At 39.5% G+C, this 117,256-nt stretch overlaps 1 protein-coding gene and 1 pseudogene across 2 annotated transcripts; one reads left to right on the top strand and one right to left on the bottom strand.

Moving 5' to 3' along the window:
- Positions 1 to 3,117: 3,117 nt before the first annotated feature.
- Positions 3,118 to 98,505, bottom strand: FAM102B (family with sequence similarity 102 member B). Of its 2 annotated transcripts, XR_006712567.1 has the most exons (12): positions 97,968 to 98,505; positions 49,312 to 49,432; positions 38,555 to 38,584; positions 32,893 to 33,009; positions 28,447 to 28,493; positions 19,070 to 19,173; positions 16,135 to 16,230; positions 15,805 to 15,994; positions 15,579 to 15,706; positions 14,355 to 14,424; positions 6,922 to 7,341; positions 5,245 to 5,686 (listed from the first exon to the last, which is right to left on the bottom strand). XR_006712567.1 is itself a non-coding variant. In XM_045478486.1 (11 exons), exons 1-11 carry the CDS (start codon positions 98,102 to 98,104, stop codon positions 7,299 to 7,301), a joined length of 1,083 nt encoding a protein of 360 aa, XP_045334442.1. In that variant the 5' UTR covers positions 98,105 to 98,505; the 3' UTR covers positions 3,118 to 7,298. The 2 variants fall into 2 exon arrangements, 1 of the variants encoding a protein (XP_045334442.1); XM_045478486.1 differs by having other exon boundaries at positions 3,118 to 7,341.
- LOC123598360 lies at positions 39,135 to 41,330 on the top strand (annotated as a pseudogene).
- Positions 98,506 to 117,256: the final 18,751 nt, after the last annotated feature.

The raw sequence follows: 117,256 nt of genomic DNA, 5'->3' as shown, positions 1-117,256 counted from the left end.
TCCAAGTTAGTTAGCATGTAGTGCAACAATGATTTCAGGAGTAGATTCCTTAATGCCCCTTACCCATTTAGCCCATCCCCCCTCCCACAACCCCTCCAGCAACCCTCAGTTTGTTCTCCATTTTTATGAGTCTCTTTTGTTTTGTCCCCCTCCCTGTTTTTATTTTTGTTTCCCTTCCCTTATGTTCATCTGTTTTGTCTCTTAAAGTCCTCATAAGAGTGAAGTCATATGATTTTTGTCTTTCTCTAATTTCACTTAGCATAATACCCTCCAGTTCCATCCACGTAGTTGCAGATGGCAAGATTTCATTCTTTTTGATTGCTGAGTAATACTCCATTGTGTGTGTATGTGTGTATATATATATATATATATATAAATACATATATATATATATATGTATTATGCATATATATATATATGCATCACTGCAGCTCTCTCTGCTTCTCATCCTCCTGTCAGGACCCTAGCTGGAAGTAGTCAAATTAGGGTCTGATCCTTTTATTGGCTTTTCCAGAAACACTGCATTCCTACTTCCACACCTTGGCTTCGATCCAATCAGAAATTTTGCTTTTGTTGGATAGGCTGTTATTCCACTATCTTTGTCTAGCCTCATCCCTCTGGAAGCCATTTATCATGCTATACTGACCATCCACTCTTTTTTGGTAGGAATCCTCATGAACTGAGCTGACAGAATCTTTTAATTCCAAACTGAAGGAAAGTAATTTTACCCAATTTAACCAAAGTCTGTAATGCTTATTTTTTTGCAAGTATATCACATTATGTAAAATTCGTACTGAAAAGGGGCAGCTGCCTGGCTCAGTTGTTTGATCTCAGGGGTTGTAAGTTTAAGCCCCACGTTGAATGGAGAGAATACTTAAAAATTAGTAGTGGGGGCGCCTGGTGGCTCAGTTGGTTAAACATTCGACTTCAGCTTGAGTCGTGATCACTTGGCTCATGAATTCAAGCCCCATGTTGGGCTCTGTGCTGACAGACAGCCTGGAGCCTGCTTCGGATTCTGTGTTTCCCTCTTTCTCTCCCCTTCCCCTGCTTGCGCTCTTTCTCAAAAAATAAACAAACATTAAAAAAAAGTTAGTAGTGGGGCGCCTGGGTGGCTTGGTCGGTTAAGCGTCCGACTTCGGCTCAGGTCATGATCTCATGGTCCGTGAGTTCAAGCCCCGCGTTGGGCTCTGTGCTGACAGCTCAGAGCCTGGAGCCTGCTTCAGATTCTGTGTCTCCCTCTCTCTCTGCCCCTCCCCTGTTCATGCTCTGTCTCTCTCTGTATCAAAAATAAATAAACGTTAAAAATTTTTTTTAAAAAGTTAGTACTGAAAAAATTTAGTGTAGTTTTTCTTTGTCTTAATTCCATGTTGTATTGGGAAAGAAGGGCAGACACAGGGTCACTTTGGGAGAGTTGAACTGAATCACTGAATTTAAAGACCACAAGGTGGCACACTTTTCCCATTTAAAAGTAACTGCACTCAACTCCCCGATATAAATAAGCTAAAAAATAACTTGAAGTTTTTTGCAATGATACTTGGAAATCACTGCTAAATGGTTTAAAGATGTAGTGGTGAAGTCAGTTTAAGAAATGGTTAAGGAGAGGGGTGCCTGGGTGGCTCCATTCTGTGCTGACAGCTCAGAGTCTAAAGCCTGCTTTGGATTCTGTGTCTCCCTCTCTCTCTGCCCCTCCCCTGCTCATGCTCTGTCTATCTCTCTCAAAAATAAATATATTAAAAAATTTTAAAAAAATGGTTAAGGAGAACTAGGAGTTAAAAGTACATAGGAATGGGGTCTAAAGTAATTCATGCAGGAAGGTCTCTAACATTTCCTTGTCTGGTGGGCCCATATGGAGTAGATGTCATTGATTTGAGGAATGACCATAGTTAAAACTTTTATTTTTCCTGCATTTTTGTTACATTTTGTGTAATGTGGGATGGATTAACTCCACTAATGATTTCCTATCATGCAAATGTAAAAGATTTCATTTGCTTACATGTGTCCACACCAGGTATGTGAGATGTAGGTACAGGAAGGAAGGAGTAAAATGTAATGAGGCGGAATGAGGGAGATAAAAACACTGGTGTTGAGGAAAGGTGGGATAAGTCAAGCAGGCTGGGCCTGGGAACTCCATGCATCAGGTGTGGGCAAAGTAGTATGAGGGCAGAGCAGAGGGCCCTGCCAGGTTCTGCTGTGATCTGGCACAAAGTTATCCCCATCCCACTTAGGCCAGCAAGCAGGATCTTTCTCCTTAATGCACATTACCTCCCATAACCTGCACTGTCCAGGAAAGCCATGGCAATCTGGAGAGAGAGAGAGAGAGAGAGAGAGAGAGAGAGAGAGCGAGCATGCACACATGCACACAGGGGAGGGGCAAAGTGAGAGGGAGGGAATCCCAAGCAGGCTCCACTCTGTCAAAGCAGAGCCCCAGGTGGGGCTCAGTCTCATGAACTGAACTGTGAGATCATGACCTGAACAGAAACCAAGAGTTGGATGCTTAACCCACTGAGCCATCCAGGCATTCCTGAACCATTGCTCTTTATTTAAATTGCTATTGTAATTTGAATGACAGCAAAGGGAATGTCATGGCATTGTTTTTCATCTGTGAGGACCTAGTCAAAGGGAGGAACAGTCTGTACAGTGGTGACACTGAGTATCATTTAATGAGGGTCTTAACCTAATAGTGGCACATTTATTGACCATCTATGTGTCTCGCACTAGAATTAAGCTCTGTACGTAGCTGCTGCACAAAGGCAAATTTTAGCTTGATAATAGTGCTATTGTTCTTCACACTTCATGGGCTCTTGCTCACAACACAGAAGAGTTAGTGGTAGTATTATCTCCATCCTAGATTAGAAAACAGGTTCAGAAGGGGGCTTGGATTCAGTCTCAGCTCTGTCTTACTCTAGAGCCCATGTTCACACCACTGCAGGGTGAACCTCAGAGTTCAAAGAAGGGTCTTTCACCAGAAGATTCAAGTCTGTGCTATACCATCTGCTAATAAATGAGGGGAACCTCTCAGGAAAAAGTTACACTGCTTTACTTCTGTTTTCTTACCTTGGCAAGGATCTGATGGATTTCTGGCAGAATCTTAACTGACATTTTAAAGTATAAACACTGTAAAGTTTAAGATGATTTTTATTGAAGATTCACCTTAACATTATTACAAATACAATAAAAGGGTTTTTTTTTTTTTTTTGGTAAAAAAAATTTCCTGGAATTATAGTTGTACAGTAAAACAAAGAAATACATAAATATGAAGGTCATTTTCCAAGTATTAGAACAATACTAATGGAATCACTTTCATAACAATTTTTTTTTTCGGTAAATATTTACATGATCACCCACAAGTATACCAACTTCCAGAATAAGACATATTTCCAAAAAACAATCAAACAATATATCCTAAGTCTTTCTCTGCATGGGATTTGGTCAATGAATATCAGCAAGAGAATTTTGTTATATATATATATATATAAGATGAACATAAACATTTGTAAATGAAGACTATGCTGTCTGTGTAAATAAGAAATTTTGCCAGCTTTGTCATATAGGAAGTAGCTAGAGACCACTCACATGATTAAAATATATTATGTATATATTATCTTACGAAACATCACATATAAGGTAATAATAAGGCCTTTGTTTCCAGAGTAGTCTTAAAATATGGTTAACAGGCTTAATTTCATCCTTTATATTTTTAGAGTTCATATTCTTAAACATCTTGGCTATTAAAATTATGCATAGTACCTAAGCCAACACAGAAAGTGGCATAACAATTTCAGTTACAGTACTTGACTATATTCACATGACGTACCATCTAAGAATTGACCAAGTATAATTTCTGAACTGTCCCAGTTTGACCTGTTAAAACAAAATGCAACCCCATCATATGAGCCCAGTTTCTTTCAAGCATATTATAAAAGTCTTAGGAAGCCTAACAGTTCAGAGTACTTAAATGAAGTATTTTTTTAATTTTTAATTTTTTAAAATGAAGTATTTAATACTGTCAGCTTGAGCTTGCAAAGTGGTCTAGTTGGCATGGAAATCTCAGTCTAAAATTACTTCTGGATGTTTTATGTTTTGGTTGGTGGTTCGTTGAGGATTTGTTTTCTTTCTAGAAACAAATGGGCTAAGGTGGTGGATGCTGATGGCTCACAGTTTTCATGAAAAGCAAAACAAAACAGAAGAATCTAGTTTGGATAACATTACTCTCATGGTATTTCCTGGAATGGGATGATGGACTTCAGGAATTTTGGTCAAGACTTTCTCAGATTTTAAGTACTAATCCATATCAGTTGCTTGTATATGGAAGCCTTCAACACCACAAAGGGGAGTCAACCATCAGAATGCAAACTGATGGCCCAGGGCTGCTCTGCCTGCCCCCTTCACATCCGCTCTGGTCTCAGTTACCAGCTCAAGTCATGGGAAGTGGGCTCCTGACCAGCTTCTGTACTTCTCCCAAACAAGGTATTTAAGATTTCTGTATCTAACCACAAATATATAGCTTTAATATGCCATTATGTTTCTCTAGGATAGGATTAGAAAGACAAGGTTATATATCTGCAAATTCTCTAAGACTGGGTGATTTGAAATTTGATTTTAATATTAAAAATCAATTTATTAAAATCCATTTTTTCAAATCCAATTTTCTAAACTCCAAATGGAACCAAAAGTGCACTTGGTATTTAAAAGGCAATTTTTTTCAGTAGTTACATGGTTACATGTTCTAAGAAAAACCAGAAAAGTAAGGCAGACACTTAAGTGAATTTTAACAAATATTTTCAGAGGACTGTAATGAAATGTGATTGCAAAGTATCCCAATGCAACACAAAATAATATGAAACCAGACTTGCACTGATTTTTCCCTAATCAATTTTTCTATTTATTAAAATGATTTCTGGGGTGCCTGGGTGGCTCATTCGGTTAAGTGTCGGACTCTTGATTTCGGCTCAGGTCATCGTCTCACAGTTTGTGAGTTCGAGCCCCTATGAGTTTGAGCCCCTGCATCTGGCTGTGTGCTGACAGTGCAGAGCCTGCTTGGGATTCTCTTTCTCTCCCTTTCTTTCTGCCCCTCCCCTACTTGCTCAGTACATGTGTGTGCACAAGTGCATACACTCTCTCTCAAAAATAAACATTAAAAAATAAAATGATTTTCTACTACATAAATCAAGATGTATCTGGTGGCTGCTAAAATTATAAAGCCATGATATTTATACATTTCAAGATTTCCACATTTTGTTTTTAAAAACAAAATGTATCATTTTAAATACTGGGAGTCAGTCTTGTATAAAGGTATCAGGCTGAGCACAGGCAAGATGGACAATGCCTGGATTACAGCATGTTTTACATATCTGAAGAATGTCTTCCCTGAACCTTGCTTACAATCTATAGTTCTTATTTTCAAAACTGCAAAATTATTTGCATTAGTGCCAATGAAAAATATAGTCTAGAAATAATATTTTGAAAATAGAAAAATATGTTTTTAATACATCATAAATATCTCCAACACTACCTTCTTATCTCTGTTAAATACTTTGACACCTCCCCCCCCCGCACCCCCACAACACCCCCATAATATATAATGGACGGATCAACTCACTTGTTAATCACAGAGAGCAAGCAAGTCTTTACCACTTCAGCTAACATTTTCCTTGGTTAGACTAAAATGTTCAGGTCACCTTTTTTCCTTTCAAAACAAAACAACAAAAGTATTAGTAACGACTCAGAAAACCTTCTCTCTCAACATTCAAAATATTCTAAAATGGAATTTAACCTTTTAAAAAATATCTAGGTGCAACAGTAGTACTGGATTAATTTGGAATACCTAATCCTTGAATTGTTAAAAAACCGAAAACTGTAACATGAACTACTCAAATTTTTCTAAACCTTTAAATTTGGGTATTGAAATATTTTAATATATTTTCCCTTTACTTTGCCAAAACAAAAATACCTAGACCAAAATTATTCAAACATACCACATTTTTTTTGACATGGTTTTGAAAGTAAGGACTGGGAATTACTGGTTCTAAAGAATCTACATTTTTCTTCAGTGACTGAATGATTCCAAGAAAATTAAAACTCGTCATGTAAGACCAGAAAAACTTTTCCCACCTGATAAAAAGATGATCTATCTTTCGAGCTTGTTAAACTGGATCCAGATCAGATAATACTTGAAAAGCTGCATTGGATTATGTTATATTTTATTGTCTCAAAACAACAACTGTTATAGTAAAGGAAAAAACATACTATCCCATCGTGGGGAGTTAAAATAGAAAATCACGAGTCTATGTCAGTAATGTCAAGCAGCTGTCCCCTGTCTTATCTGCCACCTCCTTGGAACAATTTTCAGTTTCAGATAAGTCTGAACTTACACAGAAAAGGCTGCTTGGCTTTTGATGCTAAGGTTTTTCTCCTGTTCTGAATTTTGACTCCTGAAACCAGCAGATATTATTCAGTGAATAATAGAACAGCTCTTAAGGTGCCTCATGGGAGCCTACCATATTGAATATTAAGCTTAGCTTGAATCTCATATATAGTGCTAGCGGGAGTTGTGCAGCTCATCTAACATTAACAAGTAACAATGCATGCTGCATAATAATGGCGTTACACTCATTCACACATCTCAGACTTAAACACGCTTATTCCACTTGTGACGGATACGTTTAGAATTAAGCATTCTCCACGCTTTGACTGTAGTATAGCATTTCCCCGAAGGATGAACACCCAAACTTTCTATCAATTATTTAACCAAGAAGAGTTAATAAACCTAGTACAATACCATAGGTAGCATATAATATTATGGAAGATATCCTTAAGAGATTGTAACTATCTTGACAGAATTTATAGGGTTCAAGACATTCACTTACTATCTCCCAAACATTAAAATTAAATAATTAGAGCCCAAACCTGTTGAGCACCTACCTCTACTACAGGTTTTACACTTCAGGACTGAGCTATACTCAGACGTATAATGTTGTTTTCCCCACCTGGCTGTTTCAAAAGAAAGAGCAGGCTTTCATTATCATGTGCAGTGACCACAGAAGCTGTGTGCCTCTAAACACACGTGGCACAGCACCTGGATACTACTGTTCTGATGTTCCCTTTTGGTGGGTGGGACAGGATGGTGGCACACACTTTCACAGAAGGAATCAGTGTTGGCTTTCCTCTTGATAGAGGAACGCGCTTCATGTTTCAAATATGTTCATTTTCTCATAAATGCTTGAATGAAGTGCCTTGACAGCTTGATTGCCCATGTCTCAAACCCCCAGGGAAGGAGCTTCAGTTCACCAGCTTGACTTCTAGCGTTTGATCACAACTTGTTCATAAGCTCCAGACCCCACCCTACAACCAGAGGAAGAAAAAAAAACCCTTCAAAATCTTGAACTGTAATGTTTGAAATTGTTCTAATTAACCTTGCACTCAAAGAGTTAGGTGCATTAGGCATTTTCTACTAGATTTGATTTCCACAAGGTTTAAAGATATCACAGATAGAAAACACTTGAAATATTAAATGTTTAGGATTAGTACACTGGATTAGTCTAGACACACTTATTCCTACAATAATCTAGTACTGTTCCTAAATCTTGACCTGTGGCAAGAAAACTTTTCTTTAAACATGTTTATACATAAATCCTAAAATCAGTCTTATCCTAGGGCATATACTGACTGGCAATTTACCCAGGCCTTGCAGAGTTATGGGTGATAGTTTTTAGTTGCAATTATAGTGTGATGTCTTGTTTGTTTTATTTATTTATTTTGTGAGAGACAACACAAGTTTGGGAGGGGCAGAGAGAGAGAGAGAGAGAGGGAGAGGGAGAGAGAGAATCCCAAGCAGGCTCTACACTGTCAGTGCAGAGCCCCATGTGGGGCTTGAACCCACGAACTGTGAGATCATGACCTGAGCTGATGCTTGGACGCGCAACTGAGCCACTCAGGCACCCCTACAGTGTGAGGTCTTAATGCATCTTCCTGGAAAGTGTGAGAATTTTTTTCTTTTCTTTTTTTTTTTTTTTAATTTTTTTTTTTCAATGTTTATTTATTTTTGGGACAGAGAGAGACAGAGCATGAACGGGGGAGGGTCAGAGAGAGAGACGGAGACACAGAATCGGAAACAGGCTCCAGGCTCTGAGCCATCATGAGCCATCAGCCCAGAGCCTGACGCGGGGCTCGAACTCACGGACCGTGAGATCGTGACCTGGCTGAAGTCGGACGCTTAACCGACTGCACCACCCAGGCGCCCCGAGAATTTTTTTAGTCAACATGCCAATGTTTTTATATGTAGTCAGTAATGTAAATTATACCCGTGTAATACAGATTTGAAGTGAAGTGATCTTGAAGAGAGGTTTATTTCTTCACTAGCTTGGTTTGGCAGGCTGCTGGTTGTCCCTCTGAATCTATCATCTCCTTCTTCGCAGTTTCAGCTGGCAACAGGCTGTCCAGGCTGCTCACCTAGAGGCCACATTTCCTAAATGCCTTGTTGATAGGTGTTGCCATGTGACTGTTTCATGCCATGGAACATGAATGGGGATGTGTCAACTTTGTCTCACTTGCTTAAAGAGCAATTGCTTGCCTTGGACTGGTAGCAATCCAAGTTTGACAACAGGTAGGGAGGATGGTGAAGGGCAAAATGGAGGGCACTTGCATCCATGAATCACCTTTTACGGCAAAACTCTCTGTCCTAACAGCCTGGCCACTGTATTTTCGTTATACGTATCTGTGATAGCAGCTTTGCCGCAAAGCTGCTCTACCTTGATATTCCAGGCGCTAACTGACCTCTATCAATAAAATATGGAGAATACTAAAAATTTAAAATTAGCAAACTCTGTGAATAAAACAGGTGTTTAAATGAAGTAATGGCCTCATCAACAGAAGGTTTGTTACTGCTGATGTACCCAGAACCTTGGCCCTATGTTATAATGGAACACACATGTTCCCTCTATCGTTTCTTCATCTGCGAGGATACAGGTTTTCTACAAGTCTGTAAAAGCACAGTGTCTTTTTGATGGTAGCTGGATTTATTTTTAGATGAGGACTTTTGACCCCTCGAGCAATCAGGCGGGGAGCTGAGTGGTGGTGTCGCATGGAGGGGACAGTATTACTGCTTTCAGTTTTCAACAGTACCTATCTCCTCATGTGTCAGGATGCCAGGGGCCACACAACCTGACATTTCACACTGAGAATTCCAGAGACCAGTAAGACCAAAAGCAAACAACATGGTTGGTCTCTTCCCATAATGAAATTTTAAGAGGAAATCCTAAAAAAGTGGGAGTAATGCAGTGGTTACCAGGCCACTGTGTACTGACTTGGTATTCTCAGTTGACTGCTTAGAGGCTCCTGTTCTTTTTTTTTTTTTTTTTTTAATTTTTTTTTTTTCAACGTTTATTTATTTCTGGGACAGAGAGAGACAGAGCATGAACGGGGAAGGGGCAGAGAGAGAGGGAGACACAGAATCGGAAACAGGCTCCAGGCTCTGAGCCATCAGCCCAGAGCCTGACGCGGGGCTCGAACTCACGGGCCGCGAGATCGTGACCTGGCTGAAGTCGGACGCTTAACCGACTGCGCCACCCAGGCGCCCCTAAAGGCTCCTGTTCTTACAGATTCATTCTGCAGAAGAAACAGGAACATCCTTAACGGAACACCAGTGAACACCCATTCAAAGTTACAGATATTGGAATTTGAAGGAGTCTTGGTGAGCCCCACTGCACCCTGGCTGTTAGATGCCCTAAAACTGTTCTACTCTGGCAATAATGTAGTAATAGGAACCAGACTTTCCCTCCTGTTGTAAATAGCTATAATGTTTTATAGAACATATAAAACAACAGTTCATATACTGGACAACAAGCAGCACAGGACTGGTCCTGAGAGAAGGGAAATCAATGAAGAAAAGTCTAAGACAGTTTCCTTCAGGGTCCTCCCAGCCTTCACTGCAGGAAGACAGAACCCAAACATAGCCAGGTGGTATGTATGTATGTATGTATGTATGTTTGTATGTATGTATGTATTTATTTATTTATTACTTTCTAAGCAGGCTCCATGCTCAGTGTAGAGCCCAATGTGGAGCTTGAACTCACAACCCTGAGGTCAAGATCTGAGCGGAGATCCAGAGTTGGACGCTTAACCAACTAAGCCATCCAGGTGCCCCAGCCAGGTGGTCTTTCTGAGTGTGGGAGTCACAGGTCAGAGCACAGGGAGGCTGCGGGCTGGAATTTGTGGGTTAGGATAACAGAAGGAGGGGTAGGGGAAAATAACGGCAGGAGAATTTCCAAATTTGATGACAACTGTAAACCCACAGACCCAAGAAGCTCAATGAACCCCAAGTGGAATAAACACAAAGAAAAACCCAGGCACATCATAACCAAATTGCTAAGAACCAGTGATAAAATCTTAAAAAAGTAGCCAGAGATGAAAAAAAAATCACATAGAAGAATAAAAACCGAAATGAAAGCAGACTTTTTTGTCAGAAACTACTGTCTCAAAGGCAAGCAAGGAGCAGGCTGTGCAAGCACTCCCAGGCCGGTTGGGCTGTGTCCACTAGACTTTAAGTGTATGACTGGGGATACTGCTCCCCCAAGTCTCTATTACTCTGCTCTGTTCTCTTCATTTTCATGGGTTCACTTTTTTTTTTTTTTTCAATATATGATATTGTCAAATTGGTTTCCATACAACACTCATGGGTTCACTTTCTTAACCACATATGGTTCTTGTGCCTCTTCAGTGCCTGAGTAAATGACTCTAGTTTCATCTTGTGCTGCCCGTTTCTCTCTCAGAATAGATCTAATGCTAACACATTAGTTTCTCTGAGACACACCAGCTAGTTATGGAGAGTCTATGTGCACAGGTATTGTGCTGGACACTGCAAATAGCTCGATCTCAATAATCCTGCGAGAGAGACCTTTAATTAGTGTATATGGAGTACTGCATGCCAGATTATGTTTTAGTCACTTACATGTCTTACCTCACTTAATTTAGGCCTTGTAACTCTTACGAGGTGGGTTCTGTTATTGTCACTGTCACTAGTGAGGAGACAGGCAGAGAGAAGTGAAGTAACTTATCAAAGATGCACGGCTGATACGCAGGAGGGCTTGGGACTGAACCCATGTAGCCCAACTCCAGAGCCTGTGCTGTTAACCCCAGTGATAATGGCTGTCTTTTTGGTGGTAAGTAAGAGATGTAATTTGTCAGGATCATAGCTAAACTAAGCTAAGCTGGGTCATGATGGTTAAGCCAGGAATGAAATCCATGTCAGACTGCACGGCCCATTCTCTTTTCACCACGATACACTGTCTCTAACATTCCTCAGGCTTTCAGTGGCATGTAACATTAATCATCTACTTCAACCCCTAATTATCATTTTAGGCTTTCATGCATTAGGTGATGATTATTCTTTTTTTTTTAAATGTAGATTAAAAAAAATTTTTTTTTTTTTAATTTACATCCAAATAAGTTAGCATATAGGGCAACAGTGATTTCAGGAGTAGATTCCTTAACACCCTTACCCATTTAGCCCATCCCCCCGTCCCAAAACCCCTCCAGTAACCTTCTGTTTCTTCTCCATGTTTCAGAGTCTCTTATGTTTTGTTCCCCTCCCTGTTTTTATATTGTTTTTGTTTCCCTTCCCTTATGTTAGGTGATGATTATTCTAACATTCATTTGGAAAAGGAGTGGGAGGCAGAATTCTAAATGCCTTCAGAGCCTAGGTTCTAGGTTATTTTTCAAATAGAAAATTAACCTTCTTTCCTCTTAATAACAACAATATAAACAGCTAGCATATACTGAGAGCCTTCTGTGTATTAAGCACTACGCTAAGTATTTTACATAAGCTACCTAATTTAATCAGTAATATCCTATCAACTAGGCATTATTGGTCACTCCCATTTTTCAGGTGAGGAGACAGAGGTTAATAGTATCAGTGAAGTCAATAGGGGAGGGACTCTGACTTGGACCCTGAGCAGTCTGAAATGAGAGGACAGATAGCTGTTGCTTTTGAACATTCACTATTTTGGTTCCTTTTGGTTGGAACTTCTATTGTTTGCTGTTCCTGTACCTAAATTAATAAACACTAGAGCTTACTGAGTATATTAGGTCATTTGCTCTTTACAACAATCCCATGATTATCCCTGCTTTTCAATGGAGGTAACTAAAGTTCCATTGAAGTTAAATGATTTACTGAGGCCCCAAGTGGTCTGGCTCAAATATGAACTCATCTCTTTAACTCAAAACACATGGTCTCTCTACCATATAATACGTATTACTGTCTTCATAAATGTCATTTTCTACCTGTTCCTTGCTACTAGTCTCTCCTTGTTCCAACCTCCCCACCCCCATCAAATTATGGCCACTTAGTTTTCTAACATGCCAGTATCATAGATCATTTTCCTGCCAAAGAATGACCAAACTGTGCACATGACAGAAAAGGATACATTCTTTGTTATGGCAACACAGGCTGTTTATAACCTGGCTTTGAGATTCTTACCAACTTCATGTCCCACAGGCAGCCTTCACATGCCCCCTCCTCAGAGTACCTGTTCACTGGCAACTCCCAAAGTGGGTTATATTATTCATAAGCCAGTAAGGTATGGCGGTTAGGTACAACGAATGTGCTCTGGGCTCAAAGAGACAGGAGTCTGAATCTTGGTTTTATCAGTTATTAGTTTTAAGGCGTTGGGCAAATTATTTAACCTCTTTGTTTTGTCTTTTTAAAGACTAATAATAGTACATCATGAGCACTGAAAGAGATAATGTAAGAATTGAATGAAGCATATATATGTGCCTAGCACATACGAATAAATGCTCAGTGTTATTAATAATTATTATATATTTACTATTATATAATTAGATATTATAACCGTTATGCCTCTACATTCATTCTCTTTGAATCTACTACCAGGAATATCTGTCTTCCTCACATCCACCTGTTAACCCCCCACACTTACTTTTAATTCTTCCCAACTCTTTCTTCAGGTGTCAAATTTCTAGTAAGTTTTCTCTGAGTGAGGTCCCATCTCTGTTCTCTCAGAGTCTCCTCTACTTCTCTATATTATAGTGCTTATTACACTACTATAAATTTTAGTTTGTCTATCTCACCTGCTAGAAAGAATCAGAAAATAAATATTTTAGGCTTGGTGAGCCATTATGGTCTCTATTATACTATTCAATTCTGCTGCTGTAGCATCAAGGCAGCCATAGATAATACATAAACAAGAGTTGCTGTATTCTAAAAAAAATATTCTTACAAAAACAGGTAGTGGGCCAATTTGGCTCACAGGCTGTAATTTCCCAACCCCATATGCTAGACACGTAGGCTAGCTGAGGGTGAACTGGGTCTTTCTATCTTGCATCCTTACCCACGACTTGGCCCAATAAATAGCTACTGAATTTAATGAGTGGATAACTCAGTGAGAGTTAATGAAAACTATAAATTGCATTTACATCCTCTATAAACCCTAGTTCAAATTAACTACTTCCTCATGGCCTCTTTATATGTCTCTCTCTTACCTACCTATCACAACTGATTGCAGTTAGTTGCTGATGTAGGTTCTCTGCTATATCCTTTGTAACTTTTGGACTCTTCAACGTGCTGGACATGGAGGAGGAACTCAATAAAAGCAGTATTGGTGGAACAAATGAATTAGAAATTCCTTCAGGTTTTGAGCATTAGAGAACAAAATAACTGTTTTGGACACGGGGGCTCCCCAGTACAACTGTGACTTATTCTGGAACTCTAAATAAATATTACATGGAAATACTGAGTATAAGGGATGCACATAAGGGCAGGGGTCAGAATTCCTTAACTGTCCCAAGCCATCTGTGCTCAGTACTATTTGCTGCAGTACTGGAAATCAGAAGTAAGTCTGGCAGGTGCCTTTTCTTCATCTGAATCTGAATAACTACCAGAATGATGTTTGGTATTCTGAACTTTTCTTAGTATGTATGTTAGACTCTTGTAGGGTGGAGAAAGGGGAGTACAAAAAAGGTTAGTACCAAGTGTATGCTGGTGAGTGGTCTAACTGCTCATAACAGACAAGATCACTGACTGAAATGTAATTTTGCTTTGCTCTTTTTAAAATATCAGACTAAGAACTCTTTTCTAAACATCCTTTTTCATTGCATCTTGCCCAATGCTCTTCTGGTCCTCTACTAATATGTTCTAAAAACACATTTAAGAAAACCAACAGATAAAATTTATTAAATATAATTTCAAACATACTCAAGATAAGGAAAGCTAAGAGCTGTAATTCTTCTCATGGACGCATTATATGTATTTTCTAGCCTCAGTCTAATACAAACTTTGTAACTTTCACCTTCTACTCAAGAACATATTCTTTATTTAATACGATGCTATCTGGACCACGTACCTATTTGGAAGATGATGGCTGCCGAAGGTCGTACTTCCCCCGGGACCCACAAATAACCTCAGTCCTTCTTCTGCAATTCACATTAAAATATTTGTTATAGGCACATGTATTACATTATTGTCAAATGATATTCCTATATTAAATTCATAATTTACATTTAAGTTTTATTAAATACATTTTTATTTTTATTTTTAGAGTTTATTTTTAAGTAATTTCCACACCCAACATGGGGCTTGAGCTCACAACTCAGAGAGCAAGAATTGCACACTGTACTGACTGAACCAGCCCCAAGAAATAAACTTTTAGAAAGCTACACATATATTTTAAAAACAGGCAATTTAAAAGATATGCTTTTTTTTTTTTTTTTTAAGTAGGCTCCATGTCCAATGTGGGGCTTAAACTCACAACCCTGAGATCAAGAGTCACATGCTGTACTGAGTCAGCCAGGCGCCACTAAAAGATATCCTAATAGTTATTTCTCATTAACTTCCCTAAAGTTGTTTTTCTTTAAAACTGAGTAAAAAAGATTTCTCTTCCTACAAATTCCCATAAGTAAGGTTTAATTACTTCTCTTTACAACCAGTTACATAATGAAACTAAGTCCATTGCTAACTGCTCTCTATTCATGCCGGCGTGAATAATTACACCTTTCAAATTGGTGGCATGTAAATTTTGCCTCAGTGAAAATGCTGAGGAGGGAATAAAGGATTCTGTGATTCACTATCATCTCAAGATCACTATCCAACCCTGCAAATTACACAGTTGTTGTGTCCAGTTATGATAAAGCAGATACAGACATCTGCTGTAAGGTACATAAACACGGTAGACGTTGATGCATACACAATAAAAGGCTTCTTTAAAATTGGATGTTTTTAGGGGCATCTGAGGGGGGGTTAAGTCAGTTCAGCATCTTTTTTTTTTTTAATTTTTTTTAATGTATATTTATTTTTGAGAGAGAGACAGAACGCGAGTGGGTTAGGGGCAGAGAGAGAGGGAGACACAGAAGCAGAAGCAGGCTCCAGGCTCTGAGCTGTCAGCACAGAGCCTGACGTGGGGCTCGAACTCATGAGCTGTGAGATCATGACCTGAGCCGAAGTCGGACGCTCAACTGACTGAGCCACCCAGGCGCCCCAGCATCTGACTACTGATCTCAGCTCAGGTCTTGATCTCAGGGTGATGAGTTCAAGCCCCACGCTGGGCATGCAGCCTACTTAATCCACACACCTTCTGCACTGGAATCTAGGCTGAAGTCTTGACTCTGCAGTATTTTCTCTACAATATCATCTGCATCCACTCTGGTGTCATCAACTCGCTTCAGCTGAGATTCTACAGAATCTTGCTTCACTGGGCATCTTTGAAAATAATTAAAAAAATTTTTCCCTTGTTTTTATTATGTTATGAGAACAAAGTTGTTTTTTCCTCTCCATTTAAACAGAGACTGGAAAGATACCTGTTGAACGGTTCTGAAGCGGTATCTTCTTTGCCAGCTGTATCAAGGTTTGGTTCAACTATTTTTTGCTCAATTTCATCACAGGGCTCTAGAATACTTTCAATTCCTGTTGATGTGCTTCCCACTGAGGTATTTCTCCTGTGGCAGAGGTCAGAGAAGCTAGATGACCGGGAGTGGCACGAGCTATACCCTGTTAGAGAAAAATTGCTTTGGGTAAAATACTAACACCAAACACACTGCACGTAAACGTTCTCCCACACCCTGGCAGTTACAAGTAATACTTTAGAACAATAAATATCTAAGGAATTCAACTTCACTGTTAGCCTCTACCTGATACTTTTGACTGCTGGCTTGCATAGCTTGATGTTCTAGAATGTCCACAGGCACCAAGTTCATCTGGAACAGAGGCACTCTTTGCTGAAAGATCTGCAATAAGTCATAACATGATGTTACCATTACTGCCAAGAAGTCAATGGTCAATTTGTATTCTTGTCTGCAGATTTTATTAACTGCTAAGTTGATTATCAAGAAAAATTAGTTGCAAAGTGAAAAGAGACCCTTTTAAATTGGTACAAGGTAAACAATTGCATTGTAAGAAATCTAAAAAACTTAAATACCATGGTTTATTGAAGAAATATAGTTTGGGGTGCCTGGGAGGCTCAGTTGGTTAAGTATCTGACTCTGGACTTTGGCTCAGGTCATGATGTCATGGTTCATAGGACTGAGCCCTGTATTGGGCTCTGTGCTGACAGTGCAGAGCCTGCTTGGGATTCTCGCTCTCACTGCTCTCTCTTAATATAAATAAACTTAAAAAAATATTTTTTTCATAAGATTTAATAGCACTCTTAAATAAAACCATTTCAGGGTGCCTGGGTGGCTCAGTTGGTTAAGTGTCCGACTGCGGACTTCGGCCCAGGTCATGATCTCACAGTGCACTTGAGCCCCACCTTGGCTTTGTGCTGACATGTCAGAGCCTGCTTGGGATTCTCTCTCTAAATAAATAAATAAATAAACGTAAAAACAAAAAGCATTTCAGTTTTTATGTTCAGTATTTCTCTAATAAAAATGAGTCAGATGTATTCTTATACTCACAAAATTGTGTGCTTTTTGAGAAAATCCTGCTCTCAAAAATCCATCACAGCAGTAAACTAAAGAGCATGTTGTTACTTTAATATTAGTGTTGCTAGTGTTAGGCTATAATTTGGGCAAATGTCTGTGGTTTAAATCAACACAGCATGCAATGTAGCAGTGAGAATAAAAGTTCTTAAGAATTGATTATGGTATTCAGTTTCCAAGTAAATGTACAAAAAAACAGTGTCAAAGCCATTTCTAGCAGTTCCCTGATAATGTGCATATTCCAGATGCCAATTATGTATTTCCAGAACCAGGTTTCACAGAATGCAAAACTGTGGCCATTTTCATTAGCATGAACTATTTGAAAACTAGAACTGCTTTTCACTTAGAGGCAAAAGGAAACCAACTGAGTAACACAGCAATTACAGCAGCAGTTCTATAAATGATACTGGATGTTGCTGGACCAAGCAATGCTGCCAAATGAGTAAGCTACTGGAGCAAAGGTTTCTCACTTCTGGGCAGGCTATAAGATACAAACTCCAAACCAGCATCCCTAGTCCACTTTATAGTGGTCCTAAATGCAAAGCTGATCTATACGAAGATCTAAACCCAAAGAGGTAGTTCATATCAAGAATTATATAGGACCAGGGTGCTTGGATGGCTCAGTTGGTTGAGGTCTGACTTCAGCTTAGGTCATCATCCCACTGTTCTGTGCTGACAGCTCAGAGCCTGGAGCCTGCTTTGGATTCTGTCTCCCTCTTTGTCTGTCCCTCCCCCACTTGTACTCTGTCTCAAAAATAAACAAACATTACAAACATAAAAAAATAAAATCTTAAAAAAATGATATAGGACTGTTTTTTTCTTATTAAAATATTTTTTTAATGTTTATTTTTGAGAGAAAAAGTGAGACAGCATGCACAGGGGAAGGGCAGACAGAGAGGGAGACACAGAATCCAAAGCAGGCTCCAGGCTCTGAGCTGTCAGCACAGAGCCCAATGTGAGGCTCGAATGCACGAACTGTGAGATCATGACCTGAGCCGAGGTTGGATGTTTAACCGACTGAGGCACCCAGATGCCCCTAGGACTAATTTGTTAATTGCATCACTACACCTTTCTTTTCATTCTTTCAAATAATAACCCTGCTCACATCACATGAGAGAAGAAAGAAAGCTCCTAACTCCTTTTTCTTCAGGCAACTGAACATTTTAGGCTTTTAACTATTGGAGCAGATCTGAATGTGGCTGGGAGTTTGCCTGGGGAGGTGGCTCTCAAGGTGTGGCCCGGGGCCCGGCAGCATCAGTGTCACCTTGGAACCCACGAATGCAATTTTCAGGCTCCAACCCTGATCTACCCAATCAAAAACCTCTGGCTGCAGTGTCAGCAACCTATGGTTTAACAAGCCCACCAGGGGACTCTGATGGACACTCATGTTTGGAATCACCAACAGAGGAGAGTGCTCGGTGGGGGAGAAGCAACACCTGACAGGTGGCTGGCAGAAGTTGCTAGGTACACTCCTGTAGTGTCCCGTTCCATCTGTGGGGAGAAGTACACCAAGGGGGTGTGTGTCAATACAACATTGAGTTGTTAATCTACCAGAGCCTGACATTTCAGATAAAACAAAGCATTGGCTCACCCCAAAATTGCATAATTAAAACTCTGCTGATAAATTCTTGGCCCATTTCAAGCCATGTACCCACAGAATTTTTTATTTTTCTTTCCAAAATCTTATTAAAAATTTTTTTTTAATGTTTATTTATTTTTGAGACAGAGAGAGAGCATGAACGGGGGAGGGTCAGAGAGAGGGAGACACAGAATCTGAAACAGTCTCCAGGCTCAGAACAGAGCCTGATGCGGGGCTCGAACCCACGGACCGCGAGATCATTACCTGAGCCGAAGTCGGCCGCTTAACTGACTGAGCCACCCAGGCGCGGTTTAAACTCCAGTTAGTTAACATACAGTATAGTATTGGTTTCATGAGAATTTAGTGATTCATCACTTACATATAACACCCAGTGCTCATCACAAGTGCCCTACTTAGTGCCCACCATGCTTCAGCCCATCCCTCTACTCACCTACCCACCTCCTTTACCCACAGAATTTGAAATCTGGGTGGGACTTTGGGAATCTTTCATGATGTCAAGTGGTGCCATTCCTCACAGATTAAAAAAAACAGTAAGCTACACACCCGTACCTGCTATTCCAAGATGGATTTTGAGAGTCTCTCCACCTTTTCTATCTTCTTCCAGAGATTCAGATTCACCAGCAATTGGTAGAGACATTGATGTAGAAGGAGGCCTGTAAATAAATATTTCAAAGGATCAGAACTTGATTAATGATGGGTGAATCAGAAAGCTTGAGATAGTGTTAAAGAATGGTTGTGGAGTCAGTGCACCACTTTAGTAAGGTGCCTGCTTAACGGTACCTCTTTGAGGGTGAATGTCATAAAAATCAACACATACTGTATGAGCTGCCTCAAAACTGGAATACACTTCATGGGGAAAACAAAAGATTTTTACTCAACAAAAAATGTTGAGACCAGAAAGGGGATTGCCTCCACAGAGTCTGGAAAAGAGGGGCTCTGGTTGTGTGTCCCCGGCACCATCTGTGGAGGATGCTTCAACTGTCAACTCTCAGACAAGGCAGGGAGGTTACCTGAGGCAGAGAAGGTGGTATCAAGACCCTTTGTATCTGAGGTCGGAGGGGAATACGTCATGCCTTCCACTCCAGGGCCTGAGCTCTCTTGTTGGCCTACTAACTTCTTAAATGGTACCCACGGTTTTAACTTCTACCTTGTTCTCTGTCATCGGCTTACTTACCCTAGGGGGAATCTGTAAAGAGCCCCAGTTGTTTAGATTGTTTTTTGGGCTGGATTCTCTAGGGGTAGGTGATGGATAGCTTTTCATTGGCTAATTCAAGGCTCCTATCTCCATGTGGAAGATGTGTAGCAGGTTGGGGCAAATCTGAGTTCTAACAAGATTTTTTTTTTTTTTTTTTAATAAAACATCCCTAACTTTTGAGGTTGACAGTCTAGAGGAAAACCACATCTTCCTAGAGACTATCCCTTGGTGACCTGAGGTAATAGGGAGGTGGCTGAAGGGATAGTGGGTGAAGCTGACCCACTACGTGGCAATTCCTTTTTTGTTTTTGTTATTTTGTATTTACTGAAATTCAAAACATACTAGCAAAGTACCTCTAAAATAAAGATTGCTAAAATAAACTAGAAAAGTATTTCCAAGATACAGATGACCAAAAATTAGTTAGCCTGAGTATATTAGTTATGTTGTTGCTGGAACACATCACCACAAACTTAGAGACTTAACATAAATTCATTATCTTACAGTTTCTGTTAGAGGTCTGACATAGGTTCCACTGGACCAAAATCAAGGTGTTGGCAGGACCACATTCCTTCCTGGAGGCTTTAGGGGAGAACCTGTTTCCTTGCCTTTTCCAGCCTCCAGAGACTGCCAGCACTCCTTGGCTCAGGCTCTTTCCACTATCTTCAAAGCCAGAAAGGCTGCATCTCTCTCTGACTGTTCTGTATTTCACATTTCCCTCTGACCCTGACATGCTGCCAATTACCTTTTCTCTTGGATTATACCTCTTCCCTTTAAGGACCCTTGGGATTATAGTGAGTCCACGTGGAGAACCCAGAATAATTTCCCTATTTTGAAGTTAGATTATTACTTTAATTCCACCTGCCACCTCATTCTCCTTGGCCATTTAACTCAACATATTCACAGGTTCTAAGGATTAGGTGTAGACACCTTTGGTGGTGCTGGGGACATTAGTCTACACACATTAATATACTACAGTTTAATATTTTCATGACAGTTCAGTAATTGTCATTCAGTTGCCTTAATACAGAATTTATCTTTTTTATCTATGTAAAACATTAAACTGGCCAGATGCAATAGTAACAAAAAAAATGTAATGCGATATAAAACCCATTGTACAACAGTATAAGTAGTGGTTTTTGTATGCATACGTTCATATATGTATATATAAAACTATACATATGTACACATGTGTATGTGTATATATTGTGTGTGTACATATATTGTGTGGTAATTCTTAAATTCTTAATATATTATGTCAGTAGAATCCTCTGGCTATTTAGGTCCTTGAAGATACAGACATTTAAGACCGTCATTAAACCTATTTCGAGATTCTTTCTTTCTTTTTTCTTTTTGTGTTTATTTATTTTGAGAGACAGAGAGAGAATGAATGAATGAATGAATGAATGAGGGGAGGGGCAGAGAAGGAATCCCAAGCAGGGACATAAGACTTGATCTCACAAACCATGAGATCACAACCTGAGCCAAAATCAGGAGTCGGATGCTCAACTGACTCAGCCACCCTGGTGCCCTGAAACCTATTTATAAATTATTTTTATCATAAGGTCTCCTAAATTCCAAAATTGCATATCCTGTTGGGATATTTTCAAGTATTTGTCTTGCAAGTATATTGAAGTCAATATATGCCCAGCTAAGGCCATCTTCTCTTCCTAAATCTGCTTTCTTCTTGTATTCTCCAACTCTGTGAATGTCATTGTAGTCCACAAAGTCACTGAAACTACAGTCCTAGATACTGCCTCTGGGTCCTTCCTACTCACATTTCTCCATACCCAAACAGTTTCCAAATCCCACAGATTCTCCCATGTTTTTCCTATTTGTCATCTTTTCTCTGCCTCCAGTAATTACTTTAGTTTGGTCTTTGTACCTTAAGACCACAAGAGTCTCCTAGCTAGGAGCTTGTTATGAACATGTTATTCTCTGATTAAAAGCATGTCAATAGCTCCTTTCAGATAAAGCACAAACTCTTTATAAGGCCCTTTGTAGTCTGGCCTAGACCTACTTCTTCAGTTACCAAAGTCTGTATTTTTAAATAGTGTGAAATAATAGTGGCCTAAAAAGCCCTGCATTCAATATTCCATAAGAAAAAGTAACATGCAAAACAAATACACTTACAAAGAATGGAGTCTACGGTCCCAGTCATTAATCACTGATGGTGACTCATGCCTGCCTGTCCTATTTTTTTAATGCCAAGTCCTTTGTTCTTCCTTTCACAGGTGGCCTGATTCCAGTGTCTCCATCCCTCTACCTCTTAGACCTGTTTTCCAACTTTCAGTGCTCCCAGCCTGTGGCCTCTTCCCTTTCTCCCTGTGTCCCTCTGGCTCCACTCTTTCCTGTTCAGCCTGACTTCAGGGCCACAGTACTTTTAGCAATACCTTCAGTTTGGCATCCCTTGTTCTGAGGTCTCAAAACACTTGAAGAACCCCAACCCTTGATAATTTGAGCCTTCTTCACTAACTTAGTTAACTGGGGTAACTAAGCATTACAGAGAAAATTCAATAGTTTTGAATTATTGAATCAGTCCATGGGGACTGATATTAATTATGATCTAAAATTTATAGTGGGGCCTTGGCAGCTCTCCTAAGTCTCCCTACACAACTCAGTCATGTTGAATAATCACTGTGCTTAACGTGTGTCAGTTTTTATTCTATTACCCCTTTTTGTTCTGAAAATGTTTTTGTATCCCTTATAAGAACTTGTTTAATATAGCTCAATTACAGAACGAAGAGATGAGATTTTATTTTAATGTCACAGCAACGTTAAGAGTATGTGAAAAATGACCTGAAGTGACAATATTACGTACTTGATATTCATGCCCTGTAACAATGCCATAAACTCATGCAAGACGTTTTCTATTCCTGGAATGTCCTACCCACCTCCTCTGCTTGATAATTTCCTATTCATCCTCTAAAAATTAGCTCAGTATCACCCTCTCAGTGAACACTTTCCTGCATTTCAAGAAAAAGTAGTTAGGGACTCTACCATCCATGCCTCAGTAGCATCATATGTTCTGTGTCTGTCTCCCACAGAAGGAGTAAATTTTTCAGAACGGGGGCTGGCCTTACTTAAGTTTGGTAAATGTTAGCACATGGCAGACAATCAATGCACACGTACAGAATAAATGAGTGAATCCTGGGACCCTGGACAAATTAGTTCCTTAACCTCGGAGCCTCAGGGTCCTCACTTAAAAAATATAGATACTGTATCAGAGTTGTTTCAACATTTAAATTGGAAGACAGTAATATTTACTAAATCGTTTTGACAAATAGTACTCTCCTTCCTTCTAGAATATGAATGCTCCAGAACCCTAGCTATTCAAGAGGATTATCATCCCTAGATCTACTTTACCACCATATTGTCAGATGTCAGTGTAGCATGTATTTTTTCTCTCAAAATATCCTTTTTCTCTTAAAATTCTTAAAAAAATTTTTTTTTAATCTTTGTCTATTTTTGAGAGATAGAGAGAGACAGAGTGCGAGCGGGGGAGGAACAGAGAGAGAGGGAGACCAGAATCTGAAGCTGGTTCCAGGCTCTGAGCTGTCAGAAGAGAGACCAACATAGGGCTTGAACTCACATTCATGAGATCATGACCTAAGCTGAAGTCGGATGCCCAACTGACTGAGCCACCCAGGAGCCCCTCTCTTAAAATTCTTAAAAAGATTTTTATTTTTGTAAGTAATCTCACCCAGCGTGGGGCTCGAACTCACAATCCTGAGATTAAGAGCTGCATGTTCCACCAATTGAGCCAGCCAGGGGCCCCTATCCTTTTTCTTTATTAGCACTAGTGGTTGGCTTTTTTTTTTTTTAGCCAGTTTCATTCTTTTACAAGAGTCGGATATTTGATGATTTGCAGAGAACTACAAAACAGAGTCCAGGGCAGATAGGTAGAGGGTGACTTACCAGCTGTCTTATTCATAAATACAGGCCTTATGGTATGAAATTTATCTTTCAGAAAATGATACAAATTATGGTATAGATCCTATGCTCATTAAATGTCAAAACTAGGGGCGCCTGGGTGGCTCAGTCGGTTAAGCGGCTGACTTCGGCTTAGGTCATGATCTCGCGGTTTGTGAGCCCCGCGTCGGGCTCTGTGCTGACAGCTCAGAACCTGGAGCCTGTTTCAGATTCTGTGTCTCCCTCTCTTTGACCCTCCCCCGTTCATGCTTTGTCTCTGTCTTAAAAATAAATAAACATTAAAAAAAAAAAAGTCAAAACTAGAATTTAAAGCTGAGAATGCTGAAGGTCTGCTGTATTCTTGTTAGTTTCTCTAGGTTTAAAAAAAAATTTTTTTTAAACATTTACTTATTTTTGAGACAGAGAGAGACAGAGCATGAACGGGGGAGGGTCAGAGAGAGGGAGACACAGAACCTGAAACAGGCTCCAGGCTCTGAGCTGTCAGCACAGAGCCCGATGCGGGGCTCGAACTCACGGACCGTGAGATCATGACCTGAGCTGAAGTCGGCCACTTAACCGACTGAGCCACCCAGGCGCCCCGAGGTTTTTAAAAACTTTATATCCTGAAAAATTCAAAGACAGACAAAAGCAGAAAGAATAGTAGGATGAACCTCTCCAGCAGTTACTTACATCTATGTCTTAGAAATATTCAGTTATGTGACTCAGTTGTTTTTGCCTTAGTTTCCCCATCTGTAAAATGAGAACTTGGATTTTATAATACTTTTAAACTGGCTTGATGAAGCTCCTCCCTTAGAGACTTTAGGGGTAGTAAGGTACTATATCTTTTTTCAATAGAAAAAACTTATATATTGAGATTTATAATACATTTGAACACAAAGATTTTGTGGCTAAATATTCTGAAAAAAAATCACTGGACTGGACAAATTCCAACACTCTTCAGCTCTAAAGTATTGTGATTTTACATATTTGAGATATACTGAAATACAATATAATAAAAACAATTTACTTTTTATCTTAAAAAAAGTGTTTTTTTTTTAATGTTTATTTATTTTTGGGAGACAGAGAGACAAAGTGGGGGAGGGGCAGAGAGAGAGGGAGATACAGAATCGGAAGCAGGCTCTAGGTTCTGAGCTGTCAGTACAGAGCCTGATGTGGGACTGGAACCCACGAAGTACGGGAACATGACCTGGGCCGAAGTCGGATGCTCAACCAACTGAGCCACCCAGGTCCCCCCCACCCCCCGCTTTTTTTCTGTTTTAGAGAAAAAGTGCAAGCAGGGGAGAGGGGCAGAGGGAGAGACAGAATCTTATTTATTTTAGAGACAGAGAGCATGCATGCAAGCGAGTGGGGGAGAGGGGCAGCAGGAGAGAGAGAATCCTAATTCATGCTGAGCATGGAGCCCAATGTGGGGCTCGATTCCATGACCCTGGGATCATGACCCGAGTTGAAATCAAGAGTTGGATGCTCAACTGACTGAGCCACTCAGGTGCCCTCCAAATAATTTACTTTTTACATCAGTAGTTTAAACACTTTTCTGTTTTTTTAAAGTTTATTTATTTTGAGAGAGAGGGAGAGAGCATGTGTGCACACATGTGCATAGGGGAGGGGCAGAGACAGAGAGGGAAGAGAGAATCCCAAGCAGAGCCCAACTCTGGGCTCGATATTATGAACTGTGAGATCAGCACCTGAGCTGAAAAACCAAGAGTCGGATGCTCAACCAACTGAGATACCCAGGTGCCCCTCACCACTTTTCTATTCAGTCCATACTCAGTATGCATAAGTGCATGGATGGGTCAGAGTTGCTCCTTTTCCACTGACAGTTGTACAATTTCAGATATTCAGAGAAAAGAGAAAATAACTATTGGGAGTTTGGTTCTCCTGAGAAATATTTTTATGTATCTTGGGATTAGGTGAAGTCTGTTTATTCTAATGAGTTATAATTTTTTTTTAACGTTTTATTTATTTTTGAGACAGGGAGAGACAGAGCATGAACGGGGGAGGGTCAGAGAGAGAGGGAGACACAGAATCTGAAACAGGCTCCAGGTTCCGAGCAGTAGGCACAGAGCCCGACGTGGGGCTCGAACTCACGGACAGTGAGATCGTGACCTGAGCCTAAGTCGTCGGACGCTTAACCAACTGAACCACCCAGGCGCCCCAATTCTAATGAGTTATAAACATCTTTCCTATAAATATAAATTCTAGACTCTTAGAATTACATTCCCAGAGATAATACAGAACATAAGGTGATATTTTTGAGCTCTTCAGTATTTGAGTTGCACAAGTGGAGAGATAAAATGGTAGAGAAAGGGCCAGAAAGGGAATATTCTTAAGTTCACGAGAAGGAATGATGAATTCCTTTCCTTCCACTTTGTTTTGCTGCTCATTTTCTCATTTTGCCTTAAACTGATTCCACTAGAAAAACACTGTTACCCAAGAAGCCAAATGTAGCATAGCAAAAATTGTTTAGTCTCAACAGAGCAGGATATAAAGAAAGAAGCCAGGAAATTACGGTTCAAGAGATGACAACACAGGAAAGGTAAGTTATAGTAAAGTGCATAGTTTAATCAATTGATTTTTTATTAAATATGTATTTTCAACTTTACAAAACACTGTAAATAGGGAACTATATGGATGTTACTATTAAAAACATGGAAGTTGGTGCACAGGGAAAAATTAAGGTTTTCTTTCCTTTACTAAATATATTTTCCTCAGATATTCAAGTGATATATAATTAATTTTCTTTTGTAATTGAGTGTCTTCAGTATTGCTAACAAGCAAGCCTCTCCCCATTCAGCTCACTCTCCCACACTCTGACAGGACTCTTCCACATCTTTCCTCTTTCCTCAAACCCATCGCCATCTTTCCCATCCGCACTCTTCAATGATCATCTCATTTCCTATTTCACTAGGAAATAAGGGGAAAATTGAAAATGACTTCTATATGCTTCCATTTCTCATATAACTGAATCTAAAGCCATATTCTCTGCATTCATTGCTCTTGACAATCCAAGGACACCGTTTAGCAACTGTCCTTTTTCTCTTCTGTGTCCCCTCTCTCCCTACTGAACCATTCAGATCTGTACACAAATACTATCTCCCATCTTAAAAAACAAACAAACAAACAAACAAACAAGCAAATCCAAAGACCTGCTCTTGACCCTGTATCTTCTTTTTATTTGTAACTTGATTTTCTGTTCCTTTTTTTGCAGCAAAATTGTTTATGCTGTCTCCAATTTTTCTCTTCTCAAGCCCTCTTTAACCCACTCCAGAAAGGTTACAGGCTCCCAGCAATCTATCAAAATGCTTGTCAAAGGCACTGGTGGTTTCTGGGCGGCAAATCCAAAGGTCAGTTTCCAGTCCTCATCTTCTGTGATCTACTTCCACAGTGTGGGACACAGCCAATTACCCTTTCCTTTTCGAAACACGTCCCACACTTGGTTTTTCAGGACAGTCTTCCCCTTTGGTTCATTCTTTTTCTTTCACAGGTTGTTCCTTTGCTGATTCTTCCCCATCTCCCCAACCTCCAACACTGGAGTGTCCCACCCTTCAGTCTGTGGTTCTTTTCTTTATTTATAGTCATTCCCTTTAGGTCATTTAACCAAATTGCATGGCTTTAACTGCTCTGTATGCGCTGATGACGTCATGATTTCCAAAATTATGTCTTCAGCTCGGGCCTCCCCACTGAACTCTTAGTGTTATGTCCAACTGCCCACATGATGTGCCTGGCTGGATGTTAAATAGGGATCTCAAATCCTATTTGACATGCCTAACATCCAAGCTCCCAACCCCCAACCTGTTTTTCTTAGAGGCTCTGCTATTTCAATAAGTGGAAAAACCATTTCTCTAGTTACTCAGGCCCTAAACCTGGGACTACTGAAACAGCCTCCTAACCCTTTACCTATTTCTGCCATTCCTCCTGTCGTTGCTCCCCCAAATTGTCTACTCTCTACCTAGCAGCCATAAGTCTGATAATTTTATTCCCTTCCTCTAAACCCTCCAGGAGCTTATTGTCTCACTCAGGTTATAAGTGGCCGACGAGACTCTTCATCACCTGATCCTATCTCCAATCCCCCTACTCCTCATTCTCTCTGTTCTAGACATACTGGTCTCCTGGCAGTTTCTGGGACATGACAAACACACTCCTCCCTCAAGACCTTTGTCCCTGTTCCTCTAACTCAAATGCTCTTTCCCCAAATGTCTGCATGGCGTGCTTTCCACCTCCTTTAGGTCTCTGCTCAAATATCAGCTTTGCCAGGGAGGACTTTCTTGACTATACTCTAAAACAGCAATGTTTCTCCCCACCATGCCTTCCTACCCTGCATTATTTTTCTCCAAAACCCTCATTGCTCTTTTTAAATTATACATGTATTTATTAGCTCGTTATTTGTTTTCCTCTTAGAATACATGCTCCAAGAGGTCAGGGACTTGGTCAATTTTTTTTCACTGCTGTTTCTCTAGTGTCTAGAATAGGGCCTAGCACATGGTAAGGCACTTAAGAGGTATCTGTTGAAGAAATGAGTAAGTCTGCGGAGGTCAAATTAAAACATTTAATTTGTATAGTTTCACCCAAAACTTGAAGATGATAAAAGACCTATAGCTTAAATAATTTTAGACTGTGGGGAGCTTGTTTGGTAAAAGGTAATAGTAATTTCTATGTGGGTCAGGTCAGTCTCCTAGGAAAAGAACAGTCCCTTCACTAGTAAATATTATGAAATATGAATGCAAAAATTTAAACAGACAAACAAAAAGAAACCACTTTTATACTTTCAGATAAATAATTCATTTACGAAGCTTCAACTTACGTTTTAAAACATGGGTCTCCAGACATCAGCTGCATACTGATCAAAACCTGAATATTAGGAAAAGAAATGTGATTATAAAAGTTTCCTTGAGAGGAGAAGCCACATTCCGCTAATCTATGCATCCGCCACAGAATCTAGGCCAATATTTTCTGTTTAGAAAGTATTAAATAAAATGATAGCTTAATTGGGTTACATCCAGTATTAAATTGCTGCTTTATACAGACACAGATTTAAAACCACTTTTTAACATTCAAAACTCTGTAACTGCAAAAATCAGAGTGGAAAAGATGGAAACAAAAAGCAAGTGCTGCCCTAATAACAGTTCTGTGGGTGTGTGCTGTGCTGGTCTAGTTTATCTGTCTTTCCTCCCCAATTCCTGTGGTGCCCAAGTGTCTGGAATGTTTCTCTCCAACTTGCCATGTTGTTGCCTCGTGGGCTGCCTGAAGTGGCTTGCAAGAGCACAATGCTTCTGGCCCGTGTTCCAGCTTTAGATCAGAATTTAAACCTTTGCTAATGCTTTCTGAAATGCTGCTGTTCTCTAGTTGTGACTGTCTTTTAAGACTCAACCACAGCGGGCGGCGGGGGGGGAGGAGGCGCCTGGGTGGCTCAGTTGGTTAAGTGTTGGACTCTTAATTTCAGCTCAGGTCATGATCTTGTGGTTGTGGTGAGATGGAGCCCCAAGTCAGTCTCTGTGCAGAGTGTGGAGCCTGCTTGGGATTCATTCATTCTCTCTCTCTCTCCCTCTGCTCCTTCCCCGGACTCACTGGAGCTCTTTTTCAAAATAAATAAATAAACATTAAAAAAAAAAAAAAAGACTCAGCCATAGGACCTTGTTTCCTTCTTCTGGGAGTAATAATGATAACGGTAGTAATAAAAACAACATTAACAGCAATCATGATTTGAGAATTAATTATGTGCCAGGCAAAAGCTGTGTTTTATAATGCAAGATTTCACTGGATCTTCAACACTCCTATGAGAGATGGATATTTTCATTTTAAGCTCAGGAGATATATTAGTATTCTCAAGATCAGGTAGCTAATAAAGGGCAGAGCTGAGATCTGAAGCTAGGACTGCACAATACTAAAACCCACGGTCTTTACGAAGAGGAGGAGATATAGTGGCTGACATGTATCCTAATATAACCAACCTCATTTCTTTCTTATTTCTTCACCCCAGTGCCTCCACTGCTGTTCTTTTCCCCTTTGAGCACTACACTTACTAAATGTGTGCGTCTGGGCCTGCTGCGCTGGTAGCCTTATCCCCTCCACCACAGTCTGGTTTCTAACTCCGTCAAAACAGCACTCTTGAGTATCTTTAATGTCTGAGGAGGGAAGGAGATGGCACATGCAGCTCTTAAGAAATTGTGTGGGGAAGCAGAACAGAGAGAGTAGGATAGTGGTTGGAGGAGGTGAGAAGCGGTTTTTGTTTTAAACACAGCAGATACTAGAGCTGTTTCTCCATATGTTAATGAGGATGATTCACTAGAGATAGAGAACATCAGGAGAAGGGATAGTCCAAGTGGCACCGCTCTGGATTAGGCAAGCTCTGGATTCTTCAATCCAAGGGAAGGGATTGACTTCTGACAGGGAGAGGGGCATTTCCTTCACTGTAACCAGGGCAAAAAGGATAACAGGGCTGGACAGACAGGAAGAATCATAAATTCGGCAATGGGAATATGAGGGAATTTGATTTAATGGCTTCTGTTTTCTCAATAAAGGATAAAGAAAGACCATCAGTTGAGAGTAAGAGTGGTGCATAGAGATCCAAGGAGAAAGAAGGTATACAATAGAGTCTCTAGAAAAATGGGAAAGGATGCTTTCAAAGGAAGTACAGTTGCTTGATGGCAGGGAGCAAGACTGAAGGAATGGCAGCTGGATGGTTGTATGATGTTCTCCAGCAATATTCCACAACTAGGATGCAAGTCCAGAGAGGACAGTTGAATCTGACTGGGGTCGGGGATTACTCAGGGGAGAGCAATGAGGGAGACAGGGGCAAAGGAGCGTGGAATATTTTTGAGCATAGGATAATCATGGATCCCAGAATCAAAGCTGGATAAAGAGGGAAGTGGAAACAAGGGGAGGCTGGTAAACAATGAGAGCGGTCAGGTTAAGGATAGCCAAGTGAACAGTAGACCAAGAGGACTGGAAACATAATAGATGGGGGCAGGGGATACTTGGAACTAAAATTCTGGAGGTGGTGGAATTTCTAGAGGTAAGTCTAGACTGTGACCATGGGGTGTGGAATGGAGGTGAAGAAAAGGAAAAGGTTCCTGGAGAAGGGTAGTTTGAGGAAAGGAGAGGTCCCAGGTACATGAAAGATTAGCTAGAGGGAGAGAATGCACAGAAAAGACAGTCTGCAGGGACAGATCACCCACCAGATGGTGGAGCCATCAAAATATGATGACAGAAGGGATGGAAAGAAAACTGTGAGCCAGGAGCTAAGTCATCGTAAGTAGGAAAGAGAAGGTAACTAGGTGACCAGGAGATGACAGCTCAGGCAGGGAGACAGTGTGTGTGATACAGAGTGGTATGATCTATAAAAGAGTAATTTCTTTGTAGGGCCAAGTGGGAGAAATGGTGTGAAAGGATCAATGGAGAGCCAAAAGGAAACTACTCCAGGAGCTGGCCCTAAGGAATAGCAGGGGATGGAATTTAAAATTAGAAGGTTAGGGGCGCCTGGGTGGCGCAGTCGGTTAAGCGTCCGACTTCAGCCAGGTCACGATCTCGCGGTCCCTGAGTTCGAGCCCCGCGTCAGGCTCTGGGCTGATGGCTCAGAGCCTGGAGCTTGTTTCCAATTCTGTGTCTCCCTCTCTCTCTGCCCCTCCCCTGTTCATGCTCTGTCTCTCTCTGTCCCAAAATAAACAAACGTTGAAAAAAAAAATAAATAAAATTAGAAGGTTATTTCAATTCCCAGAACACGTGGGTGGCTCAATCGGTTAAGTGTGGGACTCGATTTTGGCTCAGGTCATGACCTCACGGTTCAGTTCGTGAGATCAAACCCCATGTTGGGCTCCACAATGGGTGTGGAGCCTGCTTAAGATTCTCTCTTCTTGGTGTGCCTGGGTGGCTCAGTAGGTTAAGAGCCTGACTCTTGATTTTGGCTTAGGTCATGATCTCATGATTTGTGAGATCAAGTCTTGCTTCAGGCTCTGTGCTGAAAGTGTGGAGTCTGCTTGGGATTCTCTTCTCCCTCTCTCTGCCCTTCCCCTGCTCATGCTCTCTCTCTCCCTCTATAGATAAATAAACATTAAAAAAAAAAAAATTCTCTCTTTTCCTCTGCTCCTCCCCTGCTCGAGTGCATGCGTGTACACGTGCCTTCTATCTCTTTCTTAAAAAAAAAAAAAAAGAAAGAAAAAAAAGAAAGTCATTTCAATTCCTAATGAAAACACTATTCAGAGAAGGATTATCTTTCTTCTTATACTGCAAATATGAAGAAACTTAGCGGCTTGTTCAGCTTGTTTGGGATCAGTCTAAGAAGGAATAGGGCAGCCTGTTTCTTCAGAGTGTGATGCTTACACAGCATGGCAACATGAAAAGACCACTGACTACATAATGGTAGAGATGCATTCTGGTCTCTGCTCTGCTACTGATGACTGATGACTTTAGTGAGACACTTAACCTTCTGAGTCTCAGCTTCTTCATCTATAAAATGGAGAGAATCTATCCCCATCTGAAGAACACTGTTTACCTTACACGGGTATATGCAAGTACTTTGAAATTTTTTTCAGTTATATTTATTGAAAACAAAGTTTGAAAAGTGTAGGTATAGGGTAATTCTTTGCTCCACTAACTTCTGACCATACAGTTTTTATTAGGAATTATTTTCCTTTCTTATCATTAGATAACTTACCATCAAGGGGTAAACTAACTAAAATACAGCAAAAGTTCTGTCCGGTGAGGCTTAGTAGGTACAAGACACTTTACAAACATATTCTGAACTGGTCTCATTTAATACTCCCACCAACCGTATGTGTTCTCTGTGGCCACCACACTATGGGGCTGCTGATGCTACTTGGAAACAACATCGCAGATGCCCAAAGTGAGTTCCACCTGTCACTTTACTAGTTACCAGAGAACCCAGTGACTTCTATGTGCCCACCATAGCTGCTTGGGAAGTCACTTTTCGGGAGTGATACATGTTTTAAGGTATTCATTCATCATGCTCCGTACTGTCAATGAGCCTGATGCTGTAGCAGTTGTATGTACTATTCCCTGAATGTTCACAGCCTCAGAAACACCTTAGGATCATGAAGGTGAACATTTGTTACTTTTTGCTGCTTCTGTGATATGGGTAGCCTTTTTCCCTTGAAGGTGAGTATTTCAGTGTGGTGTGGTCAGCTTATGATCTCAGTACTGATTCCCATCTTGCCCTTGACTGTGTATACCTATGCTTATTCAAAGGCAGAGATTCTCATTTGTTGACATGTAAATCTCAAAACATGCTTACTTTAAGAATGGAATTATCCTGTCTTGTATTTTTGGTATCATAGCCTTCCAGTAAACAGCGACGAGTGGTATTTCCTGATCCAGCAAACTCTGCCAGGTTTAGATCTGCAAAGCCCAGCTATGAAAAGAAAGGGAATTATATTAATAGAATATCTACTAGGCTTCTATCATATTCTCCTTAAAATAAACATTCAACCCATGCTCTAGACAAGTTTTCTCAAACAACGGTCATTTGCAAGTGTGGCCATCTTAACAATATCTGCCCCATTATTTGCTTAATGTGTATCTTAAGATTGGCTCAACTTTTTGTTAAAATATATCACCTTTTCAATTCTTAAGCAATATGATCTCTGATATCACAGACTTGATGCACTAAATATATATTTTTTCCTGTACACACTGAAATATATAACTGTTGAAGTAAAAATAATGTTTATCAAACAATTAAAATCATTCCAAGTAGCAGCAGTACTCATCCAACACTGTGGGAAACGGCAGCAGACCAATCATGCATGATCATCTGCATATTCATATAGAAAACTGATCAGACTTTCTTCTCCCCATTCTGGTTCTGGCTCCTTTCCCAGTTAATCACTGGTGACTGCAGATAGTGGCAGGTTATTAAATTCTTACTTTAAATGCAAGAAGTAGAATGATTTAAATGTATCAGACATTTTCTTTGGTATAAGCCCCTTCTCCTTCACCACCTTTCACATTTGCCTTGCTGATCTCTCTTTACCTTTCTTTTCCCCTTCCCCAAAGCTGCACCTCACAACAACGCTCTATGCTGCTATCCAGAAGTTCAGCTGAAAGCTGTTCCTCCCTCTCATTATGACCCAGGTTCTTCTCCATTTTCTGAAGTTACCAATGATTGTCCTGCACTCTTCCCTCTGATGTTGTTCAACTTCTATTTCCCGTTTCCAAGCAGTGAAGAAATATGCCCCACCCCCCCCTTTTTTTTTTACAAACTAAGTCTGTTCTACATGACTAAATGTATATGGAATCTTTTATTAAAAACAACAAAAAATGTTTTGAATTTGTAATTAAGCACATCTCCCTGAATACCTAATGAAGAGTATTAGCCATTTCAAGCACTGCTATGATTTTAAGCTGCCTGTTTTAAGATTTAAAAACACATACTGGACACATATGAATGGCATTCAAGATGAAGATTTTAACTACAGGCTGGAGCATTAATTTAGTAGCTTTTACTAATTTTTTTTAAATGTTTATTTATTTTTGAGAGTGAGACAAAGAGACAGAGCATGAGCTGAGAAGGGGCAGAGAGAGAGGAAGACCCAGATTTTGAAGCAGGCTCCAGGTTCTGAGCTGTCAGCACAGAGCTCAATAAGGGGCTCAAACCCATGAACCGTGAAATCATGACCTGAGCCAGAGTCGGACACTTAGCCGACTGAGCCACCCAGGTGCCCCTAGTAGCTTTTAACTGGTACAGAAAGAATGAAGAGTAAGAACTTTGAGACCAATTAAAGGGCCACAATTTCCCAATGCAGTAAGTCAGAACACATCAGGCCACAGGTGACATCTACTTAATTTTCACATGGCTACTCCGGCCCTAGGGGAGTACCTTTTAGGGGTTCAGAAGAATAGCCTGGATGCATCCAGGGCAAAGCCACATCCAAATGAGCATGTGAAGATTCACGAGGCTATTTGATTGCACATCACCCAAAGGCTCTATTTCATACATTATCCTTTTTCTTTAAACCTCCAGCACCTCCTTTCCATCCAAACTCTGCTGATGCCTTACTTTTTAATTCACTCAGAAGATAAAAGCAATCAAAAAAGTGCTTAACTTCCACAAGCTCTTACTGCCAGCCACATCTACTCACCTGCCTGCAGCTAGGCCTGCTTATTTTAAGTGAACTGGCTGTGCTCCGATCTGAGGTCACCCACTATCCTCCGGCCTACTCAAGTTCACTGCTTCAGGAATTCCTCGCTCTCTTCTGCATTCTCAAGTTTCCCTTCTCTACTGAACCATTCCCATTCCACCACGTGGACCTGCTGGAGTTTTTGCCATCTGAATGAACAAAAGAAAACCTCATCTCACATCTCTGTCTGGTCTGTTGGACTATTTTTCTGCTCCCTTTTATAGCGAAGCTCCTTGAAAGAGTCGTCTATGTTGACTGTCTCTGGTCCCTTCATCCTTGGCCACTACCTTGTCAGCTTCACTTCCCTGCTTTCTTATTTATTTATATTTATCTTACTTATTTCTTATTTCTTCTGGACACAATGTCCTTTTACTTGCAAATGCCAAGTCCACCTCAAGGCCTTTAACACTAACTGTTCTTTTGCCTGAAACATTCTTAGATCTTGTAGCTTTCTTCCTCACGCCGTTCAGGTCTACGTTCAAATGTCATCTAAGGGGCTTTCCATGACCATTCTAAATGCCTTGCCTCCTTCCTCCCTCTCTAACCCTGTAGTTGTCTCTCTTTACCCCTTACCTGCCTTGTTCTTCTCTTTAGTAGTTGTTACCATACCACATACATACATATTTCATATTTATTTTGTTTACTGTCCATCCCCTCCAACCTTCCATGAGAATATAAGCTCCATAAAGGCAGGAATTTGGGTCTGTTTTGTTTACTGCTATATCCACAGTACTCAGAATAGTGTCAAGAACAATGCCTGCCATATGGTAGGAGTTAATACATATCTGTTGAACAAATACCAGCCCACTGGCCCACTATCCACTATTAGAATGCTGGTATTATAGTGTCACTATGCATAATTCAAGTAAAAAAAAAAAAGGCATCTGGTCTGTCATCACTAAGAAAGCATATGAAAAGGTGGGGTATGTCAACGTGATGTTTTAGGCTGCAGGTCAACACTTACTGAGCACCTTTTATGTGCTAGGCCCTGTTGGGGACCCCACAAAACAGTGATGAACAGGACAGATAAGGACTGTCTTGAAAGAGCTTACATTCTAGTGAGGCACAAGATAGTCCACATTTCCTTAGGACTGTCTCTGGCTTCACTGAGATAACTGTCTCATTAAAATGGCAAGTGTACATAGACACTAGCTACATCTGTGGTAGATATTACTTCATTTGGCAAACAATTTTGAGCATCTACATTTCAGGTAACACCAGGCATCAGGAATGTAAATCACTCCTATCCTCAAGGAGCTCATGGTTTAGTGAGGGAAGAAAGAAAGAAAACAAATTCTTATAAAAAGTGTAAGTGCTGTGACAGAGGAAGGCACAATTACAAGACAGAAAGGAAAAGAGAATTTCTCAGGGGAAAGGACAACTAAACTGAGTGTTTAATGTTCTAAGAGGTGACAGGAGAAGGGAAGGGGGAAGCACATACATGGCAGGGAAAACATCAAGTCACAAGGCAAAGAGGCTAAAAGAGCATGGCACACTCCAGGAATTTTCTGAGCGCAGTATGTCTGAAGCATAAGAATAAGTAAGTGAGTGGGGCACCTTAGTGGCTCAGTTGGATAAGTGTCCGACTCTTGATCTTGGCTCAGGTCATGATCCCAGGTTCATGGGATTGAACCCAGTGTCAGGCTCTGTGCTGATGGCATGGAGCTTGCTTGGGATTCTTTCTTTCTCTCTGCCCCTCCCCCTTCCCTGCTCACACCCACATACCCTCTCTCTCTCTCTCTCAAAATAAATAAACTTAAAAAAAAGAAACTCTGGAAAATAATTTTTAAAAAAAGGAGTGAGTATATGCATGTACAGACAGATGATTTGTAAACCAAGATGGATCTAAATGTTGGGTTGAAGACTTTTCATTTCGTTTTCCCTTCCAGGCAATAGATAGCTGTTGAAGAATTAAAAGGGTGAGAATGATTGTGTTTGAATTTCAGAATGATCACTCTGGCAGTAATGTAGAGGATGGACAGAGGGAAACATCAGAGGCAGAGAACAAAAGATAGGAGGCCAGTGCAGGTTTTAAATAAGAAATAATGAAGGTATAACCTAAGGCACTGGCCTTGGGAGTGGAAAAAAGGGATGGTTTTTAAATTATAAGGGGGAAGTCACAGGATTTGTCAATCACAGCAGATCCTTTTTTTTTTTTGCTTACCCACCATTATTCAATGTTCTGATATTCCTTGTTAGCAGAACCCTGATTTTATTCAAGTGTCCACTCTTAGCTCATCTATGTGGAAAAGAAAAGTAACCCAATCCCTAGCTCATTGTTAAACTGTGAGACTAATCACAAGCTAGCCATGGCAATCCATTCCTATTGTCCATGACTGGTTTAGGAGTGGGGATATCATCTAGTTGTGGCTAATGAAAGCTATGGGGGAAATTGTCTGAGGTCCAACTAGGAAAAGTTTTCTCACTCAAAGCCATACATAGAGAAACAGCTGGATTTTGTCATATGTGAACGTGTGGACTAAAACTCGAGCTACCTGGTGACCATAAGAACAGCTAGCCAAGGACAAAGTCATCACACAGAGAATGGAAGAATGAAAAGAGAAAAGTAACATGGGTTCTTGATGATGTTCTTCACTTAGTGGATTAACTAATCCTGAAGCAGCTCTATCTCATATCTCAACTCTATTTCATACCTACTTGTTTTGTGACATTCAAATCTCTAGGTGAGAAGGGTATTCTGTTGCTTATAGCAAAGAGCATCCTAACTGACACTGCAACCAAGGAGTTTTAAGGAGTTAGGCAGATTTGATGGCTGAAGCTAGTGCCCCATCCTTGGCTCTGATGACTGAACTGATGGAGATACCATCAGAGACTGAAAATAAAAGAGGAGTATGTGGGTTTCTGGTAGTATTACTAATTACTAACTCCTTCTCTTCAGCAAAGAGGTGAGCACACTCATTAGTAATTCCATTTACGTAGTGAAAGTATAAAGGAGATTAGTGAACATGTATATAGAGTGGTAAGAGAGCACAGAGGAGAGGTCCTAAAACCCTGGAGGTGGGGGAGGTGGGATTGGGAATACTTTCCAGGACAGACTGAATTAATAGATCCTATTGCTTAATGGAAACCAGAGATCATCTTCTAGTAGGGAAGCTGAAATGTAAGAATAACATCCCATAATCAGCATTTAGAAAGAGTATGTCTATAATTTATTGTTGGGTCCAATTGTTCAATCTCCAAGTTGCTTTATTTTATCTATCTATCTATCTATCTATCTATCTATCTATCTATCTAAGAGATCATGAGCTGGGGAGAGGGGCAGATGGAGAGTGAATCCCAAGCAGGCTCCACACTGAGCGTGGGTCTCAGTCCCACAAACCTGGGATCATGACCCGAACCGAAATCAAGAGTCAGATGTTCAACCAACTGAGCAATCCAGGTGCGCCTCCAATTTTTATTTCAATTTGAAATCTATATTTAAAAACAGACAACTTGAACAGCAATAAGAGGAGAAAACCATTTGAGGGGCACCTGGGTGACTCAGTCGGTTAAATGTCCAACTCTTGGTAGTGGCTCAGGTCATGATCTTGCAGTTGTGATCTCATGGTCATGAGATTGGGCCCCATGTTGGGCTGTGTGTTGAGTGTGGAGCCTGCTTGGGATTCTCTCTTTCACTCTCTCTCTGCCCCTACTCTGCTCGTGTGTGCATGCTCTGTGAAAATAAACATTAAAAAAAGAATTGCAAACCATTTGATTTTTAAGCTTATAAACAGCAAGAGTCATAAGTTCTAAAAGAGTTAAAAAACATCCACTTACCTTTGCATAAGCTTTTCCACCTTTTAATTCCTGTCAAAGATAAAAAACACTATAAGGATATCATATGATTAAAGATATAAAATTAAATATATGTCAAATAATCCTGAAGTAGATATTTACATATTTACATGCTGGAAAATATTGATAGTAAATTTCTGATGACCTTGAATTCAACTATTTGGATGACCATCCCACCCCACCCCCCAAATTACCAGAATTTTATTTTAGAATTTAACTTAAATCTGAAAGAGACAAATGGTAAGAAGACAAACTAATATTTAATCTACCCTGAAGAAGAAATCACTAAAGTGTCATAGACACACTGTAAGAAATTGAATCACCAAAGAAAAGTGAAATTAGTTATCAAAAAAATTACTTGGTAAGCACATTAGTAACACTGTAGATTTTCATAACAGTTGAAGCCCCCACCCCAGAGATAACCATTATTACCAATTTTTAGGAACAGTCCAAAAGATGTTATGTATTCCCCTTTTATTCAAATATACCACACTACACACACTGTTCTAGACCTTACACACACACACACACACACACACACACACACACACACACACCATAACATAAATATTGTTCCATGTTAGTATAGAAGCCCTCTTAACTAATGTGACCAAGACTGGCAAAAGTGGAAAGTAACAAAAACCTAATATATAGATACCTTAACATTTTAATTTCAATTTGAAATCTATAACTACACTAATTTGCCAAATCTCTGGATTTAGGACACCACGCATATGTGTGAATTAAATGTAAAATACTTAGAACAAAGCCCTTATACTCTGTATCGTGTTTGCTATTACATGAGGGTGAACCCTCGATATACGAGGGTCAAACTCTCCTCTCCCGACCTACTTTTAAAAATGTGTTTGTTGAATGGAGTTATCTCATCTTTCTTGCATAAATGAGATATAATGCATTATATACCATTTCCATCTTTTTATTATTGAAGTATAGTTGACATACAACATTATATTAGTTTTAGGCACACAACACAGTGACTTGACAATTCTAAACATCACACAATGCTCACAATGGTAAGTGTCATCACCATCTGTCACCATACAGCACTATTATAATATTAGTAACTATATTCCCTTATGCTGTACTTTTCATGTCTGTGACTTATTTTATAATTGGAAGTTTGTACTTCTTAACCACTGATTTCTGCCATCCCTTCATACCCCTCCCTCTGGCAAGCAGGAGTTTGTTCTCTGTACTTATGAGTCTGTTTCTGGGTTTTGATCATTTGTTTTGTGTTTTAGATTCCACCTATAAATGAAATCATATGGTATTTGTCTTTCTCTGACATTTCACTTAGCATAACAATACCCTTTAGGTCCACCCACATTGTTCTGAATAGCAAGATTTCATTCTTTTTTATACCATTTCCATCCTTGAGGTGGTGAATTTAGGTTCTCTGCTCCTCCCCTTTCAATGGACAGCTGTGTCTTTTGGTGCAGTGCCAGCCACGTCCCTGAGACACGATGGTGAAGGTCAGGGGAAACAGATTTAGCCATACTGGGCACCTGGATATCAGGGCTGCCTTTAACTCCAGCAAAGTGGATATTGTCACCATCAATGACCCCTTCACTGACCTCAATTACATGATCTACATGTTCCATTATGAGTCCACCCATGGCACACTCAATGGCACAGTCAAATCTGAGAACAGGAAAATTTTCATCAACGGAAAGCCCATCTCCATCTTCCAGGAGTGAGATCTCACCACCAACAAATGGGTTGATGCTGGTGGTGGGTATGTTGTGGAGTCTTCTGGGGTCTTAATCACCATGGAGAAGGCTGGGGCTCACTTGAAGGGTGGGGCCAAAAGGGTCATCATCTCTGCCCCTTTTGCAGATGCCCATATGTTTGTGATGGGCATGAACCGTGAGAAGTATGACAACTCCCTCAGGATTGTCAGCAGTGAGTCCTGGACCACTAACTGCTTGGCCTCTCTGGCTAAGGTCATCCCTGACAACTTTGGCATCATGGATGGCCACTCATGATTCTGTGCCATCACTGCCACCCAGAAGACCATGGACAGTCCCCCTTAAAAGCTGTGGTGTGGTAGCCAAAAGGCTGCCCATAACATCATCTGTTCTTCTACTGGCACTGCCAAAGCTGTAGGAAAGGTCACCTCTGAACTGAATGGGAAGCTCACTTGCATGGCCTTCTGTATCCCCACTCCTAACATGTCAGCTGTGGATCTGACCTGCCATCTGGAGAAAGCTACCAAATATGATGAATCAAGAAGGTGGTGAAGCAGGCATCAGAGGGCCCCCTCAAGGGCATCTTGGGCTACAATGAGGACCAGGTTGTCTCCTGTGACTTTAACAGTGACACCCCACTCTTCCACCTTTAATGCTGGGGCTGGCATTGCTCTCAATGACCAGTCTTTCAAGCTCATTTCCTGGTATGGCAAATGAATTTGGCTACAGCAACTGGGTGGTGGACCTTATGGCCTTCAAGGAGTTAAGAGCCCCCTGAACCAGCAGCCCCGGAAAGAGAAAGAGAGAGGTCTTCAGCTGCTGGGGAGTCCTTGCCCCAACTCACTCCCACCTGACACTGAGAATTTCCCAACCTCTACAGTTTCCACCCTAGACCTCCTGAAGAAGGGGGAACTTGTGGAGCCCTACCTTGTCATGTACCACCAATAAAGTATACCATAGGGCTCCTGGGTGGCTCAGTTGGTTAAGCATCTGACTTTGGCTCAGGTCAGGATCTCACAGTTTGTGAGACTGAGCCTCGCGTAGGGCTCTGTGCTGACAGCTCAGAGCCTTGGAGCCTGCTTCAGATTCTGTGTCTTCCTCTCTCTCTGCCCCTCCATTGCTCATGCTCTGTCTCTCAAAAAATGAATAAATTAAAAAAAAATTTTTTTTAAAGTGTACCATATTCAGCCCCCCCCCCCAAAAAAGTGGTGAATTTAAATAATATGAGAAGCAATCTATGGTAAACTCTATTATCATGAATATTTGCTGCCCTTCCCCTTTCCTGTCCCATTGATGTCAGGCATGGCCATTACCCTAGATCTACCCCTATTATAAATTATCAAATTATTCTTCTTTCTTAGGTTATTGTGATATCCCTTAATAGCACCTTGCACTAAATAAAACTTTACCTAGATGATCCCTGTCTCTTCTAGCTAATTCTTTGCTCCCTTCTACAGCCAAACTCCTCAAAAGACTTCCCAATTTGCTGTATCCCACTTAAATTCAATCTATTTCAAATATGTTTTTGTCCTCATCTTCCTTCTGCAATTGCTCTTAATGTTATCAATGATACTCATTTTTATAAAAGCCAAAGGCTCTGTCTGCATCCTACTTAACCCCTCAACAGTATCTGACAAGATTGGCCTCTCCACTTCCTTTCCTACGTCATTTTTTTCTCTAACCTTCTGCGGTGCTGCAATGGCCTGGTTTTACTCCTACTTCAATGGCTGCTTCTTCTCATTCTCCTTTGCTGGACCTACTCCTGTTTTAACCTCTGTAGAAAAAGTGCTAGTTGTACTCCAATTATCCATTTCCCTGCTCTCCAAAGTAATAGAAACCTGCATTTTTAGATGGGTGTCTGGTTACCCAAAATAAAGTAATGACAACATTTTCTACCTTCCTTTTGTGCTGTGGCAGTATGATTAAGATCTGGCCAAAAGGATGTAATATGTGATATATAGGAATTCTTGCTCCTCTTCTGCTAACAGTAATTTATACTTCTTCTGAGTGTTAGACTGATCTAGGATTTGGTTCAGGGTCTCTTGTCTTCTGTCTATATTATCCCCCTGGGTGAGCCCATTCAGGTCTGTTGCTTTAAATAAAAACTGTATGCTGGTAGCTCTCATGTCTCTGTCTTTATTCTGACTTCTCCTGAGTACCAGATCAGTATCTTCAATTTTTTATTTTTTAAAGTTTATTTATTTTGAGAGAGCAAGTAAGTATGCATGAACTAGGAAGGCGCGGGGGAGGGGAGGTGGAGAGAATACCAAGCAGGTTCCATGCTGTCAGCACAGAGCCTGATGCAGGGCTCAATCCCATGAATGATGAGATCATGACCTGAGCTGAAATCAAGAGTTGGACACTCAACCGACTGAGCCACCTAGGTACCCAGACGAGTATCTTTAAATGAGTACTGGACATCCCTTGCTTGGAATCTCATAGACACCTCCAGTTTAACACGGCCAAAACAGGCCTGCTGATCTCTGCTTATTGGTCCCCCAAATTATTTCACCATGAGCCTTTACCGTTTTAATAAATAGCACAATTACCTATCTATATGCTCAGGCAAAGGTCTAAGTTATCCTCAATTCTTTCCCCCTCATTAACCACATCCAATCCATTAGTGGAGGGGTCTACCTTGCAGAATCCATCCTGAATCATACCATCTCTGTATGGTATGCCATACCAATAATGCCATACCAATGTAAGCATTGCTCACCTGAACCATCCCCACTACCTGTATGGTCTATCTGCAATGCATCCTCCACACAACAGAAAAGTCATCTTAGAAGATCATATATCTCTCCTTACTAAAATCCTCAAATGGATTCCAGTTATAATTAGAATAAAATCCAAACTCATTACCTAATCTACTGCCTCCAACCTCACTGACAAGAGCTTTCCCTCTCCGTGTTACCATCTTCCAGCCGGGCTGGTCTTCTGACATTTAAACATGCCCAGATTTGTTGTTTATCCTAAATAGGGTTCACAGTACTTTTTAATCTGTGGCCTGATATTTTTCATCAGTTTTAGAAGATTCTCCACCACAACTTCTTTCCTCTCTTTCTAGGGCTCCAATTATATATATATTAGACATTTATACTGTCTCCCATGTCTCATATTCTTTTCTGTATTTTCTACTCTTTTTCTGCTCTGTGATTTTGTCTATATATCTTCTTTTGTCTTATTTTCCAGTTTTACCAAACCTCTTTTCACTTCTGATAAACCTGCTGTTAAATCCATCTGTTGAGATTTATTTTCATCTATTTAGCTTTAAATTTTAGTTATTTTTCAGTTCTAGAATTCAATTTGCTTCTTTATGGTTTCTAGTTCTCTAATAAAATTCCCCATATCATTCACTCATCATAGTTACTGTAAAAGTTTGTCTCTGATCCTTCCAAGACCTGTATCTTCCATGGATCTGTTTATTTAAATTTTATTTTTATCTGTTTTTATTATCTATTTTCCTTTTGATTTTGGTCATGCAATCACATCTCTTGGTATGCTTGATAAGTTTTGTGCATGATCACTTGAAGAAGTAATGTGAGGTTTGGAGTAATGTCATTTTCCTTCAGAGAAGATACACATTTGCTTCTGGCAAGTTCTTATAAGGCAGATCACCTTCATCCAAGGATTAAGATGATTAGAAGCTGAGTTTCATTCTTTTTACAGGCTGATCTATATCCACGACACACCTTCTAGGTTGAAACTCATAGAGAATCCCAATGAAAAGCTCAGGGTATTTACCAAGGCCCTTCATGATGATGGGTCCTGGACTCCAGTTTTTGTCCCTTTAGTCCTGTAAAATTGCTGTGATCTCAGCTAGCTTCTTAGCCTCTAGATCGCTGCTTTCAGCTCAGCTTATTAACCACTGCTTACAACTTAAATGCTCTGAGGGAAAAAGCAATGCCAAATGTCAGGCTCATCTCTGTATGCTTCCCTTGTCTATGATTCTAAGCTTCTTAAGGCATTACTGCCATGGCAGCTTCTGATACCTTCAAGAAGCTGTTTTTTACATTCTGCCTCATTTTTCTGGTTGTTCTCAGAGGGACAGGTGGTCTTTAATAAGCTGGTCCATTAATTTCAGAAGCGTAAGTCTCCAGTCTTATTATAATCTTAGGGCCTGTTACAGATCGCATTGTGCGTTTCTCCCCCACACCCCTAAAATATTTTGAAGTTCTAACCCTCAATACCTTGGAATGTGATATTATTTGGAAATACACAGTATTCTGTGTAATCTAGTTAGAATGAGGTCCTAATCCAATATGACTGGTGCCCTTATAAAAAAAAAAAAAGAGAGAGATTTGAATGTAGATATAGATACAGAGGAAAGATGATGTGGAGACACAAAGGGAGAAAGCAGCCACATAACTGGAGTGATGCATCTACAAGCCAAGGAATGCCTGAGGCTACCAAAAGGTAGGAGAAAGACATGGAACAGTTTCTTTTCTGGAGGCTTTAGAGCAAGGCCCTACTGATTTTCACTTCTGACCTCCAGAACTATGAGACGGTACATCTGTGTTGTTTTAAGGTACCCAATTTGTGGTATTTTGATATAGCAGCTCTAGGAAACTAACACAGGGCCTCTTTACTTGAAGGTATGGGATGGTTACTTTCATGTGCCAACTTGCTGGGTCATGGGGTGCCCAGATATATGGTTAAACACTATTTCTGGCTATGTCTATGAGTGTTTCTGGATGAGATTAACATTTTAATCAGCCAACTGAAGAAAGCAATCTGCTTTCCTAAGTGTGGGTGGGCACCATCCAATCTGTTGAGGGCTTGAATAGAAGAAAGAGGAAGAGGAAGGTTACAGTCTTTCTCTCCCTCTCTACCTGTCTGAATTGGGACACTGGTCTTCTCCTGCCCTCAGACTAGGACTTAACACCATTAGCACTCCTGGTTCTCAGGCTTTGACTTGAACTCACACCACTGGTTCCATGGTTCTGAGGGCTTTGGACTCAGACTGGAACTATGCCACCAACATTCTAGGGTCTCCAGCTTGCAGATGGCATATTGTGGGAGTTCTCAGCCTCCATAACTGTGTAAGCCAATTCCTTATAATAAATCTTTATCTATATACCTATATCTTGACTCTATTGATTCTGTTTCTCTGGAGAACCTTGACTAATACAAGGCTCTACTCCTCTATTTTTTAAAAAACATGTTTATTTATTTTGAGAGAGAGAGAGAGAGAGCATGAGCAAGGTATGGGCAGAGAGAGAGAAAGAAAGAGAGAGAGAGAGAGAGAGAGAGAGAGAGAGAGAGAGAGAGAATCCAAAGCAGACTCCATGCTGTCAGCACAGAGCCCAATGCTGGGTTTGATCCCATGAACCATGGGCTCGTGACCTGAGCTGAAATTAAGAGTTGGATGCTTAACCGACTGAGCTACCCAGCGCCCCCCAGGTCCTACTCCTTTAGATTGGTCTTTCCCTAAATCTTTACAAAGGTACCTCCTCTTCAAATGTTACCTTTCAGAGAAGTCTGCTGACCCTTCGCCTAATTTTCTAAAATGATCTTCTCTGAGTTATTCTCTATTATCTTATTGTATTTTATATACAACACTTATCACCATCTCAAACAATCTTATTTGGTTACATGTTTACTCTGTCGTTCCTACCACTCTTCCCCCCAGCTCCAACCAGAAAGTAGAGTCCTTGAGGTCAGGAACTCATTCCAGTTCACTACGGTCCTTTAAGTGCCTAGAAGAGTACCTGACACTTTGTAGGAACTCACATATTTGTTGACAGGTGATGGATGGCTTCCCTGTGTCCTAGGCAGCAGAGAGCATTATCAACCTTTTGGGTTGTTGTTAAATTTATAGGTAAAAAAGGATGCTTTATGTGTAACTTTACTATATGAGAGAGATTGAGTAATTTTTTATATGTTTGAAAGCTATTTATATTTTCCTTTTTTGTGAAATATATTTTCCTCCTCTTGCCTGTTTTTCTAAAGGATTATTGATCTTTTCTTCTTGATTTATTTGAAGGAACTCTTTCCATACCAAGGAAATTAGTCCTCTGACATGGTTTGCACGTTCTCCCCTAATTTATGACTTTGCTTAAGGTATTTTTAAAATGTTTATTTGAGAGAGAGAGAGGGAAAGAGAGCACATGAGCAGGGGAGGGGCAGAGAGAGAGGAAGAGAGAGAATCCCAGGCAGGCCTTGGATTGCCAGCATGGAGCCTGGCTAGGGGCTTGATCCCACGAACTGTGAGATCATGACCTGAGCCAAAACTAAAAGTTGGACGCTTAACTGACTGAACCATCCAGGTGCCCCCTTCTTAAGTATGTATGTATGTATGTATGTATTTATTTTTAATGTTTATTTATTTTTGGAGAGAGAGAGAGTGTGAGTGGGGGTGGGTCAGAGAGAGAAGGAGACACAGAATATTTTTTTTTAATTTTTTTAATGTTTATTTATTTCTGAGACAGAGAGAGACACAGCATGAGTGGGGGAGGGGCAGAGAGAGAGAGAGAGAGGGAGACACAGAATCAGAAGCAGGCTCCAGGCTCTGAGCTGTCAGCACAGAGCTCGATGTGGGGCTTGAACTCACAAACCGTGAGATCATGACCTGAGCCACAGTAGCTCAACCGACTGAGCCACCCAGGCGCCCCAGGAGACACAGAATTGGAAGCAGGCTCCAGGCTCTGAGCTGTCAGCACAGAGCCCAACATGGGACTCTAACCCACAAACAGCAGGATCATGACCTGAGCCAAAGTCGGATACTCAACCGACTGAGCCACCCAGATGCCCCTAAGTTTTTTTTTTTCCCCTTAAGGTATTTTTTTGCAATGCAGACAATGTTTATATAGATGAGTTTACTAATTTTTCTTTATGGGTTCTTACTTTAATTCTCATGTGGCTTCTTCTCTTTTTTTCACTGGATGAAAGACAATGAGACTGGAGTGATCCCCTTGGATCTAAAAATGGGCACCATGTGGTGAAGATGGCACAGCTACTCTAGTAGTCCTGGACCCCTTGGCTATTACCCAAGACAGACATACATTTCTATCTTGTCTAAGTTATTGTGTAGTTGGCTTTCTGCTTCAGCAGCTTAACATACGTACCGTGATACACTAAACATCATTAAAAAAATATCTGAGAGAGAGCGAGTCCATGCCAGTGGAAGAGGGGCAGAGAAAGAGGGAGAGACAGAACCCCAAGCAGGCTTCATGCTCAGCGCAGAGCCCAGCACCCTGCTCGAAACCACGAGTGGTGAGATCATGACCTGAGCTGAGATCAAGAGTCAGACACTTGACTGACTGAGCCACTCAGGCACCCCTACACCAAACCATCATAATCTGAGGAACTGATTTCAGATGAACAAGTCTTACCTCAAATTACCAAAAAAAAAAAAAAAAAAAAAAGAAAAAAAGTGTCTTGGTAATAGACTTTGAGTGTTTTAATTAGCAGTTATGCTTTACTCTAAACTGGTTATATGTTTTCTTTTTATTAAAATTGAAAGATTAACTGGTCACCTTTCAAAAATCATGACTAGAACCCATTTAGTAAAGGTTTCAATATAAGAGCCACAGCAATAATTAAAGTAGAAAGAGAAGATGGTAGGATGCTTAATTACATCTTGGTTAACCCCTGTAACTTCCAGACAAAGAAATTATCATACCCTTAATTTGGATGAGGAAACTGATTTTTAGTAAGTCAGGAAAACTGCCTAAGGTCTCACAGTGAGTAAGTGGCATATCTGGGATTCAAACCCAGATCACTATGATGACACACATCCTGTCACTGAACTATACTTCCTTTAGGGAAGCCTCTGTGCAATTATTGTGCTCCAAGTCAGACTGTTTAGAGATCTGTTTTCAGTAAAGGCTTAAAATCTACAAATGTATACATGTATTTTTGTTATATCATAAATGAGTAGATTAAGCAATATAAGAATTTAAAACATAGCCACACAAAACATAGTGCTATCAGTTCATTCAAAAAGCAGAATAAGGTTAAAAGTACAACTTTTTATTTGATAAAGGAGGACACAAGACTGGGGTGGAAAAGAACAAGGCAAGGGACTCTTGCTTTTCATTCCAAGGCCTTCTCTAATTTTTGAACATGTATATGTATTATTTTGGTAATTTAAACAATTTATATAAAGTGGAACATAAAGGTTATTATTATTTTTTAATGTTTACTTATTTTTGAAAAAGAGAGAGAGAGCGCTCGCGCGCGAACAGGGGAGCGGCAGAGAAAAAGAGGAAGACACAGAATCTGAAGCAGGTCCCAGGCTCTGAGCTGTCAGCACAGAGCCTGACGCGGGGCTCAAACTCACAGACTGTGAGGTCATGACCTGAGCCGAAGTCGGACGCTTAACTGACTGAGCCACCCAGGTGTCCCATAAAGGTTATGTTTTAAAGCCAGCAGTTTAATTCACCCGTAGTGGTGACAAATGGATTCCCTCTTTTCACCCCAAAAAAGTAAGATCAGATGTTTTTATATATATTAGGTTGAACCATCTGAGATTATCATCTTTGTAGATTATTTGTAACATGTCTCAACCTAATATGTGGAAAGGAAATGATGTAAAAAATAAAACATGGCCTTGGAATTAGGAAGATGTGTGTTTGAGTCCTCAGTTTGCCATTTACTAGCTGTGTGAATTTGGGCAATTGACAGCCTTTCTGAGCCTCAGTTTTCCTGAAAGTGGAAAAAAATGACACCCATTTTCAGGGTTATTCTTAGACATAATATATGCAAAGTCCCTAAAAACAATGCCTAACAAAGAGAAATTCAATGAATGGGAATATAAATATATATATAGCCACCCCCTGCAAATATTCAAATAGGGTTAACACTTAAATGTATAATGATGGTGAGATAAGGTTCCTGTATAATAATTTATAACTTCAGATTTTAAAAATCCTATTTGTCACACTAATTTAAATTACTGCTGCAAGTGTGAAGTGAAATTACATAGAGCAGTTCCAACAATAAAGTAGAGCTGAATAAAGTAGAGCTGACTATGGAACTAATTATGGTTTCTGAAAGGGGAGACGTAATAGGCTATTTTTATACCTTCCTCACAGATACTCTGTAGATACAAGGATCCAGGATGCCTGTGGTGGCACTTGCACTCATTTTGCACATAAATGAGAACTTCTTTCTCCAGTGAACACAGTTTGCCTGCACCACTTCCCTGAGGGAACAAAGAAAAAAAAAAAACACACAAGAAATTACTATTGATGACAGATTAAAAAAAGCGCACACACTCTTTCACTCAGGTCTGTAATGCAGAAGTGGTAAAGTAAAAGACCGTATTTGGAAACATGAAGAAAACAAATCTTAACAATGTGATCTGAAAATCTCTAGTTTTAATTATCCACAGAAACTTAAAAGTGAAATTACTTATCAACTTAATCAATATAAATTGAAACTTCACTACTCATTCATTCAGCACATAATACATGCCTATTTTAGGTGTGCTGGCCATGTGCTAGGTGTTTGAAATATGAAGATGAGAATGACCACATTCCTAACCTTGGAGGGCTTATAGTTGACAGTATGAGAGACAGAAATATAAACAAATAGTTATTCTGAAATAAACTGCTGTTACAGTTTTACTCCTGTAAAGGAATATATTGTGCTTCAAGGAACTTGGTTGTTCCTGTCACTGAGATCATTAACATATCAGGAATCAGAGGCAATATTTAAAAAAAAAAAATCCCTGTATTTTACTTAAAAAAAAAATTACATAAAAACTTTTACAGATTTCAAGTTGAGGGCATGTATTAACCTCTGTTCCCTCTCCAAAACATTCTATGTTAATTTTTAAGGCATCATTTAGCAAGGACAAAGAGAATCAGAAAGGAGACAAAAATAAACGACCAGGGATGAGGAAGTGATAGTGATTTAGCAAATCCAAGAAAGCTGAACATTAAGTAGTTACTAGTGAAGCCAAGAGCAGGTATCTTAGGCTTGTGATGAAGTAGAATGAAGGAGAGACAATTGGCAGAAGAACTGACTGAAAGGTGTTTTAGAAAGAGACCCTCAGATCTTCCTGACTCCTACAGAAGACAGATTTATTTTCCTGATGAGGTAAAACAGGGGGATCTCTGTACTACCTGACTTGAGGGCAGGTACTGAAAATGGCACCACAACACGATCATATTGAGTGGGGGGTTGGTGGGGGGGTACACAGGATGAAAGATAACTTACTGAATGCTGAGACTTCCAACCTTTGTCCCCTAACCTGGCTCCTCAGAATATATTCTTTAATAAGATATAGGAAGAACAATCTCTGGGGAATTACAACCAGCCCCAAAGAAAAGCTCTAATGAGATGTATGTTGACGGTGACAAAATTGCTCTGCCTGCTCAATCTACAGTAAATACCTGAGTCAATGAACACTCTCCACATACACAAAGCTGCTGAGCAACTTTTGCTGCCTCATAGTTAAATATGAGCAAGCACTTGAGGAAAGACTCTTAATATGAACAAACTGAGACCAAAATGAATAGCAAAAAGGCAACCAAATCTATGCTGGAAGAAGAAAAAAGAGTCTCAGAGAGACAGAAACTGCATCTACCATAAAAGAATAGGATGCTATAAAGCAGGATATATAGAGAGCTAAAAAGTACTCATGGAAATCAAAACTATTGTGCTTAATATTCTATTTGTCATTCCGTATCCACTCTACTCTTCTCTGTGGCCCAGGAGCCTGGTCTTTAGGGACTACATCAACCAGGCTCACTTGCACTCTGTCACTGAATGTAGTGAAGGGACAAACACCAGGATAGAGGGTAGGAGAGAGAAGGTGGCATGTTTATTCCACTGGCTCTTTCCCTGTCAGACCATGTGGGAAATGGGTAAATGATTAGGGATTGCAGTTTTCCACAGTATGTCCACAGAAGTTAGACTCTAAACTATATGCATTTATAACTTTGTTAAAATAAAAACCAAATCAACAAATTAAGAAACACTGTCAACCGAGTGCCTGGGTGGTTCAGTTGTTTAAGTGTCTGACTCTTGATTTTGTCTCTGGCCATGATCTCACAGTTCATGAGTTGGAGCCCCACATCAGGCTTCACGTTGACAGTACGGAGCCTGCTTAGGATTCTCTCTCTCCATCTCTCTCTGCCTCTCTCTCCGTCCCTCCCCCACTTGTGCACAAGCACACTCTCTCAAAATAAACAAACTTAAAAAAACACAGTGTCAAGTACTGGAAAATCTGAAAATGAGAACAAGAGTATGTAACACTGCAAGCTATTTTTCCCCTAACTGCCTAAAAAAACCAAAATTGAAGGTATCTTAAGGTGTTATTCAGACAGTTATTCTAGAAATTATGTCATATGTACAAAAAGTCCATTAATACTAACTGCAAAACTCTAAAACTTTGTTTATGTTCTACTTTTCATTTGTTTATGAAGTAATAATTCCTCAACAATACTAATTACAGAAACACATCTTTAGATCTTTATCTAGTTTAAAACACCTTATAAGGCAGCAGACTTTACATACCAAATAGTATATGCTATCAGTTACACAAATGGGCAGTTTTAGCCTGAGTAATAAAAATAAAGGAAGTCAGGGCACCTGGGTGGCTCAGTCAGTTAAGTGTCTGACTCTTGGTGTTGGCTCAGGTCATGATCTCATGGTTTGTAAGTTCGATCCCCACATTGGACTCTGTGCTGGCAGTATGGAGTCTGCTTGAGAGGGAGTCTCTCTCCCTCTCTTTCTGCCCCTCCTACACACACTTGCTCACTCTCCCTCTCAAAATAAATAAATAAATAATAAATAAAAGAAGTCAAGTGAACTCTGTGAGTGTTTGTCTTAAAAAACAAACAAGCAGGAAGGGAATATTTACAAGAAATACAGATCTAGTTTATCTAGAGATTAGAGGAAGGCCACATGAAGTCTTGTGGGTCTGGGGAGAGATTAAAAAACAGCAGAGCATCATAAATTTGGGCAGGTAACTGAAGTTATGGTGTAGAACAGAGATGGAGAATATGTTTTCATAAAATATGTGACATTGAATCTTAAAGGAAAAAATACACCTCCATAACCCTCTGTTCCCACCTACTTACTACCACTCTTTCCCTTCAGGTCCAAGCTCCTTGAAGATGATACTAATGACGATGATGACAACAATGACAACATTTATGAGTGCTTGTTACACACCAGGCATTGTTGCAAATACCTCACATGTATTAAGTCATTTAATCCTCAAAACAACTTATGAGGAAGGTACCATAAGGTCCATTTTACAGATAAAAGAATGAGGATAAGGGGTAATTAAATGATTGTCCAAGGTCACTCAGCTAAAAAGGGTTCGAACTAGAATTTGAAGAACTGCCTATAGTGTAGACATTTTCCATTTCGTCATTTCTCAGTTACTTTTCAATCTCCCTTAAGAAGGCCTCTATCCTCCAGAACTCTACTGAAACTGCTTACTAGTGAGAAGCTAGTTGCTAAATCTAATTGGCTCTTGTTTTTAGCATAGTAGTTGACTCCTCTTATACATTCTTGAAATACTCTAGTCCCTTTCTATTTCTGTGACTATATCTTTTCATTTTCTACTTCTGCCTCCTTAAAATATTGATGTTCACTAAGGTTCTACATTCTTAGCTTTCTTTTCTTTTCACTCTTATGGCCTTAATTACTATGTGTATACTAAGAACATACAAACCTAAAGTCTTTGCCTTTAGTCCTTGGATTCATATATCTACCTACTCACTGGCAATTTCCACCTAGTACTTCTAGTCTCTAGGTAAAGCTTTAGGCCTTTGACCTTTGTCCAACAGGATGGTTGTCCATCAGTATGACTAGTTAAACTAGTAAAATGGTTTGCCCAGGTGCATATGTGACAGGGACTGCCAGTTGCTTATTCAATATGCAGTCTCTTCTCTTCCTTAAAAACAGAAACTTGATTTTATTTAGAATGGCAATGTGTCCATTTAAATTTTTTTTTTTAATGTTTTTATTTATTTTTGAGACAGAGAGAGACAGAGCATGAACAGGGGAGGGTCAGAGAGAGAGGGAGACACAGAATTGGAAGCAGGCTCCAGGCTCTGAGCCATTAGCCCAGAGCCCGACGCGGGGCTCGAACTCACGTACAGTGAGATCATGACCTGGCTGAAGTCGGACGCTTAACCGACTGCGCCACCCAGGCGCCCCGCAATGTGTCCATTTAAAAGACTGCACCTTCCCATTTCTCTTACAGCTAGAGATGTGCTTATTACGAGCCAATAAGATATAATTGAAGGTTATCTGATATGACTTCTGTAAAGGCACAGGAAAGGTAATTGCTTTGTGTCTTTTTACGCCTCTTTCCTTCCTCTGCCTGGAAAATGTCATGATGATGGTAAGAATGTCAATAGCCATATTGGGCCACAAGGCTACCTGAAGGAAAAGCCATGTGACAGTGGTACACAGAGACACAGGAAAATGGGTCCAAATAATCATGTACCCTGGATGGTCTCCCTTTAAAGTTCTTAAGTTTTATTATTTAAAGTGCTTACTTTGGACTTTGTTATATACGGCTAACTAAATCCTAACTAATAGAGCCTACGACCAATCATGTCCAAATAACAGAATCTGCAGAGTTCAAATGTCACACATTGTGGTAGGTGCTCAGGAATCCCAGAGTCCTGTTCTCTTCATTTAATGTTTACTTATTTATTTAGAGAGAACAAGTAGGGGAGGGGCAGAGACAGAGGGAGGGAGAGAGAATCCCAAGCAGGATCCAGCTATCAACACAGAGCTTGAGGTGGGCTTGATTCCATGAACTGTAATCAGAGATCAAGAGCTAGACACTTAACTGACTGAGCCACCCAGACACCGTTGCCCCTCATTTAAAATTACTCTGGGGGCACCTGGGTGGCTCAGTCGGTTAAGCATCTGACTCTTGCTTTTGGCTCAGGTCATGATCTTGTGGCTTTGTGGGTTTGAGCCCCACACTGGGCTCTGCATTGGCAGCACAGAGCCTGCTTGAGATTTTTTCTCTTTCCCTCTCTCCCTGCCCCTCCTGCACTTGCACTGTTTGTCTCTCTCAAAGTAAACTTAAAAAAAAAACTCTTAAAAAAATAAAATTATTCTGTAGAGTGAGACAGTGGAAAATGAGGTACCCAGACTATATCCTCTCAAAAACAATGGAAACTAATATAATTGGTTTCATTTCTCCAAAGGAAACTAATTAATAAAGCTCCAGTAACCAAATCTGAAGAAGTGGAGACCCACAGACTGCTTGACAAAGAATTCAAAATAATCATCTTAAAGCAGTTCAATGAGCTGCAAGACAACACTGACAGACAATGAAAACAAAATCAGGAAAGTAATACATGAACAAAAGGAGAAGTTCAATGAAGAGAAACTATAAAAAAGAAAAAGTCTGGAGCTGAAGCACGTAAGGTCTGAACTGAAAAATTCAACAGTGAGCTTCAATAGTATATTTGATCAAGCAAAAGAAAGAATCAGTGAGCTTGAAAACAGGTCCGTTGAAATTACCTATTTGGAGGAACAAAAAGAAAAGAACAAGAAAGTGAAGAGAACCTCTGAGACTTACAGGAAAGCATCAAAAGAACCAACATAAGCATTACAGGAGTTCTAGAAGGAGAAGAGAAAGACAAAGGGGCAGAAAACTTATTTAAAGAAATAATGAGGGCGCCTGGGTGGCTCAGTCAGTTGGGCATCCGACTTCAGCTCAGGTCATGCTCTCACAGTCTGTGAGTTCAAGCCCTGTGTCGGGCTCTGTGCTGACAGCTCAGAGCCTGGAGCCTGCTTTGGATTCTGTGTTTCCCTCTCTCTCTGCCCCTCCTCCACTCACACTCTGTCTCTCTCTCTCTCTCTCTCAAACATAAACATTAAAAAGAATTTTAAACAATAAATAATGGCTGAAAATTCCCCAAATCTGGGTAAATAAATATCCAGATTCATGAAGCCTAAAAGACCTCAAATAGGTTGAACATGAAGAGTTCTACAGCAAGACACATGACAATTAAATTATCAAAAGTTAAAGACACAGAGAATTTTGGAGGCAGCAAGAAAAAAGCAACTTGTCATATACAAGGGAACCCCCATAAAACTAAGGAGGATTTCTCAGCAGAAACTTTGCAGGTCAGGAAAGAGTGAGATGATATAGTCAAAGGACTGAAATACAAAACTGCCGACCAAGAATACTATACCTGGAAAAACTGTCCTTTAAAAATGAAAGAGAAATAAAGACCTTCTTATATAAAACTGAGTAAGTTTGTCACCATTAGACTTGCCTTACAACAAGTGCAAAACAGTTTTTCAAATTGAAATGAAATGACACTAAACAACAACAAGAAACTATATGGAAGTATAAATCTCACTGGTAAAGGTAAATATCAACAAATTCAGAATAATATAATATTGTAATAATGGTGCATAAGTCACTTTTAATACGAGTATAAAAGTTAAATGATGAAAAATATTAAGAATACAACCACAAAAATTTGTTAATAGATACATACGGTAAAAAAAAGTAAATTCTGACATCAATAACAAAATCTGTTGGGGGGACATAGAAGTGTCAAGTTTTGGTAGGCAATTGAACTTAAAGAACAGACTGTTATGAGAAGTTTTATGCAAGCCTCATGGTAACCACAAAGAAAAAAATCTACAGCAAATACAAAAAAGATAAAGAATCAAAGTATATCACTACCAAAAAATCAGCAAGTCATATAGGAAGACAGCAAGAGAGAAGAGAACCATAAAAACAGAAAACAATGAACAAAATGGCCATATTAAGTCTTTACTTATTAATAATTACTTTAAATGTAAGTGACCTAAACTCCCCAAAAGGTACAGAATGGCTGCATAGGTAATACAAAAACAAAACCCCAAACAAGACCCAACTGTATGCTGGCTATAAGAGACTCACTTTAGATTTAAGTACACACATGGACTGAAAGTGAAAAGGTAGAGAAAGATATCCTATGCAAATGGTAGCCAAAAGACAGCAGAGGTGGCTATATTTATATCAGACAAAATAGACTTTAAGTCAAAAACAAAGACGAGGTCATTATTTAGTGATAACAGAGTCAATTCAGCAGGAAGATATAACAATTATAAATGTAAATGCACCCAACATCAAAGCACCTCAATATATAAAGTAAATATTGACAGATCTGAAGGGAAAAATAGACAACAATATAATAATAGTAGGAGATTTTAATACTCCACTCTATACGGGGACCAATAATAAATAGATCATCCAGACAGAAAATCAGTAAGGAAACAGCAGAACTGAACAACACCATAGACCAAATGGACCTTAAAGACATATACAGAACTTTTTACCCATCAGCAGAAGAATGTATTTTTTTTCCTCAAGTGTACATGGAACATTATTTAGAGCGGATTACATGTTAGGTCACAAAATAAGTAACCAAATTTTAAGAAGATCTAAATCATTACAAATATCTTTTCCAGGGGCGCCTAGGTGGCTCAGTCAGTTAAGCATCCAACTTCAGCTCAGGACATGATCTTGCAGTCTGCGTTTGAGCCCCACATCGAGCTCTGTGCTGACAGCTCAGAGCCTGGAGCCTGCTTCGGATTCTGTGTCTCCCTCTCTCTCTGCCCCTCCCTCACTTGCACTCTGTCTCTCAAAAATAAATAACCATTAAAAAAAATCTTTTCCAACCATAAGGAATGAAACTAGAAATCAGTAACAATAAGATGGGAAAATTCATTAATACATGAAAATTAAACATAGACACTTTTCCAAAGAAAACATGCAGATGGCTAACACACACATGAAAAGATGCTCAACATCACTCATCATCAGAGAAATACAAATCAAAACCACAATGAGATACTACCTCACACCTGTCAGAATGGCTAAAATTAAAATTCAGGAGACAACAGATGTTGGCAAGGATGACAAAGGGGAATGCTTTTGCACTGTTGGTGTGAATGCACACTTCCGCAGTCACTCTGGAAAATAGTATGGAGGTTCTTCAAAAGATTAAAAATAGAATTACCCTACTACCCAGCAATTGCAATACTAGGTATTTATTCAAAGGATGCAAAAATGCTGACTCAAAGGGACACATGCACCCCAATGTTTATAGCAGTGCTAGCAACAATAGCCAAATTATGGAAAGAGCCCAAATGTCCATTGACAGATGAATTGATAAAGAAGATGTGGTATATATATATACAATGGAATACTATGTGGTGATCAAAAAGAATGAAATTTTGCCATGTATAACAACGTGTGTGAAACTAGAGTGTGTTATGCTAAGTAAAATAAGTCAGTCAGAGAAAGACAAATATATTATTTCACTCATATGTGGAATTTAACAAACAAAACAGATGAAGGACACTTGGGTGGCTCAGTCAGTTAAGCGTCCAACTCTTGATTTCTGCTCAGGTCATGATCTCACAATTATGGAATCAAGCCCCACACTGGGTTCTGTGCTGGGTGTGGGGCTTGCTTAGGATTCTCTCTCTCTCTCTGCCCCTCCCCTAATCACACACTCTCTCTCAAAATTAACAAACAAACAAACAAACAAAAACAAAACAAAACAGATGAACACATGGGGAAGGGAAGGAAAAATAAAAAGAGAGGGAGGCAAACCATAAAAGATTCTTTAAAAATTTTTTTTTTTTTAATTTTTTTTTTTCAACGTTTATTTATTTTTGGGACAGAGAGAGACAGAGCATGAACGGGGTAGGGGCAGAGAGAGAGGGAGACACAGAATCGGAAACAGGCTCCAGGCTCTGAGCCATCAGCCCAGAGCCTGACGCGGGGCTCAAACTCCCGGACCGCGAGATCGTGACCTGGCTGAAGTCGGACGCTTAACCGACTGCGCCACCCAGGCGCCCCTTAAAAATTTTTTTTAATGTTTATTTACTTTTGAGACACACACACAACACATGAGCGGGGGAGAGGCAGAGAGAGAGAGGGAGACACAGAATGTGAGGCAGGTTCCAGGCTCTGAGTTGTTAGCACAGAGCCTGATGTGGGGCTTGAACTCATGAACCGTGAGATCATGACCTGAGACACTTAACCAACTGAGCCACCCAGGCGCCCCAAACCATAAAATATTCTTAAATACAGAGAACAAACTGAGGGTTGCTGGAGAGAAGGTGGGTGGGGGAATGGGCTAAATGGGTGACGGGCATTAAGGAGGGCACTTGTTGGGATGAGCACTGGGTGTTATATGTAAATGATGAATCACTGGATTCTACTTGTGAAACCAATACTACACTATATGTTAACCAACTTGAATTTAAATAAACTAAAAGAAAAAAAAGGTGGGAAAATTAATTCATACATGAAAACTAAACAATGACCCTGAGTCAAAGAGGAAATTGAAAGAGAATTTAAAAACAATCTCAAGACAAATGTAAACTAAAACACAACATACCATAACTTACGGATTGTAGCAATCCATGCAGTACTAATAGGGAGGTTTATAGCAATAAATACTTTAAGAAAGAAGAAAGATCTTAACCTAACTTTACACCTCCAAACTAGAAAAAGAACAAGCTAAGCCCAAAGTTAGTAGAAAGGAGAAAATAATAAAGATAAATATAACATAAATCAAACATAAATCAAATAAAGAACAGAAAAAAATCAACAAAAATAAGAGGTGACTTTTTGAAAAAAGTAAACAAAATCAAAGAACCCATAGCTACACTAAGAAAAAAAAAAGTCAAATAAAATCAGAAACGAAAAAGGAGACATTACAACAGATATTTCAGAAATAAAAAGAAACAAGGGACTATAATGAACAATTATATGCTAACAAGCTGGGTAACCTAGAAATCAATAAAGTCCTAAAAGCATACAATTTACTAAACCTGAATCAAGAAGAAACAGAAAACTTGAACAGACCAATAATAAATAAGGAGATTGAATCATGAATCAAAAACTTTTGAACACAACAACAAAAAGACCAGGACCAGACAGCTTCTTGGGTGAATTCTACCAAACTTTCAAAGGAGAATTAATACAATCCTTCTTAAACTCTTCCAAAAAAATAGAAGAGAGATCACTTTGAAATTCATTTTGAAGCCAGCATCACTCTGATACCAAAGCCAAAGACACCACAAAAAGAGAAAGCTAAAGGCCAATATCCCTGATGAATACAGATGCAAAAATTCCCAATAAAATACTAGCAAACTGAATTAACAACACATTACAAGGATCAATCTATGCAAATCACTGTGATAAACAACAGTAACAGAGTGAAAGATGAAAAACCACATGATCATCTGAGTAGATGCAGAGAAACCATCACAAAATTCAACATCCACTCATGATAAAGACTTTCAACAAAATTAGTAGAGTAGGAACTTACCTCAATAAAGACCATATAAAGGGATGCCTGGGAGGTTCAGTCATTTAAGTGTCTGACTTTGGCTCAGGTCATGATCTCATGATTCGAGGGTTTGAGCCCCAAGCTCAGAGCCTGGAGCCTGCTTCAGATCTGTGTCTTCCTCTCTCTCTGCCCTCCCCCACTCAGGCTCTGTCTCCCACTCTTTCTCTCTCTCAAAAATAAACATTAAGAAAAAAAAAAAAAAGACCATATATGAAAAGCCCACAGCTAACATCGTAATCAATGAGGAAAAACTGAAAGCTCTTACTCTCAGATCTAGTAGGATACAAGGATGCCCTCTATCACCACTTCTATTCAATGTAGTACTGGAAATCCTAGCCAGAGCAACTAGTGAAGAAAAGAAATAAAAGGCATCCAAATCAGAAAGAAAGAAGTAACATCAGCTCTATTTGCAGATGACATGATCATGTATAGAGAATACCCTAAAGACTCAAGAAAAAAACTGTTAGAAGAAATAAACAGATTTAGTAAATTTGCAGGATACAAAATCTAAATAAGAAAAAAAAATCTGTGGTGTTTCTATACACAAACAGCAAACTACCTGAAAAGGAAATTAAGGAAATAATCCTATTCACAATAGCAACAAAAAGAATAAAATATCCAGAAATAAATTTAACCAAAGTGGTAAAAGACTTGTACACTGAAAATTATAAAACACTGATGAAGAAAATTAATGAAGACACAAATAAATAGAAAGACATCCTGTGTTCCTAGATGAGAAGAATTAATATTGTTAAAAGGTCCATTCTACCCAAAGTGATTTACAGATTCAACGTATCCTATTCAAGAATCTCAATGGGATTCTTTACTGAAGTAGAAAAAAACAACCCTAAAATTCCCATGTAACCATAAAAGACCCCCAAATAGCCAAAGCAATCTTGAAGAAGAACAAGGCTGGAGGTATCAAACTTCCTGATTTCAAAATGTATTATAAAGCCACAGCAATCAACAGTATGGTATTATGAAAACAAAACAAAACAAAACTAGAAATATAGACCAGTGGAACAAAATAGACATCCCAGGAATAAATCCACCCCCTAACACTCAACTGATCTTTGACAAGGGTGCCAAGGAAACACAATGGAAAAAGGCCAGTAATATTGGGAAAACTGGTTATTCACATTAGAAGAATGAAATTGGAACGTTATCTCACACCGTATACAAAAATCAACTGAAAATGGATTCTTATGTCTTTAACATAAGACACGAAATAGTAAAACTATCAGAATAAAAAGCAGAGAAAAAGCCTTAGAACTTTTTAATGTTTATTTTTGACAGAGTCAGAGCGCACGCGCGCACACACACCCATGGGGGAGGGGAAGAAAGAGGGAGGTACAGAATCTGAAGCAGGCTCCAGGCTCCAAGCTGTCAGCACAGAGCCAGATGCAGGGCTTGAACCCATGGAGCACGAGATCATGACCTGAGCAGAAGTCAGATGGCCAACTGAGCCACCTAAGCACCCCAAGACTTTTTCCTTTTTTTTTTTTAAATTTTTTTAAAAATATTTATTTTAAAATTTTTTTTAATGTTTATTTATTTTTGAGAGAGAGAGACAGAGACAGAGCACGAGTGGGGGAAGGGCAGAGAGAGAGAGACACACACACAGAATCCTAAGCAGGCTCCAAGCTGTCAGCACAGAGCTCGATGTGGGGCCCGAACTCACAAACTGTAAGATCATGACCTGAGCCAAAGTTGGCCGTTTAACCGACTGAGCCACCCAGGTGCCCCAAAAATATTTATTTATTTTTGAGAGAGAGAGAGAGAGAGAGAGAGAGAGAGAGAAACAAGAAGACAAGAAGGGTAGGGGCGTAGAGAGAAGGAGACAGAATCTGAAGCAGGCTCCAGGCTCTGAGCTGTCAGCACAGAGCCTGATGTGGGGCTCAAACTCAGTAACTATGAGATCATGACCTGAGCTGAAGTTGGATGCTCAAAACTGACTGAACCACCCAGGTGCCCCCCAAGCTTTTTTTTTTTTTTAAATGTTTATTTACTTTTGAGAGAGAGAGAGGGAGAGCGAGTGGGGAAGGGGCAGAGAGAGGGAGACAGAATCTGAAGCAGGCTGGGAGCTGTCAGTGCACACAGCCCAACATGGGGCTTGAACCCATGAACTGTGCCACCCAGGCACCCCGAGAAAAAGCATTTTGACATTGGTCTGGGCAATGAGTTTTAGGGTATGACACCAAAAGCACAGGCAACAAAAGCAAAAATAGACAAGTGTGATTGCATCAAGCTAAAAAGTTTCTGCAGAGCAAAGGAAATATCAATAGAATGAAAAGGAAACCTATGGAATGGAGAAAATATTTTCCAACCATGTATCTGATAAGAGGTTAATATCTAAAATATATCAGAAACTCCAACTCAGTGGCAAAAATAAACACACACCCATACAACACAATTAATAAACGAGCAAAAGATGTGAATAGACATTTCTTTTTTTTAAATGTTTATTTTTGAGAGAGAGAGACAGAGTATGAGCAGGGGAAGGGCAGAGAGAGAGGGAGACATAGAATCTAAAGCAGGCTAGGAGCCTTAAGGTTTTTTTTTAATGTTTATTTATTTTTGACAGGGGTTGGTGGGAGTGAGGGGGAGGGACAAAGAGAGAGGGAGACACAGAATCTGTAGCAGGCACCAGGCTCCAAGCTGTCAGCACAGAGCCTGATGCGGGGCTTGAACTCATGAACTGCGGGATCACGACCTGAGCCGAAGCCAGATGCTTAACCAACTCAGCCACCCAGGCGCCCCCTGAATAGACATTTCTTAAGTGAAGATATGATATATGAGAAGGTGCTTGTAATCACTAATCATCAGGGAAATGCAAATCAAAACCACAATTAGATATCACCTCATGTCTGTTAGAGTGGCTATTATCTAAAAGACAAAAAATAAGTGTTGGTGAGAATGTGGAGAAAAAAGACTCCTCCTACATGGCTGATGGGAATATAAGTTGGTATAGCAATTATGAAAAATGGTATGGAGTTTCCTTAAAAATTAAATATAGAATTACCATCAGATCCAGCAATCCCACTTCTGGGTATATATATCCAAAGGAAATGAAATTGGCATCTTGAGATATCTGTGCTTCCATGTTCATTGCAGCACTGTTCACAATAGCTTAGGCATGGAAACAACCTAAGTGTCTGTTAAGGTATGAATAAAGAAAATATCACACACACACACACACACACACACACACACACACACACACACAAACAGACACCCCTACACACCCATGCACAAATATTCAGCCGTAAAAAAGAAGTAAATGTAGTCACACAGGGGAGGGTAGAGGACATGCTGCTAAATGAAATAAGTCAGACATAGACAAATACTACCTGACCTCACTTATATATAGAATCTAAAATAGTGGAACTCATAGGAACTCAGAATAGGATGGTGGTATCCAGGAGTTGGAAAGTGGGGAAATGGGGACGATGTTGGTCAAAGCATACAAAATTCAGTTAGGAAAGATGAATAAGTTCTGGAGATCTAATGTACAGCATGGTGACCACAGTTAACAATGCTGTATTGCATACTTCAAATTTGCTAAACGAGTACATCTTAAATGTTCTCACCAGAAAAAAACAGGCAATTATGTGAGGTGATGGATATGCTAATTAGCTTGTTTGTGGTGGTCATTTTATAATGTATACATAAATCAAAACATCAAGTTGTACCTCTTAAGCATATGTAATTAATTTGTCAATTACACTTCAATAAAGATAAAAATTAAAATTATGGATGAAATGCTTTTATATTTTTACACATATTGTACATATTTTTCATTACCCGTGTAGCCCTACCCAATGAAGCCACAAACAAGCTCAGATCCACAATTCACTTGCTGGGAATTAAGGCACTATCCAGACATGTGAATACTGTCTCCCAAGTAGTAGACTGATATATATGTTAGGACTCTGGAATAGGTTCTTATGTGAAAGTAAGAAAGTTTAGTGAGCTAAGAGATCAGGTTTGCACGAATGAGGGCTATGAAAAGTGTGCCTGATCATTAATTAACTCATAATGTCACACAATAAAGAATCCTTATTGGAGGAGAAATCCAGAAAGCTGAAGACAGAAAATAAGAGCCCAGCCTAACTATACTCTTGACAATACACTGCCAACCACAGTAAACGCTCGATAAATATTGACTAAATGAGTAAATGTCATGAATCAGTCACAAATAAACACACAATTACTTCACAGTTATTCTTAAACCAACCCCTTTCCTGAATCTAGCACAACTACCCTAATTCAGTCCCTCAACAGCTCTTTCTTGAAATATGGCAACAGCCTCCTACATGGTCCTTACTCAAATCTACCTTCCTCATTGCTACCAGAGAGCTCCTTCTAAAACACAAATTTGATAATGTCATTCCTGTTTAAAATCCTTCACCGCTTTGCCGTATCTTAGAGGATCAGCTCCAATCTCCTTAACATGGCCATGAGGAGGTCCTTGCTTATCTTTAGTCTCTTGACCCTTTCTGTCTCCTACTACTTATTGTTCCCCATTCGCTTCACATCATTTCTCATTTGTATGCCTTGTTCATGTTTCCTTTCCTTTGTATGCCATCCACTCTCCCTTTCAACTCTGACATTTACCAGTTTAATTCTTACTCAGTCATTACCTGCTCTAGGAATCCTTCCCCAACTCAGCCTTCAGGTGAAAGCTCGGTGTCATGTATGGCGTGGTTTGCCCTAGTTCCCTGTATACCTCAGGGAACCATTGGGTGTCCTAGAGGACTGCCACCCAGGGGAGGAGTGGGCAAGAACTGGCAGAGTTGGCTTTCTCCATCATTCCATTCAGTCCTCATCTCCCAGGACATGGTCCTTTCCTTTCCTTTTTTCTCTGCCTTGTTTCTGGCAGATGCTCCCATGATTACATATATTTCAAATGAACCAATATTTTAAATTAATTTTAAAAATTTGTAAGCTTAAAAAATAGCTGTCTTTGCCCTTTCTTAATAGGAATTCAAGTAGAAATAGATATGACAACTTAATCTTTTTTGATTTTATAACATCAGAGTAATAGCCCTGGAGTATTAAACAATTTCTCTAAATTAAAAAAAAATTGTGTGCCCAAGACAATTATTCAGAATTTTTTTGTGATAATCTTCAGTGTGTATATACACATACGAATATACATGCACATACACACAGCTGCCAGAAAGCTGTCCAAACTATACAAACAAAAAATAAGTGGCAAAGCTAGTTCGTGACAGTTTGTTATACTGATGGGTTACCATGGAAACAAACTCAGACTACTTGGCAACTGAGACAAAAGTCACATTAGTAATGTTTTCCGTTATGTGAGTCATTAACTTCCTATGAGTTTTATATGGTTGCTTACCCACTTTCAAGAAACAAAGAAAGAGAATAGGATTTGTGTTGAAACTGTGGAGAGTCAAGTATTTCCAAGATAAATGATAAAGTTGCTGATTGTGAAATACACAAGGACTTAAAAGAAGATAAATTGTTGCTATGGGCATTGTTTATGCTTCAATAGTCAAAAAAATCTAAAAATTCTTTTAAAAATTAACATAAAATAAAGTGAACATTATGGATCCTTGTAACTTTGTTACTGTACCAGCAAACTGCATTACTTAATATTCTAAGAATAACTTGCATATGTATACTCTACACTTATATTTAAAATTATGCCATGTCCTGATAATTCGAAGTATTTTTAACTTTTTAGAAGCAGTGATAAAAAAAAAAACTGCTATGAGGAATGCAAGCTGTTTTTCCAGACAACGTTATTGCTGGGAGGTTAGCTTGTATCCAGAGCCAGTCTGCTTGGGTTCAAATCCTGCCTCTGCTACTTGCCAGGTGTCACACTGGACATTAACCTCTCTGCATTTTCCTTAACCTCTCTGCATTTTCCATTTTCTCCTCCATGAAACAGGGGTGGTAACAATTCCCACACCTCAAGGGAATTTTTGGAAACTCAGTGAATGTGAATTATTACACACAGTGTTTGAACAATGCCTGGCTTATAGTGGATCTCAATAATAAATATTAGAAGTTGTTATTATTAAGGATTTAAGTAGTACGTTCATTCATTCATTCATTCATTCATTCATTTATTCATTCTGATGGTAGTGTTACACAGTGAGGGAAATGATGATCCAGTTTGGACATTTTGAGGTTGAGGAGCCTGAGAGTCCCTCATTTGGAAATGTTCAGTAGGTGGGTAGATATAGAGACCTAGAACTCCGAAAAGAGGACAAAGCTGAAAACACAAATGTTAAGTCGTCAGCATGTGAATGGTCATTGAAATCATGGGAATGGATAAGGTCATTGAAGGAGAGTGGGTAGACTAGGAAAGGAAGAGAACGGAAGCTGGAACTCTAGGGAACACAGACACATAAGGTATAGGAGTAGAAGGGGGCAGGTAAAGGAAACCATAGGGTAAATGGAGAAGCAAAGGAAATCATGTCACTGAAACCAAGAGAAAGATTTTTAATAAGGAACTGCTCAAGAATATCCAATGTGGCAGACAGTTCAAGTAACAGTATGATGAAAAAGAAGCAACAATGAAGTCACTGATGACACTGGACAGTGTGGTTTCAGTGCAAAGGTGAGGGTGAAAGGCAGAAAACTATAGGAAGTAGAGACCGTAGTAATAAAGTAGAGAAATGAGGGTGGGGGTAGAAAGAAGATTTCAGTTAACATGTAAGAGAGTTAGGCAAACATGTTTTAGTACTGATAGGAAAGAACTAGTAAAGAGAAAAGGTCAAAGATTTGAGGGTGTATGAATGACAGCACCAGGGAGGAACCATCCCTGAAAATGTCACAGGGGATGGGAACCAGGCAATAACTGGAGGAACTGGCCCTTGAAGAAAGAAGGGGCTCCTCTTTCATCATGAGGAGGGAAAAAGAAAAGAACAAGCTCTAATGCAGGCAGGTTTGTCAGCAGATCACTGTTCACTTCCCAGAACTGTTCTGATGAGAAATTTCATATAAACACGCACACTACTACTTGGCATATAGTAGGTCGCTAGATAAATGTTTGTTTAATACTTGTTTATTAATAATCTGCTGAATACATGAAAACAAATCTTTGTAGCCTCATACAAGAAAGACTGTGACTTAGCAGTGACTTAGCAGATATCCTAATGAGCAATGTCATTAAAAAAAAAAAAAAAAGTATGCAGGGGCGCCTTGGTGGCTCAGTTGGTTGAGTGTCTGACTTTGGCTCAGGTCACGATCTCATGGTTCATGAGTTTGAGCCCTGCATCGGGCTTGTTGCTGTCAGTGCAGAGCCCACTTAGGATCCTCTGTTTTCTCCTTCTCTCTGCCCCTGCCCAGCTCATGCTCTCACTCTCAAAAATAAATAAACATGAAAAAAAAAAGTATGCAGTGGGGCACCTGAGGGGCTCAGTCAGTTAAGTGTCTGACTTCGACTCAGGTCATGATCTCATGGTTCATGGGCTCGAGCCCCACTTTGGGCTCTGTGCTGACAGCCCAGAGCCTGGAGCTGCTTTGGATTCTGTGTCTCCCTCCCTCTCTGCGCCCCCCCCTCAAAAAATAAACATATAAAAATATTTTTAAAAGTATGCAAAATTATGCCAATTTTATACTATAATAATTGGGTAGTTGTTTTTATGAGTAGAATACAAATTTTATGTTCACTTAAAGAGGCATATTTTTTAAGTTCCCTCATATCTAGTTACAGATTCTTTCTACATACTTTTGATCACATTTAATAGAAACAATCAGAGTAATATAAAAAAGGAGGACCAGCACCCAGTTCACCTGCCAGTGAACATATAGTTTTTCTATTCACAACTTTTCAGCTTAACAGCCAAAGAAAAGTAGGATAATGGAAAGAGTAAAGGACAGAGAACAAACATGTTTTCTTTTCTTTTTTTTCTTTTTCTTTTTTTTTTTAGCAAAGATGTTTTCTATTATAAACTAGGTAAGTGACTAGTTATTTAACCTGATGGGGCCTCAACTTCTTCATTTAGAAACAAGTGTTAAACTAGAAGCTAAAATTTCATGATTCCATGTATCAAAAATATTTTTGACAAGAATATTTTATCATCCAAGAAAATTAATAATATATTTTGCTGTAAATATAGACATTCTACATAGCATTGCTTCCCTACTTTCTAGAAAGGACAATACAGATGAAAACACAATAAAAAATGAAATAAGAGAAAAAACCCATGCCAATCTAAGGAAAGACTTTATACTACAAATTTAAGAATACACAGGATAATCTAGGAAAATTTAATGAAAACTACACAAAACTTCCCAATTTTAATAAGGTAAAATCCTTCATGAATATATGTACTTAAAATCAGGTTATGTGAGGGGTGCCTGGGTGGCTCAGTCGGTTAAGTGTCCAACTTTTGGTTTTAACTCAGGTCATGATCTTGCGGTTTCTTGAGTTCAAGCCCGGCATCGGGCTCTGTGCTGACAGCTCAGAGCCTGCTTGGGATTCTCTCTCTCCCCCTCTCTCTGACCCTCCCCCACTCAAGCTGTCTCTTTCTCTTTCTCAAAATAACTAAATAAACTTAAAAAATTTTTACGTATCAGGTTATGTGCATAGGAATGAAAGTATGTTCTCCACGAATCTTAAAAGCAAAGGGACAAGGGATTGGTTTCTCAGAACTCATAAGCAGATGTGAATTGTGGAATCTATACCAAGCCCAAACTATGCACTGTGTATGAAGGAAGAAGAAGGATACTCTGTCAGACATGCAAGGATTAAAAAACCCCAAAACAATAATAACAAAGCAAAGCAAAAAACTATCACCCAGGTACCCTTTCTAAATACGACACTTGAAGAGTTGTGTAAGAATAAGAAAAATTAATTAAAAGTTAGATTATAAGAATCAAAAAAAGGCAAGAAACCAAGTCAGTAAGTTAGCTGTTCTTTCAAAAGTACTTTACTTTTGAACAAAAGGACTTTTTTGTTCTTTCTGAGTAGTCTAAAAACATGTTTAACAGCTGTAAACAGCTTCTTCCATCATGTAGTCAATTAGCCAGTTTCTAGATCAAGAAATGTATGGCTCCATTTTGTCTATAAACACCAAATTCTTCAACTACATATTCATCCCTCCATGGCTGCCCTTAAACTCTCAAATTTGATCCCCTATGGTTTACCTTCACTGACTCTTCACTAAACTGAATATCCGTTATTCTCTAGGCGGGCTCCTTGTCTCTGCCTTCATGCTGCTCTTTCCCTTGGGGTGCCTCCCAATGCATGCTGTTCTTTGCCTACCATCCAACCTCAGGCACACAGTCTAATGGAAAGGGAGTAAAGTTCAGACTCAGAAGATCTGGGCTCAAGTCTAATTTGAACATTGAAAGATGTGGAACAATTTACTTTCCTCTATATCCCAAGTTTCCCCCTTTTATGAAATGTTTTGTACTTAGCTACAAATTGGTAAACATATGTTGCCTAAATCTATAAAATGGTATAAAAACTTACTTCACAGGGTAGTTTGAAAAATTATACACACACACACACACACACACACACACACACACACACACACACCCCACTGTGTAAATAACAAAATGTTATGAATCCAGAATTCACTCAAAAGCTTTTTCTTTTTCTTTTAGAGAGAGAGCACATGCAACGGAGGAGAGGGGCAGAAGGAGAGAGAATCTCAAGCAGGCTCCATGCTCAGCACGGAGCCCAGTGCAGAGCTTGATCCCACAGCCCTGGGATGACCTGAGGCAAAATCAAGAGTCGGACGCTCAGGCGCCCCAAAAGCTTTTTCTATAATACACTTCCCGAGTCCCTGAGTAAAATTATTCTCTTGTTTTGATAAATTCCTGGGACAGTTTATTTTTAAAATTTATTTCATTTTATTTTTAAAATATTTTTGAGAGAGAGAGAGAGACAGAGAGAACATGTTGGCATGCATACAAATGGGGGAGGGGCAGAGAAAAGGAGAGAGAGAATCCCAAGCAGGCTTTATGCTGCCAGCGCAGAGCTGGACATGGGGCTCGAACTCACAAACTGTAGGATCATGACCTGAGCCAAAATCAAGAGTCAGACGCTTAACCAACTGAGCCACCAACACGCCCATCCTGGGACATTGTACAAGTGTGTCTGGAGCTACCTTGCAAATGAAAGATACTGAGAACAAGGAAAATGGGACTTCAGTGAAGTTTTGCTGCATGTTATGAGAGTACTCCCCCTTTGGTATTTTCACAAGCACAATTATTGAAAGGGAACTCTATAGTATGAGAGGAGGTTTTCTGATACAGTGATATTAAGTAGTGAATTCAAAAGAACATGCACAGGCCATGAGGACTGATTTGGAGATACAGATAAGAAAAAGAAGAATGAAGAATGCTTACATTCTTGAGATCGGGAGTGAAATGAGCCAGTGACACAGTTGGAATGTGACAAAATAGCAGGAAAACTATAAAGGCTCTACTCTGGCTGTCTTGGTAATTCTTAAAATAATGATAATGATACAATAGTGAGGAAAAACTCATGCAAAATAAGTAAATTAAAATCAAAGTCACAGCAGGACAGTCTAGTGAGTGGTTTTTGTTTTTGTTTTTGTTTTTATTGGAGTGCTACTTTGAAGGGAGGTCTGGGTACTAGACAGAAGAAGGAAGAGATCTGGGCAGTGCTGAAAAGATAAGGTTACAGGGGCTGTGCAGAAAAGGCCTATCCTGGGTATGTGGGTTGGGATATTTCTCTTTATTTTTTTATTTTTTTATTTTTTTTAATGTTTATTTATTTTTTAGAGAGAGAAAGAGTGTGAGCAGGGGAGGGGCGCAGAGAGGGAAACACACAATCCGAAGCAAGCTTCGGGCCCAGAGTGCCCAATGTGGGGCTGGAATTCACGAATTGTGAGATCATGACCTCAGCTGAAGTTGGATGCTTAACCGACTGAACCACCCAGGCGCCCCAAGGGTTGGGATATTTCTTAAGTGGCAAAGACCCACTGTGGTATCTCCTGCTGACTGTGAGAACAGTCAGTGTAAGCTTTGTGCTTAGGCATCACACTGCATTGCCTGACACATCTGATACCATTCCTCACATAGAAGGAAACTCCAGGGGGAGCAGAGCAGGTGAGTTAAGAAAACTGCAATGAATACTTAAAATAGCTTCTCAACTTTTTTTTTTTTTTTTTTTTGTATGTTGGTTTTATACAGATGACCTTAGTAAAAAATAACTGTCAGATTCATTTTGGCTTACTATCACAGTTGGCACTAACGTACAGTCTCTCAAATGAGGAAACGGCAAGTGTTGATATGGCAGTTACTACCGAATTCCTGGTAGCTTCAGGAAGGCTTATACTTTATTAGTATAATGAAAGAGTTTACAGTTCTCAGTTGTATATAATTACAAATGTTTATCATCTGTATTACTAATTTAATGATTGAATTAACTTTTCCATGAATAGAAATGCATTAATAGATATTATAAAGGTAATTTATGGCTGCTTATAAAATGTTCTTTATTAATTTAGACTACAAGCAAAAGTTTGGAACCAATTATTTTCTTTTGCAGGAACTATAAACAATCTTTCGAACTATGTTCCTGGGGTTGTTATTTCTGTAACTGTCTCTGCCTCGGAAACAGAGAAAATAGTGATGTCTACAGAACACTCCAAGGAAGATATTCATTTGAGCTTTCTGAAGTCATTCTTTAAAGAAATGACCAAAATGTGGACACCTTCAAGATGGTACACAGAGGTGATACTTAAACAAAACAAAACAAAAAGCTTTATGGGACCCTGAAATGGCCTCAAAATGTTAACAACTTAATGTTTAGACACCAGCACTAGAGAATTCTCAGGAATTGCTATTGAAATGTGGTTGCAGTCTGTGAACAAGGAAATAAATAAAATTTTAACTAGAGAGAAAACGTCACCAAATGAGTTTATTCCAATGCTATGCTAATGATGACTCACTAAAATGAAATGAAGCAAACATATAACGTCCAAAATCAATACTCTGGGTACTTCCTCATTTCATTAAGATAAAATAAGACTTGGGTGTAAGCTAGTATCTAAGTCACAATGTTTGAAAATAGCATTTGACTAGGAAAAGCCTGAGAATTTCTTCTGAAACCAATGTCAGGGCAGGAAATTCTTTTTTCTTTGAGATTATGGAAAGGTGTTCAATCATGGGTTTAAAATATCTGTATGCCTATTTCCTCTTACGTTGTTTCTTCAGGTCTCTATCCTAAACATAAATACGTAAAACTGTTGTTTTTTTCCTGTGTTTCCCCCCTTTACCAAATTCCACTTTTCTCCTTCTCTTCATTAACAAACTTCCCCAAAGAACAATTACACTCAATGCTTCTGCTGCTTTACCACATGTTCACTCCTTAACCCCTTGAAACCTGGTTTCTGCTCCTATGATTCTAATGAAACTACTCTCTGAAGTTCACCAGTGGACAACAACATGCAAAAGAAGAAACTAGACCACTATCTAACACCATACACAAAAATTAACTCAAATTGGATTAAAGACTTGAACATAAGACCTGAAAACATAAACCTCCCAGAAGAAAACATAAGTGGTAAGCTCCTTGACATAGGTTTTGACAACGATTTTTGGGGCTTGACACCAAAAGCAAAAACAACAAAAGCAAAAATAAGCAAGTGGGACTACATCAAACCAAGAAACTTCCGCACGGTAAAGGAAACCATCAACCTACTGAAAAGGAGAAATATTTGCAACTTATATATCTAATAAGGGGTCGATATCCAAAATATATAAAGAACCCATACAACTCAATAGCAAAAAAATCTGATTAAAAAAAATGAGCAGAGGAAATGAGTAGAGATTTTTCCAAAGAAGACATACAGATTGCTAACAGGTATAGGAAAACATATTCAACATCAGTAATCATCAGGACAATGCAAATCAAAGCCACAATATCACTTCACATCTGTAAGAAAGGATAGAATCAAAAAGACAAGAAATAACAAGTACTGGTAAGGATGTGGAAAAAAGGGGGAACCCTCATACACTGTTGGGAATGTAAACTGGTGCAGCCACTATGGAAAACAGTATGGAGGACCCTCAAAAAATTAAAAATAAAACTACCACACGATCCAGCAATTTCATTGTTGGGTATTTATCAAAAACACAACAAAACAGAACAAAATAAAACCAAATGAAAACACTAACTTCACTATTAATGTACTGCTCCTTAAAATGGTTTTTAATTATAAACACAATTCAAAAAGTTATTAGAATCAAAATGTCTGACATTCTACCATCCCATTTACCCCTACTGGATAAATCCTACTAATCTTTCAAAGTGTAGCTCACATACCACCTTTTCTAAGGAGTCTTTCCTATTTTCTCAGTCAGGATTAACAGCTCTGTTCCCCCTCTGAACTGCAAATTTGTACATATACTGTAGACTTGGTCACTCTGTCCTATATTGCATTTAACAATATATGTGTCAGTATCTCTCATGAAACTGCAGGTTTCTTGATGATGAAAATTGTTTTATACCTATGTTTACAGTAATTATTACTATATTATGCTATTATATATATTAATATATATTATTTTAATATATTTATAATATTGTTATTATGAAGGATATACCATTTGAGATAATGAAAAAGACTCATGCAAAAGACAAAAATAAATGTCATATACAGTAATTTCACATAACAAATTTATTAAGGTAATATATTTAATAAAAGATAAACCTGAAATAATATTATCAATAAATGCTATTTGTTGGTGAATGACAAATATCTTAAGACTTATGGCACAAGCAAAAATAGCTTATATACCCCGCTTTGTGCTCACTCTCTCTCTCTCAAATAAATAAACATTAAAAAAAAATCAGTGACTGATACTGTTAAAAAAAATAGCTTACATAAGCACAAATACAAGTAGGAAAAAGAGGGACCTGCCTAAAATTGTTATACAAAAATTAATTACTACATAAACTGATACATCTTAGTTTTATTAAATCATATTGTTTGTAGAATGACTGAATGGACTCATCAATGCTATTTCAGAAAATTCATGGCAAAACATTCCTTTTTTATGAAGTTTTAAAAGGAGAAAACTTTCTTCTTGATACTAATCAACTTTACTTAAATATACTAATATATAAACAATTGGCTTGACCTAATAAAAATTGGGGGAGGGGGACTGAAATACTTATTTAGAAACTGTGGTAAAATACACATAGCAGAAAACTTACTATCTTAACCATTTTTAACTGTACAGTTCAGGAGTCTTAAATACATTCATATTGTACCAAATCTTTAAGAAGTCTTTCCATCTTGTAAAAGTGAAACTTTGTCCCCATTAAATAACTTCCCATTCCTCTTTCTCCCCAGGTCCTGGCAACAACCATTCTCCTTCCTGTCTCTATGAATTTGACTACCTTAGGTAACTCACATAAGTGGAATTTACACACACACACACACACACACACACAGTGAATGGTAGGTGAACATATTGTTTGCGGTAATTCAGACTATAGAATATAGCTATCAAGCTGTGAAGACATGGAAGAAACTTAAGTGCGTTATTACTGAATGAAAGAAGCCAATCTGAATAAGGTTAGCTACTGTATAATTCCAACTATATGACGTTCTGGAAAAGGCAATCTATGGAGCCTGGGATTAGGGAAAAGAAGGGATAAATAGGTAATACAGAAGATTCTTAGGGCACTGAAACTATTCTGTATGATACTATGAAGATGGATACGTGTCAGAACACATCTGTCACAAAAAGCCCATGGGATATAGAACACCAAGAGTGAACCTGAATGACAACCATGGACTTTGGGTGATAATGATGTGTGAATGTAGGTTCATCAATTGTAACAAATGTGCCCTCTGGTGGGTGATGCTAATAGTCCAGGAAGCTGTGCATGTGTGGGGCAAGGGGTACATGGGAACTCTCAATTTTTCCCGGAACATAATAATGCTCTAAAAGTTAAGTCTGTAAACAAACAAACAAACAAACCAAAAACAAAGAAGGTGAGCAGAAGTGACCTCAGAAGAATCAGAAGTGGGAGGTTAAAGTGGAGAATAAAATTCATGAAAGCCAAGATAGTCAAGTTTCAAGAAAGAGGTAAATTTGCCAGATAATTTTGAATAGAGCACAAATGAAGGAATAAGAAAATATTGACTAGATGTGGTAGAGATGGCTGATGATGTCAGCAAGGACAGTCTCCACTGAGTGGTGGGGTGGAAATCAGAGTATAGCGTTGAGCAGGGAGGAGGAACACTTAAGAGGCAGCAAATGTGGATTATTGTTTCATGAAGTTTGGATCAGAATTGTGCAGGGGATGAGGGAAGTTAGATGCAGGTGGCGTCAAAGATACTCAAAAAAATGAGCACTGAACAGAAGGAAGAACATTTATCCTCTGAAACAGGGTGACAAGGTTAGTGAGGGTGAAGATCACGTCTGTAGGTAGGGGACTGAGAGACACAGACAATCAAGGAGAAGGCCTCCTAGGAAGTGGAAGAAAAGATGCGCGTGACCTTGTTTTTGTACTCCAAGAAGTGAAGTAGTAGAGACAGCTGGAGCAAGTGTCTTGTATTACCTGGGCCTTAGAACGCTAAATTATTTCATGTCCATATTGGAAGTCTTCAGGCCATTCATTTCTCTATATACCTCTCGTCCCTGTAATTCACAGGAAAAGACTATGACGCAGATCCTAGTCGCCCAGCCTGCCTGAATCCCCAGCTGGCTCTTTCCCACTGTTCTATCCCTCCTCGCTCTGATTCATTCTCCTGTTGCTGCTCTCCTTCCCAACTCGTTTGACCATGTTGCCTGAAACCCTGGTTCCGGAGGGGTAAGTAAACTGATACAGCCTGAACCTCTTCATATAAGAACACTCTACTCACTGCCTAACTGAAACCAACTATCTCAGGGGGACACTACTTGTACTGAAGCCCTGTGGAATAGGTGATGTTTATTCTCCACCCCCATCTTCCACAGAAGGCGGCACTAGAATTTCCCTAACTCCTCAATGTCATTTGTAGGCTGTAGTTCTACTTCCAAGTTTGAGGCACACAATGTCAGGCTATAGTATCAGCCTACACTCTTCTTCTCCTAGTTAATGTCACACTGAAGCACGTCTTTTTTGATCTTTCTCTCTTCACCCCCACACCTGCAATCATTGTCACTATTTAACACCATGCACATGACCTAACACCCTAGACCCAGAGTTCTTTGCCCTATGCCTATCCTTACATCACTTTAGTAACACCTGCACCCTGGACCTTGCCAACCCTCCTGACTGCTCTAGAAGGAAGGAACCTCAAGCTTCCGTACCCCACTCTCTGAGCACATCTCTTATTCCACCAAATCTGTCACAGCCTCATTCCTTCCATACATACAATCATCCAGGCCTGCATCTTCTAACCATTTTATATTTTCCTGATTTATCTTTCTGGCCTGGTTTCTCTCCTTATGAAGTGCAGATCCCATGAGTGACTGCTTAAATTCCTTTGTCACCAACACTCTTAATTCCCTTGCCTCCTTGGTCTTTCCACATACCTAACAAACATCTAAACCTGAATCGAACCTTCTAACCATTTCTTCCTATCTCACTATCTCAAACCTATGAGCACTGCTGAAGAAAAATGCATTAACATGTACATTGCTATCACTAAAATTCATGTTTTAAATTCCACTTGGGCCTTTTGGATTTGTCTTTGGTCAGCTTCCTCTCCCATCACTTACAAAAGCTTTTCTGATCTTTTACATTATCCTCATGTTCCTTATTCATCCTTTCTCAGTTGCTACTGAGAAAGCTAAGGTCGTCAGATGAGAATTCTCTTAAATGCCAGCCTTAAGTCAACCTACTAACTTGGCATAAATCACACAGTCCTCTGCTTTTGGCTCCATAGACCCTACAGTATCAAAGTTAAGTCCAAAATCCTTATAGAGACCACTCTCTCTCCCTTTCTTTATGTGTCAGCAGTAATACACAATTATAGTAGTGCCCCCATGACCGGTGGCGGGGGGGGGGGGTATGTTCCAAGACTCCCAGTGGATGCCTGAAACCATGGATGGTACTGAACTCTATGCGAACATTTTTTCCTATCTATACATACGTACCTGTGATAAAGTTTAATTTATAAATTAAGCACTGTAAGATTACAGATTAGCAACAATAAGTAACGATAAAACAGAACAGCTACAATATACCGTAACAAAAGTTATGTGAATGTGGTCTCTCCCTCAAAATATCTTACTGTACTGTACTTACCCTTCCTCTTATGAGGATATGAGATGATAAAAGGTCTGTGATGAGTGAGGTGAATAATGTAGGCACTGTGACACAGCCTTAGGCTACTGCTGACCTTCTGACCATTCATTAGGAGGATCATCTGCTTCCTGACCACAGTTGACCTCTGGTAACTGAAGCCTCAGAAACTGAAACCACAAATAAGGGAGGGGAATACCACACACAGGTATCCCTCACTTTCTGAAAGTTTGTGTCACGCCACTTCACGTTTAGGAAAGACCTACATTAACGCCCAGTTTTGCTAACTGAAAGAAATCTGAGGAGGATTTCTGCTTTTATGAGAAAAGTTGCTACCACACGAAAGGAGATCTTTCCTAAATGTGAAGTGGTGTAACGTGAACGTTTGGAAAGGGGCGGGGTTACTCTCTCCTTCAGAGTTCACAATCTTTTGGATAGTGTGATAAACCCGTCTTCACAGTGTTCCCTGCACATACCATGCTGCTGTTCCTTGCCATTGTGTATATACACTGCTCCTTCAGCTAGACTTTTTTCAAAATCTTGCTAAGGAATTCTCTTCCATGACACTTTCCCTGCTCTACTCTCCTCCCCCAAACAGTTAAACACTTCTTTCTACTTTTTCCTTTATTTATTATTACTACTGTAAATTTTATACTATGTGGAAATTTTTCATAAAGGCATTTAAAAGAACAAGTTTGGGGTAGAAACAAGAACTATAGGAATTGAGTGTGAGGTAAAACTGGAGTGGGACAGTGAGGTAAGATTTCATTCATTCAACAGACAACCACCATTAATTAAGGACACAGTATGTGTAGTAAACATTGCAGGAAAGCAGTGGGTGGACTGTAGGTTGGGACAGGTATGGGCATAAAGGTGATGAGACATTTGACTTAGCTCTTGAAGAATGGTTGGAATGTGAATCAACTGAAAGAATGGTGAAGAGGTGGGCAAAGGAGAGAGTACCAAGGAGACAGAAACCCACAGACATTTGGCTAATATAAGCTGAACAGTCTTGGCTAAAATGGGAGACTTGCAAAGAGCAGTATCAGGAAATACTGATAAAAAATCAGAAATCAGAAAGCACTGTCACACAATCCTGGAGTTAGAAAGGGCTGTTGAGAACCGTCTAGGTCACCAATCCTTCTAATGAAGGACAATATCCCTGACAAATGGACCAGAGACTGAGGTAGCCTATTTACTACTATATTCTTCTAAATGTTAGAGATTACTTTTCTAATATCATACTGGATAGAGACATGCCTTCTTTAACACGTCTCCATTGGTCCTACGTTCTGTCCTCTGATGCACCCAGCATAAGTCTATTCCCTCTTTATGAGATAGTCTTTCAAATGTCTCTCATTTAAGTGATTTGTGACCTTGAACAAATTATGTTGCTTTTTCTGAGGATCAACTTTCTCATTTCTAAAAAAGTGGTGTGACAGAGGCTAGCTGTACCCTGATATCTGTCCTCCCTTTTCTTTACCATAATTGAATCTTTTTCTGAGTACACGGACACCCACGAAAGACTATATTTCTCAACCTTTCTTGGGGCTAGGTGTGGCTTTCTGCTTAAGTTCTGGTCAATGGGCTATTTGCAACAGGGACCTCCTCTTCCCCTTTCCTTTTTCCTAGTGGCTAGAATTCGGATGTGGGGTGAACCAACTTAGACCCTGTGGATGAGAACAATACCCTGGGTATGACAGAGCAACAAGATAAAGTCAGGGCCCCTGACAACTTGACAGAGCAGAGCCACCACATCAGCTTGGAATTTATATGAGAGAAAAACAAACGTCTATATGTTTTAAACCACTTATTATTTTTCAATATACATGTTATAGCATCTAATGTATATCCAAACCCAATAGGAGGCAGCATCTCTATAAAAGGGATTTTATCAGAATTAAATAAAATTAAGAATGTAAAATACACACACAAATACACACACTCACATACACACTTTTTTTGTTTTAGTATTTGAAGACTATCATTTTCTCTCGAGTCTCACCCTAGTCCCCCATTGATAACATAATTCAAGATTCCTCAGAATCTTAACAAATTTCTTTGGATCTCACATAGTATCCCTCAAAGGCTGACACCCCAAACTGAACACTAATTTTTTATAAGCCATGTACATAGGACAGCATATACTTCCCTAAATGACTTCCCTATACATTTAATTTGGGGGTCTCTGTGTATTTGTCATCCTTAGCAAAGATATGACAGATGCTTTCTCTAAATATCTGCATTCTCTTGATAAATATTTATGAACTGTTTACTGTGCAAGACTTAGAAATGCAACAGTGAATATCAACTTACTGGTTAAAATGATATTAATAATGTTGTTATAAGGCACAACTATCCAGTAATGAGACTGAATTTTGAGGACTTCATACTAGAAAACCACACCTTGAAAAAAGAAACATATGTATTAGTACTATGTTTCTTATGTCTGATATACAATAATCTTAGGGCAAATTTAGAGGGGCCAGGTCCAGTGACCTGTTTAGTGGTGTCACATATTGGAACCAGTTTTCTGAGACTAGCATTCAGAAGTCATACTATATATATTTACCTACAATTTTGTTAGAATATAAAAATGAGAAAACATAAAACTTGAGGGGCGCCTGGGTGGCTCAGTTGGTTAAGTGTCTGACTTCGGCTCAGGTCATGATCTCGCGGTCTGTGAGTTCGAGCCCCGCGTCGGGCTCTGTGCTGACAGCTCAGAGCCTGGAGCCTGTTTCAGATTCTGTGTCTCCCTCTCTCTGACTCTCCCCCGTTCATGATCTGTCTCTCTCTGTCTCAAAAATAAATAAACATTAAAAAAAAAAAAATTAAAAAAAAAAAAAAACAGCCAAAAAAAAAAAAAAAAAAACTTGAAAGGCAGCAGAATTTAGTGATCAAGAGTGTACCCTAGAACCAAACTGCCTCCTAGCTCTATTGCTTATTAACTATAACTTCCAGTGCCTCTTTGCAGTTCTGTTTTCTCAGGTATAAGCAAAAATAACAACAGTAATAATGTAATAATAGTACCTTCCTACTAGGGGTATTTTGAGGATATAAAGGCTTAGAAAAGTTTCTGGCACATGGGAAAAGCACTAAAAAATGTTAGCTATCATTATTACAATATAGCATTGTAATAATGTGAGATATTCTAATAATGTGAATAGATGACCCCATTTCTGGTCAGGGTATAAAGAATTTTGTGACACATACTCAATGGTGAAAAGCGGAAAGCTTTCCTAAGATCAGCAACAAGACAAGGATGTCCACTTTCACCACTTTTATTCAACATAGTACTGAAAGTCCTAGCCAAAGCAATGCAGGAAGAAAAAGAAATAAAAGGCATCTAAATTGGTAAGGAAGAAGTAAAATGTCACCATTTGCAGATGACATGATACTTTACATAGAAAATCCTAAAGATTCCACCAAAAACTACTAGAACTGATAAATGAATTCACTAAAGTTGCAGGATATAAAATCAATACACAGAAATCTGTTGCATTTTTATACACTGATAATGAACCAGAAAAGAAATTAAGAAAACAATCACATTTACAATTGTACCCAACAAAATAAAGTACCTAGTAATAAACTTAACTAAGGACTTGTACTTTAAAAGACCTGTACTTTAAAAATTATAAAACACAGATGGAAGAAATTGAAAATGACACAAATGGAAAGATATTCCATGCTCATCGATCAGGAGAAAAAACATTGTTAAATGTCCCAGCTATACAAAGCAATCTACAGATTTAATGCAATCCCTACCAAAATACCAACAACACTTTTCACAGAACTAGAAAAAATAATCCTAAAATTTGTATGGAACCACAAAATACTGTGAGTAGCCAAAGTAATCTGGAAAGGAAGAACAAAACTGGAGGAATCACAATCCCAGATATCAAGATATACTATAAAGCAGTAGTAATCAAAACAGTATGGTATTGGCACAAAAACAGACAAATCAATGGAACAGAATAGAGGACCCAAAAGTAAACCCATGATTAATTAATTAATGTCAATTAATCTTTGACAGAGACAAGAACATGCAATGGGAAAAAGGTAGACTCTTCAACTAATGGTGTTGGGAAAACTGGACAGCTACGTGCAAAAGAATGAAATTGAACTACTTCCTTACATCATACACAAAAATAAACTCAAAATGGATTAAAAACCCAAATGTGAGACCTGAAACCATAAAACTCCTAGAAGAGAGCACAGGCAGTAATTTTCCTGACATCGATTGTACCAACATTTTTCTAGACATGTCTCCTAAGGCAAAGGAAACAAAACCAAAAATAAACTATTGGCATTACATCAAAATAAAACTTCTTCACAGCAAAGGAAAAAAATCAACCAAACAAAAGACAGTGTACTGAATGGAAGAAGATATTTGCAAATGATGTATCTGATAAGGGGCTAGTATCCAGAATGTATAAATAACTTATACAACTCAATACCCCTTCCCCAAATAATCCAATAAAAATAGGCAGAGGACATGAAAAGACATTTTTCCAAAGAAGACACACAGATGGCCAAGAGACGCATGAAAAGATGCTCAGTATCACTTATCAGGGAAATGCAAATCAAAATCACAATGAGAGATCACCTCACACCTGTCAGAATGGCTAAAATAAAAAAACACAAGAAACAAATATTGGTAAGGATATGGATAAAAAGGAACCCTAGTGTTTGCATTGCTGGTGAGAATGCAAACTGGTACAGCCACTACAGAAAACAACATAGAGGTTCCTCAAAAAATTAAAAATAGAACTATGTCCAGTTATTGCACTACTGGGTATTTACCCAAAGAATATGAGAACACTAATTTAAAAAGATACATGCACCATTAGGTTTACTGCAGCATTATTTACAATAGCCAAATTACAAAAGCAGCTCAAGGGTCCACTGATTGACAAAAGAAGACGTGGGGGATAAAGATGTGATGAAATGCATAAAGAAGATGGAATATTATTCAGCTATAAAAAAGAATGAAATCATGGATGGTTCTAGAAAGTATAATGTGAAATAAGGGAAATAAGTCAGTGAATGACTGGAGGAATACTATATGATTTAACTATGTGGAATTTAAGAAACAAAACGAAGAAAAAAAGACAAAAAAACAGTCTTAACTATACAGAACATACTGGTGGTTACTAGAGGGGAGGTGGGTGGGGGGGACAAGTGAAACAGGTGAAGGGGATGAAGAGCACACTTATAATGAGCACTGAGGTGCATATAGAATGGATGAATCACTATATTGTACACATAAAACTAACACTGTATGTTAATTGTACTGGAATTAAAAAATAAATTAATTAAAAAAAAAACCCTCTGTGATGGGGGGGGGGGTGTCCAAAATGTCAGCATAGGAAGATCCCAAACTCACCTCTTCCCACAGAAACATCACATCTATAGCTACATATGGATCATTTCTGATAAAGATCTGAAAACAAGATGAAGTACTCTCCACAACAAAGGAAAAGAGGACCACATCAAGATGGGTAGGAGAGGCAGAGACACAGTCTCACAAAAAACCCACCCCTGGTGTGGTGACACATAAGACAGGCACCAGATAGGCACTCTTCTGGAGGTGTCAGGGGTTGGTACTCCACAATGGGCTCTGCAGCTCCTGGACTATGAACCATGAAGACAAGACCCAAAATGTCTGGCTTGTAAAACCAACAGGACTGATGTCTGGGGGTCCCAAAGTGCTGTAGGATACTATGACTCCCCTCTTGGAGAGCTCATGTACATCCTTACTCACCCTGAGACCCAGTGAAAAACAGCAGTTTGAAAAGAACGGAGGTTTTGTGTGAAGGAGATTCATTTGCTGATCTGGGGGCACTGGGTGGAGGAACAGAGGCTAGTTTAGATGCTTCCTAGATATGAAGGCACTGGCAGAAACCACTGTGGCACTCTTCACATAGACTACTAGCACAGGTGGGTGACCTTAGATATAGAACTGCTTTGCTAGGATGGGTTGGGTAAGCAGTCATGCTTACCTCTCACCTGCTTAGACCAGAGAGCACATACAGTTGTGGAGTTCTCCCACTCCCTAGCTACAGTATGCCAGCACCGGCTGTTCCAACCCCCCGCCCCCCAGCTGGGGCTGGAAAGTGCGAGTAGTTGGGGCATCCTCCTACTCCCAAGCCTAAAGCCTGTGTATGTGCATGGACCAGGCACTCACTCACTTGCTACACTGCTGAATCATATGAATACATGAGGTTAAGACATTTTCCTGTTGCTTTTCTAACACTGGGGAGCATGTCCTACCCCCTAGATTTTCCAGCTCTTTTACTAAAGCCAGGGGGCACGTGCAATCCATATAGGGGATGTCTGTTGATTATCTGACCCTGCTGGTCAAGAGGACTGGTGTTCCAGAGCTCCATGGGACTGTAACAGTCCAAAAGACAGCTCTTGGCAGGCCATCATGACCTGGGGACTACAAAGACAGCAGACTGAAACACAACTCTAGTCTTCCTGTGAAAAAGGCCTATTTACTTAGCCTGGAGCTTCAGCTCAAGGCATAGGCTTCAGGTTTCCCATACATCTAGAGGCTAACGAGGCCTATCAGGGAATGTAAGCAGGAAAACACCATCCTTGTGCATGCCACTCACCTTGCTACGGCTCAACGAGCCTTCCCAGAATTTTGCAACTGTTGCCCAGGGAATACCTCAAGATCTCCTGGTCTGGAGGCTAATATAGATTATGACTGTGGCTCCATAAGATTGTATATATTTGCAAACTTTAAAAGCTCCTGCCTGAGGGTCTGGCTTCCAGTCTGAAACTAGATGCTAAATGAGATTCCTCCCCTTGGATCACTAACAGGTATTGGCACAACCTCAACATGGGAATATCAAGAATAATAAATCAGGTGGCTTAGACAATCACAAAGGTTTGAGAGATAGTCAAGAGTTAGGGCAAAGTTGAATGACAAGGATTATCACCTACACGAGGCCATTCCTTCAAGACAGAGAGGGAGCTGTGTCACCTAATACACATAAACACAGAGTCAAGTAAAATAAGGAGTCAAAGAAACACGTTCCAAATAAAAAAACAAAGCAAAACCTCAGAAAAAGGCCTAAATGATACAGGGATAAGTAATGTACCTGATAAAAAAATTCAGAGTAATCGTCATAAAGACACTCACCAAACTGAGAAGAATGAACACAGTGAGAACTTCAACAAAGAGATAGAAAATATATTTAAAAAGTACCAAACAAGTCACAGAGGTGGAGAATACAACAGCTGAACTGAAAAATATACAAGAGGAATTCAACAGTAGACTTGGTGAAGTAGAACTATTGATCAGTGAGGAGGAAGATAAAGCAATGAAACTCACCCAAACAGAAGAGCAAACAGAAATAAGAATTAAAAAAAATAAAGATAATTTAAGGAACATCTAGGACAACATCAAGTGGAATAACATTTGCATTTCTGGGGTCTTATAGAGAGAAGAAAGAGAGTAAGGGGCAGAAAACTTACCTGAAGAAATATGGCTGAAAAATTCCCTAACCTAGGAAAGGAAACCGATGTCCAGGTCCAGGATGCCCAGACAGTTCCAAATAAAATGAACCCAAAGATGCTACCAAGACACATTATGATTAAAATGTCAAAAGTTAAAGAGAGAATCTTAAAAGCAGGAAGAGAAAAACAAATTGTTATGTACAAAGGAAACCCCATGAGGCTATCAGCAGAAACTCTGCAGGTCAAAAGGGAGTAGCATAAAGTATCAAAGTGCTGAAAGGAAAAAACTTCAAACCAAGAATACTCTACCCAGCAAGGTTATCATTTAGATTTAAAGGAGAGAGAAAGAGTTTTCCAGACAAGCAAAAGCTATAGAAGTCCATCTCTATTAAAATGGCCTTGGGGCGCCTGGGTGGCGCAGTCGGTTAAGCGTCCGACTTCGGCCAGGTCACGATCTCGCGGTCCGTGAGTTCGAGCCCCGCGTCAGGCTCTGGGCTGATGGCTCAGAGCCTGGAGCCTGTTTCCGATTCTGTGTCTCCCTCTCTCTCTGCCCCTCCCCCGTTCATGCTCTGTCTCTCTCTGTCCCAAAAATAAATAAACGTTGAAAAAAAAAAATATTAAAAAAAAAATAAAATGGCCTTATAAGAAATATTAAAGAGACTTCTTTAAGCTGAAAAGAAATGGCATTAATTAATAACAAGAAAACATATGAAAGTAAAAATCTCACTGGAAAAGGTAAATATATAGTAAAGGTAGTGGACTAATAACTTATAAGGCTACTAAAAGGCTAAAAGACAAAAGTAGTAAAATTAAAAACTATAATAATTAGCTAAGGGATACATAAAACAAAAAGATGTAAAAAGTGACACCAAAAGCATAAAATGTGTCAGGGGAGAATAAAAAATGTAGAGTTTTGGAATGTGTTCAAATTTAAGTTGCTTTCAACTTAAAGTAGACTGCTATATACATAGGATGATATATGTGAGCCTCATGGTAACCACAAAGCAAGAACTTATAGCAAATACACAAAAGAAAAGGAGGAAGGAATCTAAACACAACACTAAAGAAAGTCACCAAGCCACAAGGGAAAAGAGAAAGAACAAGAAAGGAAGAGAGGAACTACAAAAACAACCAGAAAACACTTAACAAAATTGCAACAAGTACATATCTACCAATAACTGCTTTAAATGTAAATTGGACTAAGTTGTCCAATCAAGAGATGTAGATTAGATGAATGGATTAAGAAACAAGACACATCTATATACCACCTACAAGAGACTCACTTTAGAAGGGCACACACAGACTGAAAGCGAAGGGATGAAAAAAGATGTTTCATGCAAATGAAAACAAAAAGAAAGCTGATGTAGTTATACTCATATTGGACAAAATAGACTTCAGAATAGTCTGTTTAAAGCAAAAATGATTAAGATCACAAACCAGCAAAAAGATACAACATTTATAAATATAAATACACCCAACATAAAAGCACCAAAATATCTAAAGCAAATATTAAAAGACCTAAAGGGCCAATTGATAGCAACATAATAATAATATGGAATTTTAACACCCCAATTACATCAATGGATAGATTACCTACATAGAAAACCATAAGGAAATATTAGCTTTAAATGACATGTTAGACCAGATGGACTTAATAGATATATACAGAATATTCCATCCAAAAGCATCTGAATACACATTCTTCTCAAGTACCTAGGAAACATTCTCCGGGATCAAATCACATTCTAGGCCACATAACAAATCTCAATAAAGTCAAGAGGACTGAAATAATATCACTCATCTTTCCTGACCACAATGGTATAAAACTAGAAATCACAAGAAGAAAACTGGAACAACTACAGGTACATGGAGATTAAACAACATATTACTGAACAACTACTAAGTCACTGAAGAAATCAAAGGAGAAATAACAAAATATCTAAAGACTAATGAAGGCAAAAATATAACATACCAAAATCTGTGTGATACAGTAAAAGAGGTTCTAAGAGACAAATTTCATAGCAATACCTCAAGAAATAAGAGAAATATCAAATAAACACTTTAACTTTACACCTAAAGAAACAAGACAAAGAAGAACACATGAAGCCCAAAGTTAGGAGAAAGAAGGAAATAATAAAGATCAGAGTGGATAAATAAAAGAGAGACTTAAAAAGACAAATGGTCAATGAAACTAAGAGCTGGTTCTTTGAAAAGGTAAATAAAATTGACAAACCTTTAGCTAGATTCCCCAAGAGAAAAAAGAAAGATGGCTCAAATAAATTCAGAAATTAAAAGGGAGAAGTTACAACTTCTCAGAAATATGAAGGATCACAAGAGGATACTAAGAACAATTATATGACAACAAATTGGACAGCGCAGAAGAAATGGATAAATTCCTAGAAGTTTACAATCTTCCAAGACTGAATCATGAAGAAATAGAAACTCTGAACATACTGATTACTACTAAAGAGATCAAATCAATAATCAAAAATCTCTCAACAAACAGAAGTCCAGGACCAGATGGTTTCACTGGTGAATTCTACCAAAAACTCAAAGATTGAATACCTATCTTTCCCAGACTCTTTAAACACTATTTTTTAAAAGTTTATTTATTTTTGGAGAAGGGCGGGGGGAGAGCACGCAAGCAGGGGAAGGGCAGAGAGAGGGAGAGAGAGAATCCCAAGCAGGCTTCTCGCTATCAGCAAGGAACCCAATGCGGGGCTTGATCCCATGAACCATGAGATCATGACCTGAGCTGAAATCAAGAGTGGGATGCTTAACCAACTGAGCCACTCAGGCGCCCCCTTCCCAAACTCTTAAAAACAAAACAAGCAAAAAACACTGAAGAGGGAAAGCTCCTAAACTCATTTTATGAGGCCAGCACTACCCTGATATCAAAATGACATAATGATACTGCACACAAAAATAGAATTACAGGCCAATATTCCTGATGATCATAGCTGCACTATACTCACAAAATACTAGCAAACTGAATTCAACAATACATTAAACGGATCATATACCAAGATCAAATAAATGGGATTTATTTCAGGGATGCATGGATGGTTAAATACCTGTAAATCAATCAACATTATGTACCACATTAACAAAATAAAAGATAAAAAGCATACAATCATCTCAATAAATGCAGAAAAAGCATTTGACAAATTGCAACATTCACTCAAGATAAAAACTCTCAACAAATTGGGTTTAAAGGGAATGTACCTCAACATAATAAAGACCATAACTGACAAAATCACAGCTAATGTCATACTAAACAGTGAAAATCTAAAAGCTTTTCCTTTAGGATCAGGAACAAGACAAGGATGCCCACTATCCCTACTTTTTTTTTTTTTTTTTTTCAGCGTTTATTTATTTTTGGGACAGAGAGAGACAGAGCATGAACGGGGGAGGGGCAGAGAGAGAGGGAGACACAGAATTGGAAACAGGCTCCAGGCTCTGAGCCATCAGCCCAGAGCCTGACGCGGGGCTCGAACTCACGGACCGCGAGATCGTGACCTGGCTGAAGTCGGACACTTAACCGACTGCGCCACCCAGGTGCCCCTACTATCCCTACTTTTATTCAACACAGCATTGGAAGGCTTAGCCACAAAAATTATGCAAGAAAATGAAATAAAAGGCATATAATTTGGAAATGAAGTGAAATTGTCACATTTGCAGATGACACTATTTGCGGATGACATGATACTACATATAGAAAGCATTAAAGATTGTACCAAAAGACAGTACTAATAAACGAATTCAGTAAAGCTGCAGGATGCAAAATTAATACACAAAAATCTGTTGCATTTCTATACACCAACAACAAAGTAGCAGAAAGAGAAATCAAGAGAATAATCCCATTTACAATTCTATAAAAAAGAATAAAATAGGGGCGCCTAGCTAGCTCAGTTAGTTGAGTGTACAACTCTTGATTTCAGCTCAGGTCATGATCCCAGGGTTGTGGGATGGAGCCCCACGCTGGACTCCATGCTGAGCGTGGGGCTTTCTTGGGATTCTCCTTCTCTCTCCCTCTCTGCTGCCCCCATCCCCCTTTATACACTCTTTCTCTCTCTCTCTCTCTCGAAAAAAAAAAAAATAAATAAATAAATTTTAGGAAAAAGAGTAAGTTACCTAGAAATAAATTTAACCAAGAAGCAAGAGACCTAAAAACTGAAAAGTATAAGACATTGATGAAAGAAACTGAAGATGACATAAAAAAGTGTAAAGAGGGGTGCCTGGGTGGCGCAGTCGGTTAAGCGTCCGACTTCAGCCAGGTCACGATCTCGCGGTCCGTGAGTTCGAGCCCCGCGTCAGGCTCTGGGCTGATGGCTCAGAGCCTGGAGCCTGTTTCCAATTCTGTGTCTCCCTCTCTCTCTGCCCCTCCCCCGTTCATGCTCTGTCTCTCTCTGTCCCAAAAATAAATAAACGTTGAAAAAAAAATTAAAAAAAAAATAGACAAACAATCAAATTAAAAATAGACAGAGAGGGGTGCCTGGGTGGCTCAGTTGATTAAGTGTTCGACTTTGGCTCAGGTCATGATCTCACGGTTCATGATTTCAAGCCCCATATCAGGCTCTCTGCTGTCAGCACAGAGCTGGCTTAGATCCTCTGTCCCTCTCTCTCTCTCTCTGCCCCTCCCTGTGCTCTCTCTCTCTCAAAAATAAATAAACATTAAAATTTTTTTTAAAGATTAAAAAAATAGGCACATATTTCATTTTATTCATGGCTGAGTAATATTCCTGTGTGTGTGTGTGTGTGTGTAGACACACATCTTTTTTTATCCATTCATCAGTCAATGGACACTTGGGCTGTTTCCATAATTTGGCTATTATAGACAATGCTGCTATAAACATCAGGGTGCATGTACCCCTTTGAATTGGTATTTTTATATTCCTTGGGTAAATACCTGATAGTTCAACTGCTGGATCATAGGGTAGTTCTGTTTTTAATTTTTTGAGGAACCTCCATACTGTTTCCACAATGGCCATACCTGTTTGCATTCCCACCAACAGTGCAAGAAGGTTCCCCATTCACCACATCCTCACCACCACCTGTTGTTTCTTGTGTTGTTGATTTTAGCCATTCTTATAGGTGTGTGGTGATATCTTATTGTAGTTTTGATTTGTATATCCCTGATGATTAGTGATGTTGAGCATCTTTTCATGTGTCTGTTAGCCATCTGCATGTCTTCTTTGGAGAAGAAATGTCTGTTCATGTCTTCTGCCCATTTTTTAATTGGATTATTTGTCTTTCGGGGGTTGAGTTTCAAAAGTTCTTTATATATTCTGGACACTAGCCCTTCATCAGATATGTCATTTGCATATATCTTCTCCCATTCTGTAGGCTGCCTTTTAGTCTTGCTGATTGTTTCCTTCGCTGTGCAGAAGCTTTTTATCTTGATGAAGTCCCAATAGTTTATTTTTGCTTTTGTTTCCTTTGCTTCAAGAGACATATCTACAATGAAATCTTGTCATTTGTGAGGACATGGATGGAGCTAGAGAGTATTGTGCTAAGCAAAATAAGTCAGAGAAAGACAAATTACCATATGATTTCACTCATATGTGTAATTTAAGAAACAAAATAAATGAGCAAAGAGAAAAAGAAAAGAGAGGCAAACCAAGAACAGACTCTTAATACAGAGAACCAACTGATGGTTACTAGAGGGAAGGTGGGTGGGGGGATGTGTTTAATAGGTGATGGGGATTAAGAAGCACACTTGTTTTGATAAGCACCAAGTGTTGTATGGAAGTGCAGAATCACTTTGTTGTATACCTGAAACCAATAATACACTATATGTTATCTAACTGGAATTCAAATAAAAACTAAAAAAAAAATAGGCAGAGGATTTAAATAGATGTTTTTCTAAAGAAGACATACAGATAGCTAACAGGCACATGAAAAGATGCTCAATATCACGAATCATCAGGGAAATGCAAATCGAAACCACAATGAAATACGTTACACCTTTAAGAATAACTATTATCAAAAAGACAAGAAATAACAAGTATTAGGGAGGATGTGAAGAAAAGGGAACCCTACTGGTGGGAACGTAAATTGGTGTGGCCACTATGGAAATCAGTATGGAGATTCCTCAAAAAATTAAAAATAGAGCTACCATATGATCCAGCAATTTCACTACTGGCTATCTATCTGAAGAAAAAAATATTAATTCAAAAAGATATACTCACCCTATGTTCACTACAGCATTATTTACTATAGCCAAGATAATAGAAACATGTGTCTATTGATGTGTCCATTGATGGATGAATGGATGAAGATATGGTATACATATATAATGGAATATTATTCAGTCATAAAGAAGAATGATTTCTTGCCATTTGTGGCAATGGCACAATGGATGGATCTTGTATTATAATAAAAGAAATAAATCTGACAAAGACAAATACTGTATGATTTAACTTACATATTGAAACTAAAAAACAAAACAAGGGGCACCTGGGTGGCTTAGTTGGTTGCGCATCCAACTTCAGCTCAGGTCATGATCTCATGGTTCGTGGGGTCCAGCCTTGTGTCGGGCTCTATGCTGACAGCTCAGAGCCTGGAACCTGCTTTGGATTCTATGTATCCCTCTCTCTCTGCCCCTCCCCTGCTCATGCTCTGTCTCTGTCTCTCAAAAATAAATGAAAATGGTAAAAAAAAATTTTTTTAAATAAAACCCAGACTCATAGATATAGGGAACAGACTGGCGGTTGTTAGAGAGAAAGGGTTGGGAGGATGCGAAATGAGTGAAGGGTATTCAGAAGTACAAACTTCCAGTTATAAAATAAATAAATCATAGGGATATAGTATACAGCATGGGAAATATAGTCAATAATAGAGTATTAACTTTGTAAGGTGACAAATGGTAATTAGACTTATTGTGGTGACCACTTTGCAATGTATACAAATGTCAAATCCCTATGTTGTACACCTGAAACTAATATGATATATATGTGAATTATATATGAAAAAATAGAATTCTGTGCCATATGGCCAAACAGCATTTCTAATACTGGTTATTTTTCATATTTGCTAATCATTAGTATTTTTTACCTTAAAAAGTCAACTTAGTGTACTGAATGGCAAGTTGATAATTCATCAAGGGCATTAGAAATCTGCATTCCCTTTGATTCAGTAATTCCATTTCTAAGTATTAGTCCTAAAAAATAATGATGGATGTGCACAAAATTTGGTTTTAATGATGCTCACTGTAGTGTGTTCATAAAAGTATTAATTAAAAAGATAGCAGAGAGGGGCACCTGGGTGGCTCAGTCGGTTAAGCATCTGACTCTTGGTTTCAGCTCAGGTAATGATCTCACGGTTTGTCGTTTTGAGCCCCATAAGGGGCTCTGTGCTAATGGTGCGGAGCCTGCCTGGGATTTTCTCTCTGCGCCCCTCACCCCCCCAAGCCCCGCCCCACTCCTGGGCACTCTCTCAAGATAAATAAATAAACTTAAAAAAAAAAAGGTAGCATAGAATAAAGACTATTTCAAAAGAGGCATGGTTCAATTAACCATGGAGATCCATACAATGGAATGAATGATATACAACCTATTAAAAAATATTTTGTAATTGAATATGTAATGATATGGGAAGACACATTAAGGGAAAAACATATTAAGTACATTATGATACTATTTTGGATTTTAAAAAAGTATGTGATGTGATGTGATCTGTGTGTGTGTATCAATAAAGACTCCCATGTTATATACCAAAATATAATAGCGATACTTTCTAGTTGGTCCTTTATATGCAACTTTTGTTCTTTCTTTTTGCTTTTCTATTTCCTAAATTAAAAAAAATTTTTTTTAAATGTTTGTTTTTTTTTTTTTAGAGGGAGATAGAATCCAAAGCAGGTTCTGCACTGTCGTTGCAAAACCCCATGTGGGGCTTGAATCCACAAACCCAACCATGAGATCACGACCTGAGCTGAAGTCATACATTCAACCTACTGAGCCACCTAGGCACCCGTCTATTTTCTAAATTTTTCATAAGAATCTCTCACTTTTGCAATATGGAAAAAAATTATTAAAAATAAGTACACAATGCACAGTGAACTAAAATCTTGAAAACATGAAGACGTACCTTGGCCAAAGAGAAGAAATCCCTTCAGCTTGTTTACAGAGTAAAAGATCCAACACACAGATGTGCTCATTAGCTTTCCAGACACTCCCTGAATTCACATGGTTTTTGCCACAGGCTCATGTGAAACTTAGAGAAGTATTTAGTGATGAGCACAGAAAAAGCTGAACAAAATATGGCAAACTTGGGAATCCTAAAAATGCAGGAAAATTTTCTTCTTATTCCTTTATTAAAGCAGACCAGAAATGAAACTTGTTCTCACAATCTTAAGAAACCTCAAGAGATTTAAATGCTTTTACAAAGGAAGCATGCTCTTAAAAGATTTAAATAATGTAATTTTCTGTCTTTTTGAAAGGTTCAAAAATATTTTATTAGGCAATAATTGGGTTTCAGTTTATTAGATTACTGTAATCATACAAAGTGTTATCTGAATGTTTTATTTATTATGATATGTAAAATCTGACAATTTTAATAACATTTATCACAAATAAACACATTCTGGTCTTTATATTATTTCTAACCCCTTCACTAAGCACACTTTCCCAGGAGAAACTGGATCCTTCTAAAATTAATTTTCACTACTTATCTTTAAAAAGGCAAAACAGGGGCGCCTGGGTGGCGCAGTCGGTTAAGCGTCCGACTTCAGCCAGGTCACGATCTCGCGGTCCGTGAGTTCGAGCCCCGCATCGGGCTCTGGGCTGATGGCTCGGAGCCTGGAGCCTGTTTCCGATTCTGTGTCTCCCTCTCTCTCTGCCCCTCCCCCGTTCATGCTCTGTCTCTCTCTGTCCCAAAAATAAATAAACGTTGATAAAAAGGCAAAACAGTGTAAGGAAATTCTAGATGAAAAGTTTAGTAAGCAGCCTTATTTGCAATAGAACAGAAGCTAAGAAATCTACAATAAATTTCTCTAAGTGCTTATCAGGCTCACTGTCACCTCAATGTTGTGTGTTAAACATAAAACCTACCTCTTCATATCCTCCCCCCAAAGTATTGTATCAACAAATACACCTCAAATACACCACGATATACCTCAACAAAACAAAATGAAACAAAGATTCTTCTGGACTTCTTTGTCATGTCATAAGGGCATTTGTCATAGCATTATCATTTTATCAGTTACTTATATAGAACAACCTCCAAGTTCAGGTTCTTACTAGCTCCTTCCTGGGTTATTTTAACAGACTCCTACTTTGTCTCCCCACTTCTAGTCTATCCCCACTTGAATCTGACAAACATCAGCCCGCTAGCCATCTTCAATACCATTTTAATCACATTACACCTTAGTGCAAGAATCTCAAATTGACTTTTATCCAATGAGCAGTGGAAAGCAAACTCTTTGTAAATGGTTTCAAAGTCTTTATCTTTGCTTCTGTTCGGTGTGAACTCTCTCTGCAATCAAGCTGATCTGTCACCAGCTCCTACTGATAACCTGCTCAAGCTGCCCTCTCACCCTCACTTCCTTGTCAATGCAAATTCATCCTCCTGGCATGCTCAGCTGAAAAGCCAATATGGTTTTCAGTAACCATTTCAGCTGCAAATAAATCCTCTACCTACAGAATTTCAACAACACTCATATACTGTCTCACCCATTGATTAGCCACTAAATCATACTGTCTCCTACTGGTGAGCAATTATACATCTATGATCTAATTTCATTAAGTAGAGCTAATTCATTTATGGGCATTTTTATTTGTTGTCCTTCTCAGAGCCCCTGATACACAGTTAGAAACCTGGTAAATGCTCAATTAATATTTGGTGAGCAATGAATGATCTGCATCTTTAATTTCTGTATAAAGCTAAATATATTTATAATTTGATATGTACCTCTAAGGCTTTTCTCTAAAAAAATGAATTATTATTTTATGTACATTCATGCATCAGGGGTCTCCAAGAATATCCCCAGGTTGAGTGATCCACTGGGAAGACTCATAAGACTCAGCATATAGTCATGCTCATTTCTAAGATTTATTATAGTGAAAGGACACAAAGCAGAATCAGTAAAGGGAAAAGGTTCATGGACCAAAGTCCTTGGAAACCATGGGCAAGTTTCTAAGTCTTCCCAGTGGAGTCACCCAGAACACAGTTTCTCCGGCATCAAATTGTGGCAACACCTGTCGTCTACCAAGGAAGCTCATTTGGTGACTGGTCATATAGCCACCCTTCCCCCTGGCACAGACCAAAATTCCAGACTCCTGGAAAGTATTCAGCGTAAATCACATTGTTTGTAGTCTAGGCACAGTGAGACACTCTAAAGTTTTACATCAGTGTAGGGAACTGATGACCATTCAAGTTCCCTGATGCCAGCAAAAACATTGTAAGCAGGTCTTTTTAAGAAATTAGTCTTGGGGCGCCTGGGTGGCGCAGTCGGTTAAGCGTCCGACTTCAGCCAGGTCACGATCTCGCGGTCCGTGAGTTCGAGCCCCGCGTCAGGCTCTGGGCTGATGGCTCAGAGCCTGGAGCCTGTTTCTGATTCTGTGTCTCCCTCTCTCTCTGCCCTTCCCCCGTTCATGCTCTGTCTCTCTCTGTCCCAAAAATAAATAAACGTTGAAAAAAATTAAAAAAAAAAAAAAAAAAAAAGAAATTAGTCTTGGGCCTGCTATGTTAACCCTTTTCTATGAAGTTAATTTCATATATTTTTTTAAAATGTTTATTTATTTTTGAGAGAGTGAGACAGAGCGTGAACAGGGGAGGGCCAGAGAGAGGGAGACACAGAATTGGAAGCAGACTCCAGGCTCTGAGCTGTCAGCACAGAGCCCAATCAGGGCTCGAACTCAGGAACTATGAATCATGACCTGAGCTGAAGTTGGATGCCCAACCGACTGAGCCACACAGGTGCCCCAATTTCATATTTTTTATGGGAGAAATGTTATAGTGTTAGCCATATTTGATTTATAGGAGGCACATAAAGTTATTTAAAAAAATTAAATTCTAGCATTTAATTACAGATGCAATGCCTAGCCTGGTACCCAATAATTAAAAATTAGGTAATTTAAAAATAATTCACATCCTTTAGATATTTCAGGTTTTTTTCTCCCCTCGTAGAATAAGGTACATTTTTCAATTTTTTTTAATGTTTATTTATTTTTGAGAGAGACACAGCGTGAGTGGGGGAAGGGCAGAGAGATAGAGGGAGACACAGAATCTGAAGCAGGCTCCAGGCTCTGAGCTGTCAGCACAGAGCCTGATGTGGGGCTTGAACTCACAGACCGCGAAATCATGACCTGAGCCGAAGTCCAACACTTAACTATTTGAGCCACCCAGGCGCCCCTAAGGTATCGTTTTCAAACCAACACTTTTGTAATTGTCAGGATAAAGGAGTTAAGTATCAACATCTAAAGGAAGCAAACCCTCTCAGACAAGCTCCTCGTCTTCTCTTTAAATGTCAATTGTGTGCTAGAGCACTGTGATATCTGTTTTTGGTACATCAACTTACTAAATCCTCACAACAACCCCATATGCCAGTGATGGTTTCTATTTTGTAGATGCAATCTTTGAGAGGCTGAGTAACCTACCCAGGTTTACCACGGTGGAGTCAGGATTTAGGCTCAGATCTGCCTTATCCTAAATCCTTGCTCTTAGCTTTACACAAACTACCTCTCCCTAACAAGGCACAGGCTCCTTATGAATCATTTCCCTCCAAACTACAGGGGTTTTTATTTGGCCGGATAGAGCACTATTCTCAACCCTACTGATTTTCATTAAGGTCACATTTTTGTTGGAAGAGAAGGGGGTGAATTTAACCCAGGATACTCTGCTTTTTCCTTTCCAACTCTTGCAAATTAGAAATCAAATAATACCCCTTGCTTGTTAAAACCATTAGGAAGCTCCCTACTCAGCACAGCACACTTTTCTCCTTCATCTGGCATCAATCTGAAATCAGACAGACCCATATCAAGATCTTGGCATTTCACTTACCACATGTGGATGCCTAGGGAAAGTTAACCTGAGTCTCAGTTTATTCATTCATAAAATGTGAATCCCTACCTCACAGGTTTTCTGTGAGAATGAAATAAGGTAATAAGCTTAAAGGACCCAATTTACATGTATTTGCTGAATAAATGATTACCTGCAACACTGAAATAACGATTTGTCAGTAGCAAGCCAAATCAATAATCTGAGGGAGGAAAGAGTTAAGAGAGAAGTAGTACCCTGACCACCAGGTGTCATCACTGGCCCAGAAGAGCTGGTCTAACAGCCATTAGTGGGGCATGTGACCCTGCAGCAAACAGGGTAAGATCCAGGATAACAGTCATTTGTACCTACAGGACATTCAAGAATTGGCTTTGGTTTTTCAACACTTTAGGAGCTGGTACAATAGTTGGTGCACCATTTTAAGTTACACTGTTCTCCTACCAGTGTGTTAAAATGATTGCAGTGTAATTAATTAGCTGAATAGCCACAAAAGATTTGTCATCACAGTTTAATTTTTAAAAGTATCCTTGGCTAACTGTTTTTTAATTCTGAGAGTCAATAATGTTTTATAAATCCTTGGCTTTGGCCAACTAGCCATTACATTTTCTGGCTTCTATAGGCTTCAGTGTTGCCACTGTAGACAATCTTCTGGCCCCAATTTCACAACCTATTTATCTTATTCTCTTTACATTAATAGGGATGACAGATCAAAAGAAAGCAGAATATTTTTTAGGGTAAAAATAAAGTTCATGAACAGTAAATTTAGGCAAAATAAGTATTAATTGTTAATCTCTTTTCTTGATCTCAGGAACTTAAAAGTTCATTTTTAAAAATTATGTAAATTTCCTATTTTCTTAAAGAACACTTACCTTAGGGTAAATCTGTCAACCTACCCAATAGGCCTTAAATTACTTAAGGAACACTATGACCCTTGACTTCAGTCCGCAATATGCCAACGACTCTCCCTGAGAGTGCCTTGGGGTTCATTTCAAAATGAGCGCAGGTCTGGGCTTTCCTTCTGGTTCCAAGTCCTTTACACTGAGAGCCACTAGTGGCCACCTCAAGGCTGGTAATTCAGTGAGTGTTGAGCGCGTAACTGGAGACGCAGCTTTCCGATGAGGCACAGACTGTTGTCTCATCTGCCAGGGAACACTTGACTGAAGTCAAGACAAGCCTGATCAGGCCTACCTTGGCCACATCCTGGGCTTCTGAGTACCCCCCCCCCCCCCCCCCCACTAAGAAACAAAAGAAAAGGAGTTAATGCTAAGCACAGGTTTCTGTTCAGAGTGAGGGCTCTTGGAACGCAAGCGGTTTGGGTTATTTTTGTTTCTGTTTCAATAACAGTTCAATTTCCACTTTGCATTTCACAAATACGTAAATGTCTTAAGAGAAACCAGAAGCATTCTCTCCCTTCTGGCCACTGCACCCATTCCTAGAGAATTTAGGAGGGAAGAGTAGATACCAGGAACCATCTGGAATCAGGAGAGCAGGAGCCAAGCCCAGCTGGGATGGACCCATTTGCGAAGCACTTTGTGCAGATCAATAAACTCCTGACTGATTTCAGACTGGGTCCCTAGAGGACGAGGAGCTCACGAGGCTGGCCTTCCCCCTGAAGTAAACGGGGCAAGGAAAGACAAGCTGCCCATGAAACAAACCCCTTCGGGGCAGGCGGAACGGCTCGGGAGGCTCCGAGGGCGAGTTACCTGGGGGACTCCGCGGTGAAGCTGCCGCCGTCCAGCAGCCGCATCTTGCAGAAGAGGACCCCATTGACGAAGGGCACCGAGGAGAGCTCCTCGAGCTCAAAGTCCACCTTAAACTTAAACTTCTTCTTCTTCATCATCGTGAGAGCCAGACGCCGGCGAGCGGGATGCGGGGGCGGCCCCAAGGGGCGCGCGGGCCGGCGCCGCCGCCTCAGCTCGCCGGAGACCCGGGTCCGCGCAGCCCCAGGGCCAGGGCCAGGGCCGCGAGCTGCGCGCGGGGGCGCGGCCGGGGGGCGCCGCGGGCCGGCTGGAGCCGGGGCAGGGGCCGCCGCCGCCTCCGCCGCCGCCTCTCGCGGCAGCCCGGGCCGGAGCGCGGCGGCGCGGACCCCGCCCGCCCGCGAGGAGCGGTCGTGCTGCAGCTCGCCTGGGCGGTGGGCGCCTTTTCGGTGTGCAGCTCGCCGCCGCCGCGCGTCTGAGAGCCCAGAGAGGCGAAGACTTGAAGACTGCCGTTGTCGCCGCCGCCTCAGCGCCAACCGGGCCAGAGGCGCCCCCAGCGGCGGCGGCCAGCAGCGCACCGCGGGCGGAAGCGGGAGGGCGGGCGAGGAAATTCGGGGCGGGCGGGCGCTTCGCCGGGAAATTGACCCACGACGGCAGTTAGAGCGTCACGCCTCTCTGGGGTTAAAAAAAGACAAAACCCAACCAAAATGGAGCTTCCTTCTACAGCTTCCCCCCAGCCTTCTTTCAGTTTTTGCTTCGCCTCCTTTCTCCCTTCCCCCTCCAGTGATTTTTTTCCACCCCTCTTGAGTTTGAGAGTCATGGGTTAATAGGGTTAATCAGAATCTCCACGACGTTACTTTCATCAAATTGAAATCCTATAACTAAGATTTCCTTTACGTATTCTGAAGTCAGGAGGCTTCTAATATTAGGACGAGGTAGGAAAAAGGAAAGGGATTAAAATGTGTGGAGGGCCTACCAAATGCCCAGGCACTCAACTACTGTGGACGCATTTTCTCCTTTATGTGTATGTATGTATGTATGTATGTGAAGTTATTTATTTATTTTTGAGAGAGAGAGAGAGAGAGAGAGAGAGAGAGAACACAAGGGGGGTGGGGGGGGGGGGTGGGGGACGGGTGGAGGAAGAGGGAGAGACACAGAATCAGAAGCAGGCTCCAGGCTCCAAGCTGTCAGCACAGCCAGACATGGGGCTGGAACTCAGGAACTGTTAGATCATGACGTTAGGGGAAGTCAGACGCTCAACCAACTGAGCCACCCAGGTGCCCTGTCTTATTTATACTTTAATTCCTATCCCTAGAATAAAAGACTATAGGAAGGGTTAAAAGAATACCTTCCCTTTTAAATTGTGGCTGTTGATAACAAAGAACTGAAAAGCCTGAAAATAAAGCCTCCTTAGATGCATAGCAATTACCTTCTTTCCATAGGCATGCATATGTTATTACAATATATTTGCCTACTTGGATACATAAAGTTAGTGTTTTCAAACTGAATTGTCCTTTCAACTCAAATATTCCCTCCCACTAATCTCTGAAAGCTGTAATTGAAGAGCTTCTCATTCTCAGTTCACTCTTTTATTCATGCATTCATTTATATAAAATAGTTTTTAATTTCCTGAAATGTCAGTCATTGGCTAGACCCAGTGATCAAAAAACCAAAAACCTGCCCTCAAGAATTTAACAACTTAGTGAGAGACATATATAAAGCAGTCATTAAAAACTAAATCTAGCATCAAGTTGTGTTTGTTCAGAATGAAGAAGCAATTTGTCTAGAACTCAGAAGAGGAAACAATTAAGTGAAGTTGACACTTTCTGGATAAGGATGAATAGGATTTTCCCGTGTTCAGGGTGGAAGAAATAGAAGACCCAGAGGCAGAGTACAGGAGTTTGGGGCTGGGGGGTTGGTAGTGGATAAAGTTGGCTGCCCAACAGGACAGGGAGGAAAGGCAGTGGGAAGAGTTAAGGGGACTTTGGGGTATGTAATTTGGACAATTAGATGCATGTTAATTCCATTGGTTGAGTTTTGGAAGCAGGAGGAGGGCAGGCTGGGAATAGAAGAGATAATGAGTCTTTATTTGAATTGCCTGTGAGATATATAGGGCGAGGAGGGCGGCCTTAGCTCAGGTGAAAGGTTAAGATTGAAAACATGTGGAATTTAGAGTATTTTCTCTGATGGCTGAAGCCCCAGAGGTGGATAAAAATGAGTTACTTTGAACAATATTTCATGGGTAGATGGGAGAAGAGGAGCCTATGAAGGTGCCTGAGACAGTCAAAGAAAGAGGAGATCAAGAGAGATGACCTGAAAACCAAGAGTTTTAATCATTTGAAATTTATAGTTATTAAGACCTGTGTGCCAGGCACTATGCTCAGTACTAGAGATAGGAATGAACAAGACAAACAGGGGCTTATAAATGAATGGAGGATAGCATAGATTCGCAAACAGAATATTGAGAGAGAGAGAGAGAGAGAGAGAGAGAGAGAGCGCGCGTGCATGCACGCCATGGTCCCTGGAGAACAGAGGAGGGAGTTTCCAGAAAGCCTGCAGAGCATTCCTGGAGGATTTAGACTAAAAAGAATCTATTTGAAGATCTAGGAGGTCATTGGTACCATTGGCAAGAGAAGTCCCCTTAAAAGGTGGTGGCCAATTAAGATTCAAATGGTCCGGGAAGTAAATTAAAGGTAGTAAAGAGAACTGGGTGACTAAAATTTTTTTATGATTTTTGTCAGTGAATGAGAAGAGATAGGACAGTAGGTAGAGGAGGAGGCTTCAGGCTTTTTCAATAACATTTGGGTACTATCTAAGATTTGTTGAGAGCCTGTTATATACCAAGCACCTTAATAGGCCCTAGAGATCTGAGTTGCTGTCCCAGTTTTATATGCTACAGTCTACCAGAGGACACAGGTAAGTCCCCAGGCAGTTGCAGTACGATGTAACTTCGAGTTCTATCTATATGTGCTGGTAAATAGAGGTTTCCTTGGGAACACATAATAACCTCTAACTCTTATGGAAGAGTTTCTGGGGTAAGTGACATTTACGCTGATGTCTGAATGATGAGAGTGGGGGGTAGGGAGCAGTTACCAGGAAGAAGGTACTGCATGTGCAAAGGCTCAGAGGAAGAGAGACCATGGTGCAAGAGGAACTGAAAGTAGTTTAGTCTGGCCACAACTTAGAGTGGGGTGTGGTGACAAGGATATAATAGCCAGCCTTAGACATTTTAACACAGAGGAATGATATATTTTGATTTGCATTTTATAAAGACCTTCAGCTGGAGGAGGGAGAGAATTAGTAGCACTCTCTTTTTGATCCATGGTGTGATTATTAAACACCTTTTATGAATCAAAGTCCAGGCAAGAAACAGATATCACACTCAAAATTTTTACATGAGGAAAGTTTAATAAAAGGACTCTTTTCTGAGGGCAGGGTAAGAGACCCACAGTTTGGTGGGGAGTTGAAATGAGGGGGGATAAATATCCTGACCTCTCTCACTTCCTGCCTCTGAGCTCCTGCTGGTACCTCCCATGATCCAAAGGCAGAGGACAAAGGAACCTGGAAGATGCAGTTCATAGAGGATGGCCTTCTGGAACCCAGAGTAAGGCACAGAGGGGTAGAGAGAAGTTAAAGGTAAGGAGACAGAAAGCTACCAGCCCATATCTGATTCAGTCAGGTTCACCATCAGGACCTGAAACCACTCTACATATTTCAAAAAACAAAACTATATCAGGCAATTCAGTGCTTCAAACCCTTGAAAGGGCTGGAGGAATGGAAGTCAACAGACTGTTGAATTCAAGGTCACATCATTTATAGTAAACATTACTAGTGTTCACTAATATCTGATTCTCCTTTGTTGCCTGGGCCTATGGAAGATTACCTTTCCTGATCCTCTTGCAGTTAGGTGGGGCCACGTGACTAGCTCTAGCCAATCAAATGTGAGAAGTAATGTGTCAGTTCAAGAATGAGGCAGTGAAAAGCCTTTGAAAAGTTTTCTAGACGTTCTCTTCCTTGCCACAACAGTCATAGAGGAAATATTGGGTTAAAATGTAGTAGCCACAAGATCGAAGCAGCCCAGACCACTGAGTCAGCACATGAAGAACAACTAACCACACCCATAGTAAAGTTCTGCCCCCCCAGTTTTGTTGAGATATAATTGACATATAACATTAGATTAGTCCAAGATGTACAATATAATGATGTGATATAGGTATATATTATGAAGTGATTACCTTAAGTTTAGTTAATATCAATCACCTCACATAGTTACAAATTTGTTTTCTTGTGATGAGAACTTCAAGATCTACTCTCTTAGCAACTTTCAAATACACAGTACAGTATTAACTACAGTCACTATGGTATATATTACATCTCAGAACTTATTTATCTTATAACTTTGACCCCCTACCCCTGTTTTGCCTTCCCTTCTCCCCACACTTCTGGCAGTCTGTTCTCTGTATCTATGAATTTGGTTTTGCTGTTGTTGTTGTTTTTTAGATTCCATATATAAGTGAGATCATGCAGCATTTGTCTTCCTGTGTCTGACTTATTTCACTTAGCATAGTGTCCTCAAGGTCCATCCATATTGTTCCAAGTGGCAGGGTGTCTTTCTTTTTTATGGCTAAATAAGACGTCATTGTATAAACATACCACATTTTTTTTTATATTTTCAGCTATTGATGGACACTTAAATTTATTTCCAGGAGTTGGTTATTATAAATAATTATTATGAACATGGGAGGGCAGATATATATTTTAATGTTTATCTATTGAGAGAGAGAGAGAGAGAGAAGGAGAGACAGAGCACATGCCAGCAGGGGTAGGACAAAGAGGTAGTGAGAGAGAATCCCAAGCAGGCTCTACCCTGTCAGCATGCAGCCTGACATGAGGCTCCATCTCATGAAATGTGAGATTTTGACCTGAACCAAAATCAAGAGATGCTTAACTGACTGAGCCACCCAGGCACCCCAGGAGTGCAGATATTTTGGGGGGACTGTGATTTTTGTTTCCTTCAGATATATACCCAGAAATGGGATTTCTGGATCATATAGTAGCTCAACATTTAATTTTTTGAGGAACCTCCATACTGTTTTCCATAGTGGCAGCACCAATTTTCATTTCACCAACAAGTGAACAGGTGTTTCCTCTTCTTCACATCCTTCCAAGCACTTGTTATTTCCGAAGTTTTTGATAATAGCCATTCTAACAGGTGTGAGGTGATATCTAATTGTGGTTTGGTTTGTATTTCCCTGGTCATTAGTAACGTTGAGCATTTATGTACTCATTGGTCATCTGTATGTCTTCTCTGGAAAAAACGTCTATTCATTTCCTCTGCCCATTTTTTTAATTGGATTTTTTGGGGGTTCTTTTGCTATGAGTTGTATGATTCTTTTTTTTTTTAATTTTTTATTTATTTTATTTTTTTTAACGTTTATTTATTTTTGAGACAGAGAGAGACAAAGCATGAACGGGGGAGGGTCAGAGAGAGGGAGACACAGAATCTGAAACAGGCTCCAGGCTCTGAGCTGTCAGCACAGAGCCAGACGTGGGGCTCGAACTCACGGACCACGAGATCATGACCTGAGCCCAAGTCGGCCGCTTAACCAACTGAGCCACCCAGGCGCCCCTGTATGATTCTTTATATGTTGCTTTTTTCATTTTGTCGATGGTCTCCTTTGCTGTGCATGCAGTAAACTTTTTTTTTTTGTCACTGAGAAAGAAAATTTGTGGCATTAAGCCACTGTGATTTTGGGGATTGCTTGTTACTACAGCATGTTACTAGCCTATTCTGACTATAGGCTATATCTCGTACACTATACAATGTAGCTGGGCTGGGAAGCTGACAATGGGACCCTGTTTCTGCTGCCACCACCACCATGAAGCCCATGTGAAGAGGCTGGATGCTGTAAACACATTGTCACATCTTGCTTGTACATGGCTACTGCAGCAGGAACATTTCACTTCATTTTACTTGCACCTGTTATTTTTTTTCCCCCATAAGTGCATCTATTTGGCAGACCTTATTTGTACCTAGAATTTGGGTAGCAAGGGAGTTTGAGAAATATAATTTTTAGCTTTCCAAGTTCTTCAAATAGAGTGATAGATTGGAAGTTGAGGCAGCAGATCTAAGTATTTACCCTACAGCCTATAATAAAGTTCCCAAAGGCAGGGATGGTTTGTAATCACCTTTGTATCTCTTGTATCTCACCCAGTATCTGACATTAGTGGGTATTCAATAGTGTTTCTTGAAATGATCTGAATTTATGGGCCAATCCTAAGTGTTTTATCTCTCAGGTAAAACAATAAAGATGCTCTCGACATGAGCTGAGACTACTTGTGTCAGAGATTTGGTAGTTCTTATGGTCCCCTCTACCATGAGAAGAAAGTATTAAAGGTCTTCAACCAAAAGGAGTGGGCAAAAGAAAAGGTAACCATAGCAAACAATTAGAGAATAACTATATAAGTTAAAGTTAGAGTAAGCCACAACTTAAAAACAAAAAACAAAAAACTCAAAACAACAGTGGCTTAAATATGACAGAAGTTTATTTCTCTCTTAATTAAGGTCAGGAGGTAAAGAGTCCAAAACTTGAATGAGAGCTCTATGATTACCAGGGACCCAAACTCTGTTTCTCCATCATCCTTAACATGTGCTTTTCATCCTGTGGTCTAAGATGGTTGCTTAAGCTTTAGTGCCATTTGTCCATTCCAGCCAGCAAGAAGCTCGAAGGAACAAAGATATGTTCCTTCCTTCAAGAATACTTCATGAAAGATGCACACTCCACTTTTGCTTCAATTCTAACGTCCAGTGCAATGTGAACAGAAATAATGGCACCAATTCCAGGCCTGGCTCACAGAAACCTCCTACACATAATCCTCCCTCTCTTCTGGCATCTGCTGGTTGGAATTTGGTGTAAAGGGAAAAATTTGAAGTTACTTGCTGAAGATGATAGAGCCTCCATACGCCCGGGGCCCTAGGTGACTATGTGGCAAAGGGTTATTCTTTTGTTCCTCCAACCGTGACCAGGAACACTTATACTGAACTGTTATGGGAGCAAGAAACAGATTTTACTGTGACTTTTTGAGGTATGTTTTCCTCAACAGCTAGCATTACCTTAATACAGAAATTGTTACAGAAGTAGAGTGCAAATCTAAAATTAGGCAGGCAGTAGACAACAAGAAAACTATTATTAGGAGCTTGAAAATGGAAACCTACGGCAAGACATTGGGTAAAAAAAATTCCGTGCAGTATTTGAGAAGGCTAATAAGGTGACTACAAAGTCCATAGCTCTAGAAGAGGTTGGAAAATGAAATGTTAGTAGGTTAAGTTTAATGCTGCATTTAGCAAGATATTAGAAAAATGAGGGGTGCCCGGGTTGCTCAATCGGTTGAGCGTCCAACTCTTAATTTCAGTTTGCGTCATAATCCCAGGGTTTGGGATTGAGGCCTGTGTTGGGTTCCATGCTGAGTGTGGAGCCTGCTTGAGATTCTCTCTCACTCTTTCCCTCTGCCCCTCTCCCCCGCTCACACACTCTCTCTCTCTTTCTGTAGAATAAAAAAGATAGAAAAAATAGAAAAATGAGATGAGCTCATGCAATAATAAGCAGGTTTGCAAGCATAAATGAAAAGGAATATAGAAAGTACAGAAATTTGGAGCCTCAAGGGATTGGAAAAACTGCTCTGTACTTCAAAGAATAGGAAATAGGATTGAAAAAGCTTTTGAGCAACAAAGGTCCATTAAAATTCAGCCCTGCAGCAAAGATTAGATTTAGGGTGTGGCCTTCATATTTAAATCTGATAGCCCTTTGGGAAGAAGAGAAGCATAGAGGTGAAAAAGCAAAGAAATAAATTAGGTTGAGAATTATTTCTAGGAAAGAACTTTAGTGTTACTGGCAAATGGAACTGACTGGATGCAAATAGATCAGAAGTCTTTCAGTTTTTGAGGGAATATATTGCTAAAGACACCATTTGCCTATATTAAAAGCTGTACTTTTTACAAGGAATTCACGTTTCTCCACACCTCTTTCACATGCGGGCTTAGAGGAAAAGCTTTCAGAGGGTAGAGCCAGTGACCACAGAGAACTATAAACAAGAGGGATCATTGCAGAATGTAGAAGCAAGAAACCTCTCGCACTTCAGGGTCATCATGATGCCTCCATGCAGAATTTCATCTTTGCAGTGGGTCAGTCTTTCCCTTTTTCCTCTTTCCCACCTGGAAGTATTTGCTGCAATACATTTGCTTCATAATTATATATTGGATGTGATTGGGGAAGATACCTTATTAGATTATATAGGTCACAACGAGCTTCTCACCCTTGGCACTATTTACACATTGAACCAGACAGTTCTGTGTTGTGTGGGGCTGTCCTGTGCATTATACAGTGTTTGGCAGCATCCCTGGCCTCTACCCCCTAGATGACCCTCCTTCCTAGTTGTGACAGTAAAAAATGTCTCCACACCTCCCGCATGCGATTCTTTTACTCTTTCCCCATCTAATGTCTGCATGTTGATGCCAAGCTGGCCTTGGAAGCCAGGTGCTCAAGATGAGAAAGCCTCCATCAGCCTAGGTCTTTCTCATTTTTTAATTTTTTTAAGATTTTATATTTTTAAGTAATATCTACACCCAATGTGGGGCTCAAACTCACAACCCCAAGATCAAGAGTCAAACGCTCTACTGACTGAGCCAGCCAGGCTCCCCAACCCAGGTCTTTCTATCAGCAACTTATAGCAGAGCCCCTCACTCACTCTCCCAAACCCTTGACCAGAATACTGGTTTGTGAGGTGACTGAGAAATTAGCATTTAACTTTGTGTGTGATTTTTATTTTTTTATGAAATTATTTTTAAGTTTATTTATTCATTTTGAGAGAGAGAGACAGAGAGAGACAGGGAGAGAATCCCAAGCAGGCTCCACACTGTTAATGCAGAACCCAATGCAAGGCTTGATCTCACAAACCACTGTGAGATTGTGACCTGAGCCGAAAGCAAGAGTCAGACGCTCAACTGACTGAGCCACCCAGGTGCCCCCCAATTTTATGTTGAATGTAATTTAGGAAACCTTATAATTACAATAATTTAAATTAACATTGGGAGTTCATAACATATTTTTCCCCTGTACATTGTTCATTTCATGGGAAATACTGCTATATTGAGTTTGGAAAAAGCATATATTCTAAAAGTGTTAATTCAAATACTTGCCTTAATTTTCCATTGCCTGAAACCAAACTAGAGTTATTCAGGAATGATTGTAGGAGAATGAAATAGAAGTTTGAATAAAACATTCCTAGCCAAGCAAAAGCTTTTTAATTTCACATCAAAGGAAACATGGCAGTAAAAACACTCCTTCTTTCTTGGGTCCTGTGATTAAATAGGGATATTACTGATACCTAAATACTGATATTTAGGTGTCTTAAATATCAGTTTGCCTGATAGAAGAATAAAAGCTTTCAAAGAAAGAACTAGGTTACTTTCTGAGGTGTCTCCAGTAATTTGAAAACTTGATTTCTTTCATCACTAATTCTTTTTACCTTTTTTCAAATTTCTGTGGAAAGATGGCAAATTGCCTTTGCGGCTCTTAAAAAAACAAACACTGGATTGTACACTTTTCTATCAGAAACCACCATGTTTAGTTAACAACTCTTTCCAGTCAGGGAATAATTACAGTGGATTACAGTGGGTTCTTTAGCTGTTCAAGTGTGATAACCTAAGAAACCTAAGAAACCCTAGGCTGAAACCTTTTCTGGGATCCTTAAACCCTGATTTGGTCCTTTCTTCTCTTGCCTCCTTCATGGTCTAATATTAAGGTAGCTATGGGAATGATCACTTCTTCATTTCTTTATAATTATTCATATCAGGCAGAACTAGATTTCTCTTTCTAGAGAATAGTAAATAATAAATTCATAAGCAAACACATTATGGAAATCATAGAAAATATGGCTATTTCTCTAAAAGCATTTTAGAAATTACTGATGCTCTCAAAAAAAAAAAAAAAAGCTGAGGAAATCTTTTAAGAATTCACACCAGGGGTGCCTGGGTGGCTCAGTCAGGTGAGTGTTTGAGTTTGGCTCAGGTCATGATCTCAGTGTTTGTGAGTTGGAGCCCCACGTCAGGCTCTGTGCTGACAGCTAGGAGCCTGGAGCCTCCTTCACATTCTGTGTCTCTCTCTCTCTCTCTGCTCCTCCCCTGTTCACGTGCTGTCTCTCTCTCAAAAATAAATAAAGATTAAAAAAAAAAAAAAAAGAATTCACACCAAATCAATCTTGAGTCCCAAATCTGAATAAACCTGATTAAGTTGTTGACTTTGATCCAAATATTCTTTTTTCAATTAGTAAACCAAAGAGGAATCTTTAAAGAAACCAAACTAAAAAAGCAACCATTAAACCAGAACCTATTCTATGCATTTTCTAATTAAATTGGCAGAAGGCCAGAATACTATTTTGTTTAGCTAGGCAGCTGGAAAGCATTTTTAAAAATAGCATTATTTTCTACTTTTACACCAGAAGTACAGAACTTCTAGGTACATTTTTTATCTGTCATATATTTCCTGTTTCTAAAATATGTACATTGATCAATTACAATACAAAAATAAAATTTCCTCTGTGGCAATCCTAAGACAAATACCATGCCTCTCATAATATCACCAGCTCTAAGTTATGGCTACATACAATTGGAGCTCTGAAATGAGTTATGTTAAATTAGTTATGATTTAACAATGACGGACATTGATTTAGAAGTTCCAAGTTTTAATCCTAGTTCTGCTTTTGAGGTTTGATTTGGAGCAAGCGACACTTTCCCTGAGCTCATTTTGTTCTGCAAAATGAGGGAAATAGTCTAGACCAGCACTGTCCAATAGAACTTTCTACACTGATGGAAATAGTCTCTACTCTGTTCAGTATGGTAGATGTTAGCCTCATGTGGTTATCAAACACATCAGATGTGGCTGGTGTGACTAAAGAATTAAATTTTAAATTATATTTAATTCTAATTAACTTAAATAGGCACATGTGGTTAATGGCTACCATGTTGCACAGCAGTGTTCTAGTCTCACTCTCACTCAGAAAACATTTGAGTGCCTTTACTTTGCCAAGCATCAGGCTTCCCTGGGGGTCATCATAGTATCTTTGCATTCAAGGAGTTAACATGAGGAAAAGCGAAATAAATACTTGCTAATACATGTGCCTCAGTAAACATATGCAAAAAGCATAGAAGAGAAAGCAATTACCAGAAGGCAAATCATCTCAAACATCCTCTCCAGTTCTAAAATTATATAAACAAAACTCAAGAAATATTTACTGAGCACCTATTTTCTGTCCAGCTCATTCTTGGCTTGATTTCTGAGTACAGCATTATCACTCAGAGATAGTAGCTAATGAATACTATCAAAACTCTTATTTTGTAGATTAATTCACTCAATATTTAGTATTTCTTTATGTACCAAGCACTTTGCTAGACATCTGTGAAAAAAAATGAATTCGATGATGTTTTAAAGGTGATCTCAAATCACCTCTCAGATCATAGTTTGAATTGATAGTGTTTCACTTGATCTTAGCCAAAAGGCCGAGAAGCAATGAATTGATAGTGTTTCAAATGTTATTTCAACTACTTAGAGATAGGTCAGCATCATTGATTAGTGTTAATAACAAAAAAGGTGGAAATGAAAGGATTAGGCATGTTTGTCTATTAAAAAGTACTCATAAGTTTTGCAGTAGAATATAGCAGAATAAATAATTTGAGGACATATTCCTTAGAAAAGAGTATTTTACTTTGTTATATAAATATAAGTACTCATTCCTTATCATAATGTTCTTTCTTCTTTTTTACTGCTGTCTAGCTATATTATCAAGTCCAGTATTTTTATTTTTATTTTTATTTTTTTAAGTTTTATTTAATTTTGAGAGAGAGAGAGAAATCATGAGTGGGGTAGGAGCAGAGAGAGAGGGGGACAGAGGATCTGAAGTGGGCTCTTTTGATGACAACAGAGAGCCTAATGCAGGGCTCGAACTCATGAACAATGAGGTCATGATCTGAGCCGAAGTTGGATGCCTAACTGACTGGGCTACCCAGGTGCCCTAAGTCCAATATTTTTTTATGCATTAGATTATGTCTTCTTTGATATAAAATGTTTACTTGCCTTAAATCCCTATTATTTTGTATTCAATTAAAGAATACAAAAGCATATAAGAGTTGAAACTTCTAGAAAAGTTGAGGATGGGGGAAAAAAACAGAAGAAAGTTGAGAAAGACGTATTTACATAACTACCAGAATACTTCAGGGAAGGAAGCAATTACTTCCAGATGAGACATTAAGAGAAGGTTTTGTGGAGGATGTGGCATTGAGCTAGACCTTGAGCCTTGAAGGAAGCGTAGGTTCTGCCAATGTAGAGAAGGAAGGAAAGGTCACTTCCATCTTGAGCCAGGGCAGAGAGGCAGGAAACATGAAGTTAGGGAGCAAAAGAGTCTAAGTTGAAACAAAGGAAAAAATAGCTATGAAAAGAAGTAGAGGAAAACCAGGTTTGGAAACATAGATTGTGGCCAGAACCTGGTTTTAAATGTTAGGCTGGGTAGTCTCGACCTTATTTTGTAGATTGTGAGGCATTTGAGCAAGGGAATGAAAAATCAGGGATGTTCATTAGGAACATTGCTCTGACAGTATTTAAGTTAGTCTAGGGAGAGGCTAATGCAGGGGCCAGTCAGAAGGCTAGTTATTACAAGAGTGCAGAAATAGGCTCTGAATTGGGATACTAGCAGGAGAATTAGAGACAGAGGATGCATGAGAGGTTACTGTAAAAGTAGCATCCATAGGTCCTGGCAACCTATTGCATATAGTGATGGAATAAGGGGAACAAGTAAAAAAAAAAATGACTTCAATATTATGAGTCTCCATGACGAAAAGGGTGGTGGTACTTCAAGCTAATTTAAGGAATGCAGGAGGAGAAATGGATTAAGGTTGATATGCAAAATATGCTCTTGTAAGGAAGAAATATGTTCATATTCTATGCTGGAAATATATATATTCAATTGAAGATTGAACTGATATCAGTGATGAAAGTATGAAATGCATTGGGGGACATCTTAAATTTTGCACTGTGATAATGAGTGTCCACGTTACTTGTACTCAGTGTTGTCCCCTTCATTACTTAAGTATATTTATGTTCTCAGACTGATAAATTGGAGAACCGCCTCTTTTAACCTTAGCCTGACCTTCTTGGTTAGCCAAGTGTCTGAGGTATATAGATTTTTTTTTAACTGCATTCAAAATCTTTAACCAAGGAGATTCTTAAAATAGCCCAGATCTTTATCTTTAACAACAGCAACAACAACAGAAGTGCCCATCCATGGATGGACTTGATTTAAGCTTTTAGCTTACATGGTCTTTGAACACTTAAACTCGGGCTTTCTAGATTAAATCTGGTGTGGTTAATGTAGTTCAAATAAACAGCCTAGAGACAGGTTACTGTCGTTATCATGACTAACGCAATCAAATATAATTTCCCAGTTGGAAAGCATAATTTTCATTTGTATGATCTGAGAGAGAATATTCAGGTTTCTGTAGAATTGGTCAAGATAAAAAAATATTTTTTAAGGGTTTAGTGATTATTTTACTAGAGTACTTTCTAACTAGATAGATAGGGATGAATCTGTTAAAGTGAGCCCATTTATAACACAAAACGTTCTAAGTAGGACCTTACTTAGAAAATCTGTGGTTTTTAATTTTCAATATGAAAAGAATTACAGTAGGAATATACAATAAAGCTACTATTTATTCTGATACTTTTAATGCCATATTTAACTTTACTCATTTTAAGTTCTCCTTTGACTCTTAAGAGCTATCTTTATAAAATGCTATTGTTGTTGTTGTTTGAGGGAGAGGAGGGCCAAGACTTAAGGTATGTGGAGATACCCTGTATCATTTCCTCTCTTTGGCATGCTTCAGAATCCCAGCTAAGAAAAGATGGGTGGTTGCTTTGTGGGAACAAGAAGATTGCCACATGCTTGGCAGGTCAGTTTGGCCAAAGGAGGCTGTAGCATAATCTCATCCTGATGGTTTTACTATGAAGCAAGAAAAAAAAAAACAAAATAATAATGTGGATGATAAAAAACACTAAAAGAAAAAAAATTTTTCCAGTGACATGTAGGAAAGAAAACTGAGATAAATTCATAAACTAATTTAAAAGCAAGTTTTATTGAAATTATTCAGTGGTTTGTCAATTTTTGGCTTTATTTTCAGTGTAGGCTTGATTGCTTAGCACGTATTTTAGTTAATCAAATATATTCATTTATGGAAATCTTTTCTGGGGCCTTGTACTAGTGTGATAAACCTGAGCTAGAACAAGGGTGATGTTGCTGTCTCCCAGATAGAAGTTGTTAGTAAAAGGAGGATACAGTGGTTATGTGGTACAAAAGGGATAATAGCACAAGGAAAGGGTTCCCATCTGTCTTTGTTGATTAGAGTGACATTTGGTATTGAAGGATACAGATGTGCTTTGACTTAACACTGTAGACATGTTCCTGAAAAGTTGTGTATAAGCTGATTCTTTTGTTGTTGTTAATCAAATCTGAACGTCTATGCCTTATTTCCGGAATTCCTTTATTTTCGTTTCTGATTGATCTTTAATTGGCAGAGGTTTCTAAGACTTTAATTCTAAATTTCTCTGCTATTTCTTACCTCTCATTTAGTTAAGCCCTGCTTTATCAATTTGAACACATGTTTATTGGTTATTACTTTTTTATTTTTTAAAGTTTATTTATTTGTTTTGAGAGAAAGAGAGAAAGAGAGAGCAAGTGGGAAAGGGGTAGAGAGAGGGAAAGATGGAATCTCAAGCAGGCTCCACACTGTCAGTGCAGAGCCGAATGTGGGGCTCGAACTCACGAACCCTGAGATCACGACCTGAGCCGAGATCAAGAGTCCAAAGCTTAGGCTGAGCCACCCAGGTGCCCCTATTGGTTATGATTTTTAAATTCCTTTGTAAGAAATTTATGGAGGAAGATGGCGGCGTAGGAGGACGCTGGGCTCACCGCGCGTCCTGCTGATCAATTAGACTCCACCTACACCTGCCTAAATAACCCAGAAAACCGCCAGAGGATTAGCAGAACGGAGTCGCCGGAGCCAAGCGCAGACGAGAGGCCCACGGAAGAGGGTAGGAAGGGCGGCGAGGCGGTGCGCACTCCACGGACTGGCGGGAGGGAGCCGGGGCGGAGGGGCGGCTCGCCGGCCAAGCAGAGCCCCGGAGTCTGGCCTGCAAAAGCGGAGGGGCCTGATGGACTGTGTTCCGACAGCAAGCGCGACTTAGCGTCTGGGAGGTCATAAGTTAACAGCTCTGCTCAGAAAGCGGGAAGGCTGGAGGACAAAGGGAGGGAGAGCTGCTGAGCCCCCGGACGACAGAGCTCAGTTTGGTGGGGAACAAAGGCGCTCGCCAGCGCCATCTCCCCCGCCCATCCCCCAGCCAAAATCCCAAAGAGAACCAGTTCCTGCCAGGGAACTTCCTCGCTCCACGCAAACACCCAACTCTGTGCTTCTGCGGAGCCAAACCTCCGGCAGCGGATCTGACTCCCTCCCGCTGCCACAGGGCCCCTCCTGAAGTGGATCACCTAAGGAGAAGCGACCTAAGCCTGCCCCTCCTGCCCCTGTGCACCTTGCCTACCCACCCCAGCTAATACGCCAGATCCCCAGCATCACAAGCCTGGCAGTGTGCAAGTAGCCCAAACTGGCCACGCCACCCCACAGTGAATCCCGCCCCTAGGAGAGGGGAAGAGAAGGCACACACCAGTCGGACTGTGGCCCCAGCGGTGGGCCGGGGGGCAGACATCAGGTCGGATTGCGGCCCCGCCCACCAACTCCAGTTATACACCACAGCACAGGGGAAGTGCCCTGCAGGTCCTCACCACGCCAGGGACTATCCAAAATGACCAAGCGGAAGAATTCCCCTCAGAAGAATCTCCAGGAAATAACAACAGCTAATGAGCTGATCAAAAAGGATTTAAATAATATAACAGAAAGTGAATTTAGAATAATAGTCATAAAATTAATCGCCGGGCTTGAAAACAGTATACAGGACAGCAGAGAATCCCTTGCTACAGAGATCAAGGGACTAAGGAACAGTCATGAGGAGCTGAAAAACGCTTTAAATGAAATGCAAAACAAAATGGAGACCACCACAGCTCGGATTGAAGAGGCAGAGGAGAGAATAGGTGAACTAGAAGATAAAGTTATGGAAAAAGAGGAAGCTGAGAGAAAGAGAGATAAAAAAATCCAGGAGTATGAGGGGAAAATTAGAGAACTAAGTGATACACTAAAAAGAAATAACATATGCATAATTGGTATCCCAGAGGAGGAAGAGAGAGGGAAAGGTGCTGAAGGGGTACTTGAAGAAATAATAGCTGAGAACTTCCCTGAACTGGGGAAGGAAAAAGCCATTGAAATCAAAGAGGCACAGAGAACTCCCTTCAGATGGAACGTGAATCGATCTTCTGCATGACATATCATAGTGAAACTGGCAAAATACAAGGATAAAGAGAAAATTCTGAAAGCAGCAAGGGGTAAACGTGCCCTCACATATAAAGGGAGACCTATAAGACTCGTGACTGATCTCTCTTTTGAAACTTGGCAGGCCAGAAAGAATTGGCACGAGATTTTCAGTGTGCTAGACAGAAAAAATATGCAGCCGAGAATCCTTTATCCAGCAAGTCTGTCATTTAGAATAGAAGGAGAGATAAAGGTCTTCCCAAACAAACAAAAACTGAAGGAATTTGTCACCACTAAACCAGCCCTACAAGAGATCCTAAGGGGGACCCTGTGAGACAAAATACCAGAGACATCACTACAAGCATAAAACATACAGACATCACAATGACTCTAAACCCATATCTTTCTATAATAACACTGAATGTAAATGGATTAAATGCGCCAACCAAAAGACATAGGGTATCAGAATGGATAAAAAAACAAGACCCATCTATTTGCTGTCTACAAGAGACTCATTTTAGACCTGAGGACACCTTTAGATTGAGAGTGAGGGGATGGAGAACTATTTATCATGCTACTGGAAGCCAAAAGAAAGCTGGAGTAGCCATACTTATATCAGACAAACTAGACTTTAAATTAAAGGCTGTAACAAGAGATGAAGAAGGACATTATATAATAGTTACAGGGTCTATCCATCAGGAAGAGCTAACAATTATAAATGTCTATGCGCCGAATACCGGAGCCCCCAAATATATAAAACAACTACTCATAAACATAAGCAACCTTATTGATAAGAATGTGGTAATTGCAGGGGACTTTAACACCCCACTTACAGAAATGGATAGATCATCTAGACACATGCTCAATAAAGAAACAAGGGCCCTGAATGAGACATTGGATCAGATGGACTTGACAGATATATTTAGAACTCTGCATCCCAAAGCAACAGAATATACTTTCTTCTCGAGTGCACATGGAACATTCTCCAAGATAGATCATATACTGGGTCACAAAACAGCCCTCCATAAGTTTACCAGAATTGAAATTATACCATGCATACTTTCAGACCACAATGCTATGAAGCTTGAAATCAACCACAGAAAAAAGTCTGGAAAACCTCCAAAAGCATGGAGGTTAAAGAGCACCCTACTAACGAATGAGTGGGTCAACCAGGCAATTAGAGAAGAAATTAAAAAATATATGGAAACAAACGAAAATGAAAATACAACAATCCAAACGCTTTGGGATGCAGCGAAGGCAGTCCTGAGAGGAAAATACATTGCAATCCAGGCCTATCTCAAGAAACAAGAAAAATCCCAAACACAAAATCTAACAGCACACCTAAAGGAAATGGAAGCAGAACAGCAAAGGCAGCCTAAACCCAACAGAAGAAGAGAAATAATAAAGATCAGAGCAGAAATAAACAATATAGAGTCTAAAAAAACTGTAGAGCAGATCAACGAAACCAAGAGTTGGTTTTTTGAAAAAATAAACAAAATTGACAAACCTCTAGCCAGGCTTCTCAAAAATAAAAGGGAGATGACCCAAATAGATAAAATCATGAATGAAAATGGAATTATTACAACCAATCCCTCAGAGATACAAACAATTATCAGGGAATACTATGAAAAATTATATGCCAACAAATTGGACAACCTGGAAGAAATGGACAAATTCCTGAACACCCACACTCTTCCAAAACTCAACCAGGAGGAAATAGAAAGCTTGAACAGACCCATAACCAGCGAAGAAATTGAATCGGTTATTAAAAATCTCCCAACAAATAAGAGTCCAGGACCAGATGGCTTCCCAGGGGAGTTCTACCAGACGTTTAAAGCAGAGATAATACCTATCCTTCTCAAGCTATTCCAAGAAATAGAAAGGGAAGGAAAACTTCCAGACTCATTCTATGAAGCCAGTATTACTTTGATTCCTAAACCAGATAGAGACCCAGTAAAAAAAGAGAACTACCGGCCAATATCCCTGATGAATACGGATGCAAAAATTCTCAATAAGATACTAGCAAATCGAATTCAACGGCATATAAAAAGAATTATTCACCATGATCAAGTGGGATTCATTCCTGGGATGCAGGGCTGGTTCAACATTCGCAAATCAATCAACGTGATACATCACATTAACAAAAAAAAAGAGAAGAACCATATGATCCTGTCAATCGATGCAGAAAAGGCCTTTGACAAAATCCAGCACCCTTTCTTAATAAAAACCCTTGAGAAAGTCGGGATAGAAGGAACATACTTAAAGATCATAAAAGCCATTTATGAAAAGCCCACAGCTAACATCATCCTCAACGGGGAAAAACTGAGAGCTTTTTCCCTGAGATCAGGAACACGACAGGGATGCCCACTCTCACCGCTGTTGTTTAACATAGTGCTGGAAGTTCTAGCATCAGCAATCAGACAACAAAAGGAAATCAAAGGCATCAAAATTGGCAAAGATGAAGTCAAGCTTTCGCTCTTTGCAGATGACATGATATTATACATGGAAAATCCGATAGACTCCACCAAAAGTCTGCTAGAATTGATACATGAATTCAGCAAAGTTGCAGGATACAAAATCAATGTACAGAAATCAGTTGCATTCTTATACACTAACAATGAAGCAACAGAAAGACAAATAAAGAAACTGATCCCATTCACAATTGCACCAAGAAGCATAAAATACCTAGGAATAAATCTAACCAAAGATGTAAAGGATCTGTATGCTGAAAACTATAGAAAGCTTACGAAGGAAATTGAAGAAGATTTAAATAAATGGAAAGACATTCCCTGCTCATGGATTGGAAAAATAAATATTGTCAAAATGTCAATACTAC

Source organism: Leopardus geoffroyi, chromosome C1 (assembly GCF_018350155.1).
Source record: "Leopardus geoffroyi isolate Oge1 chromosome C1, O.geoffroyi_Oge1_pat1.0, whole genome shotgun sequence".
NCBI classification, from domain to species: Eukaryota; Metazoa; Chordata; class Mammalia; order Carnivora; family Felidae; genus Leopardus; species Leopardus geoffroyi.
Note: the sequence above shows the minus strand (reverse complement) of the source record. Positions and strands in the feature narration are given on the sequence as shown.

Bases quoted from the DNA above. Each gene is read 5' to 3' on its own strand.
- FAM102B (XM_045478486.1), bottom strand. From the start codon at position 98,104: ATGATGAAGAAGAAGAAGTTTAAGTTTAAGGTGGACTTTGAGCTCGAG. The intron at 49,433-97,967 runs GTAACTCGCCCT...TTGTTCCCTCAG, and splicing joins TTCACCGCGGAGTCCCCCAG to GGAAGTGGTGCAGGCAAACT. The intron at 15,995-16,134 runs GTAGAGGCTAAC...TTTCTCTAACAG, and splicing joins CCAGCAGTCAAAAGTATCAG to GGTATAGCTCGTGCCACTCC.